The 131,568-nt window shown below is 37.2% G+C and overlaps 2 long non-coding RNA genes across 6 annotated transcripts; one reads left to right on the top strand and one right to left on the bottom strand.

The window, feature by feature from the left end:
* Nucleotides 1-11,518: 11,518 nt before the first annotated feature.
* Nucleotides 11,519-26,514, bottom strand: LOC111930345 (uncharacterized). Its single transcript, XR_002865136.2, has 3 exons — nt 26,329-26,514; nt 24,888-24,977; nt 11,519-14,807 (listed from the first exon to the last, which is right to left on the bottom strand). It is a non-coding gene; the product is annotated as an uncharacterized LOC111930345 (long non-coding RNA).
* Nucleotides 26,496-87,481, top strand: LOC111930343 (uncharacterized). 5 transcript variants are annotated; one of them, XR_015288796.1, is made up of 6 exons: nt 26,496-26,585; nt 37,143-37,315; nt 38,198-38,282; nt 42,671-42,790; nt 46,528-46,596; nt 47,969-49,796. It is a non-coding gene; the product is annotated as an uncharacterized LOC111930343 (long non-coding RNA). The 5 variants fall into 5 exon arrangements; XR_015288798.1 differs by lacking the exons at nt 37,143-37,315; nt 38,198-38,282; nt 46,528-46,596; nt 47,969-49,796 and adding exons at nt 68,760-68,871; nt 86,176-86,225; nt 87,355-87,481 and having other exon boundaries at nt 26,507-26,585; XR_015288794.1 differs by lacking the exons at nt 37,143-37,315; nt 47,969-49,796 and adding an exon at nt 68,760-71,175 and having other exon boundaries at nt 26,548-26,585.
* Nucleotides 87,482-131,568: the final 44,087 nt, after the last annotated feature.

Here is a 131,568-nt window from a genome sequence, read left to right as displayed (position 1 = left end):
GGTTGAAAAGCTAATACTGTTTATGTATCAAAAGTGTGAGTTACAGGAAGTAGAACAGTAGAACCTGAGAAATAGATTACTTCTGAGATCACCACAGGATGGTTTGTGAAGCATAAGCAAGGAATGCAAGAAAGAATAAAAAGAAAGAAAAGTAAAAATAAAAAATAAAAAAGAGTAGGTCTTTCTGGTCTAGGATTAAGATTTGAAAAGGGAGGGGTTTCCAAATTGAAATTATTATAAGAGATAAAAAGGGGCTTGCCAGGCTTTCTGGAGCATCTGAGGAAGAGAGAAGAAGAAATCTACTTCCTTAGATGCTATGGTTGTTAGAGAATTCCAATGTCAGCTTAAAATTAAAGGAATTAAAAACTAAATGTTTTGGTCAACATAGCTTTGGGTCACAATAGAATTAGTTAGACATGGCAATGCCTGCATGGGGATCAGCTTGTCATGATCATCAGTCTCTACAGGCACAGCAGTTGGTGTCAATTTCCAATAAATTACAGCTTTATTGATTTCCAAACAGAACAATGCTGCATCAACACTGGCATGAGGGAACCTCCCTTTGGATGTTGAGTGTTTTTTTTGTCTGTATGGGTTTTTATCTCCATCTCCCTTGTTGTCTATTCACTTTTTTCAAACAAAATTACATCAGTTTTTTATGTAAATATTTGTCTCTCAAGTACTGTCCCTGGAATTTGGAATTGACTGCAAACTTGTACAAGTCTCATTCACACCCAGGTAGTACTTCTTCATGGCTTTTTATGGAAAGGAAAACCATACTCCAATACATTATATCTCTAATTTGTCTAATTTGTAATATGGCTACAATGTGACTCATTTTTCACTCATAAAAGTCTTCGTTTTCCAGCAGAGTTTTTTGACTTGTATCCCAGTTTTTCATTTGTATCTCAGGAAGATAAATGATGAGGTCACTTGAACCAGGAAACTCCAAAATTTAAAGATTGTCTAAGAAAATTGTTCCTGAAACAGTAGGTATTTGTCTATGTGACAATATTTATCAGGCACCTGTGTTATTAATGCACTCACCTATTGAGTCTTTTTTATTTGCTTATTAATTTTTATTTAAAAAAACTCAAAAATTCTTAAATGTTTTAGGATAAATTGTCTTAATCTTTACATACAATATAGGAAGTATCAGTGTACAATTAATACATTACCAATAAAAAAATAAAATAAGAAAAAAATAAAGGAATTTTCCCATCAGAATTTAATTTTGTATTTCAGATGTGTTTCTGAACTACAATGTTTTATTAATTACTCTTTAAACTGAGATAGGTGGTCAGGCTATGTTGGAGATAATTTGGTCTTTTTCCTTAAACATCCTTCACAAATAATGTGCCTTCTCACCTTGCTACAGTACATAACTGCTATTGATTACCTGCTCTCTGTTAAATTCAGCTTCTGTTCAGCACTGAAGGGCACATGCAGGAGTTCTGACAGATTGATCAGGACATGCAGAATGAAGTTTAAGGAGATGATAGCTCTGACCTTCAACCAAGAAGCCAATCCAAGCTGCTGTGTGAAGTGTGTTCTTTAATTAGCCAACTCTTTGCATTGATATTTTCTCTGACTTCAGAAATACGTATTTATGGTATTGATGATTGTTCTATAGAAACACACTAAACAAAGGTACACAAAAGGGTGGTAATTATGCCTGGTCAAAAAGAAAAACAAAGCAAAGACACCTCCAAACAACAACAAAAAACAACCAAACAAAAAACCACAAACAAACAAAAAAACCAACAAAAAAACCAACAAAACAAGCCCCATGCCCTCCCAAAAAACTAGCCTTAATTTTGTAACTTTCAATTTTAGATTCTTTTTAATGATTCAGATCATAAAAATAACATAGAAATATAGTGCTGTTATTGTTTAACCCCAGCTGGCAGCTAAATATCATGCAGCCACTTGCTCACTTCCCCTTCCCTGACACACTTGGTGGGACGAGGAGGAGAATGCAAGGCTGAGCAGCAGGAAACCTCTGTGGCTTGGTCTATTATTAGATGCCAATTACTGGCTGGTGCTGTGTGGTTGGGAAAGATTATTCCAGCAAATTGGAAGTACAGCAGCTTGGTAAACGTACAAGAGGAGGCAGGAATATTGCTGCAATAACTGTTGTCTTTATCCAAATAAACCTTCATGTGCACTCAGGTTGTCTGGTTAGCCAAAAAAAACCAAAAGGCTGGTGAAACTGTTCGGCTTTTGCAGTTTTATTGTAGTCACATTGAATGACCTGGGACACTGTACAGGGAATTTTGCTCAAGATTTGGTAAGCACATCAGTTCTTCAAAATGGCATTTTTCTAGCACTCATCCAAACAGCCATGTTGTCTGCATCAAAGATTTTTTAAGGAGCTTGCCATACAAGTTTGTTTTTTAACAAAGCACAGGAGAGATTTTTGCTTCAAAAAGCTGCTTCGTGTATTTGACCAGCAGAAGAATGTATGCCTAGAAAACACCATAGCTAAATCCTTGCCATGACAATAATTATGAAATAAAATCTGAGCATCTGAGGTACTACTTACATTGAACATTTTTTTCTTTCCTGCAGAAAGTAACAAATTTGTTAAAACAGATGCAACTTTCTCTCATAGTAGTTCTGTTGGCAATTTTTTAACCTGTTTAGCTTGTTATTTTTTCTGATATATTACATGAGCAATAATTTAGTTTTTCTGGGACAGTTCCTCCAAGTGTATGCAAACTTCAAACTATCAGTGCTGGAGTGTGCTGCTATTATCCTTATTACCATCTCTTTTGCTAAATACAAGCAAAATGTATTGAATTCAATTGAAAATGGAATGGTATCATTCAATCCCCAGCATGCTCCTCTTCATCATTTCTCTTTCATGACAAAACAGACTGTAAAATTCCTATGGTTTGGGTTTTTTTTCAATTCTTTAGTTTTCCAGGTAAAAAAATACTCCAAACAACTTACTGTTCACAAAGTCACAAAACCTTTTTGCTACTTTTGTTATGTAAAAATAAGAAGTTTCTATATTACTTGTGCACTCATTCTCTCCTCCACAAAGAGAGGTCTGACATGAGCAAAGAGAGTAGCCTGGAACTGCAAGGCAACAAAAATGATCAGTAAAATGTAAGCAGTGGGGAAAGTCTGAATGTATTCAAGTCATTTATTGTAGCAAAGAAAATCAGAGAATGCATGATGACTTTCAAATATATGAAAAGACAACATGAAGAACAAAAGCAATAAAGTGTTTCATAATAGACAGCTTTAGAAGCAATGGTATTACAATTGAGGAAAGCAGATTTAAGTGAGAGGATAGAAAATATTTCTTAATGGTGCAAATACAGTTGAATGGGCATTACTACATTACATTTCTGAAAACCAGAAATGGTGGAGCTGATTTATTTTCTCTGGGGGCAGATAACCTCAATATCCTTTTCATCCATATCATTAATGGTTCCATGACTTCTGATCTCTTTTCTATTAACTGTTCACTTAAATAGACTCAATCAAACTGGATTTCACATCATCATTATCCTTGTACTGGCTCCCCAAATGTACTCATTACATCATGAATTAAATTAGATTGTAAGTGACCTTTCCTTGAGGACTGCTATAAAGTGTCAGTTCAGTACATGCAACAGTAGAAAAATCTATTGAAGTTACTCTGAAATACATCTCGCTCTCTAAGGTTCCTTGGAAATTAGGAGGAATGAAAAGTATGAAGATCAAGGACGAGGGAAAAAAAGTAAAATTGATTGGCTTGTCACACTTCTGAACAGTCTTGGACTATGTCATTGAACATTGTAAGCAGGGTCTGAAGTCCACAGTTGCCTTTGATCCAAACTGACTTAAGATCTTTGTGAGTGCAACTGAACAGCTAAGTTGTAACAGTACAAAATGTGGATGTGACCCCATGCCTAGCAGAATTAGTATGTTATTTTTCTCTACTTTCTTTATCTTGTTCACACATAATAGTGAGCAAGAGTGTAAAAACTTCTGTAAAGCTTTCTCTGAATGTAAAAAATGAAAAAAATCTCAAAAATTAATTGCTAGACTGCTTTTTTGTTTCCTACATCCTACATGTTTCCGACATTTAGTATGTCGGATTGTTTCTCCAAACATCAAGAGCAAAGAAAGATATAATAGTGAAGCTTATACATTTATATTAAATACCTCTACCTTACCCTTTATGCAGTTGAATACATTACACAGGTTTAGAACTCAGGTTTGAATTGGATGTTTCACATGCAATTTGTGCATGTCAGTGTCTGATGTTGCCTAGTGGGCAAAAGCAGTGAGCTAGTGATTTAGATCTCCCAGCTTTTCTGACATTAATTGTTTCAGAAGCCACTGATAATAAGGAACATCTCAGGATGTCCCACTCCCAGCTATGTTTTATCCTTTAAATATGGAGTATTATCTCAGCCAACAGATCAGGTGAAGATCCTGGTAACACTGACAGGCCTTCAGGAGCTAAGGTACCTGGCAGGTAGGAAAAACTTCCCTTGCTGCTGCTTCTTATGTATGTCTCTGCTCTTTAGACAAAGAAACTGACTTCCTTCTGAACATCTGATACTGCATGATGAGCCTTAGTCAATTTTTAAATAGACAAAAATTTAAATTTTGTTAATTCAAAATTAAAGAAATGAAATAAAATTCCAAATGATACTAGCCTTACCTCTTCAGTTTTTAACTATGCTTCAGATGGCTTAAATCACAAATAGAATTTTTAATGAGTAATAGTGTGTTGATTATTTTCACCAAGTCCTACAGCTATCAGTCTACATCCTGTGCATTTATTTCCATTTGATATTGTTTAATATCAAATTTTAGAACTAGGTGATGGTTAAATATATACGTCTAGTTATGTATCTTTTTAAAGCAGATTAACCCTGCAATGAAACATGTGGTTCTGACCTGTTATTCAATGCAGGTATTTATATACACATATATTTAATGTATTTTAACTCCTGTGAATGGAAGGAAGGGGAGTCAGTCAATGCCAAAAGATTAACTTCAATTGCGGTTAGCTTTATTTTACAAAAACGGAAGTGTTCAGAAATTAGTGGCTGTGATTGGTTTCTTTTCACTTTCTGAGTGAAACAAGATTAATTGCCTGATAAGATAGTGCATTAAAGAATTATTCTTAAGTTTAAATATTTGAACTCTATGCTCTTATTTTGTGCGGTTTTTTAGCTATATTTTAACATAAGAATTATTTAATTATATTTTTAAGTTTTAAATAGAAGGTCATGCTTGGTAAAGGTCTACTTTAAATCACGTCCATTAAAATGACTCCTACTGTTTTGTAAGTGATTGGAACAGTGGGTGCTTTTGCTGAAATCTATTTTTCCTCTTTCTGTTAGATTCTGTTAGTTTCTGTTCTGATCAAAGAATCAAGAATAAAAAACTTGTCCTTTCTACCAATGGTGTTTGAATTTAACAGGCTAACACTTTAAAGCTATTTTCAGAAACATGCTTAAGGGGTTACATTTCTACCTGATAAAGCTCTGTGGCTTTATGATGGTGGGTGATTCACCGAGTTTAGGGATTCTGGATTTTTACTTGTCATTGGTAACCTGCTGTTTTCATAAAGCAGATCCTGCTTTTTGGAGAAGATGGTAATTCAAATCCAAAAGCATAAATCACCTTTGGATTTATAGGACTAAGCCCACACATTTTAATTAACTTTGCTCATCATTAAAACCACTTCCATGTTATCTTCGGTGAGTGATGTGTTTGCACTAATGTACATGAGGAGAGAATTTGGCTTAAGATATTCTGATTAACAACTTTGTCCTCCTAGCTGACTATGCAGAAGCAGAACTCTACACTTTCTTATAAAAAATTGTAACTGATGTAGTATAGGCCAAGAAGCAAATTCTGACAGAAATTAAATAATACATCCCTTTAAGGTACAAGTCAAATGTTAGGCATAAAAATATGTCAGGTTTTCTTGCTTGCTCTCTCAATTTCCTTTGGGCTTTTCCCATTCAATTACTTAAATAATTTCATTGTAGTCTTGGATATTAATGGTGAGACATGTAGGTATCACTTAAGCAAGAGATTCAAGCTAGATTCTGACCACATTTTGTTTTTTGGGACCTTGTTGTAGCCCACAGCCTGAGGATCTTGTCCAGAGAAGCCTCAGGGTTCTGGGGACCAGCATGGAACACCATTGAGACAGGCTCCTGGTTTATGAAACCATTTATTCAGCATGGGAACTCAGACCCAGAACAGAGAGCCCCGAACAGAGGCACAGCAGGGTTTTTGAGGGACAGAACTCTTGACGGTTTTCACCTTTGAGGGTGGAGTTCAGGTTCAGGGACCACTAGAAACACAGCAAGGGAGAAACCCCCCAGGGACTCAAACCAAATCAGAACCCCTGGACCGCCCTTCACAAGGGGTTTGGGGTGGGACAATGCTTATTTGAAAAGTAACTCTTTGCCTCCCCGAGGCACATCACAACAGGATCCCATTATTCATTTTGTAAAAACAAGATGCTCATCTTCAACAGACTTGATCATAATGTATAGTCACATTGTCTGATCAAATTCCCATTGCAATTTTAATTGGATGTGATATTCTTTATCACCAGTGATTTGAAAGAGATGAAAGATCCTTATACCAGTTAAGAAACAGTAATTTTGTTTATGCCTTTAAGTCTGTATTTTTGAGATGCTTTTGTGAGCATGCAAGTTTGATATAAATATGCAGACAATATGTACATGTGCATATCCGTATGTGTACATAGGCACTAAATTTGAAAGACCAGGCTTTTGAGAGTTAGAAAGAGCCAGGCTGTTTATATAATATCAACTTGTAACTAACTTTCTTAGGTTTGTGATTCAGTATTTGCAGTCATGTCACCAACTTCTCTCCGCAGATCTCTGGCTTAGTTCCAGGCATGATGGTATCGCAGATGTAACTCTGGAATTTTCATCCATCTTTTTGCCCTTTTAGAAATAGTGGCTGAAGAATGAGAAAAGATGACTGCAGGGCTCAGGTAGGTAATGATTTCCTTGGGGAATGGGTTTCTGTCCCTATTATTTCATCTGATGTGAGTGTGACTCTGTCCCTATTTCATCCAATGAATTTATTTCTAATGCCTCAAGGTGTGCTTTTCCCATCCTACATGGATACAGCTGTGCTTCAGCCACAGTGACTGTTACAAAATGTTATGCTGCTCGAAAACTGAGGTCCCATAAATTTTCCAATTCATGAACCTAAAAGTAATAATGCAGGGTGTTTTTTAGACTACCAATAAAGTGGGAAATAATGTTTCACACCCTAGTAAGGACTCTGAAAATCAATAGTATTTGAGAAGGCTTTGGACTATGTTCAGGGATAAACACCACAGTGAAAGTGTAGCCAAACTCATCATTCACTGCTCAGAGTAGTGTTTGGATGATCGATCACATATGAAATAGAGACTGACAGCCTAAACATTATGTTAAAAACAAAACCAAAAACTGCTGCTTTGTTGCTTCCTTACATGCAACTAAATGCCAAATAGTAAATGTGCATTATTAAAAATACCACAGATCTGCAAGGAAATGCTTCTTGCAGGAATATGTCATTTCTGGAAAGTTTAGTAGCAAAAGAAATGTTATTTAGTTGATTCTTTTTCTTTGGGGCTGATTTTGGATGAAAATCTCAAGAAGATATGGCAATGCATGCTCACAGCCCAGAAAGCCAACAGCATCCTGGGCTGCATTCCAACAGCATGGCCAGCAGTGTCGGGGAGGGGATTCTGCCCCTCCACTCCTGTGAAATCCTACCTGGAGTGCTGCATCCAGCTCTGGAGCCTCCAACACAAGAAAGACATTGGCCTGTTGGAATAAGTCCAGAGAAGGGCCACCAAGGTGGTCACAGGGCTGGAGAACCTCTTCCTATGAAGACAGGCTGAGCTAGCTGGGGCTGTACAACCTGGAGAAGAGGAGGCCCTGGAGAGACCTCAGAGCAGCCTTCCAGCACCTACAGGGGGCTACAGGAAAGCTGGAGAGGGACTTTTCACAAGGGCATATAGTGACAGGACAAGGGGAGTTGGGCTTAAGATGAGGAAGGGTATGTTTAGATTGGGGATTAGGAAGGAATTATTTTTTTAAAAGGGTAGTGAAGTGGGCACACATTTCCCAGAGTGATTGCTGACTCCCCATCCCTGGAAATGTTCAAGACCAGGCTGGATGGCACTCTGAGTAACCACTTTATGATTATTTTCTTCAGACTACTGTTGAACTTCCAGTATACAATGAAGTCATGTGTACGAGCTTTCCTTCAACCATGCACATTGTGAAAGACATGTTTCTCAAGGAAGGACAAAAGCATTTCCTCATCACTGGTCTCTAGCAACTGGAATTTCTAGAGGTGTGTCAAATATTTTGAAAACAGTAACATTATTTCATTAATTAATGGCAATTATTTTTCAAAAATAGTACACTTCTGTTAGATTCAATTGGTGTTGTCAGACCTGCACAACACAGCTGAATTCTGAAAAATACTTGTATACATGTGCAGCTCTCATGACATTCACATGGATCAGCTTGCAGGAACTAACAGAACATCCTTGTATACAGACTAATATCTACATTATTCTGTATGTTATTGTGTTATCCATCAGGAGACCAACTAAGGCTGGGTCTGTGACAATAAGGTCTGTGATAATAAGTATTAAAAATGTTATTTATAATTTTCGTTTTGCTTTTAGAAGTTCTCACAGTGGCCAGTTAAATAAACAATAATCAAAAATGTTGTAATTATTTTTTAATTTACCTTCTTTTGTTTTGGTTTTTCTATTCTGAAAACATTGAATTTCTTAGTTTGCAGTTGTACTATCCTATTTTAAAAAGAAGGGAATGTGTTTTTTTTAAAAAAAATTAGAGCTCAGGTAAAAAAAATAAAGAAAAAAAAGTGGTGACCTTAAAATTCTGGTATTATAAAAAGATAGGCAGATACTGCCTCTCACTGAAGCTGGTGGAGACATATCCGAGATTTCTCTATTCTGTTTTGGAGCTATAGTTCAGAAGCTCTGTATTTTAATACCTAGTCCAAATATAATGAGTAAAGCAAAAGGCTAGCTGAATAAGGCTATTAATTTTTTTTCTGTGTGGAGAACGAGTCAACTTCTAACTGTACTTTTTATTATAAAATAAAAACAAGCCCTGAAGATTCTGAAATAAAGTCTGTTTTGACATCCTGCTAATAGCTGTTCAGATTGAAAATTTTCTTGTGTCACCACACCGCAGCCCAGCTGCTGCAAACGATAGATGCTTTCTATTTTCTTAAATTGGTTTCCAGCCTCTGGATGATTTGCTATGCAAAGGCTGCTGTCCTAGAAAGGTTCATGGCATCCTTTTAGGGACTTGATGCCTTTGCTTTAATTTCCTCCATGCTTTTTTTTTTTTTTGTGAATTAAGCCTGACAATTTTGACTGTTTGCTTTTGATTAAACATAGGGGACAAGGACTGCAGTTCATTTGCTACCTCTCAAGTAACCATGTCAAAGTGCATTATAGAGCATGATGAACACCTCTGAGGAGGTGTTCCTGCTATCTGCACCAAGCAGGCACATTTGCAAATTCATGAGCTATTTTTGAAATTCATGAGCCATCCTCTGCCCAGTTTTTCCTTTTGTTTTCTACAATAGGGCATCCAGAAGATTTTATTTTTTTTTTTCTGAAAGCACATTACTTCAGCTTTTAAAACAAAAAAATAATGCAATAAAATTGAAATATGTATATAATAAAAAGGTAAACCAAACATACATGAATTTTGGTATTCTTCATTAGACACACTTTTTTCCTTCATTCAATGCATTTCCAGATGAAATCATAGGACATATTCAATTTCCATCCATTTTATCATCTTTCATTCATCTGATCTTTTTTTATTTTATTTTTTTTTAAAGAATAAATTATTGTGCTCTGTAATATGTTCCAATGACAATGCATTTCTCTGTGCTCATACATTAGCACAGGAATGGTACCTGGTTATAAATATATGATCATGAATAAAAGTGTGTGTTTTTGTTCAGTCTCATTCCAGTGTTTGGGCATCTCACCCAATAAATCCCATCAGGTTTCCACAGGGGAGAATTTTCCTGGTCTCAGGAGAGGGGTGTGTGGACAGCAGTAATCACCAGGTAATTTATTGGACCTTTCTAACTAGGTTAGAGACCTTGGGTTTACATGGGCATTCCATGGCCATCACCAAAATGCTTTGTAACCTAAGCATACCCTATGGTGCTCACATGATTAGGAGACAAAGTCAGAAGGCATTTATTCCTCTCCCCTGTGCTGGACAATGTGGCTAACAGAATATACACTAGGAGCTGGATGGAATTCTTTACGAATTGGCACATTGCAAAATCTTTCTTGGTGACTCGATGGTCTTTGTAAAACACAGTAACAGTAACCTGTGGAAATGAGTGCTGATGCTTATAAACTGCACTAATCTTTTATATAGTGGTTATAACATAATGAGCTTCAATAAAACATCTGATTTTTCCTTTTCATTGTCACAGTTGACTGTCTTTAGTCTCACACTAAACTTGTTTTTCAGTTTCACCTAGAGAGCTGTGAACTGAATAAACACAAGGAGTTGTGAGAGAAGCTATAGGAGTTGTTTAGTTCTCTGTAATCCTGTATTAAATAAGTATAGCCACAAAATATCAAACAGAAAGAAAATGAGCAGTGGGGCAGGATTTTGAAATATCTTTGGTGGGGAAATATGAGAAAATTATAAAAATCACCTAAAAAATAGAAATCATTAAAAAAAAAAAAAAAGACAATGTCAAAAGAGACATCCCTACCAACTCCACCTGTTTCAAAGGGAAAATTTGCACACACACTTCTAAGAGTGTAAATTTTGCATCACTGACATTGTATGAGAAGTTGCAAAAATCCCCCATACAGTCTTTTACAGAAGAATGGTGTCTGGAGCAGAGAGATTTCCTTTGCTCTGTGGCAACATTACTGAAAAATCCATGTATCTTTCCACTTTCATGGACTGCTGGTTATCAAGGAAATGATTGTTGAGGTTCCACAGTGAGAAAGCCTTTTCATTAAAGCCTGTTTGTGAACTGCCTGTAGTTGAGGCATTTTCTGTTTGTCAATTCTGCATATACAGACCCTGGCAACCTTACAATGCAAACAGCCAATAACACTGTATTTCTCTGCAAATAGATGTAGGCTGAGTGTAAGTGAACTTTCCAGAGCCTTCCTATTGGTACTGCCCCATCCCTAACTGTAGTCATGTTTGCCAGGAACTTCTCCATCTGGGGAAAGAAGTAGGGAATATGTCAAAAGATTTTAAATCCTACAATAAATAAATAAAAAAAATCTTTTAAAACATGCATTTTCTAATAATATTTAATAAAAATAATAGGTGTTTTCTAATAATATTTAATAAAGATAATAGGTGTTTTAATGCATTTTTTAAAATTGAGATGTTTTAGTTATCTAATAATAGGTATTCGTAATGTATATGTGAGAAAAGAAGAAAATTCCTCTGGCAAGAATAAGAAGCAATACTTTAGAAATATGTGTTCAGCTTTTATTTTCATGCCACCTAGCTGACTGACATTTACAGTTATATTTACAGCTATATTAAGGTTTTACTACAAATACGTGAAAGATGACATTTGGTATTGAATATTTTTGCACGATAAGCACAGAATAGGATATCCTGTATCCTATATAGGATATTGGATAGTTTTGTCTCTATTACAAACTGGAGTAGGTGGAGCTAAGATAAATGCTGCTAAATATGCATCCAGGTTTAACACAAATTACTGAAATGATGGTGGTCTTCATTGGATTTTCTCTCAGCTTGAGGATAGATCTTGAAAACTTAGCAGTGATCATGTTTCCAGATTTGTCAGAGACATTTATTGTCCACACACCAGAAATAAATGTATGACTGAATTCAAAGCTGTTTCTTTGAAGACAAAGAAATGAAGCTCTGAAAAAATTCAAATTACTCAGACTATCCCAAGTGGAGACTACCAAGAGTTTTTTAAACTGGATAGCACTCAGTATCCCATGACTCAAAGCTAGCTCTCATTTCTACTTTGATTCTGGGCTTCATATTTTCAGAATCTTTTGCTAAACAATCATATTCGTAAGGTTTCCCTGTTTCATCCTCCCCAACAGTTTTCAAATGAACAGGCTGATTTATATTTCTAAGCATTCAGGGACTGATTCCCTTCATATAGCTTAAATGGTTTTCAGCCCTGTTTAGAAATTTCCCAGCCTCTGGGAATAAAGTAGGAATTTTAAGAGAATAGTTTTTCAGCTTCCTGGTACATAAGAATGCAAGATATTTCTCATTTTAAGCAGATCTATTTGCTGGATGGTTTATTCTTTCTATTTTGCAAGCTACTTGATATCAAATGAACAATATTCACTTGAGTGACTGCATCTGCCAAATTACTTTATCAGTGTGGAGAATTTATCCTCTAGAAAGGATTGTATGGAAGGGAAGATTGCAATTTCAATGACTCTTCTTGCTGAAAAACATATCTTGAAATAAGTTTCCAAGCATATTTTCAAATTAGTGTTCCAGTAGTGTACAAGGTTGCTGAGGATGTCTTGTGGCTGTGCTGTCTACACTCTGTTTTTGAAAAAGAGATTAGGGACCCAAACACCTAAGACACTGCAAAAGAAATTTAAACTTTGCTTTTCCTTCCCCCTCCTCATTGCCCTTCTCTCTGATGAGTCTGGGCACAATATTCTTTTGCTAAGGGAACACTTGAACTGAGGAGTACAAAATAATGAATAGCTTGCACATCAGCATTATTATATTTGTCAGGATTCCACATGCAGTGAATCCTGGGAAATATACTGTTAAAGCAAATTAGTGATATTTCATAAGCTATATTTTTGTATTTTTCCCCCCAGCATGTCATTGTTCTACACTTCCATAGTATTGGTTCTTTTAAAGGTTTTCTAATGTAGGGCACTGCCAATTTGTTTGTTTTGCACTTATCCCTTTTGAATAACAATATTGGCATGAGCCAGATGTTTTGACTTGTAATATCCCAGTCACTGGCCTCAATAGAAGAGACTTTCTGGTATGATGAGGAACGTTGATGTACTTGGATTGTTTATTCTATGGCTAAGAAGTTTACAGTGGTTTTTAAGGTAACGAATTATGACAGTGTGCAAATTTTGCTCTCCATACCTGCGGCATAAACACGTTTGTGGACAGTCCCAGCTTTTATATACTATAAAACCAGACATATTAATAATGTCACTACTACACCACAGAGGTGTTCTCAAAATGTAAAACAGAATATTGAATAGATAAGATGGTGATAATTACATAGCTTGGTGTCTTAAGAGGCTTTAAAATACAGTAAGACCTAAATTAATTTGTCATATTGAATCCTAGGCACAATGAAAATTTATTTCATGTCCAGGTAAGTTAAAATACTCTATCTGAATATTCATCACAAATCGACTTTAACTCTCCTGAAATTGCACAGGAGGAAAAACTCAATTCCAGATTCCTTTGGGTGGTGAAACACCAGTTTTTGGAAGTTCATCTGCTGCAAAAGAGAGGTGACCTTGAATCATCAGAGCCAGCACTTGCTGCTGAGGCAATCGTTGCCATTATCACACTTTGGCTGCAGCTTGGAGCAGCACTGTAATATTGTCACTCCTGGCAGAATTCCCTATATGCATTAGTTTGAAATGGTATTTAAAAAGCCTATATAGTCAATAAAGATGTAAAGTCTGGAAAAATTGTAGGAAAACATGGTTAATTTGCTTAGTTCCTTGGGCTCATTAAATTGGCTCAATGACTGGATTTAAAATAACTGAGCTGATACATCAGCCCCAAATAATTTTTATGCCAGAAACAGCAGCAGTGTACTCTGTAATGCCAAAGCTAGATTTCCCTGTGACATACTGCCCTCTTGTGCATCAGCAGCTTTCTTATAGAAACAAGCTAAGAGCAAGACACCCATTTAATAAGCAGAAGTTCTCCAACTCTCTCTTGATCTACTTTGACATTTTTAATTTTTATCCAGAATGAATGCAGGTTCTTAGGTCGTGATGGAGAGGCAACACAGACTGGGCTTTTCCAGCCTGGAGAAGGGATGACCAAGAGGAGATCCTACTGCCATGAGGGGAAGAGGGGAACAGACTGGACAGAGTTGGGGGTGGAAAATCTGGAGAACCTGCCTGGTCCACCCTCAGGACCAGACAGAATTGCACAGTCTTCTGTGACCTGGGAAGCCAGTGAGTTGTCTGGAATCAAGCCTGGACAGTTTTAAAATTGCTTTCCCATCTTCAGTTCTATGCTGTTTAAAATGTTAAAAACTCTAATTTATATGCTATGAAAATTTTCGCATTTAAAATCCCTTCTGCTTATCTGTGGAGAAAGCACTACAAGGAAGCTTTTGTAACCTTAGACCTTCAGCAGAGTGGTTGCACTTTTATACCTGAGATTCTGTTTCTGTGTCAGTGATACTTGTTTTGTACAAAATGGAAGTCTTCCACCAAGATGATCCTTTTCAGTTTTCCTGACAGTAAAGTCACTTTTCTACTTGAAGGTTGATGTTAAATCAGGACTCCCCAGACAAGAGGAAAAAAAACCAAACAAAAAACAAAAAACTGCTGTAACTTCCCGATACAATTGTTGTCCATTAAGCTCTGGGTGAAGGAATGTCCTCTTTCACGCTTGTTGAATGGGATTCTCAGGAATGCCAAGCACCACAGATGAAATGAACTATACTTTCACCTTGTAAGAGGTTAGATGAGAGTTGTAGCTGCAGTTAGCTATGTTTGACAAGGACTTGTTGCTCTGAGGCAAGCCCTATGGCAAAAGAAATAAGAGGACATGAAAATCGCTGTATCTTAATTTAGTCTGTCAAGTTTGGCATTTAGCACTTAAACAGCCACATTGGATACCAACATCTTTTATTTGATATAGTCCCTCTGTAACAATAACATCTGGAAAAGATATTGAGGCTTTAGTGCCTTTGAGAAATGTTTTACTGTCTGTGGATTGAAATTAGAAAACTATCTGCTAATTTAAAAATAAATCATATCTCCCTTACTTGTGGCAATGTTTGGCCCCTATACCTTTATGAGGAAGGAAGAAATGGCACTACAGCTATTCTACCATCAGTCATGTGCCACACCTCTATTAAAGTGCTAGGAGCTTTCAGAAACACAACAGTTTAGACTTCTAAATAATAACAATAATAGTATGAATATGGATATGAATAGTAGTAGCAATAGCAGTAGCAGTAGGAAGAAGGAGGAGATGATTTGGAGAGGAAAAAAAATATTTTTCCTGTATAGAATAATTGTTCAAAATATGCAGGGAAAAACTGTCCTACACATTAGATACTGCATAATATATAGTTTGCAAGCTATTTTAGCTGAAAAGACCTGCATACATTTCATGTGTCTGCCAAGTGCCAAAACACATATAATAAAAGGTGTAAAAGTGGGGATCACATCAGATTGCCTGTGAGGTCACTGGCTCTGAACAGGAACCAGAAATTATGTGAAACCAGTGAGTGGATTGTCTAGCTCAGGTTGAAGTGTAGTACAGTGTCTGGAACCTAAAGTCTTGAACTCCATCTCCATGGTTTTAACTGGGAAGGGACTGGATTCTGCCTCTGGAGAGCAGCAAAAAGGCTCTGAGTCCTCTGGAAGATAATTCAGAACAGAAATATTGCTTACTACTGTCTAAAGGAATCCTAGAGATAATTGCTTTCTAATGTAAAGTTCTTTCTTAGGTGTCTAAAATTTTACAAAGCAAACTTTACTAGCATCTTAGCAAAATGGGCTCTGACAATTCAGCAACACCCCCAGCTCCTGGTTTGTTCCAATGTAGTATCATTGACATCACCAATAGCATTCACCAAGAGGGTTTGGTGGTAAGTTATGTCCATTAATATAATGCTCAACACTAGTTCTAAATCAGTTGGTGTTATTTTCAGAAGCCACTTTAGACATAAGTTTTGGTACCAGAAATAAACTCCAACATCTCCAGTATATTGTTCTTCTGTGTGTTTAGCAGATTGTCACAAGAAGTCCTATTCAATTTTACTCCATTTCAAGCTGTGATTAGAGGAGAGCCAGGGAGAAATAAAATAAAGATTGCAAGCCCAGGAGTAAGGAAATAAATCGCTGAAGCTTGTGTTAGATTCTGATGTGTAAGTTGATATATATCCAATACAACTGGAAAACAATGGGATGAAATATTAAGCAAAACCAAAATAATAAAAGAGCCTCTAGTATCTTAATTTAAAACAAAAAGAGAACCAGCTTAAACTTGCCTATTTACTTGAATCAAAGCAGCTCAGTTATGTTAAAATAAAATAATGACAGCAAAGCTGCCCTTATTGGAGCTATATTTAGTAATTTGTTTTATGCAAACAATGTCCTTACTTTATGCATCGTATTTTTCCCAGCTCTGAAAAAAAGCTGCATCAGTGTTTAGCCTTATCTTGTGTGTGTAGTTATACTGACTGCTCTTAAGCATCAGAACCATTGCACACAGCAAATTTTGGCTCAGTCCTGAAACTTGTCTCAGCACAATTTGGCATCATCTTCTACTGTCACTTATCTACCAGTACACTTGTTCTGTGAAGATATTATCTGGCCTGTGGAGTGAAATCTGTCCAATAACTCTGAAGTAATTGCTAAAATCACATTTTCTTCCAGCAGAACACATAACGTTTCCAATTACAGAGCTTATTTACTGTCTTCTTTTGTAGCTGCTTGTAATGGCTATTAGTAGTCTTGTGGTAGGTACACATTTCAGTTATGCTAGGTTTCAAAAAAGTGGTGTCTATCAAAATCTACTCTAGCTGCCAAATTACAGTGGGTGTTTACATATCATGAAACTAACTTAATGACCTGTTGCCTGGGTCCAGATGTACAAAAAGAAGCAGCAGTCAAGCTCAGAGTGCTAATATGAATGAAGAAATCCTGGGGAAAAGAGGTCTACAAACTACTTATACAGTGTTTCTGTGTACTATTATGGGTAAAAGATCTCAATATACACTATGAAATTTGGTGATACATGAGACACCTTTGTATTTACTCTCATGCAGTGTTAGTAAATTTAAATAAACACATTTAAAAAAAACAGAATATTTCTTATTTGTAAATTAAAGTGATGTATACAGACAGAGCTTTGCAATATGAGTATAAAATAAATGTCCCCTGAAAGTTTGTAAGTGCAATTTGAGCAATTTACCTTCTTATGACAAAAGATGATGATGACAATAAGTTTTTTGAAGGACTGGCCACCCTGGGGAGATGGTTTGCTTCACAGCTCACCTCTGCTGCTGCAGGTGTGCCCCACAGTGCCTGACAGCCTGAACCAACCAAGGGATGACTCTGGCACATCTAATAAATATATTTCCTTCAAGAATCAGGAAAACCAAGCCTATGAAATGCTTTAAATTAGTCCTTTGCTTTGAAATAGTGAACAGCTTAGTTCCATCAGTGCTTTTAGTGGAATAGAGGAATTAACACAGACTCTTTCCAAAACCCCATGTGTTTTCTTCCCGTTAAAAGCCAGTTTATATGTGATATTTGCATATCGTGTAGCATATGCTTCTCATTCCAGCTGTGTAGATTAATAGGTTGAGGTTTTATTTTCTGACATGGCCTCTGTAAGAGCACAGATGTAGATCTGAGATGATGTAAAACAGGTAATAAATTTTTGTGTACCTCAAGCTGAAATGGATATTTTACAATAAGGAAGGTGACTCTTCCAAGAAGAGACCTATGGTTTGAGAGCTCTATAGTTCAATGAAAAGCATTGCACAGTTTTGTAGGCAACCTGAAGAATATACTGTCTGTTAAATATTCCAAGCATACTGGTCAGAAACTGTATTTTCTTTGATGTTTTTCCCTCCCAAGCACTGCCTAGTGTCAGTTGATGTCAAAATCATCTAGGTTTTACTGGCACAGCTACATTACTGTGATAGCAGTAGCTAACAGCGGTGGTGCATGCACTTCCAGAATGGGCTGAGGTTCTTCTTTGCCCATGTAGCTCTGTCATGTGTTTTGGGACCATCTGTTGCTGGCAGGATCTCTCTGGCAAAATTGTTTGCTAGGCCCAAAAGAAGCAAAACCCACTTTTGGCTTTTCTGATGTTGCTAAAGTTGGCTATTATAAATCTTACAAACACAGAGAGCAGAGCTTTTATTGAAGCACAGCTCTATTTTCCTCCTTCACATGAGCATATTGTTGAGAGAGCATCACTTGTCAGTGTTTGCCAGTGGGAACATTGATAATGGATGCAGAGGTTTCATGCAGAAAGAGACTGTCTTTGCAGCTTTGTCAGAGAGGACTAGCAACATTCAAGGTGGAGAGCAAGAAGCAATACAGTCAGTACATGCTGCTGCACAAACTGTATCTTAGAGCAAGTATCTCTGGAGCAAATTAAAATAAAAAATATTACTATTGAAAGATTTCTTGCCCTGAAGGAGACTTATTTGCCATACAGAAATGGACAATTGAACCATACCCATGTGCAGTGGTGAAGATTGCTACCACAACTGTTGGCAGTTTCATTTCTGTAATGACCAGATGCCCTAACCAAACATCACACAGAGACATAATTCTTGCAGCAATTATGTCACCTAAAATTCCAGAGTGGCCAATGGTTTCATAAAGACAGGCAAAAAGTACTGACTTTTAAAAAAGCTGTTGATTTTTCCAACAGCCATTTCTTCATGGCACTGCATAAAATGCTAATTGCCATGACATTTGTTGAAAGCTTCAATCCTCATAATGGAACAGGAACAACCACTGAACTAAGTGCGTGTTCCACTGCAGACCTGTTAACAGTGGTTTTAAGATAATGAAATTATAACAAGAAGAATGTGTCTTTTTCCAGTAAGAATTAACTACACACAGTTTTATCTGTTTATTAAAGCACTTGAGTAGCCCCTTCACATATCATCTAGACCCAGACCCAATAGTTATTTATATTTTATTCAGATAATTTTTCTTTAGCATGTAGATGGAATATCTCAGAGTTCAGTGAAGAGAGAGTTAAGGACTATCTCTAACTATTAAGAAAACCCCAGAATACCTTTGTAGTTCCCAAAAGGTGTTCATCTGCTTGTCCATCTGTGAATTGCTTGTTTTTTGGTTTAGAGCAGATTCAGAAGCTCACAGTTAAGCCAAGGAGGTCACTTGCTCCACCTGCTTCCTTTACTTTTAAGGGGGATAAACTGGGCTTGTGTTTCCAGGAGAGGGCTCTTGAAAAATTCCCAGAACTTTACAGTGGCGTTCTCTCAGCAACACCTCAGCTCTGGGAGGTCAGAACCTCTCTTGACTCCCTGTCAGGATGGCAGTGGGAGCCTTAGTGCTCCTTAACAGAGAAACACCAACTATGAGCACCTTATTCTTGTAGTATCCTCTGTGTCACTAGTATACTCTCTATAAAAAAAAAAACCCAAACTTTTTAGTTTAATCGTCATTCAAAATAATACAGTTTTTCATACTTGTAACTCAAAAACATAATTAATAATGAGACAGATCCCCAGTGAAATTTTTCAGCCTGGCATACTAATGTTATGGAGCATATCTGCCAAGGCAGGGGGCAGCTGTAGGCCCAGACCATGTAGGCAGTTGCCTAAGGCAGCAAAAGAGATGCAAAAATCATGGTTATAGAAGAGCAGCTCCCCCAGGCACCACCTGGTTCTGTTGAGATTATACAGTCTTCTCAGCCTTAATAATGAGAAAATTTATCCCACTCCCTGGCTTTGTTTTCCCTCATCCTCCTGCTGGTAGACAAAGGAGGTCTGGAAAGATCCCAGCATGGAGCCAGAGAAGAGCTGTTCTTCCTTTTATCTCCCTTCTCTCAAGCAGTCATGCCACATTGGGTCAGAAAGTCCAAGCAGGTGTTTGCAATTTTAACCTCATTAATTTTGAAATACTGCTGTGAAACCTTGAGTCTGCCTGTGACAAAATCATTCTATTATTATATAATTTCTGTATAATTTTACTGGTTTGGGCTAAGATAGAGCTATTTTTCTTCATATTATAGAATGGTGTTTCTGGTCTGGGATGAAGACAATGTTGGTGACTCAGGAATGCTTTAGCCATTGTTGGGTAGTGCTTGCACAGCACCAAGATTTTTCCAGTTTCTCACACCTCCTGATCATCTAGTGGGCCGGGGGGCTACTCGAACCTGAGAGGGGACACAGTCAGGACAGCTGACCCCAAGTGACCAAAGGGATATTCAATATTGTACAACATCATGCTCAACAATAAAACCTGGGTGAAAGAAAAGGGAAGGGGAAGTATTCCGAGATAATGGTGTTTTCCCAAGTAACCATCGTGTGTGATGCAGCTCTGCTTTCCTGGGGATGGCTGAACACCTGCCTGCCCAGGGGAAGTGGTGAGTCAGTTCTCACTTTTCATGCATACCCAGCTTTTGCTTTACCTAATAAATTGTCTTTGTCTCAATGCACAATTTTTCTCACTTTTACCATCCCAATTCTCTTGGAAAGAGGAAGTGGCTGAGTAGGGCCAAGCTGCTGACTGGGGTTATCCCACAATGACCACACAGAATTTAGGACTGTAACTCCTGAACAGCCGTGGATTTGGTCATTCTGGGCATTCATTTGGTTATCATTTGTGATCCTTGTACCTTCACATTTTTACTTATATAAACAAGGCTTCAAATCAGCCTGGCAGATTTTATCCTGACTTGTCTCAGGTTTCAGCAACTGCATGCAAGTGCAAAGGGAATTTACACTGGCTGCTTCCTGCTAGCCTTTCTCTTTTTCTCCCAATCTTTGTAAGATCATTGTGAGTTGCACTGGGCAGCAGAACAGACAAAAAGAAACCAAGCACTGCAGGGGTTTGGCATCCCAAACTCTTATGAGCCTTATGCACCCAGCCTCACAATCTAACAACTGAGAAAATCGTGCTCCTGTAAATTCATTGGCTGCAAACTTCACATGAGGTTTTCACAGCTGATTTCTAAAAGCTTGAGCAAGTTGATGTAGGGAACCATAATGAATTGTTATTAGGATTTGCAAATACAATCTCAAGTAATTTAGAAAACAATTTCTAGTATTGGGTTCCTTGGAATTTTCTCCAGAGGAGTAAGAAAAATTTTAATAAGACTGAATATATGCAAGAATTATATCAGTATTCCATATGGAAAGTTCAAATGCTTAACTGTCATTACTCTGGGGTCTGATTTTCACATCTGTTGTTTCACATGGGGATATTCTTTATTCATATCCTTCTGAAATTAAGTATTCATAAAGGCTTCTGAGGTCTGTACTTTATACATTTTTCCACCTCTGGATTTGTTTCAACCTTCTTTTAAATTGCCTCTTTAGCAAAGCCGTGAATATTTGTTACTGGCAGAAAGAAATCTCATTTTTCAACCCATCTACATGGCCATCTGTGGTGTTTGCAGATTACTAGAATTTTTTCTTACCTATCCAGAGAATTTTTAGATGTTTTTGAATCAGAGAATTCCCACTTGTCAGCTCTCATTACCATGTCCTTTCCAAAGTTGAATCTGATGTAGCAACAAAGCCAACAGCAGCTGGTTTAGTTTCAAGAGGCAGTAAGTAAGGGGAGAATGCACATATCTGGGTTTGACTCACTATGAGGTAGCTAATTTTTTAGAAAAGTTTTAGTCAAATTATTTTTCATTTCATTTGTCATTGTTATTTAATGATGGAAAAATTATCTTAATAAGAGATCAAATTTAGAAATATTTAGAAATCAATAAGGAAGGAGTGCTGTTTCATACTATAGGAATTCTAGAGAAAAATAGTTGAACAGTAATCACATTTGAAGGCAATTGCAGACTAGGACAGACTGCAAATATGAGAAAAGGCAGAGAGGTTTCTTTGGTTTTTTGGGGGGTTTTTTGTTTGTTTGTTTGTTTTTAATTTTTATTTTTCTTCCCCAGAAAATAAAGATTGTAAATAGTTGCTATTTAAAGCATGACTGCTGAATCCACACACTGTACCTTGCTCAGATAAGGAGATTTAGGATAAACCAGCTCCACAGCATAGGACAAAGTAAAAATGTCTCCAAACTAGCTACCTCCAGGCCAGATAAAAGCAGTGGAGCAGAGTAAATGTAGCACATCACATGAACTGATTGGTTTTTCTGAAAGATTAGCCATTTTTAACCTGAAGGTAAGTTGCTCCATAGTACAGGTCAAGTGAGATTGGGATTGTCTGCACCAGGCCATGTACATATGCAGCAGAAATATTGAAGAAAAATTCCTTAACTCTTCACAGCTTTAAGTAATCTAATTTTTTGTTATGAGGGTAATTTTAATCTTAGCCTATCACTTTGTCAGTCAGCATGAACTGCCCTTCTAAAGACAGGAATTTACAAGCTTTCTTTTTATACAGGTTGCTTTCACCATTCTAGTTGGGTTTCTAGGAGTTACATAATTACTCTACAGATTTTTAATAACCCTGCTCAGAAACTTTCCATTGATATGAAGGATTTTGGGGACTTGCTACTTGTTTAGGATTATAGATAACCTCATTATTTTATGCACCTTCTCATACATTCCACAAATGAACCAGAAAAAAAGATAATGAGGAATAATATATTTGCTTTCTAAAGACTTTTTGTGGGCTTGCCAACCTAATGCATCTTGCAGTAGAAAGTAATTTTCATTCATGAAGACAGTAAAAAATGAAAATTTTGCAGTGACAATGAGATCTATTGCAAATCTCCCTTGTATAGTTTGAACATTTTCTTCAAACTTCCCCTACTACTACTACTACTATGTACAAATACATTCATGCTTTTGTGCATCTTGTTCTGCATAATACAGAAAGACAATTCTATCAGTCCTAAACAGGAGCAGTGACTTGTAGGAAAGCAGTAACTTAGTTTGTGTTATATGTATATATGTGCATATGAGGGTGGTAAAACAGAATTACCTGATCTTCACTTCCTACCCGAGAAGAGAGATGAGACTGAGGTTAGGCTGACATAGGAAATGCAGCAATATAACTTCATGATTATAAAAGTATGCCAGCTACTCAGTGACTGAGGACAGATCTACAGACCTACAAATCAGCTCAGTTTATGGAAGATCTGAAAAGCATTTTAGGGAAAAATCCCTTGCATTCTAGTTTTCAAAGATGAGAGATCTGAGGAGAGGGAGAAACCCATGGCTCAGAAACCATTAACACATAAGATGTGATAGCTAATACATTGCATTATATACATTAGAATCAGCCAGTGTACACTGCAGCAGAAATCCAAGAACTGAGCATCAAATGAGAGTCCAATTAGTAGACTTCTCCTTTGGCTTTACCATTTGTTTGGACTTGGAATTTCACATCAAAGAAGAATCTTGCATCCTCATTGCATTCCCATTTATTCAGATATTGCATTCCCATTTATTCAGATATCTGAGATCAGAGTATCAGAATATGATAAATTATTATAAGTATTATGTTAGACATTTCTAACACGTGATTCTGAATTTTCATCAGTGATAAAACTTTTGTGCGAGCTTTGACTAAAAGTTCAAGGTTTTGTTTATCAGGATTTCTATACCTAAGTAATTCATTAGATGTCCATAAAAAACATTATTGTTATGAAACAGGTCACAATTTAAGTAAATTTTTGAGGCCACTAGATGGTGCCACATATATTGTTAAATGCCTCAGAAAACAAAATTCTGGGGAAAACTAAAAGAACAAACAAAGAAATAACAAGATATAATACTGCTTCGTGAAACAGCAAGGCTGTTTTTAGATATTATTTCTCAGGGTCTCCATCGTGTCATTTCCCTCTACTACCTCAAATGGTTCTGCTCTTTCTTCTGTGTATTGGGTAGGACTGTACACTTCAGAGGGACCACCACAACAGTGCCAACTCATTTTAGTGTGTATAAACAATAGTCTTCTGTTTCCTCACTGTAAATTTCTCAGCCATAATTTCAGTAATTACAGATATTTTGAGAAACTAACAAGTTTTTGATATATATTGTTACTGTATGTCTTACATACAGCAGTGTTTTCCTGATCAGGCCAGCCAACGCTGGCTCCTGCACTGTACTCAACAGCATAAGGCAGCTAGACTCCTGGGCTTCATATCCACTGTCCACTGAGTTTTTTCGAGTGCTTTCAAGAAAATAACCCTGGTGGATTTTTTTTCCTGGCCTCACAGGCAATTGTGAGAAGGTATAGAAAATCTATGGCATTTGATTGACACTGGATGTGCTCACAGCCTCATGCTACAAGGTACCAAGGTGTACTAAATTGGTGTCTATGCTCCTTTCAGACCTGCCAGTGCCAGCTCAGAACACAACTGTGTTTGAGGAAAGGGATTACCCTTGTGCATGGCACTTAACCTAGCCCACAGCTCATTGTTATCTTGTAAAATGGAGTTGGGGGTTGCACACTGTGGCAATACTCAAGGTATATTCAGAGTTAATTCTGCAGTGAATATAAATTTCTGGCTGTTTAGTTCAGTTTTCAAGTTGACCTTTCATTGTTTGGTAGTGTCTCTGAGACCTTCTGACTCATGATACAGTATAGGCTTGCGACTACTTGAGAAGAATCTATATGCTTTAATTTCTGATCTAATCTTAATTTTGAAAGTTTTGTTTATTTTGTTCCATGAAAAATCTTTATTTATATGCTTACTTAGGATTATGACCAGGGAAGTCAGTAAAGCTATAAACAGAGGAAAGCAAAAGTGGTCAGTCAGATAAATTGCTGAATATTGAAAAGGCCAAAGCAATAAAAAGTAGCATTATAATTCATAGGGTATGTGAGGCATTAAAAAGTCATGCAGGTTCAGATTTTCACCAAGATTTATTGCAGACAAAAATCTAATAGAATCTTAATTTTTTTATTATTATAAATATGGTAAAGAAGATAATAAAATAGTACAAACTCACTGTATCCTAAAAGACTTCTCAAAATCAGGTTGTTCACTTGCTGTTCTCCATCAGATTCAGTCAAGGCTGACATTTAATGGAAGGCATTCTCTGTGCCATAGAAAAGTGATGAAGAATGTGATCATCTAGTATCATTATTTCTATCCCCATCCCAATACATATTTACATGCCATAAGAAGTGATTTTTGTCGGATTATTTTGATTGAGGATTACAGGAAGATGCATTTCTTCCCAATATTTCAGCAATCACCAGCTTAAGCAGCTATATTTAATTTGTATATTAATTCAGTTAGTCATATTGAAGTAATGGAATAAAGTTTTATTTCACTTAGTGCTGTACAAATAGGCAGAACAAGGTAGCCCTTAACTGGAAGTCCTTATTGTTTCCATAAGAAAGAATAGAGTTTTGCTGCAGAAAAATAGGTCACAGCCTCAGATGATATTTTCCTAGCAGATATATCTAGGTGCATATTTAGATATTTCGCCTTAGGGATGAGACAAGACAGTAAATAATGAAGTGAGGGGATATTTTCAGGATATAAATGTACTCATAGCCCTCACCTAGATAAAATACAGGGAACCTGCACCTTTGCCAGTGAATCATAGGACTGTAGGCATGTAAGTCACACCAGGAGCTCAGAGTTTCCATTCTCTGGTTTATGGCTGGGCATTTTCATTAAATATAGGTCATTAAATATAAGTTGGAACTTAAAAATACAGACAAGGAAGTTATGTTTGCTGGAGCGGATAAATAGCTGCCAAGTGAAAGCTGTGAAGGATTGCATCAGCAATAATTCAGATACTGTTAATAACAAAAGGCAAAACTGAAATGGTCCTACATACCTAAACTAGAGAGCCAGAGAATAAAAAATACATGAGCAGACATAAAACTACTTAGTATATGCTTAATTCATCAGTTATTCTTCTTCTTTAGCTCCTGCTCTATCACCAATGGCAATAAGGCATTGGCCATACTATTCAAACCTTGAAGGTGGCTATTTGTGCAGATACATTTGTCCAAACATGTCAAAAATTATCCTTGCCAAAGCTATCCTTCAGCTTAACTATCTATTAACATATATTATGTCATTTCTGATGGGGAATGTGAGCTAATTGGACAAATGTCAGTCAATTAGAAAGGACCTTTGGCCTCTGATGCCTGAATGCTCTTGGTTCCTTACAGTGCTTTTTAGTAACTTTTAGGAGTATTAAGAAGGTAATCCTTTATTACATATAAGCTAAATGTTTGCATTTGTTTATAATTCCAAAATTTGAGAAAACACAGAAAGGGAGTGCCAGTTCTTTCACTAATAAACCAGACCCCAGATTTGTTTTCAGCCGCAGAATCTCTTCAACTCCCCTTCGGACAAGCTTAGGAAGATTGCAGCTGCTCCCCTCAGCCTTTTCCTTCAAAGCTCAAGAAATCCAGTTCCTTCCGCACCTTGTCACCTTTGCATCCTCTCTCGTCATCTTGGTGGCCCTCCAGAGGGCCTGCTCTGTGTCTGTGTTCTGAGGTGCCGGCCCTGTCTGGGCTCACCAGGGCGGTGAGCGGCCTGGGCTGTTGGCGGTGATGGCTCCCTGTGCCGGGTTCACAGCCAGGCCTGCAGCCACAAGAGTGCACTGCTGACTCACGGTCAGCAAAACCCAGCAGCGTTACCCACTCACACCCCCTCGCTTGGATCAGAGCTCTAACTTCGGGTAAGCAGATCACTTTCAAGGAGTATGCTTTTATCTTGGCCAGACTTTTCCTTCCTGTAGCTAATGCAGCTGTCAAGTTTTGGCTACCCATTTGTGTGCCAGTGACTATTTAGACTCCATGCACAGAACAGGAGCTGTAAATAAAGCCTGGTAAATAATGTGGACGAGAGAACCCTGGAGCGGGCATATTCAAATTTTGGAAAAGCAAAAATACTATTAGGCATCAAACTTTTAAAAAGACATTTTAGTGTGGTCATGAGATTTCCTGTTGTTTTGGATACTTTTTGCACATACAGACAGAAATTTCACAGAATCCCAGAATTTGGGAGTGACTTCAGCTGCTCCTCATACCTCGACACCCTTCCCTATCTTTGTAGCCCTCCTTTGGATGCTCTCTAACACTTTATATCTTTGCTATACTGTGGCTCTCAGAACTGTCCCCAGCACTGGAGGTGAGGCTGTCCCAGCTCAGAGCAGAGGGGACAATCCCCTCCCTTGCCTGGCTGGTGATGCTGGGCCTGATGCCCCCAGGACAGGGCTGGTCCTCCTGGCTCCCAGGGCACTGCTGGCTCATGTTCAACTTGCCACTGACCAGGAACCCCAGGTCCCTTTCCAGGGCACAGATTTTGTCTGGTTGACTGTCAAGAGCTTCCAGGTCCTCATGGGATGTGGGGCCATTTTTTGGGTGTCTCTGGGCTCAAGAATCCCCTGTGCAGGTCAATCCAGCCCTCAGCCCTGGACTTACCTCAGTCATCATCCCTGCCACTGCCCCCTCACCAACATCTTGATTTTCTGACTAGCCCTAGAGTATACTGTAGCTTAATAAAAACACTGATCTCTTACTTGTAGGCCAAAATCCAAGAGAAGCTTCCAAGGCCAAAGCCTGAGGCAGCTGTCTTGGCTAGATACCAAAGTTCTCCATTTTCTCAGGGCCTTCTCTTCATGGTCTTACAAAGTGTTTTTTTAAAAAATCTGTCCTAAAGAGTGAGAAAAATTGAGCTCAACAGATTTCACTTGAACAGAGATTATTAAAATTATTGAAATGGTTGTTAAAGTCTAAAGCCATGTATCCAGAAAGTCAAAGTCTTCTTTAAATTCCCAGTCTACTGAAATGTTCCAAATACTTGTGTTTATTACAAGTTATTCTCATTGCAAACTGACTGGTAGCTGCAGGATACTGTCCTGTGGGAGGTGACCTCTGAGTGAGAGTTGAATTTTAAGCCTGGATAGGGCCATCAAGGTTCAGCCATGTGTGAAAGTATTGTACAAACAAAACCTCTTACACAAACAAAACATCCAACTCAGTCTCCTGCGTTCAATGCCAGTCATGTCTATGATTTTATTTTTTTTTTCAGAGAATCCAAGCATGTTTCACAAATTTTCATCCTGCTGGCAATAATGTGCCAGCTCTTTTTAGGGCAAATACATTATTTTGATTAGCCTGATGCCGTTCTAGAAATGCTGCTTTCTCCTGAGGCATTATGCAGTTTTGTTTATCTCAAGTGTTAAAAATGCTTGAGTGACCTTTGGCCCCTTCAAAGCCCTGGCTTTATGGCATCTTACTGAGTTTTACTGGTAAATTTAGGGAGTCAGGAAAGTATGTCTAAGGCTGCCATCTTCATACTTGTTACTTTCTCACTCTGAGCTGTCTGTTCCCCATCCAGTCTTAGGGGTTTTCCACCAGCTGACAAGGGGGGAATTATGCCTTTTTATTTCTTTCATGTAAAGTTATTCTTAGATTATTCTGGATAATCTGTCAAATATTTATGTGCATTTTACTCCTGATCTCTATCATACAATCAGCTAGACCAAAAGCATAATTTTTGTTGGTTTATTTCTAAACAACTTCAGGAATCTGAACCACTTTAAAATTGCTACTTCCCAGATTACTATCTATTTTTCCTGTAGATAAACAGAAGTGAAAAAACATTTCTAGATTTTGATACTATGGTTTACCTAAAATGCAATAGTACTAAACAAGTTTTTTTGATGTCTAAGACCTCAAAATAACTCTATGTAAGAGTATTCAAATGATCTTGATAAGTTATTTCATTGTGAAGTCCTCTTATTTACCCTTCAATGCAGAACACCTTCCTAGTCTTCTCCTTTGAACAGCACTCACATATGATCTCTTATATTCTGCACAGACTTCTCCAACCTGGAAACTTTTCTTGTAATTTTATTATCCAAACAGGTCTATGCTAGACATTTCTCCTCAGTTATTGCAAATGAGAAGCATATGCAAAAACATACCATAGGTGTGTATGTGGTATACCAAACCCACAGGTGTTTGAAGAAAATTTTAAAACATAGAAGCCTACAAACTCAAATCTAGCTGTATGGAACTGACATGTTAGCTCTCAGCCTAGATTAAGACAATTTCCTGGAGAAGAGATGACACAAGATGATCCTGGAAGCAAAATCTGAAGCCAGCAAGGAGTAGTGCAATGAAAAGCAGTCGACCAATGTGAGCTGGTGCCAGAGCAGATATCTTGCCTCTTATCCTTGACATCTTGGGGATAAGCCTGGAATTTATGGGGTCTTGCATCATGTGCTTCTCTACTGCTGATAGTGTAAAGGTGTGAAAATGAGCTTTAGGATTTCGATGAGAAACAAACAGCAGGACGAATAGTAAGCAAAAAACTTTATTAGGAATGGAAGAAAAGAATGTGGGAGTGAGCAGGTTTGGGATTACTGTGGTTAAGCAGGATAAAGCCAGTGGAGTAAATTAAATCAATAGCTGAGATGATGACAGAGCTCAAAACAGAGAGTAAGAATAACACTGTCACAAACCCAAGAACATTAATAGCTTGAATGGGCCTTCAAAGGTCACCACTGGGTGCTGAATCACTTTAGCCACGTGCACTCCTAAAAATGTCATGCTACCATCATAGTGTAGAATCAGCCTTCTAATTTATTTTGGCAGTTGATGTCATCACAGCAGCTTACACCTTAATTTAAACTGCAATCATATTGCACCACACTGTTGATTTTTAAGTCGATGAGGATCAAATAAATACTTCTGGTTGCTGTATTACTGTATTACATATTCTTCTCACACTTTGGCTCCTTAACATTCAGTGTTCTGTCACCTGCATATAACTGCATTATAACACTGCAGAGGGCACTATCGGTGCATATGAGCAGTGCTGGGCAAACTCACAATTTCATGAAAATAGGACAAGGGATGTCCGCAAGTATGCGTTTATTCATTCACTAGTGTTAGATCTCTTTGGCCTGGTGATGAAATCACATCTGGCCAAACATCCTTAGACATAAAGAAAATAGAAATAAAATGAGATTTCAGCAGTCAGTTCAAAATTCTTGTGTATTTAGAACTGACAAAAATCATGGCAGAGGGAACCTCCCTCCTCACCCCCAAAACTCTTGCATTGAAGTGATGGTTAAACAGTTAGTTTAAAATCTCTCTGCGTTTTTCTATGGCATGTCTTGGTTTTTAGATGCCATCATTTGTGTGTGTCCATACCCATTAAAATCATGATTTCAATATTTAAATGAGAGATCAGCTTTTAAAAATTTCACTTGTGGTTTAAATAGGTAAACTAAACCACGATATAGAAAAACCTTGCTGCAGCCTCTGATAGATATTTAAAGAGAAGGTTTTCTCCTATTTCCATATCAGTTCCTGAGCAGTGCTATGACTTTAGGCAAGTGAATACTTAGTTCATGTATGATTAAATTGGGTGTGATTGCTAGTAAAATGATTTATAATTCTTGGATGGAATGCTAATATTTCTAAGAAAATATTTTGGCATCTGCAGTTCTTGAAAGTTTTGATCTTAAACTGATTTCTGTAGTGTTTAAGATAGAGTTTTGATGAAAAATTATGATTTGGGCTCTTTGGAATTCACTATTCAAGTAATTTTTCTGCAGAGCAAAAGTAAGCAGCCAAATCCACAAGTGTTCATTCTGAAAGCATTTTGCTGACATCAGTACTCTGCCATATCTACTTTCTTAATGTCCAAAGAGGGCTTTTGCCACAGCTATGATAAAAAGAGCAGAAAAACATTCCCAGTAGAAAAAAGTTCTAGGAGATACCTGTTCACACTAACTCTAAAAATGTTAGAGGATGATTTGCTCAAAGGGGCTAAACAGCTGGTACAGAATGTGTTCTCAGGCTAACCTAGAAAGCTATGAAAGGATCCAGAGACTGGAAGTTGAAAACAGATTTTTTCAAAGTAGGTTTATTTGCATTTTTAGAGATGTGAACAACTAGCTACTGGAAAGACATGTTAAGATGTCTTCTCTATCATTATATTCATTAATGTATTAATGTATTAATGTATAACCTTTTTTCTCTGAAAGGTATGTTGTTCTGAGGTTAAAAATTAATCCAGAGAGATTCTGTACTCCTCTACCAAGATCAATCCCATATAGATTCAGACCTAGACCTAAATCTGCCATATGATCCTAAAGGAGGGAGCACAAACTATTTTACAAGTCTATTCCTAAGCTTCTCTTTGGCTTATGTAAGGCTTATTTTATACGATTGGCTCCTGACAGCCATTCATAAAACTTGCAGCATTTGCTATCCAAATAGCTTCCAGCCACTGACATTATATCCTCTAGCATATCTGCTTACATTCTGCTGTTGTCCTACTTCCAGACACCATTCATCTTTGAGTGCACAGTTTCACTAGATGCATTAGTTGCTTGCCCTGCTGATATCTTCATTGAAAGCACTCATATTACAAACAGCAGCTGCCATTTAAGCAAGATATGGTTTGATATGTTAAAACAATGTAGATCTCTCTAAATCTGCTAAGCTTAAACATTGAGTAAGATTGCTTAGTCACTGGCTGCTCATATTGCTTTTACTGGATTAGTATAAACTATGTAAAAATTAGTTGGCTTGAAGGAAAATTAACTGATAGCACTAAACATGCTATCTTAACTCTTTTACAGTTCTCCTGCTGAAGTGCCTGAGATGATCTTTTCATGAACATTAAATCCCCAAAAATCAGCATATTCAAACATGGGAGTGGACCCAGATGTTCATGCCTGTTTCTGTACCTTTCCTTCCCATTTTATCTCCCTTCCCCATCCCAGTGACGTACGCCACATTAATAGGACTTCTACTCTAAAATTGGGGTGGCAGAGCTGACCTGAGTTAAAACTAATTCTGCACAAGACTAGCTAACTGAATGGTTTCTGCAGGCTGCACCTGTACTGTACATTTGTTATGCAGCTCCACGAACAATTATTGTGGTGCTAAGGAATAAAACAGCATAGGGTTGAAAACAAGTATGAAGGGCAGTCAGAGTCTCTTTTGCATCACTGCTCATGCTCAAAGCTATTGTGAAACTCCTTAATTTGTGCTACCTTAGACATCATTGCCAAGTCTCCTCAGGATAAGATTTAGGAGAAATACAGCTGAAATATTAGATAAGTTCTTACCAAGGTAGCACGTCAATCAGAATTTCACATGTGCAGAATGTAAGACTATTATAGTAACCTTGATTCCCTGAAAACTTCAATAAGTAATTCAATTTGATATGTAAAGGATACATGCAGCAATTTTTTATGAAGCATATACAAATCACTTTCAAGATATTATTTCACATTAATTTTTTAATGGTAAACAAGTGAAAACATTATACATTACTGAATTAGTTTTGTTATCAACTTCACTGGCAGTATTATGAATGTCACCATGAAAAACTAAATGCAAAGTTATGTTACATTGCATTTAATATAAAATATAACTTGTCTAAAGCCAAATTAGCTGTATAGTAGAAGAAAATTATGCTTATATCTCCTTTAAGTCTAATTTCTTTTTGAGTGATATAGAAAGTAAATTGGTATTTTGTCAAGAAGGATCCTGAATCGTGTTCTTTGTTAGAGGTCCTTACAACTTTCTTATACTTAACACTTTTATATTATCATTTTACTTGGCAACCCTTGCACTTTTTTTAAAAGTAGGCTAAGTATGAGTCATATTGTTATAACATGATTGTGTCTCATTCTAGGCTAAGATGTTGAGGTTGCAGAAAGCAAATGATACCTATCTGGAAAGAAACAGTAACTTACTTACTCTAATCTTTTTAGATTTAAAAGTTTTTTAAAGTGCTGAAAAAAAAAAAATATTTTCAGCACAGGAAAAATATCTTCAGAAAGGGTAGATTCAGGGAATAAAACACAGAGCTGGATCAAATGAGATCACAATAGTTCTATCTTTGTTGCACATAATTGCAATGTGACCTTAAAGTCCATCTGCACATTGCTTTGCATTGACTACCTATGAGTGAGCAATTTATCTCATTGAACCTCAGTTGTCTAGAAGTTGAGTATCTGTTTTTCATCTGGATTGCATTTCTCTTTTGGCAATACAGACATAAATATATCATTCAGATGGGATGAACCTTCCTTGGGAACTTTCCCCACTGACAGAAGAGAAAATGTAGCTTGATCTGAACACATCCATTTAAGTTGGGTAGATAGGTAAATTAAGCATTACCCTGGTAAACCACTAGTTAATATTGGTTTCTTTCTGGATGTCTTCTCTAAGAATTTCAGATGTCATTAAATTAGGAAGATGAAATAGCACTGGAATTTAGGCTGACTACTTTGTCTTTAGGAACCCTTAACCCCTCTTTTTTAATGCCCCCTGCTTGCAATATAGAGATGATAAATATCTGTTTTTCTATTCTGGTTTCAGCTGGGATAGATTTGATTTTCTTCCCAGTAGCTGGTACAGTGCTGTGTTTTGGATTCAGTATGAGAACAATGTTGATAACACACTGATGTTCTAGCTGTTGTTAAGTAATGCTTACCCTTAGGTCAAGGACTTTCAGGACTTTCAGTTTCCTGTGCTCTGCCAGTGAGGAACTGCACAAGAAACTGTGAGGAGTCATAACCAGGACATTTGACTGGAACTAGCCAAAGGGATATTCCACACCACGGAATGTCATGCCCAGTATATAAACTGGGGAGGGGGGAGAGACACTTGGTTAGAAAAGGCCAATTACTGCTCAGACTGGGCATTGGTCACTAAGTTGTGAGAAACTGTACAATGCATCACTAGTCTCCTCTCTCTCCTCAATTTCACTGCAGTTGTTACTATTGTTATTATTTACTTTATTTATATTATTAGTTTGTTCTTATACCAAACCAAAATTTTTACCTTTTTCTGATTCTCCACCCCATCCCACCAGGAGGGAGAAGGAGTGAGCGAGGATCTGTGTGGTCCTTAGTTGACATCTGGGGTTAAACCATTACATTTTTGTAAAGCAATTTCATTTTCCTGTCTCTTTTGCAATATAAGTAATGAATACTAAGCAATTTAAAAGCTAATGTTATTTAATTTGCATGGAATTTCTTGCTTATTGATTCTGCCCTGATATTGATCTCTTTCTGGACACTGGCATACTGTAACTATTGACAAGCTTTTTGTTGCTGTAAGGCCACGAAGGCCACATACTACATTCTTAAAAATAGGCTGCATTCCTATCTGATCTAATTGTGATTTTGACTAAGCCTGCAGAATAAGTCCCCAGATATAAATGCTTAGGATCAATATGAATATTAATTAAAAAAAAAAATTAAGACAGAAATGTGTTAAAGACAAAAACCTTGCTTGTAACTGAAATAAATCAATTGCTGTAGCAGCTTATCCTGTTGGGACAGCTAAAGGCAGTAGTTCTTATTATGGAGTAATGGGCTGCAAAATTTCAGTGTAATGACAGAAATTTGTTTCTGGCAGATTGACAGAATTTTGTTATTTTGGGGAAGGCTGTAGGGGTAACCATCGCATAAAAGTAAGGTCAACTCCAGTCAGACAATTTTTAGTAACTGGGAGATTGTGATGGTTGCCTGGCAACTACAGCAGATATAAACTAGCTTTTCCAGGTGACTTGGGAGACTTACGGCATTTTCACTTGCTGCATTGAAAAGATTGCCTTTTAAAGGGGTCTGGCAGTTAGAAAGGTAAATAAATCATGGCTAACTTGGCCCATGGTAGACACAGAGACTGACTGATCTGCCTTCTTCCTAGCATGTTTATTTTCCATGTTTCCATGAAGTGTCAATTTATTATCCCACTCTTGAAATTGAGAGAGACAGGCTTGATTTCTTTGCTGCATTTGGACAAACCAAAAGCATATGTCGGCTCAAAATATATCTCCATCTTCCCAGCATCATCCCTTAAGCATTTGCCTTAACTCAGAGGCTCAACAGGTAATAGGTGGGACCCACCTTCTACTTTTACTCCAATGCTCATACATCAGTAGGAAATCAATGCAGAGAGCAAGGTCACCCCTTCTCATCCAAGAAGAACTCTGATAAGAATGTGACTTCTAAATTTTAAAGCTTCTCTGTTTTGCTGAGTTGCTCCCACCTCTGGGAAATTTCTCAATACTTCCCACTATTGCTTTAAAGAAATAATTCAACTTTTATATTGGCAAATTTGTTTGTTTGTTTATAAAGGTCAGTTTATTGTTTTTTCCCATCCACAGGCACAGGATACATTTAATCAGGACTCTCCATACTGAGACCTTTCTGAATAAACTCTAAAAGTGCATAGAAGGTATTGGTGGATGTCATTTGTTGTACCTAGACATAGCCGATATTACTTTCTCTTCCGGGATGTTTTTATCCATCTGAAAAGAATCACAGAATATCCTGAGCTGGAAGGGACCCACTGGGATCAATTAAAGTCCAGCTTCTGGCTCTGCACAGGACAACCCCAAGAATCAAACCATCATGCCTGAGAGCATTGTCCAAATGCTTGGTGCTGTGACCACTTCTGTGGGGAGCCTGTTCCAGCACCCAATCATCCTCTCAATGAAAAACCTCTTCTAACATCTAACCTGAGCCTCCCCTGACACAGCTTCATCCCATTCCCTCAGGTCCCTGCTGACACAGGGTATCTGGTAACAGTTTCACAGATGATGCAGAAAGGCGTCTGCTGTAAGGAATATTACTGCTGAGTAGCTGTTTCCTTTCATTCCTATTCTGCCAGTATAATCTGAATATCAGCTGTTTTGAAAAAATCTTTCTAGTCTTGTTTTCTGATAGTGTAAACCATTGAAATAGGTAATACTTCACCAATCTATGGTTTTAACTGATATTTTGTACTTCTTCTGAACCCTTCCTCTCAGGAGCTGTATATTTTATACAGGGCTCCAAAGTTTCAAATGCTTAACTGCTCATAATTGTATGGTTTAAAACCCACACACCCATTCTATTTCTTCAGGAAAATTGTGGGGAAATTTGGGTTTAATTTCTTTTTATTTTGACCATCTCTGTGAGTTTTTTTTCTTGTAACAGACTCCCACCAGGACATTTGCTTTGTTGGCCATCCCCCTGCTTCTTACTTACAGTCAAACCTGTCAGCACTGTCATCAGGTTCTAGACAACCAAACCCCTGAACAAACCTCCTCTACCTCTCCTTCCTTTCCTATCCCTTCTGAAAGCTTCAGAGCCACACCTAATATATATCTATAGAAAAAGTAAGATTTCAAAAACCATAAACAAGTGTACCAGACTACTAGTCTACTACTACTACTAGACTACTACTCCTTGTACATTATTCTCCATCATTAATGAGATGCTGTGTTTTTTAGCATTTCCTACCCCTTTTAATTTACAGGTTATGTCATCAAATTTGACCATTAGTTACTGGTCATTTGCAAAGAATGGCAGGTAGAATAGCACGGATTCAAAGGCCTTCATGCTTGTCAGTGAATGGGCTTTTTTCCAACAGATGTGGGATTTCCACAAGGATTTTCATTCTCACTTCTCTCATTTTGTGCTAGAATTTGTCTGTGAACATACTTCTTCCGAGTACTGTTCTGGATACAGCTTGTGTTAAATGTGTTGCACTAATCTGTCACCTATTTTGAAGATCACATGTTTGGACAGCTGCTAAAAAATGCAGTACCTAGTGTTATGGAATGATAATTCCTTTTAGTGCCACAAATGCTGCTGTTAAATAACTAATGTGAAAAAATAAAATATAGGACTAGTGAATTGTATGTACCACATCCAAGGCATGGCAAGCATTTTTAAACAGGCATGTTTGTGTTGAGCAAATTTACAAAACACATTTCTGGTCACAAGAACACTGGCAGTTCTTAAGTTTTAAGTTAAGCTGGCAGTTATAAGCATAGGCTTACACAATCATGCTTCCCAGAAAATATCTTCATTGTAAGTCTTAACACAACCAAGCTGGGAAACTGATGAATTTGTGGACCCATGTGGAGGTGAGACAGGTAGTAAGTAGGTAGCAAAAGGTTATGAATAGCCTTCATTCAAAGCAGTAGCTCATAAGTAGTCCATAAGTAGTAATAGATTCACACATGGCATTTGTCAGACTACTGAAAATGGCAGAAGAAGCTCAGAAGATTCAGGAACAAAAAAATTTTATTTATACATGGTAGCACTAAATTATTTCAAGATATGTTTCTAAATACTGCACCTAAGATACACTTAGAATCTATCGTAGAATTAAACTTTCATTCCTGATCTCTAGGCTAAAATGTATCAAATTTTACTGTTAATTCATACTTTACCCTTCTTCACACATATTCCAACAAGGGTAGCTTCAGTCCTTGTGCTAGAGAAAAACCCTGAGACAAGACAGGCTTAACTTGGTTGAACCCAGCTCCTCTTGGACTGTGTGTCTGGTTCTCTGCCCCCCATGCTGGACATGAAGTGGTGTCATGCTGTGAAAAAAATTATTTACCAGTGCCACTACAGGGAACTAGGAGGTGAGTGTAAGTTAACCTACACACTGACAATTAACAAAATGTAATCATACACAACAGAAAAAATTGCAGCATAAAATGCTTAGCACTTCAGTGGGAAGTTCATGGAAAGTCGTCTCAAAGACACTTTTATCCAATTTCAGTTTTATTTCTCTAATACTTTAGCATTAAACATTCTTTTAGTTCAGTGATGTCTCATAAAGAATTACACATTTTGCACCAGACAACAGAAAGAATCAAGAATTTATTTTTTTTTGCATTAAAATAGAAGGTTCCATTTTTTTTTTTTATTCTCTCTTTTTTTTTTTCTTCCCATTAACTTAAAGTGACTTGTAGACCATGCTTTTGGTATCAGACAGTGACATATTTATCCATCTATTGTGCCCTAGCAAAATGTTAAGTAGGTGATATTAATTTAGCATTCTGATTAATCAGAAACCATCTGTGTAAGGTTTACAGTGCAGTATTTTTGGGGGGTGGGGAAAGAAGTAGACAATAAAAATAAAGTAAAAGAAACTTTAAGTGCTGGAATGTACCTTAGTGCAGAAAAACTACAGAAACATTTAAGCAGAGAAAAGTTAAAAATGGATTTTTTTTAAAGAAAAATTTACCAAGGTAGAAAAGATTTCAAGAATAAAGAAAAAGAAAATTAAAAAATATAAAAAAATCCTAGGTATGCAGATTTGCTATATTAAATATGTGGTAAGAGGTCCCACTGATAAACTGTCACAAGATGAACATGCATCCATTCATAAAGCCATAAATGGCACAGTGAAAAGGGCTGCTCTTGAGTCTCCCATTCATTGTATGGCTGACCACATGGTACACTTGTCTAAGGGTTTGCACCTGCGTTTTCTCCTATCTGTCGGATTTTCTTTGTTGCAGGAACATGAAGATTTAATTGTTTTGGTCAGAGTTAGCTGCTCCTGAAATGTATCTTTACAGCTGACTGTTACTGAGGAGGTGCCTGGTAGGTGATGCAGCTTATAAATTATTGTCAGTTCATACAAAAAACCATTCACACTAAATATTTTCAATGTAGCAATCAAAAGAAGTCTAAGCACAAAACACAGAACTGGTGCTAGCTACTTGTACCTGGAACCCAGCTAAGCTGATCTTGAGGCAACAGCCCTTCTTCCTTTTTTTTACAGCCTTGCATTCAGTACTGAGCAGCTATCAAAGTTCTCTTTCTGAGATAATCTCCCAATCTGTCACACACTTGATAGTCTCTGCCTCCAAGAAGACAGATCTTTGCTAGTAGCTTGACAGCAAAAATAATACAACATTTCTTTGCAAATTCATCTTCTTAAGGTCACTTAAAAGCAATGTAATATTGCTGCAGTGTAGGCCTGCCTTTTTTTCCCAATCTAATATTCACTAGTAAAATTTTATTAAAAAATTATTCAACAAATTCTGGCCGTCTCTAAGCCTTGGTACACAACTATAGTTCTGCAAAAGTGATTGCTCAAGTAATTTACCAAATATTTTATGTTTCTATACATTCTCTTGGTGTTTATAAAAGATTGTAGAGCTTTCAGTGTCAATGTACACATTTAGTTTTCTCCTGCAGTTAAAAAAGAATTTTTCTAAGACAAGGAAAATAAGTTAAAAAAAAGATGCCAAATGGAAACTCTGATCTCTCACAAACACTTCTCTTTGACTTAAGGAACAGAGTGACACAATAAGGCATTAACCTACGTATTTTGATGAAAAATACTGTAAAAACAGCATTCTTTATAGTGTGCTTGCTTAAACCAGATGACCTAACCTTATTTAACATAACAGTCCTCAATACAAACTCAGTCACTTTTTGTTAACTTCAAACCTCTGGCTACTCCCTCAGATTGTCTCATGACTATCTGAGAGCCTGAAGCCAGAGCCACAGCAGTGACAAATATTGCCAGCACTGAGTGTCAAAGGATGCCTTTCATCTGCACACAAGGGCAAGCACCAAGGGTGCCACAGATTTAGACAGAAAAATATACATCAGTAATAATAATGGGTCAGTAATCCAGACAAAATCTTTTGTACTAAGGGCATAGGTATTCTTGTGCCAAGGTGTTAAACATTTATGAAGGCTTTTAAGGAGATATGTTGATTTTCTGAATGGTTTTGAAAGTAAGTGTTATTTGGATGCATCAATAGGTTTTGACTGTTTCTAGTTTAGGAAACATACTGTGCTTTTCACCCCAGATCACCTTGCAATTCTCACATTCATCCTTATGTGACATAATGCAGCTGAAACCAGCCCTGGAGCTATTATGCAATGCTAATGCCTTTTTTGTTTATAGCAGAAATCAGCCATTTTCTGTGAAGCCTGGTTGTTGCCCTTCTGAAGCATCCTACAAAATGGCATAGACATTTTCTCTGTTCGTTCTAGCGGCCCTGCAAATACAGTTCCATTGAAACTCCGAAAGAAGGGCTTAGCCTAGTTAATGCTGCTGATATTTCAACACTAATTATAATTATTAATTATGTTATGCTTTAGGTTATGTCTTCTGTACTTAAAAATAGTAATGCAACTATCATGCAGCCTTTCTGAAAAAATATTTTTTAATTATTATTAGAAAAGTAGCTCTTTTAGAAAAATTTAAAAAATCTATGATGGTGTCAGAAATCAGAAGCCCATGGCAAGAAGAAACTATAAATAGAATTTGCGGTTATTTGCTCCTAGTGAAAATCAAGGGGACTTTTACCCTTGACTGCAGCAGAAAGGAAGGTAGGCCTCCAACAAAACGCTTTTTAAAATATCAGTCACAGATAGCAGGGAACCTACAAGGAAGGCAAAAACAACAGCACTCTTCAGGTGAATGAGCAGATGATTTATTTGCCTTAAAATGGAAAAAGCTATTCCTAAAACCTTAATCACCAATGTTCCCTTTCTAAGTGTTGTTGGGGTGATACAACTGAACATTTTCAAGTGACATGTCTGCTCTACTGCAGTGGGCTTTCTTTATTCAACAAGAAGTAAGCTTGCTAGTAATATACTGGGAAGAATAAAAAATTCCTGTTGTTTTGCTGTGTTGGTCTTTTGGGCTAAAATACTTCTTTTGTGGTCATTTTCCCAGACTGGGCTGAGTTACTGGGTTCCATCTGCTGTGTAAATGACATACTACTTTAGGTATGATGTGCTACTGCATCTATCTTTATGCTAAGCTGGAACATGATCCTTAGAATGGGGAGAGCACAGATAAAATGTCTTTTCTGACAACTTAGCATTACAGAGGAGGGGGTAGACAGGGAGGTTTTTCCTTTGTTTCAAATTATACAAGAGTTCAATTCAGTCAATCAGGAGCTTCTCGGATTCTTTGAATAGGCCTTCTTTAATGTGAATTGTAAACTTCTTTGCTCTAAGTTTATAACTATAATGATTTAACTAAGTAATTTAAAATATTTTTGTTGTAATTTGATAGTTATTCCATTCTTTTGAAGTTTCATTTTTACATGTGTATCTTTTTTCAGTAGAAATTTTTAAGTTTAATACTTTATATGTCATTTGAGAGTTTTGCAAGGGAATGTATGATTTTGTCTTCTGAAATCTTCATTCATGTTGTACCAGAGACAGTGTACAGCACTGTATAATTCTTTATTTTATTTTTTTCATCTTCTCTTAATTTGAACAGATTTTTTTTTTGAGAAGGGCTTTAAGAAAACACAGGGAATGGCTACTAGATGGCAAATTTCACAATAAAAGAATATTTTCTGCTTTATCCATTAATGTTATGTAATTCTTCAAGACAAATTTTCATTATTCTCTTTGCTAATGATCTGGGCAGTTGTTCCCACCTTTGGAAAACACATTATCATTTTATTTTGCCTGCAGAAGTTTGGTCACTAGCAATAGCAGACTGTATTTTCTGAACTGTCATGATTTCTAACTCACAACAGCATGGAATTGCATGGATACTTTTTGGTGACTTAAGCTTGCTTTAATTCTCCAAAGTCTCAAGACGTGATAGATGTGGTCAAAGTCAAAAAAGAGTCACAGGATGGTGAACATACAGAATGTTAAGACATGTGGACATTTATATTATCCATCTGCTTTTAATCTAATGTTAAACTAAAGAGCAGGGGTTGTCTTTCAGGCATAGTATTTATTCAGTTGATTCTTAAATATTGTGCGTATTCATTTTATTGTCAGTTGATTATTACTGGGTTATTTATAGTAGCTCTTGAGGTTAGGATGAATCTGTTTAATAGGTTAGCAGCTCACAAAGATTGATTTAAAAAAATGCCAAATTCAGGTAGGTTGGAAGCAACTTAATATGAATTATTACATTGACAGGTTCATAGTTTTGCTGCTAGTAGACAAATAGCCTCTAATGTATCAGTTGCTACACTAGGGTTGCTGCCTATATTTCCAAGTCAAATCAAAACAACCAAAGAAAGGATAAAACAGGGATACTGAACTGTCTTTATGGTTATCTATCTAGCAGTGTGGAGTACTTGCCTGTCCTTATGTAGGTGGCAGAAATGTTATTCAGGCTCACATGATGCATTTTCACAAATTGATCTCAGCTGCACATATTTAATAATGATAAATAAAAAAATTATTCAAGAAAAATGATCCACCACCCACCAGAAGAATTGACCACAGGTGTAAACACGTTAGAATATGCAGGACATAATTTTTCTATAAACCTTGAAGACTTAATTACTCATTAGAATTAATTGAAGAATTTCCATGAAAATGAAAAAGCATTAGATCATTAGACATGGATGAAGTTTTTACTCTTTAGTGAAAAGGTTTTAATAAAATTAATTAAAGGTACAATATCTCCACCTTCACGTATTTTATGCCTTATATTTCATTCAACAAGGATATTTCCAAATCTGCCCACTGCAAAAGGTAAAATAAATCCTGTTTGTGCAGAACTAAGAGATTAGAGAAAATAGTGAGAAACATGAAGAATTTAAAAACTGCAGGTACAGTTGTTTATATGAATAGTAAGAAAGACAAATGATAATGTAAAAAGGTCACAAACACTGCTTTGTGAGAAAGAAATCTAACTTTTTTTCTCAGATAATTGAGAATTATTTTTACATGGGATTGTTTTTACAAGTTCTCAGAATTCTGAATTTCTAATGTATTTATGTTTATATTATTTGTAAAGTGAAGAGAAATATTGGCAGTTATCATACATACAGGTTTCCAAAATCTGTTTTTGTTCCTAGCCAGAAAATAGTGACAGTTCATGGCTGGGGATGAGAGGAGTCAGGGAAGAAGAGTTTGTTGCTTTTTTCCCATTCCCACTAACAGTGAGGAAAGAAAAGCCAGTGGTAATTTTCAGCTTTTTTTTTTTTTCTTTTTGAGAGTTGTGATTAATTTACAAGTGTATCAATTCTTATTTTCTACAGGGAAATAAAATGGGAAGAAAAGCACCCCACCTTACAGTGGCATTTTGGTCATCTGAGAAAGGTGGAGTCAGCTTGGGCCAGCAGAAAAAGCCAAGAATATTTAAGAGCATGGGAAAAAAGGTAAGGACTCGCCAATAAATTTGTGCATCTCACAGTTCCTGTTAGATAATCCAGTTTAGCATTATGAGATATAATTTTTTTCCTCTGAAGAAAATGAGAAATTATAAATTATATTAGCTGTCTTCTGAATAAAAGTCATCTCTTTTTATTAAAAAAAAATCATAATATATCATTATATATATCAATATATCATTATATATATCAATAATATAATATATCATTATATATATATCAATATATCAATATATCAAAAGTTCACTGAAGAACTTTTACCCAGCAACTGTTTATATAGTGGTGAGTTGCTTGGGGTTTTCGGGTTTTTTTGTTATGAATCTTACACAAATCAGGGTAGCTGAAGCCTAAAGACACTGTTCTGAGAGGTACTGGGCAGTCTTTTTACTAGGGAGAGAAACCAGCTTTGCCTTGTCTTTTCTGCATGGGCCATCTGGAGGTGTTGCTGTGCCCTCTGTAGGAGGCATCCATCCCCATCCATCCATCCTTCCGCCCACGTGCAGGAAGCCATGGCAGCTCTTCTGGGGAAAAGGCAGCTGGCCAAGCACAATCCTGCCCTGGGCTGCATCCAGCTCCCACGATACCAGAGACCATCCCAGCCAGAGCTGCTCATGGCTGCTTTAGTTAGAGCTCTGAAAATACCTTGGCAGAGCATGGGAACTGGCATTTTACAGAAGAATATTCTTGTCCTAATACTTGTTTGGAAAAACAAACGAACAACACCACGCACACGTGTATACTCTTGCATGTTAATTCCTCTGAATTTCTTTAATTTAACATATCAGACTGCACAGCTCCTGTGAAAAATTGAGTACAATTACTGCATTTTGGAGGGATTTCCTTCTACAATTATTAGTGTCTACTGCTTTTGGTTAATTGAGCAAACAATGCCCTTGATAGCCATTTCCTTTCACCATAGTCAAAGGCAAGATAATTAGTTAATTGCTGGAAGGGGTTGTTAACTGCTGGTAATGAGCCACTTTTGAGGAAATTACTACTACAATACCATTAGACACTGCAGGCATGCATGAAGGGGAGAAATACTCTTTTTGATACTTCTACACTTTTTCTCCTGCAAGGAAGCTGTAGCAGATGTATTGTTGAGCAAGAAAACAACTACCAATTAGAGCAATAAAAAATTATCCATATGGTAAGAATTATTCTTAACGTGGCAGAATTGACCTGAATGTCATGAATTTTCTATTTTTAATACAATATTACAAGTCCATTAATCTTTCATCCTAAAATATTGATCGCTTGATCCAGCAGTATATAGAATAGCAATACTTTGCTACAATTTACATTATCAAGCACAGTGTAATATATTTTTATGTCATTTACACAGGAGAATTTTGAAGAAAACCCTCCTTCTAATCTACACTTGATTTTGTAAATAGATTCGCACCATGACTAATGGATGGATAGTCCCATCACAAAGATAATCACAATTCTCACTAATGACTGCTGTCTGTGGTCAGATTTAGCAGTACCCTTGGTGTGTATCTCAAAACTAACCAAAGAGGGTTAAGTTATGCTTGTATCCAGTATATACAAGTCAAAAGAGTTTTTAGAAGGCTAAATTATAGTGTAATTACAATAAAAATAGGAAATAAGCATTCAATCAAACTTTCAAGAATTTTTAAAAACCTTAATGGCACACTAAAAGAGAATAAAAAGGTCCCTGTGTACTACATTTCAGATGTTCATACAGAGTCCTATAATAAAGATTTTCAATGTAAGCCCAATTACGCATAATTATCTGTGCAGAGTAAACCCAGTGCAACATACATCATATCTTATGAAAATTAATTTTTCAGGTGTACTGTGAGTTCACAAAATCACAGAATGGCAAAGCTACAGGATTCCTCAGGCAGGTTCACCTAGGGCTGATTGCCCAAGACCATGTTCAAATGCCTTTTTAATGTCTTCAAAACTGGAGACTTCACAACTTCTCTGAGCAACCTCAGATATTTCTTGGCAGTTCTGGATGTTCAGACACACCCTCCTGTATTTCAGTTTGTAGCCATTGCCTCTGATCCTGCCAGTGCATGCTGCTGAAAAAGAGTCTATCTCCCTCTTCTTTACAGCATCCCTTCAGGCATTTCTGTGCATTGGTCCCCCTGCACCTGCTCTTCTCCAGGCTGAAAAGTGCCACCTCCTTCAGCCTATCCTCACAGGGGAGGTGCTGCAGTCCCTCAGCCATCTCCTCTCACTTCTCCAGAATGTCCATTTCTCTCTCTCCTGGGAAGCTCAACACTGGACACAATGCTCTGGAAGTGGCCTCCCTGTGCTGAGCAGAAGGACAGGAGCAGCTCACTCAGCCTGCTGGCAACAACCTTCCTAATGCAGCCCAGGATGACATTTGCCTTCTTTGCTGCAAGGGCACAGTGCTGGCTCCAGTTCAACTTGGTGTCCCCCCAGGCCTTTTTCTGCACAGCTACTTTTCAGCTATGCATCAGGAGCAAAAGCTCATAGGAAATTTGGTAAAAGGCAACCACATTTATACTGCATCTGCAAACAGAAAATAGATTTCAGCAACATGTATGGCAACCTCCACCTCTTCTGAGTGGTTCTATCTGTATGCAAATAATCCACAGATGAGTTTCCTAGTCTGAGCAAGCCTTGGAGGGGAGTTTTACTGGCCATACATGTACCATCACAAACATCTACTAGCTATCCGTGTCTGGTCTGTAAAGGGTTATCATATTCTTTTACAGGAAAAGTCCCCCACTCTAGAAAAAGTATTTCAAGAGTTGAAAAAAACTGTACCTCAACATCAGAAGAAAGATTAGTAAAAAAAACCAGTGAAATAGTACCAAGAATTATGAAGTTACTAACAAGCTGAAACAAAATGAGTTTCCATAAATCAGTATATGCTCCCAAGAATAGTAGCTATTTTATCCAATCTGTATCACAAAGAAATTACTCTTTATTAGTTATATTTTTATTGTTATCTATCTAGTTACATTAGATTTTCTTATAGATTACATTTTAGCTAAACTTCTGGGAATATTTCCATTAAATTTGATTTCTATAATTACTAGCTAACTGTAATTTACTGATGAATGTTCTCCGTGGATTAATATTTAATATACAAGTTCTCAAAAGGAAAGCATTTAAGTCACAGGGAAAAAAAGGGGGATTTTTTGAATAATATTACTTGTCATCCTGTTGTTTTTTTTATGAGTAAGTCAGAAGTAGATTTTAGCAAGTAAGTATGAAGTTAAATTGTGGTGTTCAGGCAGTACACAACAGAATTCACAAAAAGAAAGGTACCATATTTTATATAGGTAACAGATTAACTGTTAGTTTGCTACACACATTAAAGGACAGGAAGGACACACCAGGAAGCAGAAGTTGATGCATAGAAGCTCAGAAATTAAACTGTCTGTATCCACATTTCCCATTTGTGGGAATATGGATAACACCTACTTAAGATGCCTAGGATCAAACACCTTAGCTCCAAGCACCTACTAAGTACTGAGGAGATTCAGAGCAGCTTGGAAGAGCTTTTGGACTGGCAGTGAGTACATCTCTATAATTCTGTACAAGAAATTTATTGTATTTCTGTACAAGAGACATAATTGTTTCAGGTGATTAATTCAGCATAGTCCACAGCCAGAAAGGAGCATAAGCAAGAACTAAAGTCTCAGTATCTCAAAACATTGGCACATGCTTTCCTTAGGCCCAAGCCTTTGGCAATATACTCCAATGAACTCTTCTAGATGCCCATGTTTCTGATGCTGGATACTGGATTCCTGAACACATCCTGAATACGCCAAGCAGCTGCAAAGGTGAGCATGGAAGATTCTCAAATTAGGCATCCTGCCACTTTGCTTTTCTGTCGGGATTAATCTCATAGTCATCCTTACATGCCAATAATTCATTCAGAGTTTAGATATCCTATTATCAGAGGAAAGAATGTCAGGTTATCTCTGAATAATTCACTTCTGAATCATTTTTTGGTAGGTGTGAGATCTGCTTTCCAAATCAGACACACAAGACCTGAATATTTTCACTGGGATGCAGTATAAAAGAGAAACATAGTTTTTGCCTTTTTTTATCAGAGAAAGGCCATTAGAAACAAGGATTAGTAGTCCAGATCCAACTTTATTCTGACTATTTTAGCATTGTTGTTGCTCAGCAGCCTTTTCTTTTTCATCATTGGTTTTCCCTACAGCCTTGTCTTGGGAGACTTTTTACTGTCCGAATGCTTGCCTAGGTATAGTACCCTGACACTTTCTGTATGCAAGAAATTCCTAAATCTGGACTGACAATTTCACTAGAGAACAAGTACCTACCAATCAGCATTAGCAAAGTTAATACAACTTGGAAACTGGAGTTCTTGCTGCCTCGTGTTCCACGTGCCTGAACTTTCAGTTCAGTGCTGCCTGCTCTCAGGTTTATGTTGCTGTTTCACTGCGATAAATCAAATCCCTGCAGCAGATGGGAGGTTTGTTCCACTCTGATTCAATACCAAAGTCTTGCTGCTTTAAACCAATGCAGGATCAAATGTGTTTTGGGACATCACAGTTTCTGGGACTGCCACAGGGAGAATCTGAGCAGGTCCAGAACAGTTTGCAAGCCCATAGCCTCAGCTACAAGTTCCTTCAGACAATTATTTTCTTTCATTTCCATTCAGTATCCCATGCACACCTGCAAAACATAAAAATACAGTTGTAAGAGAATGAAGAAAAATATTAGAGGATTAAAGGAGTTTGTTATGAGTGACCATGAATAGCAAATTAAAAAAAACATTCTGTTGTCCTTAACATGCCATAGAGAAAATATATGTACCCTGGAAAATCAGCTGTTGCCAGGATTGTCTGGACAACAGGCATTTAGTTAAAGTCCAGTCCATATAACCTGTAAAAATATAAAATCAAGGATTAGCCTTGTCTGAGATTTAACTTGCTAGTGATCTAAAATGGTTACTTCACAGAAGAATTCAGGATAGAATAAATGGATAATATCTATCAATAGCTATTGGGCTGCAAATAAAAAATAAAGAAATTAAAATAACTTTATTAAGTTTAGAAGTGTTAGGGAATATGCAGATTTTTTTTTTTATTTTAAATGAATTTCAGAAAAACAAATATATACATTTTATTTCCATAGCTGCAAGGATAAACCCACAGTCAAGAAAAATAATCATTCCTGTTGCAGATTTCCAAGTTATGAACTGAAAGTGTGTGACCATGAAGTTGAGCAGAATAACTGGAAGTCAAATAAGATATTTGCATAACATTGACCCATAACAGCAAATGACAAATGTATTTTCAAGTCAATTTGGTTGAACAACATTAGGGGGAAAATATTATTTTAGAAATTTTTTTATTTAGTAGTTTTCAGTATTTAAAACACTTTAGAATATTATTTTATTTAAACTCTAATATATTCTCATAATAAAAAGAATTGCTGATTTTTTTCATTATACCTTTAACATTCTAAATACCATATAATTTCTTAAATATATTATGTTTCAGAACCTATATGCTTAGTTTAAGACCAGAAATTAGACTGGGTTTTGGTTGGTTTGATTGGTTGGTTTGTTTGGTTTGGTTTCTAGTGAGTCTCCCAACACTTTTGATATACATGAACTGAAGTAGCATTATCATACTGCTTTGAAGTATGAGGTAAAATAAGCAAAATATATTTCAAGATGAAATTATGAATTGGAAGTTCTTATGGGAGATATCATCATTCTCATGGTGCAGAATATGACAGTTTTGTTTTGATCTAGGGTTTGACAGATTATTTTCTTTTTGATTTCATCCTGAAGAAAACAAAATGGTTTTTATATGTCCATACTTTGTCATGGGAAATGTTGGCAGCCCAGATCAGTAAGTAATGTAGCTGACCTTAGGGCTATGCCATAACCATGTTACTCAAGCTGGTTTACATCTGACCTGTCTGATGTAATAGTCTGGATGCAGAAGTGAAGTACCACTGTATTGTTTTCAGATGTTATTTGAAAGCCCTGTCACAGCTATAACTTCTCCTTGTGCTGAAGAACCATATGAGTGAGCCTGGAGCTTGCTCAGAGGCCTTCAGGAGGAAAGTATATTTTACCCTCTTTTGACCTGGTCGGAAAACAACAGGTTTTGAAAGCATGGGAGAGTTAATTCTGCAAAATTTAATTTTCTTCAAGAAGTTATGGCTATAGGAAGAATACGTAACATATACTATTGTTGAAGATAAATGGATGCTTTTATTTTTTCTGTTCCCTTTATATAATTTAAATGACATAGTGCAAGCTCCTTGCTTACAGTGTAAACGGATCTGCCAAACAACAGGATCATTTCAGAGAGAATGTGATTGTGTTTGACCTGGAAAAAATGTAATGTTGACAGAAATATGACACTGTGAGTTATGAATGTTCTCGATATTTCATCCAGGGTTGAGTTCAGTATAATCACAGAACCAGACATTTAGGTTGGAAAAGACCTTTATAAACATCAAGTCCAATCATAAACCAAATGTTCTATAATAGTCACTTATATAGGAACCATATCATAGGCACCTTGCACTGAACAATCATGTAGGTAAGAAGGCCCGTGAGGTGCCTGTGGCTGACTTTTACTGGCAAACCAGTCCCTTTACTGATGGAACACGACACAAATCCCCATGTATATCAGTTAACATGTGCTACCAGCACATGCCTACAAAATTCAAAAGGATAATAGCATAAGCATTTATCCTCTATTAAAAACCTTGAAAGCAAGCAAATTATTTATTTAGAGAATTTGCTACTCATAATTCCAAATTTATACTTGGCTTATAGGGGATGTTCTATACATTATTCTTTATTTTATGTTGGGGAAATAAAAGTTTTCCAATAAGCAATTTCCATTAAACAAATAAAATTTCAGTGTCAAGGGCTGGCAATAATTCTGATGTCTTGGTTGCGAATACATACGATAAAGGATCACATTTGAATAAGTTAATGTTTTACAATAAATATCACCATCATACATAGATTGAGAAAATTACAGAAGAGGAAAAAGCAACTGAAAAAATGTCAGAGAAATAGTCCAAAGATGCAATTGCTTAGCTCATCTTAAATTACCTAAAGATTAAGAAGATTTGAGGTTCATCAGTATTAAGTGGGTATTATTCAGCACTTCAGCATTGTCAAGTTTGATATCTATTACTCTATGCCAGTGTAGAACAAGAAAAGTAATCTGAGTGCTGCTGGAAATGGGAGAAAATTCAGCTTTTAACCCTGGGTGTTATATAAGAACTGCATCACTCTGCCTGTCCAAGTTCTGCTGGCATCAGCTGAAATGCTGCAGGAGGAGCTATCCACCACCTTGACATCCCACGTGAATCCATAGCTAACAGCAACCACATCCAGAGTAAAACAGGTCTACTCTGTAAAAAAGAAAGAATCAAAGCAGCCAAAAGTGGAAGTAGGGCAAAAGCATTTGACAGTTCATATTTAAAAAACTGCATGTAGTGACTTTTTTCCTTGAAATTTAACTGATCTTACATTATAAATTTATTTTTAATAATTTTTTTTATTATTTTTTTATAATTTTAATTCAGCACTTATAAATTTATTTTTTCATATTTTGACCTTCTAGAAAAAGTCACTATCATTTGCAGATGACATTTTGTTAACATTATTGTTAGCCTAGACTGTTTTCATTTTAATCATTACATGTGGTAAGTATGGGGAGGTCTATCTTTCTGTTTTCTAGTATGTCTATTATATAATCACAGGATAGTTTGTATTGGAAGGGACCTCTTAAAAGACACCTAGTCCTAGCTCCCTGCCATGAGCAGGGACACCTTTCACTAGAGAAGGTTGCTCAGAGTCTCATCCAGCTCGGTCTTAAACACTTCCAGTGTTGAGGTACCCACAACTTCTCTGGGCAACATGCTCCTGTGTTTAACTATGTTCGTTGTAAAAACTTCTTACTCATATCTGCTCTAAACCTACCCTTCTTAAATTTAAAGTCACTTCCTCTCATCCTGTCACTCCAGGCCCTTGTAAAAAGTCCCTCTCCCCCTTTCTTATAAGTTTTCTTCAGGTACCAGAAGGCAGCAATAAGATCTTACATAGCTTCTTTTCCAAGCTGAACACTCCCAATTCTCTGGGCCTTTCCTCACAGGAGAGTTTCTCCATCCCTCTGATCATCTCTGTGACCTCCTCTGCACTCTCTCCAGCAGCTCCATGTCCTTGCTGTGCTGGCACCCCAGAGCTGGTGCAGCACTGCAGGTGGGGTCTCAGAGAGCAGAGAAGAGCAGAGCAGAGCAGAGGGGCAGAATCCCCTCCCTGCCCTGCTGCCCACGCTGCTCTGGATGCAGCCCAGGACACCTTTGGCTCTCTGGGCTGGCAGTGCCCATGGCTGGGTCATGCCCAGCCTCTCACCCAGCAGCACCCCCAAGTCCTGCTGGGCAGGGCTGCTCTGATCTGTCCATCCCCAGCCTGTGCTGGTACCGGGGGCTGCTCTGACCCAGGTGCAGCACCAGCACTTGGGCTTGTTAAACCCATGAGAATCCCATGGGCACACTTCTTGAACTTATCCAGGTCCCTGTGGATGGAATCCTGTCCTTTAAGCGTGACAACTGCATCACTAAGCTGTGCAGGTGTCATCTGTCATCCCTCTGTCATTAATGAAGACATGAAAGAACACTGGTCCCAGTACAGATCCCTGAGGACACCACTTGTTACTGATGTCCATCAGGACACTGAGTGTTTGACCACTACCCTCTGGTTGTGACTGTCCAACCAATTCATCATCCACCACACTGTCCATCCATTAAATCCTTCCCTCCCCAATTTAGTCAGAGGGATTTTGTGGGGGACAGTTTCAAAGGCCTTACAGAAGTACAGACAGATTAATAGATAATACCTATGATAGATGATAATGATAATACCTATGATAGATGCACAGCCCTTCTCTTGTCCACTGATGGAGCCACCCTGTCATAGAGGGCCACTACATTGGTCAGGGAGGACTTGCCCTGGGTGAAGGCATGCTTGTTGCCTCAAATCACCTCCCTGTCCTCCAAGTGCCTTAGCATGGCTTCTAGGAGGATCTGTTCCCTGACTTTCCCAGGCACAGAGGTGAGGCTGACAGGTCAGCTGTTCCCAAGGTCCTCCTCTTCTTTACCTTTCTATGAGATGGGTACAATTTTCCCTTTTCCCAGTCACTTGGGACTTCACCTGACTGCCATCACATTTTAAATATCTTGGAGAGTGACTTGGCAAGTCGGCTCTCTCAAGACTCTAGGATGCATCTCACTGGGTGCCAAAGGTTTCTGTAAATCCTTCTTCCTCAGGAGGTCACAAACCTGATCTGCTCTTACAGTGGAGGGGAGATTGCTCTCCCAATTCCTGTCTTGCAGTCCATCCACTTGAATACAAAGGGTTTCTCTATATTTAATATAGCTGATAGGTCCTAAATAAATGTTATTATTAATTTATTTGCTGTTTAATGTGTCAGTTTATGTTTGAGAAGGCATCTGTATGAGTACATGGGTATGAGAAATTATCAGAGCAGTAATCTGTCTAATTTGTCCAAATGCCAATTTAGGCATTTTTGTTATTAGATTTTTTTCTGTCATGCATTTCCCAACTTAAAACAAGGAAAATGAGAGGACATGCAAAATTATACACCAAAATTTCTATTCTACTGTGAGTAAAACAGCATATTTGAATCTTGGAACAAATACATAACCAAGAGAAGTATTTACATGTTAAAGCAAAGGGTTATTAAACCTGTACAAAGAAGGACACAAAGACTAGGTTTTTTTAATTGTGTTCTAACTTCTAGGAAAATGGGTAACAATGAAACTGAAAAAATGGTACGGTGAAAAAAAAATATCCTTGATGTTGAAAGAAGAATAAACAATTTTATATGATTATGACTAAGTACTCATGGAGTTTGTTTACAGATCTGAGAAAACAAAAACTGTGCTAGTACTGATCAGTATTGTAATGCTAGTGTATTGTGTTGATGAGACTGCGATGGAAATTAAGCAACTGGATTAAATGGAATGTGTTTGATTAAAAACTTGAGTCCCATATGATAATACAGGCTCTGATTAATTGTAATACAGTCCTGCCAAAGTGCTATGTTGATCACTGCTCTTCGATGTTTGGATTAGAATATATATTCAAATTCTATTGGAGTGTGTATAATTAATACTTTTCAAACTCCCCCCTTGGCCTCTGATCCTTAAAATATATATCAACATACTCCATACCAATTCTTTTGCAAGGAGAGAAGCACAATTTGAACCATTGCCCAGACAAAAGGTGAAACAGTGAATCTCTTCTAATCTTGGCAGTATTGTTACTGAGGAACTGCAATAAAAAATTTTTCACAAACTCAGTGTCTGCCAAGGAAACTTCTATGATAATCCAAAATTTTGCATGAATAAAAGACTGTCCAGAGGCTATAGTATCAATTTTATTTAAATATTTGAGATTCATTAATACACAGGCAGTTTACTAATGCTTTATCCATTTGTAGATTAAACAAAGGCTCATTAACTCACATGAGACAGTTCAGTTTTATTTTTAGCTGCTGTACGGCTGGTGCAATGCCTCTTCTTTTAGCATTTTCATTTTGCATTGCCTTCAGTCCTGACATGAAAGTTAACATTAATCTGCCAACTCATTCTGATTGGATTGCTTTGGAAGTCACTCCAAAGTCACAATGGCTAAATGGGATGAATCTGTAAGACAGAAATGCATTGCAGTTAATACCTCTGCAGTACTGAAGCTAAGCCAAGGCCAGCCCTAATTCCTGAAAGAAAACAAATCCACAATAATCCATCCCTCAATTCTGAACAGAGTGGCATAATGCCAAAAAATATAAAACATGTATTCCTTACTAAAACACTGCATCTTATTCCACCATGGTTTCTCTTGGCCTTTTATTCATGTAGTTTGAGGTCAGCGAGCAGCATACATGTGAAGGTGTTATCTGTCCTGACACTTACAGCATTCCAGTGTTCTCCTGAAATAAAGAGGACCTGGGGAGAGAATGGTTGCTGGAACAAATAATTTCGGTTTTTGTTGTGACAATTAGAAGGCAAAAATTAAGATAACTCCTAATTCCCTCCCCTCAGAATTTTTCTGGGAATATTTTCAGCCATTTAATCCATTTAATGTCCATCTGGCTAAAACTAAAACTGGTATTGATTTTTCATAGTCTGGATCAAAATTTGGTTCTGCACAAAGCAAGGATGATCCCACTCATGTCTAATTAGTCTCAGTTGGAAGATTTTTATTAGCATGCTGATTTTAGCCCAAACCTAGACTGTGTTACTTAGAACTTATTTTTCCCTAAAGTGCTTTTGTGATGATAACTTATTGTGACAAAAAAAAACCAGTTTAGACATTTCTATCTTCATCCAAAAATGTGTGCTCATGTAGAAATAAGTCTTAAAAATATCTTACTAACATGAAATGTCCCAAAGAAACTGATAATCACATTGGGATGAATTAGGTGGCTAGAAAGTATTTCTAGAGGTTAGAACTAATTCAGAAACCCTTGGGAGGCCTTTGTGATACATTTTTGTAAAGTAAGCCTCATGAGTTATTAAAATATATTTTTCAACCTTATGTCAAATCAAAATATGTAAAGAAATTGTTCATTACCTGCTCAGAGCTGAAAAGAAAGAATAAAGTGGTGAAGTGCCTCACTTTTTTCAGGGTTGGCAGGCCTTGCTGTGAATGAAATCCTGGTAACTACTGTAAGGCCTTGAAGCTGCACATCTCCTCAAAGCATCAAGTGTTTTGAGAAATTATTTTTAAGTTGCTTAATAGAGTACTGGGAAAAAAATCTGTTTTCAAGCATTAGATATACACATATAGAAAAAAAATATTTTTTGCATATTATTCTATATTAATCCATTTGAATCCCTTTCTCTGACCGCTAGTCAACTTTGTATTATTTCTGCTATCTTTGGTAAGACTGCCAGATTGTCATCATTACAGGAAAAGAAAAAAAAATCTGAGTGGCCTACAGAATTTATACAAGAAGAATGCTTACTGCAAAAATTTCAAAAGTAGTCAAAACTTGTCATGACTTGGCATGACTTGTCAAATATGGTGCAGAAAGCTGAACAAAGTTGAGCTTTTCCCTCCCGCTGTGTTTTAACACCTGTGGTACGCTTGAAGTTTGGTGCCATTTTCAGTGCATGAGCAAATGGCTGGAGAGTGGTGCAAAACAGAAAGTAGTCCTTCAGTTCTATGTGATGACATGGCCAGACTTGATGATAAAAGAAACACAAGTTCACATATGAGCTGATATTTGGAACCGGTGAGATCAACACATCGGTGCCATGCTGATGCAGCTGTTTGTCTCTCTTCAGATGGTGATAACTGCAGATAGCTCTGTGGTAGGCACTCACCTGTGTATGTGCATGTAAGATAACATTCAGGCCTATTGTTAACATCTACTTTTAAAGGCTGAAAACCCTACTTACCTCCAGCAAATGCTGCAAACAATTGATTCCCAAGTGAACTATAAATAATGTTCACAGCACAGAGCCTGTGCAACATACAGTTTTAGTGTTACTGAGTATGCAGAACCTGCTGCCTCTGGTAGCTATATACATCATGATAGGTTCAGGCTCCAGTCACCCAGAGCCTAAGATCTGGCATGTGTTTTAGAGCTAGAGTATTTGCAGATTAGTGAATACTACCCACAGGGCCAGGTATGATGTGGAAACTTGAAAATACAAAGTGTCTGTACTGACATACTAAATATTACTGCAAAATAATATAAAATATATATGCTGGGAGGAGATGAGGGGAATGACTGAGAAATGTTGCCAAATATAAAGCAATTTATGCAGCTGGAGGCCCAGCCTCCATTATGTGCAGGACTTCTGCTGTAGAGAGATTTTTGAAGGAAAGACTGCAGGCAAGGAAAATGAGATGAAACTGGGTTTAGAAAGGATAGAGTTTAGCAGATAAAACTGCTAAAAGGTTGATCAGAATCAAAGCAAGTGTGGTAGAAGATGGGAGAACCTCTGGAAGTTTTCAGCCATGCTGATTGGTCCCCCTTGAAGTTAGTGAACCAGGCCTTGTGCTGTTTTCCTGTACCCTCCCCTGCAGGGTCAGAGCACTTGGCTTGATCGCGGCTCTAGGAGAGAAGGATCTTCCACATATTACAAGCCAGAGCGATGAAGTCTCCAGCACCACCATCACAACAGTACAGCCTTGCAGTCTGTTGCCAATTTGGCAAGAAAATGTAACACATGAGTTAAGAAAGCTCCCCCTATCTGATGTACACAGAGTCAGCTCAGTGTCTGTTCAAGGCTGCGTTCTCCCCCTGTTCCAGGAAGATTTATTGTCTTGGCAGCAGAAGCATATGAGATCCTGGAGCCAAGAGTCGAGTAGTGATGTGGTGTTCTCATTACTATTCTGCATCTCACATGGTAAACTCCACAGAACCTGGAGTGCTGTCGTGCACACACACTTTGATTTCCTCTACAGGAAGTCAGCTTGGGTTCATTCACATCTAGTGGCTCCAGATCCATGTGATGAGAATGCATCTACTTTTACAGGTGTGGGAAAATAATCAGTACATTTGCACTGTGTTTTTTGTCAGCAAGCTTGGCAGACCAAAGCCAGCTGCTCTGACCTATCTTGGAGTCTGTGCAATGCAACACGAGCTGTCCAGCTCCCTGCACACTCTGGGTGAGCAAGTTAATGCACAGATCCAGGCCTGTCAAAGACCTGACCGTGGTGCTAAAATTTCAATACATAAATCAAGCTACAGAATAAATATTTGGGGCTTGAGCATTTGTTCTGAGGAATTCAACAAACAAAAGGCATAATCTTCTTCTGATTATTCAACCTTTTTAACATTTGTCCGGGCAAAGCTATCTTGAGGATCACTCAGATATTGTTGTCGAAACCCAAGGTTATAGTAATTTTCACAGCCCGTGTGATAAATGGTGTCTTTGCTATATGGGAATGAATAATTGCATATAGAAATGCTGTAATCTTGAGTTGCAATTGGTAAAAAAATCAGCTATTGCTGTCCATAGCAAATTTTAAAAATGTTTTTACTTTCTCATGGTGCTGCAAAAAAATCCCTCCATAGGTACTGTGGGAAAATGCTGAAGCTGATTAAACAGAAATGCCACTACATGTGTAAAGGCTTTCTTTTTCTAGAATGCACTTTTCTAAAGTGCATTCATTTGCTACCCTGACATAGCACCTGTAATTGAAATTTGAGGTCTGTATTCAAGACTGGTTTTGACCTCTGTAGTAAGGACAAGAAGTTTCAATGAATACAGAGTCCTGACTTGAACCTTTGCCCTCTGCTTTACCCCATTCTACTCATTATTCTGTTTCAATCTGCTGCTAAGGGATTCTCCCATCAGCTTTCAAATATCTAAGCATCACATATAAAACTGTGTGTGTTCATTTAAAATTAATCTCCAATGTGCCACTTTATTTTTAGTGTACCAGTTGCTATCCGAGAAAAATAATGTTTGGGCTGCTCTTGGAGTCAGTGGAAAGCTTCAACTACTTTCCCCTGAGATTTGTCAGTTGTGGGGTTAACATTTGCAGAAGAAGATTTAAAATGTCTGCTAATTCTGGCTGGCAAAGGATTACAATACGGTCTTTTCACAGAAATGCTGTAGATTGTTCATGTTCTTTTGGCTTTTCTAGGGCATGGTTAAGGACTCCTAAACCTGTTGTTATCTACAGGATATTGAATTTTGTTAAATTATGGCTTCACTGAGGGCTTTTGAGATATTTTTAGCAGAAGTGGAAGAAAAAGAGGTTATTAAAAGGGCAACTAGCAGATGATTTGGCAGCATTACACGTAAAGCATAAAAACTGTCTTCTTCCACTGTCGCTTCTTGCTGTTCATGTTCCTCTGACCAAAATATGTCTGATATTTGCATTGATCCATTTAATACCACGGAAAGGGAAAGGGAAAGGGAAAGTGAAAAGAGGATTATTTTTTTTAAACAATTTTTTTTTAAACAATAAAATTTTCTTACATAAACACAAATTTTATGGCAAGCAACGTAGAATGTTGCAAATATTATAGGAATATTTTCAAACAGCTGGGATTTTAATTATAAAAACAAAGGTCTTTGTTACTGTTATTCATCAAATTATTTCTGCATATACTTGAAATGACTCCACATTTATGTGGTTTGCCTAATATATCCTCAAATTGTATTTATTGCAATGACATAGCCTCAATTAAAAGATATTACAAAACAATGGAAGACAAAGGCTTCTGTCTAGAACATTGATAAGAGGAGCTAGTTATAGGAAAAAATTTTCACTAAGTTCACCAAGGACTTTGGAAAAGAACCTGATGAATACCACTTCATTTTCCTTTCATTCTTTTCTTATGAACAAACACAGGTGGAAAAAGCTACAGGGTATGTATTTTAAGGTAATTATATAAAAACCTAGACATTTTGAGGTATTCATGTAGATTGCCTAGTTTTCATTTTTAAAAATCTAATTTGTATTGAGATTTTGTTTGCTAAACATGAAGAATATGTACTACAAGCACCTGACATTTGTACAATAGTTCAAATTCCTCCAGGTGCATTGGACAAAAGAACTCCATCAGCCAGACTTCTCATTGCCCTGAGCCTTCAATGATACTATCTGTGTATAAGATGCCACTAAATTATTAGACTGTCTTCCAGTGGTTTAGAAAGCTGCATAAAAGCTTGGCAAGAGGCAGCACTGGTGGTGATCTTAGCTCCTCATATGGCTGTGGTTCAGACAGAGACAAGTGGCTGATGAGCAATGCCTGCACAAGCTAGTTCAAAACTGCAGAGAAGGGCTTAAAGAAGCTTGAGAGTAACAGGGAAATCAATGAAAATGAAAGAATCACAAAAGTATCTGACAGATTTTTTTTTCCTTTGGTGAAAGTACAGACTCTTTTGTTTAAGAGGATGTAGGATTAGCTATGGTAAAAAATTACATAAAACCCTGTCAAAGTTTTATCTGCCAGTTCAATGATATCAATTAATTTAAATGCTAAGATCTGTAATGAGTGGTTTTTATCATGCAAGCTAATAGATGCAAGAAATTAAATTAGAAAGTTATTACATAAATGAAAGAGTTGTATTTTGGTACAAATTGGAATTAGATATTAAGTGATATGTTGCCTAGACAAAAATGTTGCAAAAACATAAAATTATTTAATTTGAGAAAGAACTTTAACATCATCAAGACCAACCATTAACCTAATGCTGCCAAGTTCACCACAAAACCATGTCCATAAGAGTCACATGTACACATTTTTAAATTGCCTTTAGGGACAGTAACTCTTCCACTTCCTTAGGCAACCTGTTTCACTGCTTTATAACCCTGTTGGTGAACATTTTTCACCTAATATCCAATCTACAACTCCCCTGGCATAACTTGAGGCCATTTTGTCTTGTCACTTGTTACCTGGGAGCAGACACCAACCCCCTGTTCTGCCCAGCAGGACTTGGGGGTGCTGCTGGGTGAGAGGCTGGGCATGACCCAGCCATGGGCACTGCCAGCCCTGAGAGCCAAACGTGTCCTGGGCTGCCCCAGTTCTGAGGGGCCCAACATTAGAATGATGTGGACCTGCTGCAGTCAGTGCAAAGGAGGGCTACATACATGGTCAGAGGACTGAGTACTTCTCTAGTATGGAGAGACTGAGAAAGTTGGGGTTGTTCACCCTGGAGAAGAGAAGGCTCTGGGAAGAGCTTATTGTGGCCTTCAGCTACCTAAAGGGGGCTACAAGATAGCTAGAGACAGACTTTTTAGAAGGACAAATAGGGATAGGACAAGAGGGGATGACTTTAAACTAAAATAGTTTAAAGAGATTTAGAAGAGATATGAGGAAGAAATATGTTTGCTCTGTGGTGGGTGAGGCACTGGCACAGGTAGCCCAGAGAAGCCGTGGATGCCCCTCCCTGGATCTCTCTAAGGCCAGATTGGATTTAGCTCTGAGCAACCTGGTATAGTGGAATTTGTTCCTGTCCATGGCAGGGGGCTTGGAACTAGATAATATTTAAGGTCCCTTCCAACCCAAACCATTCTATGATTCTATGAGTCCTGATTTCTTGGCTTCTGGAAACTTTTTGGTTATGAACTGGAAACACAGGAAATATTTATACTTATTTCCTTCCTCTTTTTTTCTTGTTATATCCTACATGGTGGTAAACCTAGATCTGGATTTATTCCTGGCACCTTAAAATCTGATATAAATCTTCTTGCTGCAGAAACAGAAGATGCCAAGTAGCTTTGCTGGAAATGGCATCCCAGCATTGTGCAGCTGTGTGACCATGTAGAGGGCCAGGATGATCAGAAGTGAATAATGGTACTGTTACCCAAATGAAACTTCTCCATGTGTCAGACAGCAGGTAGAGCCATAGCTTTAAAATCAATATCTAAATATGTTGGAAGAAGCATAATTAACATCTTTGGAAAATCTTAACTTATCATTTAGGACAAGGGCTGCTGATAAAGCCAGTGAGTGTTGTCTTATGATAAATTGGCTTTGCCATACAGACCTTATCTTCACAGGAATGTTTGCAAAGATCCCCACCCAGATATTATATTTCTTGTGCCACAAAACTAATTGAAAATATGTTGTGAGGTTTCATAATTTACAAGATGTTCCATACATTCATCTTAATGATTTCAGGTTGTGGAAAGAAGCACGATTCTTTCACTTATTTTGAGTGTGAAATGTATTTTCTTTCCTTCTGTATCAAAGTGATACTGTAAGAAAACACTGGACAGCTGAACTAAATGAATAGTTGAAAAAAATCAGCTCAGGACTGGTCACTCATAACTGTATATTTAATTTCCTCTCTAAAAAAGCCCTGAAAAGTCAATTATTCCATAATTTCATGAAAATCCGACTAATTTTTTTTCAGGAACACCTTTGCATTGTGCTGTGAATGCCAAATGTGACAACTTCAACACAAGTGAACATGGAATCACCTGTCACTCATTTCTTCCAAGGAAATCCAAGAGACAACACATGCCAAATTCTCCTTCTGTGTAATGTGGAAGAAAAAAAATACACTATGTGCTCCTAGACACTATAATTCAGATTTTTATTATGCAGGGAAAAGTGCTTTTGTAGGAATAAAACCCATTACCACCAAAAGTCCAAATAATTGAATGTGCTCTAAAGTCAGGTTTTTTCTGTGCAAATTCAGTATGCCAGATAGGGAAGGAAAAACTTAGAGGAAAGGAACAGGCTATTTCATATAGAGCCTGCACTGTCAACTCACAGAAGAAAATTTTCTTCTAGAAAGGAGAATTTTATATCTTAAGGAATTAGAAATGAATTCAGGCACAAGATCATGTAGAACACTCTCAATTTTCCTACAGGGCTAGACTAGGCAATGTGAAAGGCAGAATAGCACCAGTACTTTTCATACCCAGTTACTCAACAGTTGTGGGAAAAGTCTCCACTGCTCACAGTCTTTAGCCTCTGTGTAAGACCATAGGTTTTTAAACAGCACCAGCAATCTCATGTTTTTAAAGGAGAAATAGCAATCCAGGATAGCAAGTCAGCAACTCACAAGAGTTTCTGGTAAGCAAGAAATCATATGTAATAATATGCCTAATTTTACTAGGTCATAACATAGTTATGTTAAGACATTGATGTGCTTTCTGAAGTGAATCTTACAAAGAACTTCTTTAGTATTTATAAACATAGATTTTAGAAGTATATGCATGAAAATATTATACAATTAGTGATATATATTCTGAACCAGATTATTTGGTACAAGTACAAATTCAGTTTTACAAAAACAGTTTTGAAAAGTTGAAAATAATACAAGAAAATTAAATACAGAAAGTAAAGCCACTTGTATCAGTATTTTTAGTGCTGTCCTCCTTCTGCAGTGTAGAATGGTGATTTTCTTCTCAAATGATTACTAATGAGATGGAGATTGCATGCCTCTATTTTTAAATCAAAAGGTGTCCTTAAGGAATGCCACTGGAGAGTGCAAAGTAAAAGATCCTCTGTATAAGGCCTGGTTTAGTTTCACTACTCTTTTGGACATCAATATTTTTTTATTGATAAATACACTGTCCAAGTTCTAGGACTGGATTAGATTAGAGCAGGGTTTAGGAAGGGATATAGTAGCCTTATATCCTCTTTTCACTCCAAAAACTATTTGATTTTCAGCACAAAGGACTGAAAACCTAACATACTCATTGGCTGTGTGGATGGTTACTGGATTTGCTGTCCATTGACTTGACCTGACTGTTTATTTTCTTGTGCTGTGCTGTCTGTACGTCTCCTCACTTGATGAGATTGGAAGAAAGAACATAGGGAATCTGCTGCTTGAAGTCACTTGATGTCAAAGCTGGTGAGGAATTTGCTAAAAAATAACCTGTTTTGTAGAGAAAAATGTAGCAGAATCTGTCTCAGAACTGCAGAGGAGAAGTCTAAAACTCAAATGTGCTTGTGCCCCCCCCAGTAGCAAGTAGCAGCCCCTAAGGTGTGTGGGAGGCCTCAGGAAATCACCACTGGATACTTAAGGAATTTACTGACCTTGAGATTGAAGAGAATACTGAGGAAGGGCAAGATGTAGAAGGTGGGTCAGCAGATTTGAACTCTTTATTATGCTGTAACAGCTGTTGCTATTAAAGCAGAAACATTTCCATTCCTCTGATTCCCATTCTGAGCCTGAACTAATCCTATGGCCTGGCCAAGGTAAATAGCACATAGATCAGGCAGACCATCATAACACTTTTAGTAGAGGTCAATTGTATGGACTACATTGCTTGAAATGTCCACAAAAATAATTTCTCTCTCTTAATTGACTATAATGATCTATTTGTTTGACTAATTATTTTTATGAAGAAAATCTTCTCTTGCCTTTTGCCATAAAATTACCATGAAAATGTCCTCAGCTTGGTGCACTACACTATATATATATTGCAAAAATATTCTCCACCAGTATAAAGAAAGGTTTTAAACATGTCACTCCTTATTAATATCACAGCATTAGAAACTAGAGACAAAAAGGAGGAGGGCAAAATTGTTGTTGCTTTATTTAGAAACAAAGTACATGGGGAAAAAATGTCTCACTTGTTACAAGGCACATGGTGATGTCACATTCCACAAAGATTTTGGTGCAAGGAGTATAACAGTCTGTATCTGTTAATTTTTATAGCACTTAACACTAACTGGAGCAGAAGGAAAATATGGTATTTCCCTTTACTGCTAAATATAGGAATCCTAGGGAGCCTGTAGGTAAATTCTTGTTATCTAAGGAATCGCTCATTACTCAGTCAAGTCTGCAGAGGAAGACAAGGTTATCACACGCTTTTGAGATGCCTGATAGAGCCTGTTTAGAAAAGTCTGACCCGAGCTCATTCTTAAGATAAATTACCTCCTGCAGTGTGTTCCTGGGCAAGCCATGCTCTGCATGGCAGCTGTAGGGCAGCTGGCTCCACAGCAGAATGATACCTGTGTGCATACACAGCCTCCCACAGCCTCCTTTCCCTTAAAAGGAAACCTGAATGGCCAAGAAAGAAAACTGCTGCAGTGTAGTCCCAAGCTTTCCATGGTCTGTGTGGCTGGAAACTGAAGCTGCGGAAGGAGCCAGCCAGCCTGCCGTGTAAGCACAGGCAAAGGATGGTAATGGAATCTCAGCGCACTGAGCTATTGTCTACACAAAGGTGTGCAATCTTATGTGACACAAGTACTCAGGGGAAAGGGTATTTTTTTGATTTGGATCATAAACACCTTCTGGCAATATCATGATGTTGACAAGACATTCGATTCTGTACCCACATTATAATACACCCATGGTATGCAATTTTTTAGTCAGAAGTCTTCCTTTAGTCAGAGGCCACACTTTTTTTTTCACCTTGCCAGATTTGTAACAGTGTTATTTTTGATAGAAATTTTGAAATTTTTTGTTCACATGTGTAACAAACATGAGAGCAGAATTGATACCTTCAGATACTGATAGCTAAATTATCTCTGATTTAAAAATAAGTTATTTATTCTGACAGTTCATAAAGAAGTCTGATAGCAACTGCTGATACCAGGAAGTATGACATTATTCAATGCATACATATAAACAAAACAAACAAGGCAGAAAGTTATGCCTGGTTGAAATCTCTTTCAGCTTTTCTGAAACAAAAGTATGGAGTGATAAATAGGCTATAGCCTAGGTATGATCTACTTCACTGTTTGCAGCTCATGGGTGATAAATATTCCTGAATTACCTGAAAGCTGATGGACACTTGAAACATAACACAGAATTTCCCCTGTGTTTTCCCTGATTTGTCAAGATTCTGAAATTAGCAAATGTTCAGTCATACATTGAAAGTGTACAGCACTATTTCTGCCTCTGGCATCTTCAAGACAATCAGAACAGCATGTGACTGCAGTTATTGACTACTGGGCAATATCACTTGCAGGTTATTCGAAGTGTTTCAGGAAATTTGCTATTCTTGTGTAATTTCTAGAACAGTACTATACCTAGCCTACTGAACTTTAGGGTTATGTGCTGTAAAAAGAAGTATGGTACAAACATTTTTTAAAGTAGACAGTTCAAATATCGTACCATCCTGAAAAAAAAGGTGTTTCAAGGAGAGATCCCCAGCTTTTGGACCACCTTTCTTAGGTGGAAGGTAACAGTTGTCTGAAGACTGGAATAGTGAGATGGACTGTGCTGAGTGTAGCTAGACAATGAATCACAGTGCCGTGGCAGAGAGACTGTGTGTCTTAATTTGTAGTGATAAACTGAATCACAAAGCAGAATAGTATGAAAAGATGAAGATTGGTCTGTGGTCAGCGAATGCAAAGAAGGAAGCAGTGATTTCTAAGCTGCCATCTTAGTCCAAAGGATTTTGGGGGTTTGATGCAATCAGTAGATACTCAAAAAACAAATGACATCTTACCCTGGGCCTAACTGCATAAAAACCTGTACAAATATTTAATATTACATAGATCCTGTAGACAATTTTAAAATTTTGACAAATACATGTCTGCTTCCCACTTCTGTATCAAAAACTGGGCATAAACATTGTCTGACAATCCATGTGATAATTGATTATAGACTGCACATCTGAGGATTTAAATGTCCCAAGTAAAAATGCTCTTGTTCTTGTTCTTGTTCTTGTTCTTGTTCTTGTTCTTGTTCTTGTTCTTGTTCTTGTTCTTCTTCTTCTTCTTCTTCTTCTTCTTCTTCTTCTACTACTACTACTTCTTCTTCTTCTTCTTCTTCTTCTTCTTCTTCTTCTTCTTCTTCTTCTTCTTCTTCTTCTTCTCCTTCTTTCTTTCTTTCTTCTTTCTTCCCTTCTTCTTCCCTTCTTCTCAGAAGAACTGTAGAAATTAAAAATTTCTCATTTTAATGCCTCCAAGGATTGAAATGTCCAGGATCAGTTTTCCCCAGCTGCATACACTCTTGTGTGAGTGATGATGGGCTCAGCCATCCATGCAATGCAGAGAGAGACAGTGCTCACATTACACTGCCACAAATGTGTTGTATCCTCATGCCTCGTGGAAGAGGGGAATTTGGTAACCAAAGCTCTTCATAGCTAAAAGCTGGCTGCTTGGCAAAATACTGGTTATGCTCTTTAGTTTCTTCAGTTGTGCTGAAATACTAATGGGGACAATGATTCCTACTCCAGACATTTTCGAAATGGTTTTGATGCTGGGAAAAATGGTGCCGAACCCGTCCCAGCATTTGAAGTGCTGTGTTAATTCAACCTTTCTTCTTTATTGGGAAAGCCCAAATGCACCTTTAGTGAGTGTTACAGATGGAGTAAAGACATTACTGCTTTGCAGATTAGTGCCTGTTAATATGCTGATTTGGTGAGAGAGAAGAATGATAATATCCTAAAAACACAGCTACAAGAGTGAGAAGAATGGATTCTATTTTTCTCTCTTCATGTTTAAATTTCTCCCTTCCGTTTCTACAAAGAAAGCAGTAGTTTTAGTTTACATGTGTCAAAAGGCTTGGTGCAATGAGTTTTTTAAAAGAGGGTATTTTGATACTTGTATAAACTGTGCCTAAAAATATTTTCGCATGCTATTTTAATTTTTAATTAGTACTGTTCAGCCAATCCCCATTTATTCACAGATTTTGCAAACTTTTTCTCTCTATTTTTAAGAGAACCATGAAAAATCTAAAAAAAACAAACATATTTAGAAAAATCTAAAATTGATCTCTGCCTTAACCTCTCCTGGTAAAGTCATGCAAAAAACACTACCCTTGGGATAGCTACAAAGTGGGGTACTTAATGATACCCTCCTTCATGGTTTTTGCATATGAAAATTACACAAAGGCTAAGAACATTTGGTTATATAAAAGTACTGAGACATGTAAATATGGTATGTCTGGACTGCAGTTAAGGGAGAGAGAAAGGAGCCTCCAGTGAGCCATTCATTCCACTTAAAAGAATTAGTTGTTTGAGAATTGCAGAAATAATTGTCCATCCCTTTCTCCTCCCCAGAGATGGAGAACTAGCTTAGAAATGACACTTAATTTTCAGCAGATGAAATGTGTTCCCATGGAAAAGAAAGTAGAATTTGTTTTCAGTTTTTCTTATAAAATCTAGAAAGATCTAAGTGATCAAAGTTGGAGAGGTTTCTACCTTCTTTGTGTGAATATTTTATTATTTTTCTGCTTATCATACTATTTCTGTCAGCTTGTTCTAGGTTTCTTCAGATTGGCTGTGAGTTTTTGGCTGCATGCTAATACAACTCAAAATTAGGTCCCATATGGTTCTGGACACCACCCAATACTAAAATCAGAAGGAAGCATTACTTCTAATGGAGGAATTCAAAGCTATCCTATACTCATAAACCTGAAAGCACTCCAATTCAAAGTTCTTTTTTTGTCTGGGCTCTACTTAACATCAGAAGTCTAAATGTAAAATACATGACAAAGAGGAAGACAATGCGGAGAGAGGAAAGAGTGAGTAGGCAGAATTCCACTCTGCAAAGCCAGGAATAGATTTGCTGCTGTTAGCAGATCTGCCACTAAACACGGCGCACAATGCTGTAAATATCACAGCATGGCACTATCTGCCTCTTACAAAAGATCACACCAGGGCAGCACTGATGTGGTCTCTCTACTGTACACAGCTCCAGCAAGAAAAGGCGGGAGAGTTGCCATCATGCCCATGCATTTTATGCTGTGAAAAGACTGCAAGATATTTTTATAGCTGTCTGGTTTCCCTCTTTTCCTTTAGGCGTCTTTCCTCAGGCAGCCTTCCAAATGGAAGGCCATCATACAAGAAAAATAAACAAATAAAATAACCAGATTAGCACTGCAAATAAAAAATGTAGGAATTTTAAAGAAACAGGTTAGAAATATGGGGTTTGCGTGGCTTGCGGTTTGAAAGGTCAGAGAGTAGCTAAAACCTGGCAGCTAATCTCCAGTGCTCACAGATAATGCCCTAAACCTGTCTTTCGTGCTTTATTCTTGAAAGACATATCAAATAGTCAGTAATTACAAAAAAATTTGGGGAACATGACATTCTTTGCTTATTTTCAGTTTTTCTTCAGTGATGCTTCATTAAGGATCAAGCTTTTATAATCCATGTGTTTTGCAGGCACATGGAGACAAAAAGGTTTGCAAAGCTCTTCAAAACAAATTAGATAAGAAAAATTATAGACATCATTGACCATAGATAAAGCCCATTGTAATTGGCCAAATTATTTTTAATGGAATCAGATCCAAGTAAGAATTTTAAAGGCCAAAACCAGCATTTCTTCAAGATTTACTGGGAAGTATCCATTGTTGCTATTGTCCTCTCTTCACTGCTGCCCATGACTCATCTTCTAGAGCACTGCAGCTGCTGGAACTCCAGAGAAAAATGTTTCCAACCCATTTTGTGCATGAGTGGGAGGACTGAGAGAATCCATAATACTGCACTCTTCTGGGAATATGAGTACTGCCAGCACTAGGATTAGGATGGATGGGGAATTATTAAGGCCAGTTGATTCAATGTAGGATTTCTTCTCTCATCACATCTCTGAACAGACACATGTTCTTTTTGCATGGCTCAAGAAGTTCATGCAAGGGACGGTATCACAACCCCATTTATCCTGAAACTCCTGCTGTGACTAAAGACAGGATTTTCACTAATAAAAGGCAATACTAAGTTATTATATTTTTTTTTACTGTAGCAACAGAAGGAACCAGGTAGGTAAATTAAGAGATTTGTAAAGACAATTGGAATATACAAAGAACATACTACATGAAAAGAGATGAGAAGTGGACAAAAAAAGTGAGTGAATTAAGCTAGAATGGGAAATGGAATAATAATATTAGAAAAGAGGATGATTTAAGTATACATGACTGGGAATGGAGATGTGCCTTAAGAAGCCCAAAGTAAGGGGCTTCCAAAAGGGAGAGAAAAATCTGGAAATTCTTTCTGACACAGAGAAAAAATGAGGTGTGAAATTGCAGAAAACTCAGAAAAACTAAATAACTCTAGGAAGCCTTTATTGTTGTTCAAGGTATCAGAATTGTAGATATTAATGCTATAATCCTACTTTACATCTTATTTTGCTTTTCATGTCTCATCACGTAGTATCTTACTGGTACTCAATACTTCATTTTGGCACTGGGAAAGAAAGAACACATATTTTCCTGCTGATCCAAATCCCTCCAGTTATTCTGAATTTTGTCAGTTTTTTTTATTTGTGCACTGTACTGCAGTACAGCCTTACCAGAAATATCATGGTAATATGTAGAAAACCTTTTAATAGAACTCTGCATCATATGTGCCCTGAAAAATCATGACTTGAATGTTTCAGTGTACACATATCTAACATGGACTCAGTCACTGAGGTAAGAGAGAAAGGCAATGAGAACTCATTATTTGAGACCTGATAGAGTTTGGCAGCTCTGCAAGAATAAAGGACTTGTTTCTTGAAGGGCAGAAGGTCATGAACAAAGAGAAGATGGATGTAAAAAAGTATAGAATATATAAGAATATTATATCACATATTTAATTCCACAGATCTGAGGAACTGCACACACTGATTGACCAAGAGAGAGAGGAAGAACCATAGGCTTTCTGCAGAAGTATTCATCAAGCGGGAAATGCAGCGGATGGTGTTACAGAGTGCAGGGTGAGAGAACACACAGCTGAGGAAGATAACAGGAAAAATAATGTGTATTGGTAGATTAAAGAGTAGAGAACTGATTAATTGTGACTTGCAATGTTGCACAATGGCATTACTGCAGGCAAAACAGAGAACAATTTCTTGAAGGGTGTGATCAGCAATATGGGTTTTTCTCAGATTTTTAACTTAAAATGTGCTATCTTTTTCTTGCATCAGGCAAGACAGTACAGATCACAATTGTATCATCTTCAGTAAAATAGTAAAAGACCCAGTGTCCAAGTGCTGTGAGTTAACCCTGACGAGCAACTCAGCCACATGGCCGCCATCTTGCTCACTTACCCCAGTGGGATAGAGGGGAGAATCGGAAAAGTGAGAACACCTGGGGTTGAGATAGGAAGAGGTTAATATGGAAAGGGAAACAAATCGTGTTTATGGAAGCAAAGTAAGTAATTAATTCACTGGGAGGCAGCTGTTCAGCCATTTCCAAGAAGGAAGGGCTCCATCATGCATAAGAGTTACTTGGGAAGACAAATGCTTTAACTCCAAATGTCTCTCCCACCCTTCCTCCTTCTTTCCCTAGCTTTTTATTACTGAGCATGACATGATGTGGCATGGAATACTCCTTTGGTCAATTGGGGACAGCTCTTGCAGCTGTGTCCCCACTTTTTTGTGTACCCCCAGCCTGATTGCTGTTAGGTTGAGGGTGAGAAATCACAGAATCACAGAATGGGTCAGATGATCACAGTGGGTCATCTGCTCAAGCAGGGACATCCTAGAGCATGTGGCACAGGATTGATACAGACAATTCTTGATCCCCAGTGAGGGAGACTCCACAGCCTCTCTGGACAATCTGTTCCAGTGCTTGGTCACTCACACAGCAACAAATTTCTTCCTCACATTCAGGTGGAACTTTCTGTGCTTCTGTTTCTGGCTGTTGCCCCTTACCCAATTGTTTGGCAGCAACGAGGGGAGCTTGATGCTGCGTAAGCACTGCTCAGCAGTACAGTAACAAAAACACTGCTGTGTTATCCCTAGTGTTTTGTTTACAAATGTGAAAAATAGCAACCTACCAGCTGATAGGAAGAAAATTATTCTTCAGCTCTGTGAAAAGAAATAGGAGCTCTCCATGTTATCTTTTTACTACAAAATGTGGGAACTTATGGAGAACTAACTTTGCAAACAAAGGATAAGGAGGGGAAACCTAGACATCTGCATGTGCAAGAGAGGACTAGCAACATCCTGCATATACTTTTTTATCATCTTTTTTTTAGTGATCTGTGGGGAGCTCTCTGTCACACAAATGGAGCTTCCTTTTCAGTGTGGGACTGGAACTGCCACCATCAATATTGCCAGCTCACGGGGCAGTGAGTGTCACGCAATGGGGGAAATGGCTGAAGCAAAACCAACCCCTTAGCACTTCTCCCCTCTGCACTTGCCTTCAGGGATGCCTTGAATGAGAGCTCAAAGATTATATAACCTGGCAGCAGCTCTTTAGGCTGGTTTGTGAGCCTACAGTATCTGCTATGACTTCTTATGAGTAAAGCAGATGTGCTTGTTCAGAGTTATTTAAATATTTCTGTCATGGATGTAGCTTCTTTCAGAAGCCAGGAATCATCAAAATTTCACATTTTTCTCTAATTAAAACAGTTTCCAATAATTAAATTATATGTGTCTGTGTTTCTGCTTCAAAAAGGCTAAATCATTGGCAAGCATCCTAAAGCAGGATTAGACTGCAGACCAGCTCAGACAATGCTTCCAGGCATTGAGGATGTACTGCAGAATCAGTTTAATAAAGTCTGATTAGTTTACTTTCTCCGGTCAATTTGAAGCACTGTGGCCATGGAATAAATCATCTTTTTATCTCACCATGCTGCTCTTTTTCTTTGCTGAATCATATTTTAAAAGCACTAAACATATTTTTTAAATATCTATTTATTTACAGATGCAAAGAAGCATAACCACATAAATTCCCTCTTGTCCCAATGCTGTTTGATATAATATCTCAGTTGAAAGGATTGACTTTGCTCACAAAGTCTGTACTCAGGTTTCCCTTCTTAATATATCTCTTTTTCTTCTACATAAATAACCTTGTTAGTATTACAGGAAAACAGTCCTGAATCTCTTATCTTGATTTGTCAAGATCTCTGCTTGTACTGAACACTAAGTTAGATGTTTCTGACAAATTACTAGTATAAGCAGGGTGTTGAACTCCAGATATTTATGTTATATATATACATATACATGGACCTGAGCATCTTTAAGCTTGGTTTATTGCATGCTATGTGGAACAAATAAAGAGGTTTTCAGAATGGCTCTGTCTAAAACTCCTTTGTTTTATTTTTCAATGCTTACAGCAACAGAGATTGCATTTTGCTTGTTTCCTACCTAACACCATGATAAGTAGAGGCCCTATTTAAGGATTTAACACAAAACATGTGTTCCTCTGGCCTCTTCGTATCATGCTGTATTATGCAAACAGACCTTAGCAGCCAGTTCAGGTCCTTGAAAATGCATTAGTCCAATCTGGTCTGCCTTTCACCAGTCTGTGTCCAGTCAGTTTTTCAGTCTCTGATGTGGTCTGGACTTTCTTATGTTTATATAAAAATTCTCTTGTATTCTGTACATTTGCATTCCATTTTCCATTGGAATAAAAAAAATAAATCACCTTCTTCTAAAATTATTATTTCTATATAATACCATATTAATAGAAAGAAAGAAATAAATAGCGTTCCCCAAGCACTCTGTAATATTCAGTAAAACTGCTTGTGGTACCTGAAGGTGATAGGAACAGTGTCAAAAACAAAGGGCATCTTCTATGTCAAGGGGCAACCCTATGAAATGCTGCTTAAGTTTTTGTCTCGTTGTTAAATTCTGAGCAAGAGTGATCAATGGTTTTCAGGCTCATTCAAGTGAATTGGCCTAGGATGAGCTTTAAAAAATTTAAAATTGCTTTATAATTGTCTACTGTCACAAGAATGAAGACTTGTGAAAAACAAAGGGGAAAAATAAAATCAAGTATTTCCACAGGTCCAATTAAAATGCATTGTTGAAGTTTGTATCATTAAGTTGATAATATAAAACAGATCATGCCCATGTAGTCTACCCACACATTCTTGTGTTCATATGTTCTTCTAGTTTATTTTCTTCTAACCTAATTAACCTATAATTTCCATCAAATTTGTGCACTGCTTTCAAGTAGGGTTGCAACATATGGATAGAGAAATAAGGGGAAAAGAAAGAGAAGCAAAACCTTTCCCTCATATTTTCTGAGGAGTCCTCAAAGACTAGACAAGGAGCCCTGATGCATCTTTTCAGGTTGCTGCTAAAAATGAAAAAAAAAAAATCAGACTGCAGTACTCATGTGGTGTTTTTTTTAATAAGCTTTTTGCAATTTTCTCACTTAGCACTAGCTACCATTAATAGCTGGTGCACAGTAAATAAAAGATTTATCTCAAGCTTCTACAGGGAGATGCAACAACCCAGGTATATATATAATTTTGAAAGCCTGAGATGTCTAGTCTGGCAAACCATGTTTCCTGAGTTTCCTCTGAGAAATTGTTTCTCTTGTGAAACTTAAAAAAATTCAACATTGATGCACTTTGCAGCCTGGATTTGTGGGGCTCATCTCCTTGCTAGTAAAATGTTACTAGATGCTGTTAAAACTTGGTTAAACCTTACAAACCAACTCACTCAGCAAAACAGGTTAAAATAATCTGGATAGGAGCCAGAAGAGATGAGACAGGATTATTTAAATCTAATATGTGTTAGAATACAGCTTAAGTCCTCTGACCCTAATCACTTTCCACCAGAGTACATCAAATTAGGATCCTGGGACAATTTACGTAGGAGTCTGAGTAAAATGTACTAGCTTTGTCCTACGGAAGAATTCATGGAAAATTCTTCCATGAAAAAACATGGATAGCCTCATATTAATTCCAGAGGCTATTTATATGCATAAGAAAGCTCAGCACTGGTTCTGACTCTGAAATATACATACAGTGAACTATGAGATGTTCTGCACCTTTAACAGCCTCTGATGCTGCTCTTTTTTACATTATTTCATAAAGTTAACTTTGTGTAATAAGAATTTCTGCATAGTTTGTAGGATTTAATTTTCTTTAAGCATTCTCTTAGAATTCTGTTTGCTTTCAAAACTGCCTTACTCAGCTAATGGTCTGAAAAAAGCTGAGGTGGGCTTGGATAACATGATCCTCTCTGCTGTGCATTGTTAGAGAAATGTCAATCAGGGCATGGTAATGACATTGCTTTAATGAGGAAATTGAAAATCTTGAGAGAACTGTGATATGGCAATACTCAGAAGTGCTTTGGACCTCTTCAGTTGCCTCTGTTACTCCAAATAAATGGGGTGCTTACTAACTAGAGATGATCATTAGTGCTGACACTTAGGGCTGTTTATTTGGCATGGATACATTTATTCCTATGTGTTCCTGGTGGGAGTTATCACATAGGTTAGAGGTAAAATATGGCAATTTTTCACTTTGCTTTACCTGATTTTCCATTCTTTCATTATGGCATTTATTTTTCTTGGGGTGTTCAGAACGCAGTTCTCAAAACAAGACTGAGCAGCTTGCCATCAAACCACTTGTAAAGAGCCACATTTCTGATCATTTAGTCATATAGGTGTAAATAAATAGTCCTCAACTTTTTACTGTGTTTAAGTCATAGAAAACTAAGTTTTAAGTTAAGTCAGGTAAGTATGCAATTAGATTTACTGGGATAGCTTCTTAGGAACCTCCTAGATGCTTTTGGCCTCTTCTGTCTCACAGGAGTCAATGCAGCTAGCTTCTTCCAACTTAGGAATATTCTATGAAGCACACCAAAAATAGAAGGTAGTTGAAATAGCTATTACCTGGATCTAATATAGCTCTTTAAAATTTACAATGTATAGTTTAAAAAAAAAAAAAAAAAGCTAGCCTAGGAAGATTTGTGATCTATTTTGTTACTGATAGAAAGGATACAAGATTTTTCAGAGCAATGAGTTCAAAAAGAAATATGTGTTTAGAAGACTAACGTGTATACAGCGGTGCTATTTTGAACTGGCAGGAGCCAAATGTCTCTGCAGTCTTTGACTTTCTGATTAAGATGAAGTTGGTCATCTCTGACAAGCTTTTAAAAAACAACTGCAGCTGTGACAGTCTGTTTTGTAAGTTAACATTTTCTGTTATTTTGTCTGAGTGAAGTCTCTTGCAGGGTAACAGAACTGTGGAAGCATTTCTGCACTCAAAACAAAAAGACAAGAAGCTCCTGGCTTTTCATCAGAACTGAAGCATTCTAGAAAAGATTTCACCTGAGATACTGCAGTGGCAGCATTTACTTTTGTGAATGAGAGCTACTGTTTCCACTTAGGAAGCAATTCCCATCAGCCTGTAGATTAAGGACTTTTTAAAAGGTTCCCTATCCCCTCACAAAATCCTTCCATTTCACAATAATTAAAGTAACATATTTCTCAATGATCTAAATAATATAATAAAAATTAATAAATCATTTGACCATAAGGCCACATTACAATTTTTATTTATAGTCTTACAAGGGACAAAAATGTTTATCCTAATCAGTTTCTCCTATTATTCTGCTATTCTTGCTATGCATTAATGAGGCTGTGACTTTGAACTGTCTCTAGATCCAAATTCATATTTATTTTGAGGCTTAGGCTAGGATCCATAGCAGAATCAGCCATAGTAACACGACAGTGAATGTAATTAATGTCAATCATCTGTTTCAGATACCTGTCTCATTTCAATACAACTCCTCTTCTGGAAGCAAGAAATCCTTCACTGATAATGAAAACAAACTTTGGTTAAATGCAATTCAGAATTGTGATTAACCACATAAAGCTGAAGAATTTTCTGCTGCAGTGGTAGCTACAGTTCATCTCCAGCCAGATAGAGGAATTCTTTTAACAACTGCAAAAATAATACTACAAAGCTTGCTGCGTTCCCTTTACAGAACTGAGTAAAAGCCCACTGGACTATGGTTTTTACCTATCTTCTCCTCATCTAGATTTATTCCTAAAGCTGATAATGAATTGTGTGATAAGAAGGGTTCTCATAGGAAATAATTGTTATTTTGTAGAAAGGTGCAGTTTTTAATGGGGAACTTCTCAAATCTAAAATGACCAAATTCAACAGATGTCTGTAACAGTCAAGGTATCAGGAGACCACTCAGTCTTAGCTGTTAAATTAATCTCAGTCTATAAACGTCCCAGGAATACCCAAAACAGGAATTTATAGCTTTCTCTCTTTCCTCTTCTCCCTTTCAGATTTCTTTGTGATTAATTCCTAACAGAATAAGTCCAGATGGACTGGCTTAGGTTTGCTGACTCTGTTGTGATGGCCGTTCTTATGTCTCTGATTTCTGTTTCAAAACTTCAGTCCTGTTCTTCTTCCTCTCCTGTCTTCTTCCCATCTGCATAACTAGCTTTATTCACAACTTTATTTTTTTTTTCAGGCATGTGTAGATGATACTTTCAATTATTACAAGTTTCACAGTTCTTTGCTGACTGTTGTCTCCTTTGAAGTTCTGCTTTAAGTAGTTAAAAGGTTTTAAGGGGGTCTTGAAAGCTCAAGGTTTGCATATGGATGAGCAGAACTGGGGCCCAGTCTCTTACCTGATAATTATATATGGCATCACTGGGAAGGAACATCTGTAGCTATGCTGGGGGTATGTCTTTACTTTCATTATTTCTTATATTTTGAAAGAATAATTTATTTCTAACAGTGAAATCCTCACCCAATAATTGGATTGCAGTTATTTAAATAGAGGAATATACAAAATTTTGATGCAGAAAATTAAACTTTTTTTCACCGTGTTAATTGCTTGTATTTATCTGACTTAGTAGATCAGATATTTTAAATCTAAACTTCCCACTGTCTATAAAGTCATCTTGGATGAATAAAAAAGTCAAAACAGACATTGCACCTTAAAATAGCAAATCGTCACAGCTGGAAAATGTTTGTTTCTTCTCCTCAGCAGTGTGGAAAGAGAAAGAGAGAGAAAAACATCAGTCTGTTTATTCAAGCTGCTAGTAATCTCAACCCTGCTGGCTGTCAGTCTGTCCCTTCCTCCAAACAGAGTGACTGGCAGTAATAAACACATATTCTCCCCTTTCAAAACTCAGGTCTGGGCACCCTGGCTAGAACTGCTTGCTGACAGGTAGAAATTATCCCAGGATGTGATGTATTTATCATGATGTGCACATTGTGCTAGGTGTGAACGTTCTCAAGACAAAAAGAGGACTAGCTGTGTCCTGGGAGACTCATTACTTGTGTCAGAAATGGAACCTTAATTCTGTGTCTTTGGATTTTTGCTGCTTAATTGAAAACTGTTCACAGTCGTATAATGTTTTGAAAAATCAGGGAAGTCATATGTAAGCACAATGCATTTGAAAATGAGTATGTGATTATTGACATGGCATATAAACTTAGCTTCCATGTGCCTTAGGGTTATAAGCAGGGATTAGAAATAAGCAAGTATGCAGTGACATGAAAAAACTCTGCTACAACAGCACCTGTAGGACCATGGTACTTTAGTAAAGACAAAACCTCTCAAAAATAGGCATAATAAAACTGCACTAGTGTTCCTTAGCTGGAACTCTCACATTTTTAACAGCATACTCTGTTGATGCCAGATAAGCAACTCTGCCTACTTGGCTGAGGAGAACCAGGCAACAGATAAAGAGTGCATACCTTTTTAGCCAATCACTTTCACTAATGCATGGTATGTTTAAGAAATCCTTTTACCATAAGCTTGCTTGACACAACCTTAAGACTTATTACTAATCCCTCTAAAGGACTTTTTTTTATTGTCTAGTGAAAGAACTCAAGTAAGTGTACTGAGAAAATTAAAAAATTAGGCAGGCTGAGGGAAGCAAGACAGAAAATCACTGACGAAACGCAGGGGGTCAAGAGACTTTGAAGTGGGATGATTCACAGAGATAGGGGAAATGGTTGTTCAAAGCATAAGAATAAATATGGGTTATGCAATTCCATGTGTTGTCACCCAAATGCAGCTATAACACCATCTGCTCATAGTGCTCTTTCTGCACTTTGGGAGAGGACTACCGCTGTCTTCCAAGGGATTGGCCCATGTCCTCCAGTTCCAAATGTAATTTTCCACTTCTTTTTCCATGTGTTTGGCTGTTTCAGAAGCTTCCACATCCAGAGTGCTGAACAATACTCTATATTGAATACAAAATTTTTCTACTGCCTGACATATTCCAGCATCACTTCCAGCATCCTCAACAGAAAATATTCTTCCTTTGTACTAATTTGAAAACACTCAAGCTACCATAAATGAGTAAATTTGTGGTGGTTTGATCTGCTGGATGCCAGGTGCCCACTAGAGCTGTTCTATCACTCCCCTCCTCAGCTGGACAGGGGAAAGAAAACGTAACAAAAGGCTCATGAGTTGAGATAAGGGCAGGGAGAGATCACTCACTGATTGCCATCATGGGCATAACAGACTTGATTTAGAGAAATTAGCTGAATTTATTACCGATTAAAATCAGAGCAAGATTATGGGAAATAAATCCAAAACCACCTTCTCCCCACCCCTCCCTCCTTCCCAAGCTGCAGGACAATGGTGGTTACTATTCCCTGCCAGCACCACAGGACAATGGTGGTTACAGTCAGCTCTTTGCTTGTTGTTCCTGCTGCTGTTTTTTCTCAGGAGACTTTCTTTCACAAACTTCTACATCTGAGTCCTTCCCATGGGCTGCAGCTCCTCATGAGCTGCTGCAGCATGGGTACATTTCCATGGGGTGCAGGCCTTCAAGAACAGGCTTGGGTCCCCCAAAAAGTCACAAGTCCTATCAGGAAGCCTCCTCCAGCATGGGCTCCTCTCCTCACAGGTCCACAGTTCCTGCCAGGAGCCTTATCCAGTGTGGGTTTACCATGTGGTCACAGCCTCCTTCAAGAATCTACCTTCTATGGCATGGGGTTCCTGCAAGTGGATCTCTGCTTTCCCATGAGCTCCCATGTGCTACAGTACATCCTGTCTCCCCGTGATCTGCACCACAGACTACGGGGGAATCCCTGCTCCAGCAGCTGGACGATCTTCTCCTCCTCCTTCTCCAATGACCATGGTGTGTGCAGAGTTGTTTCTCTCACATATTCTCACTCCTGTCTTCTCTGGCCACAATTGCTTATGCACAATAACTTTTAATCCTTCTGAAATATGTTCTCAAAGAGGTGTTACTGCCATTTCTGATGGGGTGAGCCTACGCCACTGGCAGATTTATCTTGGTTCCTTGGGTTGGCATTGGCTCTCTCAGACATAGGGGATGCTCTTAGCAAAGCAAAGAAACCACCCTCGTGGCCTCCTCTGCAACAAAAGCCTGGCCACACAAAAGCAATACAAAATTACTGATGGTTAATTAAGGATGTGGGTTTGCCATACTACTAGCAAGGTAAAGAGATGTCTAAACAAAGGAGGTCAAAATTTTGAAATTAAGCATTGTGGTTCAAGTGAGGAAATGGTCAAATCAGGGCAGTAGGAGTTTACAAATCAAGGCTTTAAAGTTCAATTTTGCAGAAGTATGGGTTGATAAGGTTGAGCCACCACTACATGATACCACAGTGAGAAAAATTGTCAAGTTGTAGAAGAGCGGGGTGTGTCTGAAAATGTGCCACACAAGTTATTGAACAATATTCAAAGAGACACTCTAGAATGATGATTTCAATAATTTGTTGTAGACTCAAGATTTCAAGGTCAACAAAAACCACAATGGCTTTCTTTTAGAGACTGCCAAAAAGGAAAACCTATAATTAAGTGTAAGTAATAATAACCAAGATATGTTTGCTGAAAGCAATGAACACTGCACAGTGTGACACGCTAGAACCATGAAAAAAATTTTACTCTGGTAATAATCAACACTGAAAAAGTGGCCATAATTACTCCTATTCCAAAACTTCAGGATTCATTTATAACTTCCTCTATCCTCTCAGGTGCACGTTGTACACCATTAATAAGTCCTTTTAGACTTCTTTCAGGCACTTCTCTTTGTGTCAGGCTTGAATACATTTGCCATTTGTGGTTGGGTTTTCTCTTCAAACTATCACAAGTGACTGGGAATGTAGAGTACAAAGATTTTTTTAGTTTTTTGTTTAAAGATGTTGGAGTCTGGGATACAGAGTGTGTGCCCTTGTTTCTGATACTTAGTTCTAAGATCCATAAAACACTGAATTTCATATAACATGAAATTAATGAGCATGTTTTCATGGTGATACATGAAAAAAAAATGTTAAAATTAGATAGAAAAAGCTAAAAGTGTAAGTGTGTAGATTTGAAAGTTTTCTTAAGTCACTCGGTGAAAAAGTTAGAGAACAGGAGACAAGATGGAGGATTTAGGGTCTCCTAAATTGTCTCTTGTCCTTCTTCTTTCTTCTTCATGTTTTTCTTTTGGAGGTTTTTGGGTAATAGTAAGTGATTGGTTAAAAAATGCTGTAGTGCAGCACAGAGGGTCATTGGGTCATTAAGAAAAATAATATACGTGTCTATTGTTAATTGGATATGAATAAGTATAAAGATAAAAGCACTGCATAATTCAGGGCCATTTTGTGCATTCAGACACAAAGTGTGCCACAAGGCCTTGTTGTACCATCAGAAGAAAGAAATGTACCAGATTGCAAAGATTTAAGCTTATGCAGTTAGACTGGAGAGACCTGCCAAGTTTTGTGATGACCTTCTAATAAACATGAGAAACAAGATTCTAACAAGCTTGAGAATTTTCTTCAAACCTAAAGAACTGATATGAGCAGGGCTTCCCACGAGGGAGGATCCCAAAAGAATTCAGTCCAAAGGAGACTAAGAAAGCCAGGAAGAGAAAGAAAAATATAGGAGAAATGCAGCAGAATCAGAGAAAAAATATTTTTTAGAGAAAAGTTACAAAAGGGAGGAACATTTTTCAAAAACAACAACAAGAAATATTTACTTCCTATCTTTTCTCCCCTTCTATTGACATATCCTGTAGAAACAGGAGGAGTATAGATTTCTCAGGACACATAACTTGAGGAATGCTGTGGTACCATGAGTACCATGTAAATGTGGGTTTTTTCTTTGTTTGTAAGAAACCTTCTGGAGAGACTGTAACTGACATGCTGGTTAAATCTAAATGTAGAAAAGGGCAATAGCAGGCAATGAGGTTAAGCAGAGATCTAAAGATTAGTGAAAGCAATAAACAGAAGGCTTTTAAAAATGAAAACAATATTGAGAGTCTGGGAAGGAGAAAGACGTAGGAACTTTAAAGTACAGAAAACGAAAAAATGTGTTGCAAATTGAGTTACTGATAATACTCAGGTACATATTTGTAAGTGGTCAGAATGCTCATTTTAATGTAAATAAGAATAAAAGGCTCAAGAACTGGTAGGGACAATAAATATAGCTAGTTTCATAAAGTTTGCTGAATTTTTGTATTTAGGGAAACAAATATATTTAGTAATAAAAGAGATCAGATTGAAGAGAATAGAGAAGGCTAATGCAGAATGATAATGTAGAACTGGTATAAAAATACTATTGAATAACAGCTTTATGATAAGTAAAGTTCAGAAGTTCAATATTTCACAGAAGATTTAAATGAGGGAAAATAAAGCTTAAAACATATTTAAAGCTTTAGTTTCTGGTTTGGGTTGTGTTTTTTCCTCTTTTAGTTGATCTTGACTTTGAGCATTTTTTAATTCAACAATTTAATATTCTTAAATATACAGTTTATTCTAAATGAAAAACACATATGAGATGATTTTGCTTCAGGGTGCTTTTTTTTAGACTGCAGAACCAAATTTGCAGTCATTTATATGGTTGCAGTTTATTGGCTCTTTAATATCAATATGCAAATAAGTTTTGCTCAGAGAAGGAGGTATAAGTAAGAATACAAGAGAAGAATAAGAGAGAACTCTTCTCTTCTGAAACTGTTAAGTGAACATTGATGTTAAATTAATGAGCTGATTAAGTGGGTTCATTGTACTCTCTTTATGAAAGCCAAGGAACTTTTTTTTAGTAGATACAAATTACAAAGTTGTTTTTCAGCTTTGGAAATTAATACAAGATATATTCACTAGAGTAAGTAGAACACATTGTTCTGAATTTGACACAAAACAAAGGTTAGGAAAAGCACTGTTGCTGACCACTGGCTAGACTGTTCCAAATTTATGACCTTGAGTGATCAGCTTAGGGCCTACTTTTCAATGTGTCCCTTCCTAATATGAGCAAGAGTGTCTATACTGTAAGAACTTCATGAGCTGTCCCTTCCTGTGAGATCATGTACACACACACACAGGGTGGGTGATGTTTTAATATTCTGTAGAGAGGTATATTTAGATGATGTGAGTGTTCTTCAAATGTATCATAGGGATTGGGGCCACACTTTTTTTTGTGTGAAAAAATAACTGCTAAAGTAAAAGGCTCTTCATTTTTTGATAGAAAAGCTAGTGTCCAACTTAAATCACAGCTTATAAATATTTGTATTTATTTTACAATACAATTAAAAATAGTTTTAGTGTATTAGTAAAAAAATATAAGTAAATACTATTTATTTATTTGTATTGTGTTCTCTGGCTTATTATTTCACAATGCAGGGTAGAAAAGAACTACTAGTACAAAAATTAACATTCAGCCTTGTAATGCATAGAAACCCAGAACTTTTCCATAGAAGTACCTTCTCTGATGCGTGGCCCAGAAGTTTGTACTATTTAGTTATTTATGCAGCTTATGAAGGGAACTCCTTTGATTTGTTTCATGTTGAGGACCAGCACCAAATAAAATTTCCATGCAGTTACACATTTGCTTAATGCAGGTAAAATTATGCATACTCAAAGGGAATCAAAGTCTGTATTTCTGGCTGAGTAAATATAGTGCAAAGGACCTTGTGCTCTTTACCATTTTTCATTCCATGCAAGACTTTTCACAAGAACTCGTGTGCCGTGTTTCAAACCCAGCCAGCAGCTGAGCTCCATGCAGATGCTTGTTTCTCCTCCCCCATGGAGGAAAGAATCAGAAGAGTGAAAATGAGAAAACTAGTGGGTTGACATAAGGACAAGTCAATAGGGAAAGCAGAAGCCACATGTGCAAGGAAAGCAAAAAACCGAGGAATCCATTCACCACTTTCTGCGGGCAGGCAGGTGTTCAGCCATCCCTAGAAAGCAGGACTCTGTCATGTGTGAAGGTGACTTGGGAAGACAAACACTATCACTGTGAACCCTCTCCTCTTCCTCCTTTTTGACCTCTCTTTATACGTTGATCATGTTGCCGTATGGTATAAGATATTTCTTTGGTCACCTGGGGTCAGCTCTCCCAGCTCTGTCCCCTCCCAACTTCTTGAGTACCTGCAGTCTGCACTGGTAGGATGATAAGCAGAAAAGGACTTGGCTCTATGCAAGCCCTGCCCAGCAATAACAAAAACACCCCTGTATTATCAATAGTTTCCAGAACAAACCTAAAGCATAACTACTTACTATTCACTGTGAAGAAAATTAACTCTATCCCAGCCAAAACTAGCACACCATAGGTTAGAATCCTGATGTGATAGCTAAAGACTTCTCTCTTGTAGCCACTTGTCCTACTTATACTTTAATATCTTCTCACACCAATTCTCAGAAGGCCATGCAAAATTTGCAAAATTGCCTAGTTATGTGCTGGCCCTGAGAGCACAGTATCAATATTTAATTTCCCCAAATCAATTCACTTCTCTGCTTTGGACAGCACAGTGTTTGATACTGGTTCATTCATGTTTAAAAGGCACTTCCTGTATCATTTTCTCACTTCAAGGAAGGTTGCATAAGAGAGTAAAAAAACCAAAAAAACTTACATGAAGAAAAAATATTTGGTCAAAAGTGAAAACCTGAAAGCCGCAAGCCAGGTGTAGCAGAAAGAAATATTGAAGGAGTCAATAATGGGAATCTAAAGGAAAAGGGAGAATTAAATGGTGAAACACTGTTCCAAGGGAGCCACAAGACAGACAAAAAATCCCAGCAGAGCAAGGGTGAAGACTTGAGAAGCGTAAGAAATCAGCTTGGTTGAAGCCAATGACTAAACTGAGAGATTTAGACATCTTAGTATCTGTGCAGAAAACTAGTTTAAAATTGCCTCTGGATAAGGACTTTAATCCATAATAATCCAATCATAGGTGTACCAACTCCATATATAACATTGAAAAAATAATTAAGAAATAAACCAGGAAATATCAAAGAAAAACACAGTTCCATTTTCTATTGTTTTTCTTCCTTTAATGTTTCCTAATGTCCCAAAGCTAAACAAATGTCAGTAGTAGTTTCAAGGACATTGTAACAGGAAGGCTTCAGAAAGGTGACTTCCAAAAAGGGAGGATTTTATTATTATTTAATCTGAAAAACTAGGATAAATTGAGCTTATCCCAATTTGTAAAATCATTTTAAATCTGATGCACTGGAAGAGGATCATTTAATTTCAAGAGGTCAGGAGTTTGCCTAGATATGTACAGTCTGTGTGTATTTAATAGGTGTCAAAGTTTGCATCAAAGAAAGTTTATCCTTGTAAATTGTAGGATATTGTCAAATACCCATGATAAAACCCAGGGCTGAACACACAGTTTTAGGTGGGTTTTTACAAAACTCATGCAGAGGACTAATTCATGGTGTGGTTTAGATCAGTGCAGAATATCTTCTATTTTTCTTCAGTTGCATGTAATTGATGTGTAAATCTCAGGTGGCTTCCTTTACGAGGTATTTGAGTAAAAGGTTTGACCTGGGAAGTGAGCTGCTTTTAGGGATAACTTCTAGACTACAATTATGGTCAAGACAAGATGTTATATAACCTCTTTCTTGGCATATTCAAAATATATTCATCCTTTAAAGAAGTATAACAGCTGGTGTTTTCAGGATGTCAGCAAAAACCAAGATTCAAAGGGTCAGCCTACAATTGAGCTCAACACGTTTTATTTATAGCTGCTGCAGCAAAATAGAGGGAAATCCAAGTGAATTTAAGGGTTTGAATACCTGACAATAAATGAATTTTTTAGTCACTGCAAGATTGAGCTTGTTTCAGATCTGCTTATGATTGGTTTCTTATTAATTTCTGCTAACTTTCATAAACTTTGAGGTACAGATGATAAGAAGACAGGTGTTTTTGAGATGGTGCTCCTTTCTGTTTTACACTGAAAAAATTCATCAGTATTGTTTTTCTCAAATTTTTATCTTCCATAAAAAGGGAGAGGGAGGAAACTAGGGCATTGTTTTTAATCAAGCAGAAGCTTTATTATATTCCCTGAGGTAACAAAGGTCTGGTTTTCATCCTGTATTTTCCTATACAAGGCATTGTCTATATTTCTAGGTTCACTTTTTTTTTCTGTTGATACTTAATCATTTAAATTTGTGGAAGAAATTCAAGATCTGAACACAGGTCTTAAGAAATGGAAATGCCAGTATGCATTTCTCTTCAATTTGTTTTTCAGACAGACCCTATAGAAAGTTCTGTCAGAGGCAATAAATTTGCCTTTTTTAATCATGTTTTTTTCTTCAAGTGCCCCTTCCCTTACCTGTAACAAATAGCAGATTCTTAGCTTGCAGCAGCTTCTACCACGCTAAAAGTTAATCGAAAAACATATGTTACCTGTGCTGTCATAAGCAACAGAAAGACTATGAGAGCCTTTCTACTTTCTGTGCTGTCAGGCATAGGTATAGATGAGATAGATAGGATGTTGCTTAAACTTGCTACAGGCAAGTTTTATCCCAACAGCTCTCATCTGTTTCCAGTGAACCATTTTATCAAGGTACTATTTCACTGGAGTGTGAAGTGGCAAAAGTTACCCTCATACAAGCTGTTCAGTTGTAAATGTCATTTAAGTTTAGGCTTTTATCATTGTTGTTTTATTTTATGCATAATTAATAGTTAAAATATCTTATATTTACATGGAAGCTTTATAATTTGTTCCCTACAAAGTTATGAGGAGCATTGTCTTGGTAAGAGAAGCTTGTCTTGATTTGAAATGCTGAGCTATTCTCATCTAAATACAAACTGCCTGCAGAAGAAGAGACTGAATTTCCAGAAAATGTGTGATTTATTTGCTGTTTAGTGCAGAAAAGACTTTTTTAAAAAGTGTTTCTATTATTTACTAGACCAGAGAAGTTCTGAGCAATAAGCACTTTCTCTGTTTGAAATATTGCTTTTTGAACGTAGAGAAGTGCAGATGTGAAAGGATCAGAAGCAAGCCATACAAACATGTAAATTCTTTTTCTAGTCCATACCAAAACCCCCTGTGCTCTAGTTTACTTACATAATGTTTCCTTTTCAACTGCTATGCAGTCAAGAAAAACCAGTCATAAATATATTCACACACACAATAGTATGTGACTTCACTCATGAACAGAAAAACTACAAGTTTTTCATCTGACAAAGCTGTCTTCTGACATTTCCTGTTCTGAGACTGAAAAAAATGGTGCAGTCAATGGACAGAAAAATCCTCTATGATGCTTTTGAAAATTTTTTTCAATTACAAGAGGAAAATCATAATTACTGTTTCTCTCAGCAGGCTGGAATTCTCATGTTTAATACTGGGCTGCTATTTTGTTTTTAAACACTAATTCTCTCAGGCTCTAGAAAACTTATGTCTCTTCCTAATGCATATCCCATTAAAATGTGTACAGTGATGGTAGAGCCCAGCACACAGATGGCACTTCAGCAAGTGGATATTCACTGTACATGAGTAGATGGTGTTGGTCAAGTCATATTACCTCTGGGGAGATAATGCTGCTTGTCAGTGAGACATCATGAATGTCCTGTGGAAAGGGGGGAGAAAACCTACGACATCTAGCTAAAGTATCATGGGAAGGAACTTAATATTCATAAACTCTTTATAAATGAAAAAAACCCCTCATACATGAGGCTCTTAAAGAGAGTGATCTGCAGCATGTTCTGAATTTACTTCATGTTGAAATCTGAGTCAAAAAGCTAGTAGCCTCCTGGTCTAGACATAATTACTGCTTGTCAGCATGAAGAGCTATAAACTTTGGTGAGTATTTGTTTCATAGAAATAAGAGAATTTAAGTGAAAACTGTCTAATCTGTTTTGGCAAATCCATCTTCTTTCATGCTAGCCAGAAGACTGGAGAACTTACCTGTTCCCCTGAAGAAACACTATTCTAAAAAAGTCCTCATTTTCCATGCTATCATATGGTTTTTAAGTGGAACAGCTAGGGAAACTTTGAAAATGGAACACAGTGGAACTGAGCTGAATAATAAACTAAAATTTGCTTCTAGCCAAAAAAGTTTAAATTCTTTTTTCTTCTTTTTTCTTATAAGCTTCTGTGTCTTTACTTCCTTCCAGTTCCCAAAGGACTGAAGATAATGGCCTTCAACACAGACACTGCAGAAAGGGTAAGATGTCTGTAATGTATAATTCAGCTTGACTTCTCCAGTCTGTAGTATAAGAAATGGTACTGTTATCACCTTTTGCAAAGAGCTACCATTCATTTATTGGTTGCATCTCCTTTTTTTTTATCCTGCATGTGCTTATCTGCATGGGAAAAAACTTCAAAGGGAATGATGAATAGACTGGACTCTCCAGGGAATAAGGAATATTTATGAAGTTACTCCAGTTCAGTGAACAGTGTAATTCATGTCAAAGTGTGTGATTTAAGCCCAGCAAATTACAAACTTCACTCCAGGAGAGGATTTGAAACCTGGAGTTCAAAGGAAAGCTGTGACAAGGCAGTGTTCAAAATACTTTTTCTAACAAACCTTTTCTACCACATGTTTAAAGAAGCCACAACTCCAAAACTGTGCAGCTTTTGGACCACAGATACTATTTACTCTTTACAACTGTTTCACCACGTCACACAGCTAGTTTGAAGTGACAGGCAAGCTCATTTTTGCTCATTAACAAAATAAAGTTTTAAAATGTTTACAATTGAAGTGTCTGTGTGAGAAATCAGTATAGATAACTTTCTTCAGAGAGTGCTAGCAGATTTTCTTGTCTATTTGATATTTTAAGATCAAAGATAGCATTTCATGGAAAAACTTACCAATTTTGAGGATCACCCTGTTTGTTTATCACTTCCTGTTTGTTATCAGACTATATTTGTCACATCAACACAATGATGCTAACGGGAACTCTTTTGGTTATGATTCAAATTATTCCATTCTATTTCTATTTCTCATTCAACTGCTGCTCTACAACAAAACATGTTCTGTTCTTCTATATTTTGTATGCTGCAAAGGCAGGTAAGGATCACAAAATATTTAAGCTCTCCATCAAGTACTGGTATATATTCAGTGGATTTCATTTTGATGAGGATATCACCCTAAAAGTATTAAGGAAAAATAAATCAAACAAGCAGGTAGCAGATTCACAGTAAAGACACATCCTCTTAATAAAATGTGCTGCTATGAGTGACTCTGAGTTGCCTCATGGACTCCTTTACCTGGATTAAAAAGGCATATAGGCAAGTTAACAGAAAAAAATATGGGACATTGAAGACTGTGTCATTCTTCTTAATTCTTTCAGATTCTACTTTACAAAGTTGAAGCGGTGGTCTATATATAACTTCTGAGCATCTCCCAGCCATCCAACAAGCCAGGCAGCAGGATTTTTAAATATCATCAGATATTCTACACGAAGAACTCCAGTGCAGGTACCCTGAATGGAACTGGGCTTCCTGCCCTGTTCCCTATTTTCCCCAGGTTCTTGACATGTAAGCCATTCAGAGCTAGACTAAACCCTATTTTTGCCAGGCAGCTTCCTCCCTTCAGGTCTTTCTTTTTCCTTCATTATTTTAATTAATTTTTACCACGGCTTCCCTTTTTGGAGGGATGACAAGAAGGGCTATTTAGCTTTCCTCCCCTGTTTCTTTGTATTTTCAGTCTTCTCTCTTACCCTGACTCTGCCACCTGAGGTTAGGGCAGTGGCTGGGGCAGAGCCTGAAGCTCTCTCCCATGCGTGTGGCTTGGCTGATTGCATTAGGGCGGCTGTCAGAGCACAGACAGAAGGTGGGCGGTTTTCAAGGATCTCTTCTCTATGAAAATATGGCTGCAAGAGCACAGTCACCCTGAGGACTGGAGGATCTTGGATACACAATATTTTTATCATTCTTTTTTAGTATGGACCAGTAAGAAGCAGAAGAAAAAAATAAAGCAGTTGAAAAAAACAAACTCTTGACACGGCATATTTAAGACAACCCTCTAACTGTAAAAATCTTTCAATAATGCACTGATGCTCTCATTCGTGATATAGGCTAACATGATATTTCAAACCCCCTCTGTAAAAGTGATTTTTTTTTTATTCCTTTCAGTTTCTCTTCAAATTCTTTTCTGCTATAGGACACTCAGAAAACAGAAATCTAAACAGCAGAGCCTACAAAGATCTGTTGTTACCACTCTTACTTGATCAAGATTTCATAAATCTGGTACTTTTCTTGTTAATATATCTCTGTTCCTTTCTCTAACATGCTTCTTTGTTGCACCCACCAGGCTTAGGGTTTGCAATCCCAGTGGCATTCTATTAGATTTATCCCAGTGGTCCAGATGGGTATGCCCTACAAGTTCCTCAGAAATAATATAACAATAATATAACATTAACATAGTGTAACATTATTTCTTGTTAATTATTACCTACATCTCAAGTGTTTAGACCAGATGGCAGAGTGCTGGTGTTTTGTCACATTGAACATCATTAGAAGCCTTTAAACATTTAAAAAAGAAACAGAGGAAGTCTCAGATTATGGATGAAACTCTAGAATTTCTGTAAAAACATAGAACCATATAATTGTTAAGGTCGTAAAAGACCTCCTAGATGATCAAACGTCCCTGTTTGATGTTTGTGCTAATCTAGCACCACTGTCACATCCCTAAGTGCCACATCTGCATGTCTTTCAAATACCTCCAGGAATGGTGACTCTTCCACTTTTGGTGGAATGGTGACTCTTCACCATTTCCCTGGAGAATTTTTTTCTCGTTTACAACATAAAACTCACCTGGCTCAACTTGAGGCTAATTTGTCTTAGTCTGAAAATTGTTACTTGGGAGAAGAAACCAATCCCCACCTCCTAGATCCTCTTTTCAGGTAGTTGTAGGAACAATTATGTCCCCCCTGAGCGTCATTTTCTCCAGGATAAACACCCCCAGCTCCTATATTATATATTATATATTATATATTATATATTATATATTATATATTATATATTATATATTATATATTATATATTATATATTATATATTATATATTATATATTATATATTATATATTATATATTATATATTATATATTATATATTATATATTATGTATTATACATTATATATCATATATTATATATTATATATTATACATTATGTATTATGTATTATGTATTATATTACATATTACATATTACATATTATATACATTATATGTTATATATGTTATATGTTATATAACATATATATGTATACATAATATAAGTATATATAAAATATATATATATATAATCATAATATATCATTATAATTATATATTATTATATTATATCCCTCCTCATATGAACTGTGCTCCAATCCCTTTCCCAGCTACGTTGCCCTTCTCTGGACACGCTCCAGAATTTCAGAGTGTTTCTTGTATTGAGGGACCCAGGTACAGGACTGGAGGTGTGGCCTCACCAGTGCCAAGTACAGGGGTCAATCACCTTCCTGTCCTGCTTCCCTCACTCTTTCTGGTACAAGCCAGAATGTCACTGGCCTTCTTGGCCAGCAGGGCACATCCTAGCTCATGTTCAGCTGGCTGTCAACCCACAGTTCCAGGTTCTTTGTCCTCTGGGCAGCTTTCTGGCCCTGTATCCCGAGACAGTAGTGTTGTCTGGAGTTTTCTGTGACCCAGTTGCAGGACCTGGCGCTTGGTCTTGTCAAACACTAGAACTCTGGCCTTGGCCAGATCCTTCTGCAGAGCCTTCCTGCCCCCAGCAGATCAACACTCTCACCCAGCCTGGTGTCATCTGAAAACTGACTGTGAATGTGCTCGATCCGGGCCATTGATAAAAATATTAAACAGGACTAGCCCAAATTCTGAGCCCCCTGGAGCTGAAGTCACAAACAGTGACTTGTGAGCAGTCACTATTTGGACTTAACTTCATTCAGCACCAGTCTCTGGTCCAGCCACACAATTTTTTTTAACCAGCCAGTAGTGCACCCATCCAAGCCATGAGCAGTCAGTTTCTCCAGCAGAAGGCTGTGGGACGCATTGTCAAAGGCTTTACATCCACAGTTCCTCCATCATCTACTAAGCAGGTCTCCTTGTCACAGATGGAGATCATGTTCCTTGAGCAGGACCTGCCTTTCATTCTGGGGGTTTCATTCTGCCTCCTGTGTCTGTCTTCCAGCACAGGGGATTGGGCACCTGGACAACAGGCAGTAGCAAGGATTTTTGCCTGGCATGCATTTCTTCATTTTCATGAAACTGATATGTAAGTAGCACACCAAAAATAGCAGCACCTCGTAATTTTTTGCTGGAAATTGAGATTGAGGAATTAATTCTTGAATTGAAAGCAGAGGATGATTGCTAGGAACACCTAATAATGAAAAAAATTCAGATAACATAAGCTTTACTTAATCTTTTCTACATAATAGGATGTTGATGGAAATATTGTATTGTCTAGTAAGTACTGCTCTAATTTCTTTATTTTTTCTATAACTGCTAGCCATGCAAAAATAAATCCAAAGATTGTTCAATGCCTTTTGGGCAGACAGGCATGATAAGCACTTTTTTCAGATATGCAATTTTCTGAAATCTGTCTTTTGAATAATGAAATAAGACCTTAAAATGTAATAATTTTTTTCAACTGCTTGTAGGGTGTGTAAAAAAGTGTTAAGCCACAAGGTAAAATTCAGATATCCATTAAAACAAGGACTACCAAAATGCTATAACTTCTTGTTAATCTAGTATTAGAACACTGTTCTCTGGTCTGAAGCCTCTACATGAAGAATGCCCCAAGTCCTTCACAGGGGCATTACATGATCTGTCTTCTATCAGAGCTGAATGCAGGGATTTTTAGTGTCAACAAATTAAACCAAATGTCATGCAACTGTGTCGCCTAACAGCCTCACTCAACAGGGAGCCCAGCAAGCTCACTTCAGCTGAAATAACCTCAATATCAACACAGTTTCAGATATACAAACAGGCAGAAAAGCAAGGTCAAGCAACAAAACACTGAATGATTCACAGTCTTGAGATGAAATTTCATGCTTAATGATGCTGATATACATTTATTTCTTCTACAATACAAGGAATAACTGTAACTCACACAATTCAATCCCAATACATCAGGATCTGTGTTCATTGAATGAAAAGTTGATAAATCTAAGTAATAAGATGGACTGGCTATTTTTTTTCTTTTTCCTTTTAAAATTGGCCTGCTGTTACATTGTGTCTGCTGTGACAACCAGCCAAATTCCAATTTTGTCTGTTCATTACTATCTAGACAAACATGAAAAACTGAGGGGTTTGGACACTTTGATTCTAATGATTATACTGACTACACTATTTTGTTCTTTACTATTCTAAGCATGGCTGAAGATGAGTTTTAGAGGAGGAGTTAACAGGATTTATTAAGTTTGCTGAAGTGGCTTTTTGAGTTTATTGTGTGCAAACTGGTGGAAGAAATCTTTAAACTGTTCTATGAACACGGAGAAGACAGAGAATAGCTACCCTATAAAACACTAATAGTAACCTTCACCCATTGGGCACTGACTTTCCATATAAAGTTAGGAACACTTAACTGAGAATGAAAATACCTGATAATTAAGTTCTGTTGTTGTGGAACTGGGACTCCTGAAAAAATTGCTTTGGGTGATATTTTCAAAATACTGCACCTATGGTTAAAATTTCTAAAAGACTTCATGCATTTTTTAAATGTAATTTACATCTGAAAAACTACATGGAATTTGAAATCTTATTGCAATTCAATAATACATAAACTCTTCAGTTAATTGTGCATAAAAAAATAAATATGGGGTCTTAAGTACACAATTTTTGAAATTTTATGTTTAACTTAAGTCCAAACCTAAAGAGCAAATATATTTCTGTTTAAAAGTATTACTATTGAAGGAGAAAAATACTATTTACTATAGAAAAACACAACTGACCACTGGTTTTTAAAATATTGCCTTCTGTCCCCCTGCCCTGAGTTCATTGAGCTCAATTTAATTGTGCATAAAAAAATAAATATGGGGTCTTAAGTACACAATTTTTGAAATTTTATGTTTAACTTAAGTCCAAACCTAAAGAGCAAATATATTTCTGTTTAAAAGTATTACTATTGAAGGAGAAAAATACTATTTACTATAGAAAAACACAACTGACCACTGGTTTTTAAAATATTGCCTTCTGTCCCCCTGCCCTGAGTTCATTGAGCTATAATTTTGAGATACATAATACATGTATAACATGCCATATATTGATATCTAGAAATCTAAGTATGAAGGTATATCTAAAATACTGTATGTTTATTTCATCCACATATTATTTGCAGTAATTACTTACAAAGCAAAGACTTGTCCTGTAATGTGATCTGATGTGACCATTAAATGGATGAAGTATTAATAATTCATTTTTTATTAAAATGGTAACACTTCAGATCCTATTTATACTCTCTGAAATGTTTTTAAAGTATTTCTTTATCCTAATACTCAAGAGACAAATTATTAAGCACTAAAAAATTCCTTGTTTCTGCCACATTTTTTGTGAAAAAAAATATGTTTCTGCTGATGTGTTATAGAACCCCAAGATGTTTTAACTTCTGTTCAGAGGTCCAGTTATGGTTTTTTGCAAGTTTCAAAATACTGCAAGTGAGAAGTGATGTCTCCACTAATTTTTTCAGGTAAGCTATTTTAAAATAATCTAAATAACACTTCAACTCCTGAGACTCTTCTGCTCAAGCTAAAATAAGGAATTCAGGAGGTGGTTTCAGTATCTTTTGCCGATGGTGGGAAACTACTTGTCTGACAAGACAGTATTTCCTGTCCATTGCCCTAGAAGCATCAAACATAAAATCCCACATAAGACAGAACATCTGTTTATCCCCACAATCCCTTCCCCATTCATCCATGCAGGCTGGATGTATATCCATTCTGAGCTTTCTTTCATCCATCAGGGAGGAATTTTGGAAAGTGCTTAATACAGCCTGCAGAGCTCCATGTGTAACTGGGTGATATTCTACAGCCCCTGCAAAGCACACGCCTGTTTTGAGTACTGTTTTCTTGCTTAGCATTAACTGTCACTATAAATAGTTACTTTTGGGAAAATACACTCTTACACAGCACTGGATAGCAGCAGAGTTTAAGGGGAGTATAAATGCTGACTGACTAAGATATTCTTAGCAGCAGCTGCCAGATAGTTTGATCTTTGTTCATTAGTAGCGGTATTAAATATGTCTAAATAGAGCCTTTCCTAATTAGCTTTAGTGACAAAAGGGAGTCTTCTAAACCACATCATCCAAATTGGCTGCAGGGAGGGATTCCAAAGTAGACTCAAGGTACCATGTGAAATATTCTTCTGTAACTCAGCTTCTGCTATTGTAATTCAGGTCCCTCCTAAGCTTATTAATTCAGAAGGAGTCCTAATGATAATATAATCCTCTTATGTTTGTAGTGTTTTTATTTTGCAAGAAGTAGGGTAGAACTGCCACTGTGCTATCTAATGAGTCATTAAATTCATTTCTAAATAGTGAGTAAAAGAGGCCACACAGGCATAATTTAGGATTTTGCCTCAACAGCTTAATAGGATTTCTTGCCTGCTTAGATTTGGCCAAACAGTCTTTGAGAATCTTGATTTGTGAAAGATCAAGTAATTTTGCCTCTCATTATGAAGATTTAACTGATCTTATAATCCTAAAACAAACTGGTCTTAGAGAACACACTACAGCAAATACGAACATTTTAGTCATGGCTGACACATTGAGTGATTACCAATATCGTGTCCTGATAAACTGTCATTGATTTCTCCTCATCAAACATTAGCTTTGTTTTGCCAGTGAGCTATCACATTCATACTTAATAAAGGACTTGTATTTCTGCTTAAATTTCACCTAAGACAACATGAGTTACATATTTATGCTAAGACAAGGATGTATTTTAATGATTTTTTTTAAAGTGGTCAGAAATTGTGCTCAGCAAAATGGAGATGTATAGCCATACTGACCTATTTTCTTACCTTTATTTTCCTTCTTTTCCTTTATCAAAATATTATTTCTCCTAGAAAAACAAAATAATGATGTTGCTGTTGTCCTTACTTCTTTAATCTTAATGCATATATAATAAGAATTATTAATGTTATTAAGAACTAATTATATTTTATCAGTTTTTAAGCATACACTGTTTATAACAAATTTTAAAATGCAGAAATTAGAAATATTCTTGTATATACAAGCTATACCTTCTGAAAATCACGAGATTACATTTGTTTATTTTTTTAATAGGAAAGGAAGCAAAATAAAATTTGTCAGAATACTGTATTTATACAATATATGAGCTCTGTCAAGACATTGAAAACAGTAAAGATAGCCAAGAATGTTGAGCATCATCTTAAAACTTGTCATCCTGAAATTACCATTATTCATTATTCATTTCATTATTCATTCATTATTCATTCAATATATTATTGTATTTACCATGTTCCTAAGTTAATTTATTTTGTGTATGTTACCATTCACTTTCAGATGTTTTTGAGACCTGCACTTCCTATATGAGCATGTAGTGCATATAGTATCTGACACTTCATTAAACACCTAAAGGCATTTTGAATCAAAATCTCTAATCACATAATCATTTTTAAATTAAGAAAACAGCTTATGAGCATTCCCAGTTCATTAGTCACTAGATAGTTCCTGTATATATTCCACCTCTGCTGTAGGGACTGAGGTCATTTAGGTCAAGCATCCAAAAGATAAATTTCCAAAAATACATGCTTCAAGAGTTGTTAACAGTTTTAACCCTTCACTGTAAAAGTCCCACATGAAGACTGACCCATTTGATGCATCAACTATTTTTAACCTGTATATCCAGGCTCCACAGTCACACTGAATTCCAATTTCTGCATCATTCTTATTTCAACCAGAAAGCCAGGCTTCGGAGCAGCCGTCTTGCCAGTGTTATCAACTGTTTGCCACATATTGCATGCTTTTGGGAAAAGGCCAATAACAGCTGAGCATCAGAGGTGGAATCATTTCTGATGGCCACCTTGGGATTTCTGGCAACTTAAAAGGAAGGTGTTTCTCTAGTGAGTTAAGGAGAGTAAATATCAAAATATCGGATGTGATATAATTAGCTTGAGATTATTCAATAAAGTTAATTGAATAATAGACAATTTTCATTGCATTCTTCACAGCCATGAGTTCTAAAACTCAAGGAGTTCTGCCAGTGGTTTAAAAGGGTTACTAAAAATAATATCTTTTGGAGAAAAATCAGGTAATCCTCCAATTTGTATCAGAGAACGATCATTTGCTTTGTCTTTCCTTGAAAATATGGGTCTGAATATGGAAAGACACAAAATTTTACCACACTTACATCAGTTGGTACCTTTTGAACTGCCCTGTTTAAATCCTAAGCTTCTTGAGATTTGAACTTCTCATTTTTTATTTTGCTCAAGATCAGCACAGGTCAGTGAGACATATCTGTTGTATATCTGTTAGCAGCAGTTTATGATAACTACTCTCAGAGAGTGTCAGGGTAAAATAAAAACAATTATAAAACATTAGCAAAGTTTAGTCATAACACTGAGAAAACAAACTGCGTAACTCAGTTTAAACAATTCCACTCTTAAATTCAAGATTTGGTTGGCAAACAAACCTTACAATCTTCATAGTGTGAAATGAAACCTGAAGATCATAAATGCAACTAGAACACTCATCAGACAACATTTTGCATTTAATTGCTTGCTAGTTGAAACTAATTGCAATTCAAAACCCAGAGATTTACTTAAGAGGCTAAATTGGAAAATATGTTCAAACAGATTCCATGGGGACTATTCCAAAATAGCATAAATCTGGAAAATTGTAACTTGTCACTAAATGGATTCATTTGCTATGGTGGTACAGTACAAGCAGAGACAAGTAGCAAAGGGAGGACATGGCAAGTATTTGTTTCAGTGCTAATAACTTAGTAAGTGACTGAGGATCTGTACCTTTTGGGTGGTGGAGAGCGACCCTTATTCCTAAAACTCAAAGTGCCTTCCTGTAGAACCTTTACATACTCACACAAACACCCTTCACATGTTGTGATCCCTATTTACTTAATTTCTAAAATAAAGAATAAAAACTTAATTAAAGGAACAATATAACTTGCTGTGGAGAACCTGACTGGACCTCTGCACTCCAGGACTATCAAGTCCTAGACTGATGTTCTATAAATGTTCAGGACACACAGCCTACAAATTGTGTTGAAATTAAGCATGCTTGTTATGTGTTTCATGTAACCTCTTGAGAGCTGCTTAGACTTGGATATTGTACCTGAAAGAATTTAAGTCTTAATTTTAAAATGCAACTAGGTTCAAAAGAGGGCATAAGGGGCATACTTCATACAGTGCAAAGATTCCTGAACCAAGAAGTATGGCTTGTTGGTTCTGTTAAACTCAAATGTACACTTAGACTATGCCTTGGTCTAGAACTAGGCTGGGTTCTGAAGCCTAACTCAGATTATTCCCATACCATCCCCACAAGAAGCTTTAATTAGCAAATTCTTCTTGGATTTGGAGTACTTGTATGCTTCCTTTGAAACTAGGTCACAGTTCACTGTTAGTAGAAAAGCAAAAAGTGATCCACCATTGCAGAATATGCAGCCAACCTCTTCATCTCATGAGGAAAGCTTGAAACCTGTAAGATATTTGTATGAATAGCATCAGCAGTGGATTAACTACTGCTATAGGTAACCAGGCATTGTTCCATGCTGCCTAGCTGATATTATCATAGGAAATAAATCAATAGCCATGACCTACTAGTTTTCAAGTTATTCAGGCTTCAATTAGCATTAGTATTATTTTCTGCATATTCCACAGTTCATTAGCAAGACTCGACAGCCCTGACAGCTGGTGCTTTGGAGCACTGCTGTATAGTATTCTTCAGTGACCTTGATGAACCTTTTAAATCACTTTAGCTCTGTTTTGGAGAACAGATTGTCCATGCTGAATTTATAACCTGCACTGCTACTGAGGCAGCTTTCTTGGCCAGCTTCTGTCTCCCAATTTCTGAACATCTGCTATTCAGAATATCTAAGTCATCACCTGAATACTGGATGAACTTACAGGTAGGCAAGTTTATAAGGACATAATTTACTTCATTTCCCGTATAATATAATGGGGTAATATGCATTTTTAAAATTCCTATTGTAGTATGCTTTACAAAATAAAATTGCTGAAAGTGAGTTTTTCATCATGTAAATATACCAGGACAGTCACCAATCCCTGAAACTGCTACAGAAGCACTTATTGTCATGCCCTAGAAAAAATGAACTTTGGTTCCTTTACAGTCTTAGATTTTTTGTTTAATTTCACTGTTGTTTTCTTGCCAGCTAGCAGCATCCCTCTCCATAATCCTGCATTCTCCTGTGAGTCAGAACCAATTTTATCTGTCACTATAGATTTAGGATTTTTGGACAATTGCCCAGACACTCAGAAGAGTCGCTTTACTCCTTTGTCTTTCCAGTCAGTATGCACTAAGTGCTCATAAATCACATTAACTAGAATTGAGGCAAAGCAACAAATTGAACAAATAAGTATAATGACTGGTAGGGAGAGCAGAGACCTGTTTATAATTGCTTGGTTTGCTGAGTACATGGATGTTAACATGGCTCACTCAAGGGCAATTATTTTGTAGCTTCTGACAGGTGTGATATGGCATTGTTGATTTTGGCAGATATTTCTAGTACAAATGCTCTAGTCAACCTTGAAAAATCTGATGTCAGCAGTCACTACCATGGTCCTGATGCTGCTCTTTCTCTTCTATGAGAAGTGAAATTTTAATCCTTTAAATCAATATTTTTAAAAAATATCCAGTTTACCTTATTTCTTTGATTTTTTTCCCCTATCACTCCCAGAATTATAGAATCATTAAAGCTGGAAAACACTATCAAGTCTAGCTGCCAAAGTACTATCACCACTATGCTCACCATTAAACCATGTCCTCAAATACTATATTCACATGTTTTTTAAACACTTCCAGGGATGGTCACCCCACCACTTCCCTGGGCAGTTGCTTTAGTTTACAACTTATTATATGAAAAAAAGATTTCTTAGCATTCAATCCATACCTCTCTTGGTGCAATATCCCACTCCTTTTTAATATTTCCTGCAGATAATGGTGTGCTTCTCCCCTTTTTGTCCACAAACACTAACAGATACTTAAGAACTATCTTTATTCACAGTAACTTAGATCTTTGGGGTGAAATTTTCATTTCTCTTGAGCTAATGTCTTAATATTTCCCCATGAAGTTCCCACAGTATTTGGGAGCAGTGGTTACTCATGGTTATTGCACAGGGTCATTTCCATTCTCTAGCTAAGTATCAAGCTCTGGGAACTTGTAGTCAACTAAGTTTTGCTGACTTGTCATAACAATAGTGATTTGAACACCAAGAGTATATTAAAATTACCTGGTTGGATAAAAATAAATATTTAGCTCACCTTAAAAATCAGGCACTTAATGTGTCTGGTTTTGTTACAAAACTGTAAGCTTTCTAAAGTTTATTACTCGGCTTCTGTACACAGCCATTTCAGGAAAATTCAATTAATTAAACATTACTGGAAAGATCCTTAAATGGGAATATAATTTCAGCTGAAATAAATTCATTTTTCTTACCAATAAATATTTAAGGAGCATTCTTTTTTTCTTTGCCAAGCTCTGCTACTTATTGACCTTCAGGTGACTGTAAAGTAGACTGCAGTTATCACTGCAGTCTTGTCCTAAAGTTTAAGCTCCCAGAATTTCAAAGAACACAAGTGATGTGGAATAACCAAATACATTTTGTGCTCTAATTATGAACACACACTGATTAAAACTCCTAGGCAAAATCAAAGTCTGATTTCTTTCCTAGTATTTAAAGTGTACAATGATTAAGAACATTAATAAGGCCGCAGTAAAAAAAAAAACCAAACAAACCATTAATAAGAACCCAGTAAAAAATAACTATCAAAATATACATTGGAAGCTTTAGCAAAGACAGTGAAACTATTCCCCCCCCTTGAAAGAACATGCACAAGAAACTTCTCCTGTCCAGAGAATGTTGCACAGTGACTTAAGTGAAATTCTTGCCTTACACAGCAGTCTTTCATAGCATGCTATAACTAGTAATCTACCCAGGATCAGAGCCAAAGAGGGATTAACCCATCACAGAAAGACATTCTATTTTCAGCAGCAGGCATAAATGCCTAGTGACTGAACACATTGAGCTTTGTGCAATATGCCACTGCAGTTTGCTGCTTGGTGAAAAGGGGAACTATAATTTATCTTAAGCTCATAATACTGTGTTGATGTATCACACCTGTTAAATTCATGTTAGCACAGTAAACTGGTAAATCAGATACATCTTCCAGAACCCTTCTTTGGTGATTCTTGCAGTTTAGAGAACACATCTACATCTTAACAGCAGAATCAGATTCTTCCTACCATCTGAGAGGGCCCCTACATCTAGAAGAGAGTTGGCCAGCTCTTGACCAAATACTTGGTCAACTATTTTAGTTCTTTATTAAACTGACTGTTAAATCATTTATTGCAAGTGACCTTAGTCCCCAGAGAAATATGCTTTAGTCCTTGTACTAGAATTCATGAATCTGAGACAGGGATTGGGAAAAATCTTTCTGTGTAAGGGACATGTGTGTACTCTTTTGACCTATTATCTGTGGCTTCACAGGTCACAACATGTGTCCATGTACTGTCAGACTGCAGTTATTTCCCTGGAATGTTCCACGCCTGGCTGTGATGAGGTGTCTGACATAACACTGCAGTGGCTCAACAAACCTACTCAACAATTGAGAGAAATGCTCAGAGTTGGGTGGGAAATATTACAACTCAAGTATTTTAGCTACGTTATCACAGAAGAATTTCTGATCAGCATTTCTCAGATGACAGACAAAGGAATATAACTGATAGACCCAAAAGTCATATTAAGAATAAAGTCATGTTACTTCATGTAATGCACATTAACCCCTTTTAATTTATTCTGGTAGTTCTTTGCTATTATTGATTTTGAAGCACAATGAAGAGTGTTTTCTGGAATGGATGGGTCAGTGAAGATCTCTGTCTAATGCAGGTTTTATGAAAGCAGCTTAGAATTTAAATAAGCCAAGAACTTGTCCTTTATCTTGCTTTGATCATCATTAAAATGTTTGTTAAAATTGTATATACTCATTTTCATATACCTTTAAGGTATACATCATACATTTCATAAATTAGATGTATTTTTGCATTTTGTGCAGTAGATGAATGATAAGCTATTTCCTATTCTGCTATATTTTCATAAATGATGTGATACTACCTTATTTAAGGCACATCAATTGATCTCTTTTCTGAACACCCAGTTATTTATCTCCTTTTGTCCAATGTTCAAAACTTTTCACAAATATTATTCACGTTAAATTTTATTACTGTGGAAGTTGGTATTTCTGTCATACATAAATATAAGAATTCTGCATTAATTTGGATTCAAGTCCTTCTGCAAAGAAGTTATAATTCTGTACATCTATACAAAAAGACAGGTTTTGCTTTTAATTGCAACTTTAAATGCCCAGCCTTTCCAATTAAGTGTTCAGCAACACATCTTACATCTTCAGAAGTGAATGATTGCGTGTTGAAAGCCAATCTAAATATACACTACACAGAAACTGTGTGACAGACACAAGGGTAGAATTCAGTTCCCTAGAGTGACTGTCCATATTTTTTTATTATTTTTTTTAAGCTTACCCATTCCCCTGTATATCTCACAAATTCTCCGACAAATAGGACAGTTATCCCAGAGATAGGAAACTAATGCAGCCACAGTACAGATCTACCTGGTGCACTGAAGTAGGCATGGCTGAGGGGAAAATGGTGTGTGATCATGTCATTTTAGATCAGAACTCCATAGGTTACAAAACTAGAAGGGCCCATCTTGATCATCTACTCTGACAACCTTTATAGGAACAGGCCATGGGAACGGCTCAGAATGAATTCTGCTTTCATAATGCATAAGTACAGAGGAACAAAATTAAAAATGTGTAAGCAACTTTCATTCTGACAGTCCAAAATTTTGAATGCCTCTTTTTGCAGTGTAGATCTTTTTTGAGAGAGGAAAAAGGCTACAACTGTTTCATGTTTAATTTCTAGTTGCTGTTTTTTCCAAAGCAATCAGAAATTCCATCTGAATAATCTATAAATATCCTCCTGATTCAATTTCCTTCCCTCTGGGGTGCGTAAAGTACTGGCTTTGTAGTGTGACAGTGAAGTGACCGTGTTGTCTCACTGTCCTAGATGCCAAGGAAGGGAGGCTGTGGAAGCATTGCCACCAGAGATTAAGGTATGTCATCTGAGGGGCAGTGAAGGAGGTTGCAGGGTGGGATAGAGGGCTGTGTTTACAGCTGGGAAAGAGGGAGCTGGGATAGAAACAGAAAGGAAATTTTATTATGCTTCCTTCATGTGGTGGTTACCGTGTTCTCATGTCAAGGCATGTGTTCCTCAGAACAAAACCCTCTCCCATAATTATTTTGCCACTTTATTTACTTACAGACTAAGTCCTGTTTCTAAGGCAATTACCCATTTTAGTGGCAAACACCAAAGCCGCTATATTAATTACCAGTGCAAGTCTCAGCCTCACCTAAGGAGGTGTCTGATAGAATGTTTCCCTGTTGATTGTAAATAAAGAGCACTAAAACTTGGCAATCTCTCCCCATGTATTAAATATCAAGACTGTGTGACAGTATCTGGTCAGAATAGGGTGGATTGAGCACTAGGCAAAGAACAGAAGGAATCCCTACTGCTCTCTGCATTATCTGGACAAGTAGGTCTGCTGGGGTTCCTTCAACAGAAGGCAGCACTTTGGGAGCAGAGGAAGCAGCAGAGTCACTACTGCCTTCCCACACCACATCTGCCCTCTGTGCCCAAGGTGCCAGGCTGTGTCACATCACGTGTGTACTGAGCCCCAGGCTTGCTCAGGCAGACAGCTCTTATCCTGCATGCCTAAGGGCACTAGTTTTACCTCTAGGTGCCTGATTTCCTATAAAGTTGTACAAAGAAAGTATCATAACACTCATTAAAGCTTGTGATTGTGGGCCAAATACCGCTTTCAGGCATGCTTGAGCAAAGCTGGAATTGAATAGTTAGACATTTTTCAGATCCAAGAGAGTACATAATCCATTTTTGTCATCCAAATGTCTCATCTTTTAATCCAATCAGCCAAAAAGTTTGATCCCAACTACGCAGATTTGATTTGCAAAATCAAATGGGAATAGCCGGCATAATGCCTGCAGTATATTTTACCCACAGCCATCATGCAGTTAATGCTGTGAAAGTAACAGTGCTGTGTTTGGGGGATGGGCTAAAGCCCTGCCTGAATTCTTCTTATCTAAGAAGGGAAGAGATCTTTCTTATTGCTGCTATTAGTCTGACAGCAGTGCTGGAGGGACCAACTCAAATTTAAGAGCTAAATTTAATCTGAAATTATCAATACCCTGGAACTTGCTATGTCCCAAAAGATTAGGCCAAGTAGCAGCATCATATATTCTGAGCTCATGTTGAAAACCACTGTGTAGTTACTAATTCTATTAGGGAGAGCATATCTCCTCCTCCTCCTCACCCATTTCCAGTGGATAAGCCCATGCTAATGAATTTGATATTCTGTGTTCAGAGAATCAATGTTTAGCAACATACAGAAAAACCTTTGTAGCTAAGGAAAAATATATTTCATGTATCTGTCATAAGAGAAAATATTTATTTTTTAATCCAAATGGATAACGTCTTTACCATCAGTAAGTGGATTTTTAAAGCTTGTATTTGTTCCTGACATACAAATCTTTTAATGGCACATTGTGCATGAAGCTGTGTACTACAACCTTAGGGTGCCATCCATGCACACACAGATTCTTTCAAGACCAGAGTTTTAGGTGTTTTCCAATCATCACCCTAGCACACATCTAAAAGTCACTGTGTCACTGGCGCTGGCAGCTTGTCTTAGCTCAATACGCAAAACTTAGCTTTGGGTTCTGAGCAATGTGACAAGCAGTTTAGATGAAGCTTTTTTTAGGGGTTAGATTATTTTTTTTCTATATTATACAAGGGTTTCTTGAAACCCTTGATTCTTCCTGTATGGCACCTGGTATAGAATGACTGAATTATGTACAGAAGGGCTGATTTTTTCTGGTATTATCTGGAAGCTAAGCCATTTGTACAGAATCACCAGACCTTGGGAGAATCACACATATGACTTATGACAGACTCAGTCTATTATTTATTTTCTTACTCTGTAGAAATGTGGACCAGACCATTTCTTTTCTTACTCAGTAGAAATGTGGACCAGAAACTGTGGACTGAACAATGACCCAGATAAAGCAACACTAGCATCAGTATTATGTAAAGATAGGTTTTGGTGAAAAGGGATAATTTTAATTAAGAACTATGTACATTCTGTGTTTCTAAATCAGGGATAGACATATACTCCTACCATGCTGAAATCAAAGATTTGACTGAGTGTAAAGGAAATATGCAACTTCAACTGAGATAAAGGAAAATATATTCCATTGAATTCAACTGAGCTTCAGCACTCTCAGAATATTGGAAACATTTAAACAGTTTCAGAGTTGAAGTGTATATTTCTATGTCTATGTCTATGTCTATGTCTATGTCTATGTCTATGTCTATGTCTATGTCTATGTCTATGTCTATGTATATGCATATAAAAAAATGTAAAATGAAGCTACACATGTCAAGTATCTGCACATATGTCCAGCCCCCAAGTAGACTAACTCTGCATTGAAGAAAACAGAGAAAAATATTCTGGATATACTCAAAATGTAAACATCTAAAAGGCATAATTATTATTTTTTGAAAGCTATGTCCAGATAAACACAACTCTCTAATGTCAATCTGTAGTGAAAGAAGCATGAGGAGAAGGTTAAATGTGTGTACAGAAAGTTGAGACCCAAACTTGTTTTTAACTTCACTCTCTACTTAACATCCAGTTGCTGTACCAACTGCTGTGGCAACTGTTTGGCTTGGAGCCCTGTTTTGCTTCTCTTTGTTTTGATATGACTGACATGGCATTATGTTAAAAGTTCTTTCTCTTTGAATAGCAGGTTTGGAGATTGTGTAGAAGTGTTTAAAGATTTCCTTAAAAAAAAAAAAAAAAAGAGAGAGGGAAAAACCTGAAGGTAAAAACCACCTGTTGTCTGTAGTACAAGCTGTATCTCCCCCCACCCCCTTCCAAGAATCTTCATTTTCTTTGAAACCGTTGCCTCAGTACATACAGGTTCCTTTATATAAAGGGTGTCCAGTTCTGAACATTGTCACCCATCAAATATGGCAGCCGTTTATATATTCTACAGAGCAATAAAAACCCATTGTCTGCTCTGTTTTGTTACCACCAGACTACCCAGTGATGAATATCTAGCAAGAGATAAGCTCTCCTTTCTGATTTAGGAATAAGCAAGCCCTTCCACTCCAAGATGTTACTTTGCTATCCCACTATCAGTCTGAGAACACACAACAGCCATTAATCAAAGAATCCCATTTACCAGCCTCTTCTTGTTCCATTGAAAGTCAATACCAGAACTGCCTCAGTAGGCAATGTCACAGCAAAATTTGCTCTGGTTCTGGTCAGCTGCTGATACCTAAAAACAACCCTGCATGGCTTTTTACTTTTGCAGGAAATATAAGAGCAAAGAAACAATTACAGCAAGAGGACAGCAATGTGACCTTCTTCTGCAGCATCTCAAAAAACATTAACAGCAGTGTAAATCCAAGCTGTCTTCCTGCTGAGCAGTTGTGGAGGATACTCTGCCTTTCTGATTCATGGCTGAGTTTTCATTGGGGTACTACCCTGTACATGGTATTGTATATTGATAATAATCACCCACCTTCCTAATCTGACCCAACACCCGTACTTCTGGAAATTTGTATGTCTGCATCATGCAATGCACAACTCTTCAGAGATACTCTGGTTTATCCCCCAAGGAAGCAAAGTTCACTAGCTAACACAGAGTACTTAGCTAGTATTCAGTTGGCTGAATACAGAGACACAGCATGCCATATAAATAACCTGATAAAATGATCAAATATCATTCTGCTACCGACAATGCCAAAAAGCACCCTACCAAACCAAACACAGCCAGGATCTCATCATAAATGTATTTCAGCCAATTAAGTGGGAAGCAAGTGCGTGAATTCCTTTTTTAAAGCAAAAAGTGATTTTCTAGCCAGAAAAGTGATTTTAGTGATTTTTCAGAGTCAGGAAAAGAACTCTAGTCCTTAGGACTCTCAAGAATATCAGAGAAACATGCAAGCATAAACATAAAGCTTTAAGGAAGCTTGAACTAGCACATGAATCAGTATTTTGCTCACAGGAGAGTTTTCCTTCGAGCATTTAAATACAGGGATTTAGTTCCCTAAATATAAACAGCTGCTACTGAAAAACTGGGTTAATAACAATATGACTGGAAAAGTATTTGAAATCCAAGTACTTTTTCTTGCAGTCTGTCATGTGCCACTCAGTGCTCTTAGCCCAACATGAAACTGGAAGTCTGTTTCCCTGAAAAATGCAGAGAGCCTGCTACAACTTTCATCTGTGTCTGCCAGAAAACTCTGACTGAGAGATTTAATGGCTGCCGGTTCCGCATATGTTTCTGTCAACGTGATCCTCAACTCCAACTGTGTCTTACAGAGAAATGCTTGAACACATGAGAGCTACAGCTGAGCTGCACAATGACAAAGGCAAAGCTGACACAGTGATCTGGTTTTAGAACAGAGATAATATCTTAATTCATTATCTAGAATATAAAACGTACTGCTTGAATAGGATGCTGTGATTCATAGCTGGATTGACATCATGTGTGCTTTTTACATAAGGCAGCAAATAGATTTGATAAGGCTCTCTTAATTATTATCTGTTAATTTATTTTAAGGGCTATATTGCATAACTTCACAAAATGAAATCTGGTCTGACTTGCTTTACTGTGTTGCTGGCTCACCTGCTCTACCTCTCAGCCAAAATTCCTTTATTTTTCTCTATATGGAAATTTCTCATACCATTAATAGTTAAGCAAACATTAAGGATTGCCTACAATATTCTGTAAGACTTTAAGAAATATACAGATCACATTCCTTGTCTTCACCCATTCATTTCAGAGGTGGGGGTTTACAAATGCAGAGCTCAGAAGAAGAGGCTTGATAGTTTAAGAAACCATTCAAAAAAGAGCTATCAAATCTGAGTCAAAATAAGGCAAACTTAGCAGTTTGGGCTGAGATTTTGTTTTTATTTCAAATCAAACCTGGTTCATAAACTCCCAACAAATAAATCCAGCTGTCATGCCATTCTAATCTCACTGCCCACTGATAATGAAAAGAGAAGCATCTTCTTGGGCAGAGCAGGTGTTAGAAAAAAAAGGAGCCAGTCTGAGCGCCGGGGTCCAGTACGTGGTTGTGTCCCTGCTGGGTTAAGTTACGAAGAAATCCAAATCATTCAGTATGTGGGTGAAAGGAGGGAGAGGCCCATGCCTTTCTTTCTCCTTAGGCTCCTCATGAGACTAAAACTGCCCCTCCTCTTTGAATATGGTTATCAACAAATCCATCTCAAAACAGCAACTAAGGGATATTCATGATGACAGCAGCTGCAAAGTTGTTAAAAATATACAAAATTTTATTGTGTGGGTGGAAAGATTGCCCCTGCCGAACAGAAACAGAAATCCTAGCACCCTGATGTTTTTGGCTACAGCTTGCTGTATTTTTACACATAGGCTAGAAACCCCAATCCAAGTTGTGCTTGTTGTCCTAAAACTTTTTAAATACAATGTTTAAAAATAAAAGCCTGAGGCCACATTTTTTTTCCCCCTCTTGAACAAGGCTCTCATGTTCAGAAATGAGACAAGAGAAATGATTTTTCCACCTGCTATCAATACACCAGGCCAAGCTGCCTGGGGTAGCTAAAAAAAAAGCATTCCACAACTCCACATGGATTTCAGTGGATTGCTTAGCAGAGCCAAGATTTGCAGCTTTCAGCTGCTCCTGTGGGTTTGTGAGGCAAAGTGCATAGAAAATGTCATGCCAACCATTCCTTCAGAGCAGATGGGGAGAGGCATATTTACTAATCATCGCAAAACCTGTTATATATGTTTAAGTCTTTTTTATAAAAACAATTTTCCTTCCAGCCATTTATTGAACAGCTTCTAAACTGAACCTCTGCTCAGCAGTATGTGACTAAAAAATCAGGGTTTTACTTTCTCTCCAGGATCTAGTTGGACAATGAATGACAATGACCACAACATGCTCCCAACTCTTACTCTGACTTCTAGCAGTCTTTCTGACAGCTAAAATTTCCTAATACTTTATGGTTCTGTATTTCTGAAAGTAAAGCTAATTACAACTGATGCAGAACCTGATATCTAAAAGTGGAAATTGTTTTGTTTAGCCTAGCTTATTTTTCCATAGTGACATAGGCTACCTATAGAAATGCACTCAAACCAAACTAAGTGATGTGTCATGTGTAATTATCATTAATCAAAGCTGTACTTTGCTTTCTAGCCTTATATCCATATCTGTAACCTAACCTTGAAAAAGATGTGAGTCCCTTGTCCTCTGTAAAAGCCTCTGAAAGCACCTGAAGAAATCTTAAAATAAGCATCTTAAGACTCAAATCGCATTTTCTACCATTGAAGGCAATGTGTGTACTTGATAGTCATTTTCCCTTCCCTAGCCAAAGGTAATGAGTGTTAGGTTTCTTGTGCATGCAGTGAAGGAACAGCAAATAGCTATGCATCCTCTCAAAATCACTGCTGCACTCCGCAATTTTCTCCTCCATCATAAAGCTAATACACAAATGACTTAAAATACCAAACACACAAAGGCAGCCCATTTCTGTGGTGGCACAGCTGCCAGGCTGTTGGCTGCAGGAGGCAGTGCCGCAGAATGAACGAGCACTGTGGAACCTGTCCTCGCGGGCTCTCCTTGCACATTATTCAGTCAAGGCTGGGGTTTTTACCTAGCAAACCCCTAGTATCCCTGTTGCATTTTAATCTTCCACTGAAATCACTGAAAGGGCTTGAGATAGCAGCAGACTCCGTTCCCTGTGGTTCAACCTGAGGTTCCACTCCTGGCAAAGGCTCCTTGCTGCTACATTATTATAATTTTTAATATTTATTAATAACAATGTTAGTAGCACATTGAAGGTATTCCATTTTATATTCTGCAGTATATGCCCCACTGATCCTTTTTGCATTTCTCTAATTCCTCTGTTTGTCTCTAGTTTGAGGAAATTTTCTACTGAATGAATTTATAACCATTACATCTTAGTCTTTTATAAGCTGGATTGTATGCCTTCTATTTCAGTTACTTGTATTTTCATTCATTTCTTGCATTATCTACAGTGTGTTCACTTTGAACAGCAAAACTTCTTGGTGCTTCTGAAAGGTTCATTTTAAAGCAGTAAATAAAAATAGCTTAAGACACCATCTTGTGTCCTCAAGAAACAGTATCATTTGTTTACAGTTAAGAATCATGACAGCAGCTGCTTGCAGGATCACACTGATTATTATGCCATGGTATCATAAGAATGTTTCCTCTACTTGTATTACAGATATATTAGAGCTATCAGTCAGAATGAAAATGTCTGCATGAAAATTCTGATGAATGAAATAGGCACTTAAGCCTTGACACCTAAAATAGTGAGAGAAACTGTAATAGAAGCCCTCAGAGAAATAATACATTTCTTTTGAAATAAAAAAGACCATAAAAAGCCGGAAGACAATTTGCCCCAAGAGCAGCAGAACTGCAAAAGCATGGTCTCCTGTAGATTTGTAACCTTTATCCCAATCTCTCTCCTGCTGCTTACCTTATTATGATGATTACAGCTCCTTCTGTCTTCCTTTGAACCCTCCACTGGGGAAGAGACAGCATGAGCTGTGGCCTGTAACCAACTGCATCTGCACTGATTGGCCATGGAGTTATTCTTAAACAGACAGTGAGAGCTCTTTTCTTCCCTCTGTTAATGTTCTCAAAACTTCTAGGATAGTAATTGTCTCTGGGATTTTCCTATCCTTTTTGAAATCATTCTGTAAGCTGAAAAACTGTTAGGCAAGGAATAGGCTCAGGAGATAGACATTCTGCTTGCATAAGGTCTTTAGGAAGCCAGTCTAAGAAATGTTACTTTTCTCTTGGCAAGACATCTGTCAAACTGTAAGGGTCAGGAGTTAAACTTTACAAAAATAATTTCCAGTAGTCACCTAGCATTTAGCTAGTCTATTTTGAACAGTACAGAGATAAATACTCCTAATTTATCTTATTCATATAAGCAGAGACAGAAAGTAACAGAACTTCAACAGGAATCTTACAGAAATGTCAATCTATTGTTTGAGTTTGATATCACAGGGTAAAATGAAATTAAATAATATAGCCAGTGTCACTAGTAGAGCTGAAGGGTCCCTACCTTACACCAAAGAAGTGAGAGTGATTCAGCTTCTTGTGATTTTCCAACAAGAGCAAAGGGCTTGCACAAACTGGATGGACTGGTGGTAGAGCCAAGCATAATCCATAAGGATTAGTTTAAAGGATGTGGCACATGTTGCTCATCTGAAACAGCTTGATATTAATCACTCCTGCAGCCAGCATGAACTTCACTTCTGTTGTCAAATCAGTGTCATGCTCTAAAGCAAGAGACATCTATTTTAAGTCAGTCATGGCCCAGAATAAGGCAAGGTTGTGCACTGACTTCTGTAAAGTAGCTTACACTGTGTAAAGCTGAGGTACAAATCTTGTATGAGCTCCACTTCACTATCTTTCTTGCCACAAATTTATTTAAATTCCAAAATTTGTTCAAAGGTAGTAGGCAGTGATCTGGTACATGTAAGTAACTTAACATATTCAGGCTCAAAAGTAATTCTAGGAGCAGATCACCATACAGAGTGAAGTGACTTATGGAAACAAGAGTTGAAGGAGATGGAATCCAAAGGGCTACTAATGAAAGACAAGCTGAAACTAGGAAAGTATAAGACTTTGAAGAATGAGAAGACAGAAACTGGAGGAAGCAGCTGAAGTAGTAGGGAAGCATGAAGAGTAGTCTAAAAGATTTCTTGAAGATTACTTTAGTACCAAGGACCTGGAGATAGAAAGAAGTGCAAATCTTATCATGTATCATGTAATTTATAGCACAGTAGACTGAGTCTTGGATAAAGAGATGTCATAAATTGTGGGACATTAATATTGATCTTGGTTTGCATCACAAAATATCGTATTGTTATTATATTGTTATATATCAAATATCACATTGTTATACCTCTGTACATATGCATATATGTAAGGATAATTCTTAAAAGAGTAAATACTGATACTGCCCCGAGTAAAACTTTGTTAACCTAAATAGATGACCTTTGCAAGATGTACAGGCCATGAATACAAAAGCTACACTTTGCCAATGTGTCATCTCAGCTTCCAGCACTCTGCACTTTATAGATGTCCTGAACCAGAGGTTAGATTGAGATGATTGTATTCAAAGTCTCAAGCAACTCTGCTTTCACAAATCTGTCAAATTAAGGGGTTTTTCACTTAGGGCATAAAAATGTGTCTTAGCAAAAACAATTCTAAAATTTCACTGAAAAATGTACAATTACCTAATGTAACCTAATTTTAAATATGTTGCTTTTGAGGTGAAGTCAATATTAATAAGCAATAAACTTAAAGAAAATATATTTTTAAACTATTTTCCTCTTAATATGCTCTGTTAGTGTTTCCTTTACTGTTGCACCTACTATTCTAAGGTTCTTGCTGACTGAACTGGGGGAACATTTCCATTTTCAGTAAGTATTACAACTTGCAGAAATATACTTCAAGAATACTTTTTTTTCACAGAATCACAAACTGGGTCAAGTTGGAAGAGACCACAGTGGATCATCTGGTCCATCATCATCCTCCCTGCTCAAGCAGGGTCATCCTAGAGCACACGGCATGGGATTATTTCCAGATGGTTCTTGAATATTTCCAGTGAGGGAAACCCCACAACTTCTCTGTGCAACTACTTCCAGTGCTCAGTCAAACACCCAGAGTAGTTTTTTTCTTACTATTTATGCAAAACTTTCTGCCCATTTCCTCTTGTCCTGTTGCTTGGTACCCCCAAGAAGAGCCCGGCACAATCCTCTTGGAACCTCCCTTCAGATACTCATTGATAAGGTCCCCTCTCAGCTGCCTTTTGTCTTGGCTGAACAGGCCCAGCTCCCTCAGCCTTTCTTCATAAGAGAGATGCTCGAGTCCCCTCATCATCTTCACAGTCCTCCACTGGGGCTGCTCCAATAACTCCCTGTCTCTCTTGTCCTGAGGAGCCCAGAACTGGACACAGCACGCCAAGTGAGCCCCACTAGGGCTGAGCAGAGGGGAAGGATCATCTCACTCAACCTGCTGGCCATGCTCTTCCTAAGGCAGCAAATCTAATCATTGTCCTTCATGGCCACCAGGACACACTGCTGGCTCAGGGACAGTTTGGTGTCTAGCAGGACACCCAGGTCCTTCTCCACAGAGCTGTTTTTCAGCCCCCAACCAGTACTGGTGCAGGACAACTGCAGGTCTCTCTTTGTTGAATTTCAGACAGCTCTCTGCCCATCTCTCCAGCCTGTCCAGGTCCTTCTGCAGGACTGCTCCGGGGTACCAGCCACTCCTCCCGGCTTGGTGCCACCAGTGAACTTGCAGAGGAGGCATCTCCCCTCCATCCAAGTCATTGATGAATAAGGTAAATAAGGACTGTGTCATGACAGTTTGCATTTTACTGTTTAAATAAAAGGGGTTTATTTTAGGTCTAAAGAAAACTGCAGTCAAATGTTTTAAAATGTTTTATATAAACATTCTGGAAAAATGTTTACTAAAAAGAAGAAAATATTTTCACATATTTATAATATTGCATTTTACATCTAGAAATCAGCTGCAGGAATTTAAAAATAAGAACAGCACAATAACATAGAAGTCAAATAGATGTTGGGAGCATAGTCTCCTGAGTGCATTGAATTCTTGGCTATAATGAAGAGAAAGAAAACCAGCAACTTCTTAAGGGATGCCCAAGAGACAGTCACAGCAATAAAACTAGATGGAGGACAGAATTTGAGAGTCATTTGCTTTGAAAAGGAAATTCAAGCATTGTGAATGGAAGGGGTCAATCAAGGATATGGTGACTGTAAAGCACTATATCTAATCCAAAGACTTCACCCCAGTAACAGCAAATTCCAGTAAAATGCCCAGGTATGAAACAATGAAGAATAAATAGAAAGCAATAACCAATATTTTATGACTGAACTCACTGTACTCCATACTAGAACCTCCTTTTACTTTTTGACTACACACTAATCTATAAAAAGGATGAGTTTTTGCCTTCCTCAAATAAAAGCAGTGGTGGAACTGAGCTGCATTAATGACATCTTCATCTGACAACCCCACAAGTCTACACAAGAGCAACAAAAAAATTACTATTTAGAATTTTTATTTTTAATTTTCAAAACCAGGCTAATATGAGCAACAAAAATCCAAATAATGAGTTTTCTAGGTGTATTTAATTATTTATACTTATACTGGTCATTTTTTGGCACCAACAGGTAGACTGTTGGAATCTTGCAGCCTATACTACCAAGATGGTTATCTATACATTGTCATTCAGTGTCACAGAGGGCATACAAGGAATGTGTTTCTGCTAACATTTAGATAGCTCAGTCCCCAGCAGACCTTAGTTATGCCACTTTACATAAATGAACATAAGCAGATATGACAATGAAACTCCTGCTTTACCGGCTGCTAAGGAAAAATCTATTGTTAGGCAAAAGGCTGTATCATAAGGCAGCATAAATCCATCTGTGTTGTTCTATTTATGTGGTACAAATGCAAAAGGAGCATGGCACATCATCAAGTTTCATGTCATTTACTGTGGGAAGAGCTGCACCCCATCCAAACTAAAAGAAACCTGAAAGCGTTACCATAAGCATATGAGAACTACAGACCCTCAGCACAGATGTTGTATAAAAATGAAACAGGCTTGAAGGGTGATGAAATGGTGAGCAAATGTACTTTTTTCACCTCCTGAAATGCTATTTTATTTTCAAGAAAGATGTTAGTAAAAATTTTAACTTTTGTCACTTCTTATTTAATCAACATCAGCCTCACAGCTACTGAAAAAGGTCACAGTTATTCTAGGGCCACCATTTTTTTATAACTGGCCATTCATAATAAAAAGTCACTCAAACAGTCTCTATTTCATATACCTACTGGATAACTTTCTCCTTCTGATAGAGATCATAGATGGTTCACATTCTTGGTACATGTCTATATCTTCTCTAGTAAAAGTAAATAGATTGTCAGAAACAAAATGGAGCATAGATAAAGTATCATAGCCCATACAGTTTACTGCAAACCAAATATAGAACTCCAGGGTTTTCCCCTCTCACTGTATTAAATACAAAGAGCAGAGAATGCCTAGCTAATCTGTTCTTCCAAACTAGTATGTCAAAACTGTCAGAAGTGATACGGGAACGAGGATTTGTATCCTCCTGATTTAGATGTTCCAAACTCTGACCTTTTTATGCCCCCCTCTTGAAATCACACACATACCCCTAGTTCCCTCTTCCCTCCTACATTAAACTTCTGGCCTATCTCCAGAGCAGAGACTGCAGAGTAAGGAGGAATGATCTCCTTCAAGTGAACTCTTTTATGTGGGCTGAATTTAATGCACACAGTGGATAGCCTTTCTAGTGCAGGATAGTTCTGGGATATGAATCAACCCTTCCCCAGGCACAAGGAAGAACAAAGGATAGGAACGCAGCCAATGAGGAAATACTCTCTTTTTCTAACCCACTTTTTCAATGGAGAAGTGTTGATTGTTTTTAAATTTCTTGATGCCCTGTCTGACAAATTCCAGGTTTCGCTTAAAAAAGTGAAAAGCAAAACTTGAAATAGATGGGAACACTTAAAATGCTCTAAAAGTGCTAATTGCTCTGAATGATGGAACAATATTAAGAGAACAAGAAAAAAGTAAAGTAATAGTTCTATAGGAAGCCAAAAATTAAATTCTAAAATAAAGAGGAACGAAAATACTTTCTGTCTTATTTGCAATGCTTTTCCTTCCATTTGCTGTAAATTTTCTTGTGAAGGCTTAAAAAAGCAACAAGTAAATCATAGTACTTTCAAAGTGCACCAATACACTTGGTAATTGCATTGATACAGTAAATCAGAGTGTAACAGTATCTTTGTGTAATCAACACAGTACTTTTGAGCACTTCAAATATGGCAAACTATTTGAAAACTGTAAGTTATATGGACAAGTTATTTCATTGATATCATGTAACACAGGAATTCCAGACTTTCTATGTCCCTTCATGCAGAAAATGAAGGATTTAAACTCGTCAGATTATGAATTTCAGCATATTATATCCTACCACTTTGCAAAAGCTGAGCTTCAAGGCTGTTTTTAACTGCAGATCCAGATTTCAGCTCTCATTCTTCAGTTTCACATCATTTTGACTGCAGCCACATACAATCAGTGTTTATATTCACATACCAACAAGTCATTCAAAACAGAATAGAAATAATTTTGCTTCTCACTTTTCAAGCTGCTCTGCAATGGGCAAGAAGTTTTCTTTTTAGCAGCAGCCAGGCTGTTCCATGAGTGCAGTATAGTTCCAGCCCACCACACAGCCTCATGAGGCGTTCTATGTTTTACCCCAGAAACTCACAAACTGAGCCATCAATGCAGCTTGGCAGCCAAAGGCAAGCAGCATATCTCTTTTCCTTGATGATTCCTGATGAATTTAATGTCTGTAAGCAGTAGTGAGGCTCCTATCCACCCTCAACCCTTTCATTTGTTAACGAGGCGTTCAATTCTTATGACACAGTTTGCTAGTTTTGTCATTGATACCTTACTGCAGATCAAAGAAAATTCCCACAGCACTTAGTCAAATGCTTTTACAAGTAAAGGTTTTTGCAGTTTTACCTGGTCCAGAGTGCATGTTGACAAGCACAAAGGAAGAGCAGTCTCTGTGTAATACTTTTGATGAACGCTGTACACACACTGCTTGACAGATGATTTCATTTTCAGTGCTAGAAGCAAATTAAATCTTGTCCATGAGTTCTCACTAATAAGAGATCATCTCTTATTGTTAATGAGATGAGCATGCATTCCCTCACTGTCATCATTTCCTCAGCACAATACAGGGCTATTAGGGGTCCTTGCATGGCATTCAGTGTTCAGACATCAGATGTCTCTGGGCACTTTACCTAGAGAGAAAATATCACATTAAAAGATCAGAGTGCTAAGTACTGGGAACAATTTAAGTGCAAATGTCATATCTAATAGTTCTTAAACAATCATTTTGAGCTTTTAAAAATGCAGCAAGATACATATCCTACTATTCTGTTTTGGCTCTGACACTGCATAAGCAAGGTCATTTCAGGTGATCTATATATAGAGAAAGATCTTAGTCTCTTGAATACTATACTGAGAAAACCCTGCATAATTGACTGCTACAGGGAGTGGATCCAGCTCATTATTTGAATTACACATCCATCTGTTTCAGTCAGGATGGTTTACAAAGAGCTTGCAAGAGCTAGCTGAAATTATCAAATAGCACATAGGATAATGTTAAACTATAGAAGAAGTTTAATATGCACTTACTTTTGTGAATCAGCAATTTTAAAGGAGAGGAAAAAAAAAAATTATTCTGTAATCCAGGGATTTTAAGGAGCTTATACTATCCTCTTTTTGTCCCTGGACTATCCATTATCCTGAGACAGGATTTTATGTATTCCTTGCCCCTTTGCTTTCTAATTAATTTACTGTATTCAGTTTAGCTTGTCAAGTCAATTTTTAAATATTAAAATGGTGTTTTTAAATCATAACTTACATAAAAAATATATTACAAAGATACATCTTTTGCTCATGCATTTCTCTAAAATATTATTGAAAAGAATAATGAAAACATTTCTTGCTATAGACTGGTGTTAAATTTTATCAGCATTCAATTTCTTCACGTTTTGGGTACTAAGAGATTAGGCAGATTCTGACTGTGTGATTTTATGCAATCTGTTAATATGGCTCACATATAGATATATCTGTTTACTCTCTTCTTCTCCTTGCTCTTTGAATTAGGTGCTCTAAGCTGAGGCCCCCACTGTGCCTGATGCTGAGGTGTAATCCATTGTGCCTTGCTTTTACAAAATCACAGCCCTATTTTCATAGTCTTGACTTGCTTGTGATCTCAATGAGGATCATCAGAGCAATTTACTTTTTGCTTTATTTTTTATTGTGTACATATCGTGTTTCAAACCTCTAATTCCCTTAAGCTCCAGATCCCTATAAATAGCTTGCTTTTATGATTTTTAGTCTAGATGCTAAATTCAGAATGTTGAAAGGTGTATTGCTTTGAAAATTTACATTTTCCACACAGTCTGGGAAAGTGCTTCTATACTTATGTCCTGTCATAGAAAGAATAACTGGAATAAAAGGAAAGTTGGGTAAATATTTTCAGATTAGTTTTTAGAATTATAGGAGGAAAGCTGATAAAGCCAGAATAGTCCATATACTCTTCCTGTATCGTCAATTTAAACAGAACTTATTCTTAACCTTATAAGGTTATTCTTCATATGTGAGACTATTAATTGCTTATTAATTAAGTTGTTCTTCCAGTTCTGCTTCTGCTATAAGCTTTTGCTTATGTTTGCTGTGGTGTTTAGTTTGAGTACAATGTGGTAGAATTCATCCTCCAATCCAAGTCATTAGAAAATGTGTCTTAAAACAGACCAAGAGGATACCTCTCCTCCTAAACCTATACCTCTGCACTTGGCCTTGTTATTTTTATTACAAAAAAGCAGAATTTCCACAGACCTACTTCAGGCCACTCTTACTTGGGGATACTTTTGCACCTTTTAGATAATAGATGAGGTGGGAATTACCCAGTAAATATGCACTTGTGTCATCTATTATTAAAGTTCACAGACACACCAGTTTACTTCTCTCCAGAAGAATAGATTGAGATAACATGAATTTCTCTTTTTTTAACCACAGAAAATATGTCAGCCTTAACCTACCAAATATGCCTGTCTTACCTACATTCTTTGGCCTGCTAGGAGCATATTAGCTCAATAATTAAGTATAGCAACCTTGTTATTCACAGAGAAATGAAGTGCAAGGACACACATTTACCACTCCCATAGTATTTTTGTCCAGTTAACAATAAAACACAGACGTTATAAATACTGGTCAACAGTTTCAAAATTGCAATGAACAAGTTACAACAGTTAACATTTCCACCCCACATAGATATTTTCCCAATAGAAAGGTGCATATTTTTCAGATGGGGCTACCATTACCTCTTTGACTGCCCTCCTTCAAGCACATGTTGTCATCAGACCAGGTCTCTGACACACCTGCAAGGTCACAAGTCTTCTCCACAGTTCATCAGGGACAGGACAACTTACAATGTCAGATGAGCTGACGTTCTTCAAATGGGAGCAGAAACAGAAGCGCACTTGAGGGGTGCAAGACATCAGCATTCCTCTCTGCCCAGGCTCAGATTATTGCTTCTGAGGGTCAAGATAGAAAGATGAACCCTGAAGAGGGGTCAGACTGCCTCTCTCTGTCTCCCACTTAGTTTTTAATGACTGTTGAGAGAGCAAAATAACTCAGTCTACAGACCTGCCCATGTCTTCATTCACCCATTTCTTTCTTTTGCCAGTTATTTATATAACTTGCTTGAATAGGCAATGTCTTAAGTCTTTGAAATGGCCCACAGACAACCAACACTTGTCATTCAGCAGGCCAGTGTTCTGGCCCATGAGCCCACCTGCCCCCAAGAAGCTGCCAGGTTAGACCAAGCACAAGCCTTTTCTCAGCAGAATGGCAGGTTTGCAGACTGACAGTGCACTGCAGCTGACAATGCCAGCTGTGGTGAAGGACAGAAAACGCTCACGTGAATCTCGCTTCTTTTATGTTAAACTGACACCAAAATATAAATAACTGCACTCAGCAGAACCAGGCTTCAGATGCATCAGCCTTGTTTTTAATCATTAAAATGTCATAACTGTTGCAGACTATTCTGTATAGTGGATTTGGGAAAATGTGAAGGGATTGGAGGTGTTCATACAGTCTTTATCTGACACTCATTTTTTCCTATCATTATAAAGGAAAACTGCTGCTTCATGTAGAGTCTGAATCAGAAAAACATTTCTGAGTGCAGTGTTTCTTTCTATATTGATTAGGTTCTGTACTGAGATAAACTGTTCTGATTCATTTATAAATAGCACATTATCTAGTGCTAATGTCAGATGGTCATTCTTAGAAATACAGATATTATACAATATCTGAGAGAAATGCTGCCACAGAATTTCTCAGGAAGTGTCATTCCCTGAGAATACAATGAAAAGGGAAGAACACTGATATAGTTCTGTTTCTCTTCAAACATCATTTCAGACACTGGTGATAAAGAAAAAAAATCAACTGTTCTGAGAAGTGGATACCTGAAGACAAGGTGGTTTTCAAGGTTTTAGTTTTCAGATTGAACATAGGGAAAAATTTTTTGCAAAGAAGCAATTCCTTTAAATATAGTATTACTGAAAAAATCCATTGAACAAAATTGAAAAATGAAACACTGTAGACTTTTGCTCCTACTAAGCTTAATAAAGCTGGACAAATAAATGTTCAAAATCATAGGCTGCAGCATGAAAGAGTATTTAACCATACCTTTTTAGGAAAATATTCAGACTCAGTCTGTCATTTAAATATTTGATCAGTTTAAGGTATGGCATACTTTGATGATTTTCCTTCAAAATTTTGACATTTTATTTTCATTATCTCAGTCATTTTTCATTGGAACACCTGAGACACTTTAATAAGAGAGCACAGGACATCTGAACGGTGTTTGGAATATGTCTAACACCCGTTGCATGAAAAGGTTCCACTGGCTCCTCCAGGCTGTTCAGCATGGCTGCAGAACTACTACTGCCTTTTGTCCCTGAAGCCTAGGATTAAGGTCCCTCACCTCTTCATTTGAAATGGGGAGTGAAATTCAAGCCACATGGAAGTCAGCCTGCTCATTCCTCTCACACTTCTGGCTATTTAGGCTGCCAACCCAATAACACAGCTCAAATACAATGCAAGAAAAGTGTATTTTTTCTAAATTCTTTATTAAAAAAAAAAAGTCTTTAACCAATTTAACAGGAAAAAAAAAGGAGCATACATATTTCAGACTGCTTTATAGGTATGCAAAATGTCAGCTCATAAGGTCACACAGTTGCGTATTATTCTATATGCCATCGAATTTTTATATATCAGGACCTTTAAAGCAGACACTCAATATTCCATGGAATTAATCAGTTTGGAAATAAAAGATTCACAACACTCTGAAATGAAAGTGAGGGGACACTTGAAGTTCAAGGGGAAGGCTACCCTTGTTAAAAGCCCTGAGTAGCCCAAAAACTAAGCTTAAAGCCACTACAGTATTTCATACTCCTGCACTGTGCCCTGTGAACACAGCCTCTCAGTAGTTCAAATGGGACTGTATGTATCCATATAGGTCCACAAGAAATCTCTATTAAGTTACTGACTTCTGAACTTATTCAGGTCCTGTGTTTGACTGGAACAACATCTTGTGTATCAGCCCTACTGAAAAAGAGAAGATACCCTGGGTTGTTGGAGTTCTCTGACAGCTCCCTTAGGAAATAATACAAAAGTATTTATTATTTATATACAAGCCAGCATGTCAACACATTTTTAGATAACTCTCTGTACATTTTTCTGTTTAGCAATGGAAACTACAGAATAAATTATATATGACAATTGTGGCTATTCTAAGATACTTGGTATTGCACAACTGACAATCTGCAAATTAGATGTAAAATGCTGCATTGAATTGATATTTCTTGGTATGCTGTTTATGTTCCTAACTATTTTGTGCTACTATCTGTATAAAATTCAGATTAAATCTACTCAGCATAACCTTCTGTAGTCTGATAATATCTGTCCACTTTGTGCACTTTCAGATGTCCTGAGGTGGTATGCCAGATGTTGGGAAGGTTGTATTTTACTTCAAAACCCGCAGGTATAGAGCAAACATATTTTGCTATGCATACCATCTGGTACCCGTTTTTTACCAGAGAACAGAGTGTGTTTAATGATTAAGTCAAATCCTGTAGTAGTTAAATCAGATTAATTCATACAGATATATTGATTTTTCTCCTTCTCAAAGTAATCTGGTTACTTTATGTGATAGCAAATGAAGTGACTGGACCAAATTCTTCTCTTAGATACACACACATAACCAATGGGAAGTCGGTAGGTTTGCACAAATGTAAATGCTCACAGGATGATCAGATATGAATAACTATGTTTAATTAAAATATCTTACATACATGGCAAAGCAGTGTCTTCTTTCTATTTTGATCCTCATTATTTAATTAGTAAATCAAAATTAACTTAATATTAGTTTAAAAGACATGCATTGGTGTTCCTCAGCTTATCTTTTTCCTGCAATATGGGTCTAATAACATTTCTTTTCTGATGCTGGTCAAAATTTAAATAATGAAACTTTTATCTAGTTCTCTGGCAGTTTCAATAAATAAATATATTTTTAAAGAACAAATAATTTCTAGAACTGTTGCTTCACAACCTGTTCCATCCATTCTTCCCTGCTCTCTGCCTTCTTGTATTGCAATTAATGATAGAATAAAATGGGTAATTATATATGTAGGATTTTTTTTTGTTAAAAGGCTTATAAAGCACATTCACTGATTTTTTTTTTTTTAGTTCAGAGATTTGGTACAGAGAGATGTTTACCTCTCAGCTCAAGAAGTAATATTTCCATAGGATTCTTTTCCTCATCTGGCCTGAGATGCTCATGTCATAGAGGTGTTAATCACTATGAATTAGTTTGCAGCTTTCATCACATTTTATTGAAGTAGCAGTAGATTCAATGCATTCTGTGGTTGCTTTACAAGCAAGCCCACCTCATTAGAAAGGCCTGTCAAGTTCTCATACCATTCATGTTCCTTTCCCAAGCAGACAATTAGTTGCTAAAAAAAAAAAGAAATTTCACAGTTTGAAGGATCTGACCTGAGCAGCAGTATTAAATGGCACATAGTGGTTGGGCAACCACAACAGAGGTAAGAATGGCACAGTGAACAAATCAGGGTGATTACACAGACTAAATACAATCATTATGGTTACCAAATATTACTGGAAGATGTTCTACTAGGACAGCAGTCTGTTGTGAATTTGCATATTTGTTTCACACAGACAAGCCAGAAATATTTGCTTCATGGGAAGGGAGTGCAAATGTAGCAGCACTGATCATACACCTGTCTTTGTGTGCAATAGCCACTAAATTACCACAAAAAGTACCAAACAGCAATGAGTATTTTACATTGTTTTTGCTGTCTCAAGCAATAATAGTCCTAGTTAAGTGGAAGAATAAATTAGAACAGATTAGGTACAAAGTTTTAATTTTCAAAGGCATATTGCTAAATTAAGCAAACTGGTCAAAGGAATTACATATGCTGAAGAGATTTTTTTTGCCAGTGGAAAAAAAGGCTAAAATTTCTTTCAAGCAGATTTGCAAAAAGTACCTAGAATTTGCATCCCAAAAAAATAGAAAAAACTTTAAAGGAAATATTCTCTATTCAATTTAGTGGTTACCTTGAAAAATGAAAACTGATTCTCACACTTATTTAATAACAAATTTTATTGCAGTTTTCTCACTAAATCAGTACAAATTTATACATGCTTTTTTTGTTTTCTTTTTTTTTTTTTTTTTTTGGTGAAAATAAAGATAGCAAGTTTAAAATTAAAATCCTTTCCTCACTAAAATGAAAACATTTTTTGGTGGTTAGAAAAAGCAGGCCTGCAAAGCTGATAAATGGTAATCCATACAAATAATTTTGCAGAAGCTAGAAGGCTGCAATTAGATGCATATCTCACTTTTCCCCTTGATATCAAGTTCTCATCAGGTGTCACCACACTACATATGGAGAATATTTTTGGAATTCCCAGTTCTTTCACCTTCAAGATTTTTGCATAATGAGATTCACTTCTAGTCATCTGGTTTTGCTCAGAAAAGCTGATGAATTACCCTTTCCTTTCTTATAAGCACCCTTGTGTTGGATTCAAATTATTAAAACAAATTAATGAATAGAAATTCTGAATGTTTCTTCTTGTCCAGAGTTTTAGATAGTGGTCAGACCCCCTTGACATAAAACTGGCCTACATCTGACTGAGTTCTTTGTCCTAAATCATAGCACCTTCAACAGCACCAAATGCTGGCTCCATGAGCAAGTGCCATGGCAAGTATGAAAAATCCCATCATGCATGAAAATGTTGCATGATTTTCTAGGAATTTATAATCTCCTACACAATCCAAAGTTTCTGCTAGTATTTTAGGTGCTGATAGCAGAACTTCCAGGTGCTGTCAGATTTAGAAGTCCTTGCAGCCCCTGACCTGACGTGAGCAGACAATGTTCCACTGTGGCTAATCCTGCACTAGAAGTGCTGCCTGTCTCTCTGCCTTGCCCTTTCACTGATCTACAGGCTTAGTTCACTCCCAGATCTTGCTTTTTTTTTTTTTTTCCAGGATATATGTAGAGCCATAAACACCTCTATAGGCATAACAGATGAAGCTGAAAGTGGAGACAACTTCTATTTCACTTTCCATTTTCTTTTTGTGCAGCACTATAAGACAAAGGGTGAGAGAAAGATGTATAAAGTCTATTTAACTACAGGTTCTTACCTTGAATAAACTCCGATTATTAAGATTACTGTTATTTTTGTGATGTAACATGAAATACACTTTTCATGATACTGCTCTTGAGGCCTCTTGTTTTATCATGGTTGCATAATAACAGGAAAAAAAGGATTTCACTTCACGATTTTCCCTTTTATAACACTGTAGTCATACCAAAATCTAAAGGCCCATGGAAAACCCACAGCTCACAAAAGATAGAGTCCCTTAATTCCTAATTTTGTTATAATCCTCAGTGGAATAAAACAAAACCTGTGTTCATTTAAACTGTGCCCACTGAACCTTGGCAGGATTGCACTCAGCAGACATCAAGAGGGTGGTGTGTCAGGATGGCCAGGTCATCACAGCATCTGAGCATACCCGTGCAGCTGCAGCATGGAAACACTCACAGTGAGTGAGTGACTGACAGCAAAGTGTAGAGGGACTAGATGGCTCACAGAGATGTACAGATTTCCTCAAAGTAGCCAGGTCTGGAGAATAACTAAACAAGTATATCTGCTGGATTCAACATGCGTGGTTGCACAAAATAACCCTTAAATAAAGGTGACTGGATTTTCTCTCACTGTGATAACAAGACGTTCTGCTGTGCCATGGGGCTGAGCCACTCACTTTTCTTAACAAGTGTTTCTGTCATTAGCTTTTAAAGTCACCTGAATGAAGCCAAAAGAAGCCCATGGCTAAGCAGCTGTCAAAGAACAGTGCACATGGAAGGCCTAGGATGTCTGTGCAACAAACAGGACTTTTAATAAAGCTTCCTTCTGCAAGGATTGAAAGGATAACTTAACACAGATGGAGTCAATACAACCTCAGATCTCTACTATGCACACATGCACACACACACACACACACACACATATTTGTGTGTATATATATATATATATATATATATATATATATTAAAGAGTTTTGGCACACATGTGAGTTTAATGGGGAACTAGCAAGCTGACCAAAAATGTGAACAGAATAAAAAAATTTTGAAAAGCTATCTTACTCATTGTGAGCTGTCATACAGTTCTGCAGTTCATCCTGTAAATGTAAATCTGTAACACTTGCACAACAGAATAACCTGAAATATTTTTTTATGACATTGCGTAGCTGTAAAAACAGTGCCAGATTTGGTTCTCTGTTGACATGGTGAAAATGTGATTTTCCACAGTCTAATCTAATCTCAGTGAGGTTATCCCCTCTGTACACAGGTGACAGGTGCCCAGACCACAATGGACAACCTATACTGCAAATATTTCTGCATCTTTTTTTTTTTTTTTTTTTGTCATTTAGCTGTTTTTGTTCCCGTATTTTCCATTTCTGCTGCACTTAGTGCAGTGCCTTTGCAAGAGGGCAGGCAGTGAGCTGCTGTCTCCCAGTGATCTCAGACCTGCCAACTGAAATAGAACATTGCAAAATTGTTCAAGGAGACGATTGCTGGGATTCTAACAGAGCATTTATGGGAGACGTTTTATATGTTCTGAAATACTTTCTCCTGTGCCTGTCAACAGCCATCAAGCTGAAAAATAGGGACAGAGTTACAAGTGCAAGGGCTGAGATACAGTCTATCATTTGAACTAACCAGATTACAGAAAAAAAGTAACAAAACAGGTCTACCTGCTCCTTCATGTTTTTAGGAAAGTGTGACTCAAAAATAGTCAAAATATTCCAGATTTTAAGTTTTTGCTATCTACTTTAAATAACACAGTTGTCAATGTGAATAAAATCATGGAAACTGCACTATAGATAAAAGGGTAAATTATTTTGCCTTTTAAATGAAAACTTTAAATGCAAATTACCCTAAATGCTCAGAAACCCTGCTGCCTTTACAGAAATCATGTCACTCTTCCTGTTGGTTTGGCCATAGAGCTTAATGTCTCAATCCAAAAAAGAAACTTTGTGCATGCCTTTGAAGGAGAGAAGCTGTTTTGTTAGCTGAGATTGGGATCTAAGAGTGTTGTCAGGTATGGGATCTAAGAGTGCAGAAGAACCAGCCAAAATATTTTAAGTCACTGGCGCCAGGTCTCAGATCCTCTTCTGTGCAGGAGACTCCTCAGGACTAAATTCTTTAACAAGTATTAAGCCAACTTTCACTCGTGTTATTGTGAAATTCTTCCACTTAGCTGAGGAAAGAACTGAAAAAAGTAATTGCCTATCCTTGCAAAATAAGCAGAAAAAAACCTTCCCTATTTACACAGCTCAACCTATTCTTTAAAAAGCTCACCATTATAGCTGATTCTCCTTCAGTGCTTTGAAAGCTGCTAGAGGACGTTGCACAGATACAGTTGCAACAAATTCAGTTTTTCTAGAATGCATTTCTGCTATAGGCTCTCAGAGAATCATACGAAAGATCCTAAAACCTGCATTTGTACCTGAAAAAAGATTTTTATGTGATGACAGGTCACTGCACACCCACAAAAGAAGATGTAGAGATAACAGCAGGTGGGGAAACTCACAATTCACCCTTCCTGATTACTGCCACACTCAGCACAGGAGCCATCAGCCCATAAAATACTCATCTCTACAAGACCAGAGAAGTGCAGTAGTACTAAAGCAAGGTACAAATTAAAGTTCCAAAGGAAGAATTACTCTGTCTAGGCTTCTCTCAGAGCAGCCCTAGTAGAGCCTCACCACCAGAGTCTGGATATTAAACCCACCATTGTGAGTTATGACTACAGCATCATTTGATGGCTTTATCCTAGCTGAGGCAGGGGAATATGCCTAAGGATATGGGACATGTCGTAGGATGCAAGAGAAGTTCATTTCAAGATTTATTTTGGGATGCTTAAGGGACAAGCCAAAGGTGGGGAAAGGAAGCCATCTAGACAATTTTAGGAGGAACAAGTGTGAGGATAAGAAGAGACAAAGGGGCCAGTCAGGCAGAGTTTTCTCCTTGGTACGCTTCTCTGGCCAGAGCTGCACCTGACCAGCTCAGCCTGTCCTATCTTCTTTCAAAATTTTCTTCAGTGAGGAACTCTCTACTGAGTGTGTCTGTACCAGGGTCTGGGTGCCAGCAGCTGCAGGCAGACCAGAGTCAGGAATTCTGTGTGGAAGCGACTGGAGAGACCCGAGTGAAACCCAGTGGCAGCTTTGGGCATGTGTATGTGTGTGTGTGTGTCTGTGTGTGTGTGTGTGTGTGTCTGTGTGTGTGTCTTTGTGTCTGTGTGTGTGTCTGTGTGTGTGTCTGTGTGTGTGTCTGTGTGTCTGTGTGTGTTTGTGTGTCTCTGTGTGTGTGTCTGTGTGTCTGTGTGTGTGTGTGTCTGTGTGTGTGTGTGTGTGTGTGTGTGTCTGTGTGTGTGTGTGTGTGTGTGTCTGTGTGTCTGTGTGTGTGTGTGTGTGTCTGTGTGTGTGTGTGTCTGTGTGTCTGTGTGTGTGTCTGTGTGTCTGTGTGTCTGTGTGTGTGTGTGTGTGTCTGTGTGTCTGTGTGTGTTTGTGTGTCTCTGTGTGTGTGTCTGTGTGTCTGTGTGTGTGTGTCTGTGTGAGTGCAGGCTCTGCACCAGCACCTGCAGTGAGGCTGCAGCCTCAGGGGCTCCTGGGTCCAGGTGACAGCAGCTGAGGAGACTGGGATCTAGTGACAAGTTGTACATGTGGATATGTATATATATGAGTACATATATATATATACACACACACATATATTTCCACTGGGGTATCTCCATCCCACACAACAGATGGAAGTGGGATGAGCTCCATGTGAGCACTCTGTGTCTGATCTGGTTAGCCAGGCACGTTTATGTGTGATGTTCCTGTGTGTGCACTCTGTGCATGTGTATCCTGAGAATATGTGTTCAGTCTCGCTATTGTTTGGACCTGGGGCATGAAGCTTACCCACTTCAGGGCTTTCAGATTCAGCAAAAATTCATCACACAATATGTTAAATATTATTCAGTGACTATCTTAATTCTTTGCCCCAGTTCTTTAAACACTGTAAGTTAGTCTCTTCTGGCACTCATTTAATTATCATCCTGATAAATTCTGTTTTAAAAAACAGTTCAAAGTATTTCTAGAGTGTACAGACAACAATATTTTTTTTCTTTGGAAGACTTTTACATTTGAAGATATTTATCTATTTAAGTATTTTCATCTGTGCTGAACTGTCCTGGAGCTCTGAGTATGATGAGTATCAGAAGAAAGTTTTCTAAAATTTTTTTAAAAAAAATAGCATAGGGACAATTACATATTATGCTTATCAGAAGGAAAAAAGTAAGTTCAGGAGTTTTACCTGTAGTGGAAATTTTTTTGTAAATATAGTGGAACTTTTTAGAAAATGTTAACCTTATGGTCTTTCACTCTCCTCTCTAATTTGCATGTGACATTATGTTCTTTTCCAGACAAGTCTAAGGATTTCTAATTGGCATTGACAGCAGTATCCTCACATATCCTTAGGTAGAATTTAATTTGAAATATGCATTCATTCTGTAATGAGTCAGCATTTCTGGATGAATGTTCCAACATAAAGAATTTTGCTGTGTATACCTCTTTGCAACTGACAAATTACAGCCTGTTTTATTTTAAAACACCTGTGTTTAATAAACTTTTTTTTTTTTCCACTTTGGAGCTAATACATGAATTATCAAGGCTCGCCTTGGACTCTTGTTAATTCAGCTGTCTTGCCCAAGAGAAATGTGAGACATTGTTCTGAAGGATGGTGAAAGAATCCCTGGACAAGCGAGAATTAGCAACTGCCGGGGTCTGAGCCCATTACAGCCCCTGCAAAGGCACCAGCAGGCAGGAGAGACCAGCAAGCACAATCCCAGAGCTCACCACAGCTGCTGGGTCCAGGGGACGGTCACATATGCGAGGTGACAGCCGCCTCTGAGAAGTGAGGATGAGGTGAAGGCAAGGACAAGCACAGCTTTCCTTCCCACTTCTCCTTAGCAGCAGAAAACTGGCAAAGCCAGCTCTTCCTGTTCTCTCTCCCTCCCTCCCCCGTGGTTTTGCTTATGCTGCTGAACAGGCTGGAGCCAGTTTTGTGTTCTTTAGTTCCTCTGAGGATATGAGCCACTGTCCTAGGATAAAATTTGAGAAAGCGTGGTTGCCTGAGTGAGAGTTTTCCTCTTGGTAGATATTGTGTGAAGCAATGCTGGCCAAAGAAAATTATAGAGAGATTAGCTGCTTTAATAGTTAAGCAAGTCATACAGTACTTTCAAGACAGACAGAAAACCAGTGACAACCCAGGTGTTAATTACAATTAAATATTTTCATACAGGATTGCAGCAGCCTTGCAGAAGCTCTCACAGCCCCTCAGCATCATTCATAGTCTAGCTGGGGACATTTCTAAGCAAAACTCCTGCTTGAATAGGACTGGTAGTCTCAACACAGTTCCATTTATACATTTTTGTTTCAGAAGCTCTCACATTTGCTAAAGAGACAGCATGGTCAAGGGCCTCCTGACCACAATATTGGCAGGATTCCTTTCTTTGTCCTTTTTTCAAAGCAGAAGGTCATTGTAACAAATATTCATAGGTTTTTCAGTACTGAAAGGAATCAAATATCCAATGCTGCAGAGTTCTTTGGCACACTGTACCGCTACAAACTCTAATACTGCAAAGTGTAAGGTGCTATTCCAATGGTGCCACAGTTTCAATGTATCAAATTTGACACCTTTTCAATAAAATAGGCTAAATTTAGATAACCATATGCTCATGCTGACAAGCTAGCTTCTCCCTGATATGTGTTTTCATGAAGGAGTACAAGAGGGCTTCAAAGTTTAATTAGTCTAAAATTAATTCAAAATATTGTATTAATTTACAGTAGAAAGGTCAAGTTGTTGAGCAAACAGCAGGAATGAATATTTTGTACTTAATGCACAAAGATTCAGCTGTAAAAATTCCATTAATGCTAATAGGAGTCATGCTGCCAAATTCAAAAATCATGCTATAAATATTTTATCTGTCTATGCTCTTACTGCAGTCTAATAAAAATTGTACAATTAAAGCCTCTTCTCTCTTGCCTGCCTGCTAAGCAAAGTTGAAGAGCACACACATATGAACAAAGTACCACTCTGCACTGGGGCAGCCTCACCTTGAGTGCTGTGTGCAGTTTTGGACAACACAATATACAAAAGACATGAAGTTGTTAGAGAATGTACAAGGAAAGACCAGGAGGATAGGGAAGGCTCTGGAGGGGCAGCTGTATAAGGAGTGGCTGAGGTCACTTGTCCTCTTCAGCCTGAAGAAAAGGAGACTCAGGGGAGACATTGCAGTCACTTGTGCGTGGCAGAGGAGGGGCAGGCTCTGATTTCTGCTCTGGGGTGGCAGGGACAGGACTGAAGGAATGTCATGAAACTGAGGGCAGGTTTAGGTTGGATATCAGGAAAAGGTTCTTCACCCAGAGGGTGTTTGGGCACTGAACAGGCTCCCCAGGGCAGTGGTCACAGCACCAGCCTGACAGAGCTCAAGAAGTGTTTGGAAAATTCGCCCAGGCACAGGGTGTGACTGCATGATCTTTCCAGGTCCCTTCCAACTCAGCATATTCTGTGATCTCATGAAGTATTTTATCAGTAAAGATGTATTTATAATTTGCGCTTCAACAACTTAAGATGGGCGAGTGTCACAGTTGTATTTCAGTCTTTGCATCATTTTAAGGGATTTTTAAACAACTATTTGAGAAACTAAAAATGTAATGATTTTTAAGAAAGTCTTCTTATTAGTAACTGAAACTGTTTTTTTTGTAGTGTGACTCCAAACAATGTATAATGATAGTGCATTCATTTATGTGTGATTAGGTCATAAAGACTGATTTAATTCTTTATATGTTATTTATATGATCAAAATCACTCTAAAGTTCACTTCTTTTTCAATGGGTCTCACTGAGCTAATAATTGTGATTCTCTTGATTGTTCATGCTCTGCAGTCCTATTGGTTTAAACTAAGCTGAAATTTAAGCTATAGATCACATAGCTGAAGGAAGATAAAATTTTCAGTCTCCACTAACATAAAAATTACATGAATAAATGCAGGAGATATAATTTCTAAAAATTGAACAATAATTAAAGTGATCAATTAAAGCCTTATGTTTTACCATTTTTTAACAAAACCCCGGTAATAATATTAATAAATAAATTTAATTAAATAATATAAATTTAATATAAATAAATTAAAATAGTAAAATAAATTAAACAGAATTGGATGCCTTGTACATATATTTTTTTAAAATTCTATATTTTCTGTCACTGAGAATTACATTACTTTAACATATGTGCAGAATCTGAGTTAACAATAATAAAAATTAAAAGAGAAAACCAGAAAAATTACAGTTCCCTGCAGTGGTATGAGACACAATCCAAACAATAACCAGAATATTAAATTGAAGAGTACATCAAGAAAATTAGCACCACACAGAATTAAAAAAAAAAAAAAACAAAAAAAACCAAAACAAACCTAAAGTTGTGAATTTAATGTAGACATGTTAATTTTTCTTCAAAATGTACTTCCAACTTTTTTATTAACAGAGGAACTTCAATAGTTTCATGAGAGGGAAATATGAAGAATTTCTCTTTGGGAAATTGGTAAAAATGTATAGTAGATGCAATAAATTATTTCCTTGGTCCTTCAAATTATGGGTCTGCTTGCATGTGAGAAAGTCGTGATAAAGACTTGAATGTGTTATCTCTCTATATATGTAAACTAAATATTGCTCAATTGTACTTGCTGATGGGAATTTAACAATGTCAGATGTGGACTCCTCTCAGAGTTGTACATACGTACATCTGTAGAGTTTCACATGTTCTTACACAAAGAACATTGCTAGAACAGGTTTTGTCTTCTTTTTTTTAAAGGAGAAAATGAAGAAATTCCTATGGCCCTTGTCTTTCCTCAGAACCCCTGAATCCCTTGCACCTCAATATCACATGCAGTGCAAATGTGAAAATCCCTTTACCTGACTTGTTTTGGCCTTGCAGTAACTCCATTCATAACGTGCTCATCACAAGTCACGCTCTAATGTGCAGCTTTAATTCTGGTTGCTCCATTAAATTCTGCTTCATACCCATGTCAAGCACCACCTGTTTTCTGATGGGCAAATTTTCTGATGGCAAAATGGTTTTCATTACAGAGCAGCAGTGCATTTCCAAAATAAAAACCCTAAAGTTAGGGGAGAAACGGGGACATCAGTGTTCATGATGGCTTTGGACATTGTAATGCACTAGTCAGGTTATTCAAAGTAAAACCAGAAAATAGTTGGAAATAATTTTTATAAACATTTTTTTTTCCATAAAAGATAATGTAAGGAATCTTGCATATTTGCTCATGAATATGCTTTAATCCCTGAACTCTTATTAAGTAGGGAAAAGTAAGTCCATATCACACCTACTTTTCTCAAATGCCCACAAATCCTTACTTTTTTTTGCCCCAATTTGGTTGTTATACATTTCCTTAAAGATATCTCTTCACAATATGTACTTCTAATATGTTAAAAAAATTCTGCTCAGTGTAAATTAAAAAAAAAAATAAAAAAAAAAAAAAAAAAGTTTTGACAGATAAAGCTTGTCACTGAAAAGGAAACCATCTCTTCCAAATGTAATGTTGCTTTGCTGGTTCAAATAATTTTCTACTTCAGCATTTCTCAAAAAAAAACCCCCAAATTGTTAGCAGATTTAAAATATAAGATTAATTATTATCTTTCAAAAAATAGCTGATTTCAAACAATAATCTTTTAACCTTTCTCTGAAAGAAAATTATGAAAACATCAACCATGATTTCATTGGAAACTTCACAAAGTATTTCAAAAATGAAAGTTACACTTAATTATGTGCCATGAAATATATTTACAGGTAGATCATATGCTATTTTCAGTGAAAGAAACAA

This window comes from Cyanistes caeruleus, chromosome 6 (assembly GCF_971803275.1).
Source record: "Cyanistes caeruleus chromosome 6, bCyaCae1.hap1.1, whole genome shotgun sequence".
NCBI lineage: Eukaryota > Metazoa > Chordata > Aves > Passeriformes > Paridae > Cyanistes > Cyanistes caeruleus.
The sequence above is the reverse complement of the archived record's forward strand: the minus strand, read 5'-3'. Positions and strand labels throughout refer to the sequence as shown.